Source organism: Hordeum vulgare, chromosome 3H (assembly GCF_904849725.1).
Source record: "Hordeum vulgare subsp. vulgare chromosome 3H, MorexV3_pseudomolecules_assembly, whole genome shotgun sequence".
Taxonomy (NCBI): Eukaryota; Viridiplantae; Streptophyta; class Magnoliopsida; order Poales; family Poaceae; genus Hordeum; species Hordeum vulgare.
This window is the reverse complement of record NC_058520.1, coordinates 246,508,400-246,652,578: the sequence shown is the minus strand read 5'-3', so window position 1 is coordinate 246,652,578 and position 144,179 is coordinate 246,508,400.

Here is a 144,179-nt window from a genome sequence, read left to right as displayed (position 1 = left end):
GATAGTTAGTAGCTCCGGTGAGCTCTCGTAGGTTAGCTTACCTCTACCCCCTCTAGTAAGTGATGAACTGTGAATGTAGTATGTATGATCGTGTACTAGCTAATGAACTGTGAATGAGTGTGGTTATAATTTCGCCCTAAATGTTTTTTTTTAAATTATGCAGTTTCATATACAGAATTTGTTCTACAACGTAAGATTTGGCACCGTAAAATTCCATTTCGTGGAACTAAAAACCGCTTTTGCAGGTCGCTAAAACGCGGGGTCTCTTAGAAATGCTGTAAAAGCAGCATTGGTGCACCATGATACCGTATGCATTGTCAGATCAACAAGGCTGACCACAGCGTACTGCGGGCACTGGTGCACCATGATATCGTATGCACTGTCAGCTTGGCAAGGGTGACCGCAGCATACCGCGGCGCCATTGATACATCATGGTATCGTATTCTCGGCCTACACTCCCACGATCCTTCAAGCAACTTCAACTGTGTGACCAAAACCAACGTTGGTTTTATCCATTTTTTGTTCATTTTGATTGACCGAACGAACGTTGGTGTTTGGTTTTGCAAATGGGTAGGCTAATCCACCCAACGCCGGTCTCGACCCAAATTTCAAACTTGGACTTAAAAAAAAGAGTACCCAAACTTCAATAACTAAACATAATTAAATATTAAAACACCGGTCCAAAGCCGGTCCAAGTCCAGATAAACTTAACTAAATATAATTAAACATAAAAAAGTCTTCGCTGCATGGCCTGTCTTTGGCATCGTCGTCCTCATCATCGTCAGGAGCGGTGAGGTCCATGAGCTCCAGCGCTAGCCCAACCCAAGGGAACGCCGCCTCCCACGCCTGAGCAACGTCCGGGACCGACAGTGCCCGTGGCTGGGGCGAATGCTGGCGGGCTCGCTCCTCCCTCTCCCACTCCCGACACTCCTCCTCCTCCTCCTGCGCTCGAGTGACATCTACGCTTGGGCGTGTGTGTGCTCCTCCTCCACCACGCGCGTCTTCCAGTGCAGGAGATATGTTGTCTCCTCTCCTGGCATGGCGCCAAGCCAGATGGGACGTGCGGACACCCACCGGAGCTGGCCGGTCCACGGGTACAGCTCCGACTGGCGCTCCTCCGCCTCGACCTTGGGCTCGGGAAGCTAGAGAGGCGTCGACGGGACGCAGTCGCCCGCCACAGACAGCGCGAGGGCTTCCTCGAGACCCTCTGAGTGCATGTCCTCGTCGCGCCTTCTCTCCTCGATGGCGTAGGTCAGTGCCTCCTGGAGGGCGGCCTGGTAGGCAGCCTCCTCCTGCTGCTCCTCTGGCTTCACCACAGGGGCGGCGGTGGGATGGCGGGATCGGGCTGGATGCCGTGGAGGCGCTCCTGCTCGTGCTCCATGGCAAACCAAACCTCCGAGTTTGGGGTGTTGGCCGCATATGCACGATCTCGCCGGTGCTCGGGGGTGAGCAGTTTGCGCTGCCGGGGCACCTATTCGTCGTGCGCGCGCAGACCTCGTCACTGCTCGCACGGGGATGCGGTGGCGGTCTAGATGTCGACCATGCAGGAGGTTGACATATGGATAGGGTAGAGCTTGCATGTAGTGCGAGTGCCACCGAGCTTGGTGGACCGGGATGTATAAGCGCTCGCGCTCCCACGGTGGTGCACCGCGGCGAGGTGGCACCGGCGACCGGGACGAGCTTGAGTCCGGGTTGAGCTAGCCCTTGCCCTTGCTGAAGAACCCCATGGCGGACGGTGTTGCTAGGAGGCTAGGGTTTAGGGTTTCTATTCTCCAAAGGTGGAGCAAATGTGGCCAGATGTGGACGGGAAGGGACAGTGGATGAGGTCGGCCCCGTCACATGTTTGATTAAAAAGGGCAACGACCGGCAGCTTCGTGCAGCTGCCAGGTGGGCCCGAGGATAGTGTTCGCGTTTAATACAAATGCGGGTGGTGGTTATGCGTCTGACAGGTGGACCCTAGGCAGATGCAATGAGGGCGCGGGACGCGTCCGGTTCGTGTCCGCGAAGATGCAAATCCGACATAAATTTGAGTCTGAAATGGATCAATGTGGACAGATGACGCACACGATTTGAGTTTGCGTCGACGCGTTAGGCCATCTTTTTTATCCGCGGCAATCAAAATGGACACACGCGAACAAATAAATTACGTGGTTGTTAGAGATGCTCTTAAACTTTGTTACAAATGCTTACTTGAATATTTAAACTTGAAAATAGGTCAAACTGGTTTTAAATCTTGACACGACCATACAAAGTCAATAATAATCCTCCGTAGATGTACAATGCGCTTACATGACACTTTTAATTAGCATGGGCTGGCTTTATAGTATATGTTTCTGGTGGCCCCATGTGTCACCAAGTGAAAATCAACAATAAAAATTGTACCTTAACTAGCGTTGTCGAGGAGGAAATTGGATGTGCTATCCACCACAGCACTAAGAGCATCAACAACCTGATCTCTCTAACTCGTACTAAATGTGCGGACAAGTCGTCCGATCATTGATCAGTTGTAGAAAAGTGATTGAGATGGACACCTCATACGGGTATCAAACACCTAGATTAATCGATACCCCTCATATTCGGTTCAGATATAGGGTGCATATGAGGCGGGTATCCGGCATGCTGACCCATCCAACCACACATATATTTCCCTCATCCTCTTGCGGGACCAAAGCCTAGCCACTCCCCTCCACCACCCAACCTCTCGTGCAGTGATCTCCGTCATGGAGGGAAGCGGATCCGAATCCTTAACCTCCAGATCCGTCGACCATGAGCTCATCCCACGCGTCCCCGAGGAGGAGATGACCGTCCAACTTGCGCTCTATCGCTCCCGAGAGGTGGTCGCATGACGGCAACACGTGGACTCCTTCCATCATGAATTCATCATGTACGCACCACCGGTGCATGGATCCGTCGTCGCGGCCTCACCGGAGGCGGTGTGGACAGTATCGTGTCTGAATCCGATGACGGAGGACAACCCCTTCGTTGGCGTGCCGAGAACGCAGCACGTGCATCTGCGGATGCAAGGATGGCACGGCGTGTGATACGTCTCCAACGTATCTATAATTTTTTATTGTTTAATGTTTCCATATTATCATTCTTGGATGTTTTATGATCATTTCATATCAACTTTATATCATTTTGTGGGACTAACCTATTGACATAGTGCCCAGTGCCAGTTGCTGTTTTTTCCTTCGCAGAAAATCAATACGAGCTGAAGTCCAAATTCCACAAAAAAAATTAGAGATTTTTTTGGACCAGAAGGAAATTTGGGAACGAAAGATGATCACACGGGGAGGCCTAGGCGTCCACCAGGCACAAGGGCGCGCCTAGGGCCCCTGGCGCGGCCCGGTGGCTAGTGGGGGCCTCGAGCACCTCCTCCACCGCCTCTGAGATCTATAATATTCCATAAATCCTAGAGGAGTCGACGAAAAATCATTTCAGCCGCCGCAAGTTTGAGAAGCCACAAAATCCAATCTACAACTCGTTCTAGAGAGGGACACGATCACGGAGGGGTTCATCATCCTCATTGTTGCCCCTTCGATGATACGTGAGTAGTTTGTATCAGACCTATGAGTCCGTAGGTGTAGCGACCAGACCTCAATCAGTCCAGTCTCTGTGCATCTGTGTCATCCCTGGATCGGTATGCTGACACGCACAATACTTTGGTGGGTATTATAATAGAGTAGCAATCACACACATATTACATCGAATGTCTCAAAGAGAACTTATTACAATAATATGGCCTAAGGCCATCTAAATATGATAACAGCGGAAGGCTTGGAAGATAAAGTAGGTCCATCAACTCCTACGGCATAGTTGAGTGCAAAACAACGACCTATGGCGCTTACTCGATATCTGAAAAGTCTGCAACATGAACGTTGCAGCCCGAAACGGGTCAGCACATGGAATATGCTGGCAAGGTAACACATAGAGAGTGAACAAAATAAAAGCTATCTATACATGCATACTTGGCTGGTGGAAAGCTCTATCGTTAACAGTTTTGCATAAAGCCAAATTTCTTCCTATATTAGTGGAACAAAGTTTATTTAACTACGTTGTTAGTTATTAAACAATGAGAAGGTCCCTTCAACTCAAACCCAAAATAATCATCATTAACCCGCAATTAATTTAGAGTGTTGAGATACACATGAAAAATCCAAGAACCAGATACTCAAGATGTCCATAACCGGAGACACGGCTAATTATGATTAGTTTGTACACTCTGCAGAGGTTGTGCACTTTTCCCACAAGACTCGAAATACATCCATGGTCGGAGATTCGAGACACAGTCTTTCTGAAGCATTAACTCTCTACTTCTGGATAGACCGTACCACCTGTACCCTCTACATCTGCTAGTCTACCACTTCGAGAGCTTCACACAACTTACTCAACTATGCTAGAGCCCATAATAGCTTGCGGCTGCACATGTAAGTTTCAGGTATGAATAGTCTTATGATCCCTTTGAAGCTGGGTGGCGGACCTTAGGATGATCACACGGTTCCCCCGGGATATCCTCGCAGCCACTGGGATTGGGTGCCTCAAGCAATCCACCCAGATGTGTATTTAAGTAGCCACCTTAAGTTAACCTTTAATTAACAATACTCTGTCATGGAATCACTCACCCAATAACGTCTACGAGCATAGCATAGCAATAATAGCATAACGTAGAAGTAACTCCCAAAAGTTTGATAGTAAACAGGTAATAGGTTCTACTTCTGTATCTACTTCCCAATACCCACATGTTAATTAGATCCTAATCATGCAATGTGTGAGGGTGGATCTAATGCAATAAAAACGGGGTAATAAGGGATATGATCAAAGTGTTACTTGCCTTGTTGATGATCCGCAAAACCTAGGGACTCGTAGTAGCACGCTTCACAATCGAGGTATTCTATCGCAACAAACAATAGCACACATAAGCAACAATATAGATGCATGAGTAAAATCGAATAAGATCTAACCATAAATTTTAAGAAAAGAAGTCTGGTTTGCAAAAAGAATCAAATCAAACGGATCAACGAAACTCAAACTCCGAAAAAAACGAGTTTCGTTTACTAATCTGGACTAAAGTCAAAATTTTATTTATAAAATCTTGTGCAAGTGGATTAATCGGAAAGAGATTTTCGTGACGAAAATCTGGCATTTGAATCACGTGATTCCGATAAACGAGCGAAAAGTTATACTAAAACGAAATTCGGATCAGGAATCGCGATCGAAATTAATCGCGAAAAAATCCCCGAAAATAAATCTGACGAACAGACGATCGAACAGACGTTCGTCGTTTGAAATTAATTAACGATCAGTGTTCGTTAAAACGAACGTCCGTTAATTAAATAAACCCAAAAAAAAATAAAAAAAATAAATCTGATATATATATATATTTACCCCGGCCGGTGTGCTCCGACGAGTGGCGGCGGGCGGCGGCTAGGGTTTGTGCGCGCGGGGGGGGGGGGGGCTTATAAAGGCCTCCGTGGTCGGTTCGTTTTTTTTAAATCGGACGAGATAAAAAATTAAAACGGAAGTTCATACGAACTCCGATTTTGATGAAACAAATTTTGCCGGACTCCTAAAAATGAGGTCTACAACGTGGTCATTTTTAAAAGGCCGAAATAATATTTTAAAAACGCGTATTTTCTTAAATCCAATAAAATAACAAATAAAATCCAAATAAGAATTATTATTTAGCTTTAATATTTCCTCTCAAATATTTCTAAATTTTGGGAAAATCATTTTATCCCCTCTCTCATATTCTGATATATGAAATATTTGAAGAGAAAAATAATTAAAAACCATTGATCCTCTTTTCATTATTTGAGAAAATCCCAATATGAAAATAAATAAATTCCCAACTCTCTCCAAGGGTCCTTGAGCTGCTTAGAATTTTTAGGATCAGCAATTATGCAAATAAAATATGATATGCAAGATGCTCTAATGCAATAACATTCCAAATTAGAAATTTGGGATGTTACAAACCTACCCCCTTAAGATGAATCTCGCTCTCGAGATTCGGGTTGGCTAGAAAATAGGTGCGGGTGATCTTTCCGTAGATCCTCCTCTCGTTCCGAGGTGGCTTCTTCCTCGGTATGGTGGCTCCATTGAACTTTGCAGAACTTGATAACCTTGCTGCGTGTGACTCGGCTGGCATACTCGAGAATCTTCTCTGGTTTCTCCTCGTAGGTCAAATCACTATCCAACTGAATTGCTTCCAGTGGTATTGTATCTCTTAGAGGAATATCGGCCATCTCTCCATGACACTTTTTCAACTGAGAAACATGGAAGACATCGTGAACTCCCGACAATCCTTCCGGCAATTCCAACTTGTAAGCAACTTCTCCCATATGTTCCATAACTTTGTATGGTCCCACAAAACGTGGTGCTAATTTTCCTTTAACTCCAAAACACTTAACTCCTCGAAGTGGGGACACGCGAAGATAAACTCTGTCTTCGACTTGATGAACTGTCTCCTTGCATTTTGAATCTGCATAGCTCTTCTGTCTGGACTAGGCTACCTTCAGTCTATCACGAATGAACTTAACCTTTTCTTCAGATTCCTTAATCAAATCTGGTCCGAACAGTTGACGGTCTCCAACTTCGTCCCATAACAACGATGTCCTGCACCTTCTCCCGTACAACGCTACGAAAGGGGCCATCTTTAAACTGGCTTGATAGCTGTTGTTGTAGGAGAACTCTGCGTACGGCAAATTGTCGTCCCAACTAGATCCATAATCTAGTGCACAAGCTCTCAGCATGTCCTCCAGAATCTGGTTGACTCTCTCGGTCTGTCGATCTGTCTGTGGATGAAAGGCTGTACTAAACTCTAGCCTGGTTCCCAAGGTTTCGTGCAACTGATTCCAGAACTTTGAGGTGAACTGGGTTCCTCTATCTGACACAATGGCTCTCGGAACTCCATGCAGACATACGATCCTGGTCATGTATATCTTCGCCAACTTAGCAGTGTTGTAAGTAGTCTTTACTGGGATGAAATGAGCTACCTTCGTCAAACGGTCGACTACAACCCAAATTGAGTCATAGCCTCAACGCGTTCGGGGTATTCCCGTGATGAAATCCATGCCTAGCTTGTCCCACTTCCATTCGGGTATCGGCAATGGCTGTAGCAATCCTGCTAGCTTCTGATGCTCTGCCTTCACTCTCTGACAAACATCACAAACTGCCACACATTCTGCAATATCCTTCTTCATTCCAGTCCACCAGAAACTTTCTTTCAAATCCAGATACATATTGGTATTTCCTGGGTGAATCGAATACGGAAAATCATGTGCCTCCTGCAGAATCGACTTCCTGATCTCAGGGTCATTGGGCACATATACGCGATCCTCAAACCATAAGGTATCGTGCTCATCCTCACGAAATCCTTTGACCTTTCCCTTGCTCATTCTTTCCTTTATCTCGAAAACCTCTGTGTCAGACTTCCGAGCTTCTCTGATCTTACTCATCAGGGTAGACTGAATTTCCAATGCTGCTACATAACCCTTCGGAACTATCTCCAAGCATAGCTCGCGAAGATCTTCGGCCAACTCCTCGGGCAATCCTTTGGTTATGAGTGTATTGACATGTCTCTTGCGGCTTAACGCATCGGCTACTACATTTGCCTTTCTGGGATGATAGTGCAATCTCATATCATAATCCTTGATGAGTTCCAACCATCTCCTTTGTCTGAGATTCAACTCCTTTTGAGTGAAGATATACTTCAAACTCTTGTTATCCGTGTATACTTCACAATGGTTTCCAATGAGAAAGTGTCTCCACGTCTTCAGTGCATGCACTACGGCTGCTAACTCAAGATCGTGAGTAGCATAGTTCAACTCATGGGGTTTAAGTTGTCGTGAAGCATACGAAACAACTCTTCCCTCCTGCATCAGCATTGCTCCGAGTCCTCGATGAGAAGCGTCGCAATACACTTGATAATCATTGCGTTGATCTGGAAGAATCAACACTGGGGCTGTAACCAATCGTTTCTTCAACTCCTGGAAACTGGCTTCACATTCCTCAGTCCAATTGAACTTGGTGTCCTTCTTCAGCAACTCCGTCATGGGCTTTGAAATCTTTGAGAAATTATCAATGAACCTCCGGTAGTATCCTGCGAGTCCAAGAAAACTCCGGATCTCTCCAACTGTTGTGGGGGATTCCGAGGTTGTCACAGTGTCAACTTTGGGGGGGTCTAGTGCTATTCCTTCTCCGGATATAACGTGTCCGAGGAAACCAACTTCCTTCAACCAAAACTCACACTTGCTGAACTTGGCATAAAGCTGATGTTCTCTGAGTTTCTCAAGTACCAAACACAAATGCTCTTCATGCTCCTCTTCATTCTTCGAGAAGACCAGAATATCATCAATGAACACCACAACGAACTTGTCCAAGAACTCCATAAATACCTTGTTCATCATGTTCATGAAATAGGCAGGTGCATTGGTCAGACCAAATGACATAACAGTATACTCATTATCCCATACCTCGTGGTAAAAGCTGATTTAGGTATATCCTGCTCTCAAATCTTCAGCTGGTGGTATCGTGATCGCAGATCGATCTTGGAAAATACCTTAGCTCCTTGCACATGATCAAACAAATCATTGATCATCGGCAGTGGATACTTGTTCTTAATTGTCACTTCATTCTCGATAATCAACAACCATCCTCAATGATCCATCCTTCTTGTCCACTAGAAGTACTGGTGATCCTCAAGGTGACGAACTTGGGCGAATATAGCCTTTATCCAGTAAGTCCTTAATCTACTTCTTAATTTCTTCCAAATCCTTTGCACGCATCCGATATGGTCTTTTGGATATTGGTCCTGTGCCTGGCAAAAGCTCAATCAAAAACTCAATGTCTCTGTCCGGTGGGATGCCTGGCAACTCCTCTGGAAATACTTCAGGGAAATCCTTCACCACTTGTACTTCCTCCTGTACAACTCCTGATAAGGAATTTACTTGAGTCCTCTTCGGTATATGCTGGGATACATATTTAATCCATCTTCCTTCCGGGGTGGTGAGTAAAATCGACTTACTGGCGCAGTCAATGTTCCCTCCATACTTCGATAACCAATCCATACCTAATATTACATCCAGTCCTTGTGACTCCAATACTATTAGGTCTGAGGGAAACACGTAGTTACCCATCCTCAAAGGTATCCGATCACACCTTAGGCTAGCCATATTTTCTGCTCCTGGCGAGGTTACTAACATGGCTGACCTAAGGGCTTGGGTTGGCAGGTTATACTTATCCACAAATCCCCTTGATATGTATGAATGCGATGCACCAATATCAATTTTTTTTGCAGTAAATGACTTAACCAGAAACTTACCTACTACTGCATCAGGTTGTGCTTCAACCTCCTCCACGCTAACGTGGTTCACTTGTCCCCTGTTGAAAGGGTTGGGCTTCTTCCCAGAGCTGTCATTGCCATTCCCATTCTTTGCTTCGGGACACTCGGTGGCGTAATGTCCCTTCTTCCCGCACTTGAAACAAGTAATGTGACTTAGATCCTTCTTGGCGGGCGTTGCTGGGATGGAATGGTTCTGTCCATTGCTTCCTCCATTACCATTCGCATTCCTGGGGCCACTATGATTATGCGAACCCCCTCCATGGGAATGATTTTCCCCATGGTTGTGGTGAATGTGCCCTCCCGAGTTCGGGGTAAAACGGGGCTTATGCTGAGCTCCAGAATTGAACCTCCCTTGTCCATACTTTCTCTTGTAATTGTCAATCTGCTCCTGCTTCCCTTCAATCATGAGAGCTTTGTCTACCAACTCCTGGTAGTTGTTGGAGGTTGCCACCATCAATTGCATGCTCATCTCATCATTTAGCCCTTACAGGAACTTCTCCTGTTTAGCGGCATCTGTAGCAATGTCATCAGGGGCATAACGCGCTAGCTTGCTAAATTCCTCCACATACTGTCCAACTGGGCGCCCTCCTTGGCGTAAGTTGCGAAACTCACGTTTCTTCATGGCCATAGCTCCTGCTGAAACATGGGCGGTGCGAAAAGCTTGCTGAAACTGCTCCCATGTGACAGTGTCAACGGGGTAAGTGGCTGTGAAATTCTCCCACCATGATGCTGTGGGTCCATCTAGCTAATGTGCGGCAAAACACACTCTTTCCGCATCTGAGCAGCATGCAGTGGTTAACTCCCTTCCAATCTTGCGGAGCCAATCATCTGCAACAATCGGCTCGGTGCTACTAGAGAACACCGACGGATTTAGCCTTAAGAAACGGGCTAAGTGATCAACAGGTGGTGGTGGTGGTGGCAGAGGGTTGTTTTTGTTGTTCCCTTGATTCTGATTCTTGACTAGGATCTGCATCAGGGCATTCTGCTGCTGGATCAATTGGGTGATCTCTGGCGGGAAAGCAAATTCGGGTTCACCTCTCCGAGGTGCCATCTGAGGGGTTTAGAAAAGATGAGAAAATAGAATAGAGTGAGGTCTAAAGATAAAACACTACCCATATCCTCATGAGACAAACACAATCATATCACTCAAACAAGAGCATACAAACGATCTATCTAACGTTCAAAAAAGTGCTCAACTAATATTTACATAGGGAAATACTACTACTGATATGGTGGTCGACTAGAAGTTTTGATCGGCGGAAGACTCCATGATATCTGATACAGCTTCATCAACGTAGTCATCATCTTTTTCATCAGGGTCGGAGTCGGTGTCGTCGTCGATGATGAAGCTCTTCGGGCTAGGGGGAACATCTTCATCTCCTCCTATCGTAGGCTCCGTCATGAAGATTTCTAGCTTCTTAATCAAATCGTCATTCTTCTCCACAAGTGTCATCATCTCCTCCTCGTAGCCATCTCGTGTAGACTTGTGTTCTTCTTCCAGCTCCTTGATCCTCGTCATTGCCTTTTGTAAAGTATCCATACTCTCATACATCTGATTCTCTTGGAGTCGAATGTGCTGGTTCAATTCCTAGATGTAAGAGGCAATGGATCTGTCCCTCCTGGTGATGACTATCTCACCCTGGTCGTCTCGACGTCCACAAATCTGGTAGAAAGTATCTTCGAGATCCTGGTGATAAACTTCTCCAATGCGTCCCATGGTAATTTGGGCTGCCATGCTCTTTCCTATGCCCCAGGTTGGTGCATTAAAGGAAAACTCTATGGGCTTAGTGACTGGCATGAACGTCCTTCCTGGAACTTGAACTCGAATCTTCCAACGCTCCTCTTCTGGTAGGGTGGCGATGAAGGTCCCGGTGAAGCTTGGTAGTCCGATGTTCAGGTACTTAGTGGCTTCCTTCAAGTGTCTTCCAAAAGGTGTGTCTTCATCTGGTTGAGTAAACTTGCTCCTTTTATCCACCATCCTATAGATTTGAAAGGGGAGAGGAGTCAGAAAATGAGAAGAGAGGAGTGACCTATGGTTTTAGCTTAGTGGTCATGTCCTACATTCAACGTGTGCTCTGATACCATCTCTGTAGCAACCAGACCTCAATCAGTCCAGTCTCTATGCATCTGTGTCATCCCTGGATCACTATGCTGACACGCACATTACTTTGATGTGTATTATAACAGAGTAGCAATCACACACATATTACATCGAATGTCTCAAAGAGAACTTATTACAATAATATGGCCTAAGGCCATCTAAATATGATAACAACAGAGGGCTTGGAAGATAAAGTAGGTCCATCAACTCCAACGGCATAGCTGACTGCAAAACAACGACCTATGGCGCTTACTCGATATCTGAAAAGTCTGCAACATGAACGTTGCAGCCCGAAACGGGTCAGCACATGGAATATGCTGGCAAGGTAACACATAGAGAGTGAACAGAATAAAAGCTATCTCTACATGCATACTTGGCTGGTGGAAAGCTCTATGGTTAACAGTTTCTCATAAAGCCAAATTTCTTCCTATATTAGTGGAACAAAGTTTATTTAACTATGTTGTTAGTTATTAAACAATGAGAAGGTTACTCCAACTCAAACCCAAAATAATCATCATTAACCCGCAAATTAATTTAGAGTGTTGAGGTACACATGAAAAATCCAAGAACCAGATACACAAGATGTCCATAACCGGGGACACGGCTAATCATGATTAGTTTGTACACTCTGGAGAGGCTGTGCACTTTTCCCACAAGACTCGAAATACATCCATGGTCGGAGATTCGAGACACAGTCTTTCTGAAGCATTAACTCTCTACTTCTGGGTAGACCATACCACCTATACCCTCTACATCTGCTAGTCTACCACTTCGAGAGCTTCACACAACTTACTCAACTATGCTAGAGCCCATAATAGCTTGCGGCTGCACACGTAAGTTTCAGATATGAATAGTCTTATGATCCCTTTGAAGCAGGGTGGCGGACCTTAGGATGATCACACGGTTCCCCCGGGATATCCTGACAGCCACTAGGGATTCCAAGGTGCCTCAAGCAATCCACCGAGATGTGTATTTAAGTAGCCACCTTAATTTAACCTTTAATTAACAATACTCACATCTGTCATGGAATCACTCACCCAATAACGTCTACGAGCATAGCATAGCAATAATAGCATAACGTAGAAGTAACTCCCAAAAGTTTGATAGTAAACAGGTAATAGGTTCTACCTCTATATCTACTTCCCAATACCCACATGTTAATTAGATCCTAACCATGCAATGTGTGAGGGTGGATCTAATGCAATAAAAACGGGGTAATAAGGTATATGATCAAGGTGTTACTTGCCTTGCTGATGATCCGCAAAACCTAGGGACTCGTAATAGCAAACAAACAATCCGGGTATTCTATCGCAACAAACAATACCACACATAAGCAACAATATAGATGCACGGGTAAAATCGAATAAGATCTAACCAGAAAGTTCAAGTAAAGAACTCCGGTTTGCAAAAAGAATCAAATCAAACGGATCAACGAAACTCAAACCGGGAAAAAACGAGATTCGTTTACTAATCTGGACTAAAGTCAACATTTTATTTATAAAATCTTGTGCAAGTTGATTAATCGGAAAGAGATTTTCGTGACAAAAATCTAGGCGTTTGAATCACCTGATTCCGATAAACGAGCGAAAAGTTAGACTAAAACGAAATTCCGATCAGGAATCGCGATCGAAATTAATCGCGAAAAAATCCCCGAAAATAAATCTGACGAACAGACGGACGAACGAACGTTCGGCGTCTGAAATTAATTAACGAACAGTGTTCGTTAAAACAAACGTACGAACGAATGTCCGTTAATTAAATAAACCCAATAAAATAAAATAAATAAATCTGAAAAACGAAAATAAAATAAAATAATATATATATATATTTGTACCTCGGGCGGCGTGCTGCGGCGAGTGGCGGCGACGGCCATCGGCTAGAGTTTGTGCGCAGGGGGCGGGCGGCTTATAAAGGCGTGTGGGGTCGGTTCATTTTTTTAAATCGGACGAGATAGAAAATTAAAATGGAAGTTCATTCGAACTCCGATTTTGATGAAACAAATTTTGCGGGACTCCTAGAAATGAGCCCTACAATCGAAATAATATTTTGAAAAACGCATATTTTCGTAAATCCAATAAAATAGCAAATAAAATCCAAATAAAAATTATTATTTGGCTATAATATTTCCTATCAAATATTTCTAAATTTTGAAAAACTCATTTTATCCCCTCTCTCATATTTTTATATATGAAATATTTGAAGAGAAAAATAATTAAAAACCATTGATCCTCTTTTCATTATTTGAGAAAATCCCAATATGAAAATAAATAAATTCCAACTCTCTCCAAGGGTCATTGAGCTGCTTAGAATTTTTAGGATCAACAATTATGCAAATAAAATATGATATGCAAGATGCTCTAATGCAATAACATTTCAAATTAGAAATTTGGGATGTTACAGTAGGCAGTAGCTAGATGGATTTCTCTCTTGTTTTGCTTCTTAATACAATGGTCTCTTGAAGATCCATCTGATATAACTCTATCTTTTGCGGCGTGTTTGTTGGGATCCAATGAATTGTGAGTTTATGATCAGATCTATGAAATTATATCCATTCTTTATTTTATAGCCTCATATTTCTTCTCTGATATTTGATTTTTGTCTGGCCAACTTGATCTTTTATCTTGCAATGGGAAGAGGTGCTTTGTGATGGGTTCGATCTTGCGGTGCTCAATCTCAGTGACAGAAGAAGACATGACATGTATGTATCGTTACTATTAAGGATAAAATCATGGGGCCTATTCCTACATGAATAGATCTTATCTACATCATGTCATCATTCTTAAAGCATCATTCCATTCCTTCATGAACTCAATACACTAGATGCATGCTAGATAGCGGTCGATGTGTGGAATAATAGAAGTAGATGTAGGCAGAAGTCCGTCTACTTTTCTTGGACATGATGCATATATACATTATCATTGTCTTGGATATCTTCATAATTATTTGCTTTTTTATCAATTGCCCAACAATAATTTGTCTACCCACCGTTTGCTATTTTCTCGAGAGAAGCAACTAGTGAAACCTAGGCCCCCCATGTCTATTTTACATCATCTATTTGCAATCTCTATTTTGCTATTCACGTTTCCATTTTATTTGCTCTTTCGTTTTTGATCTATATTATAAAAAACCCAAAGATATCTTCCTGTGTTTTATTTTCCATCGCTTTATTTGCATATATCAATCTATCATTTATTTTACCCACGAGGGATTAACAACCCCTACACGCATTGGGTTGCGAGGATTTGCTATTTGTGTGCAGGTACCGCTTACATAGTCTTGTGGATCTTCCTACTGGATTGATACCTTGGTTTCATAATTAAGAAAAATATTTGCCATCGCTGTGCTACATCACGCTTTAAGCTTGGAGGGAAACCAACACAATCAGCGGGGAGTCAACATGCCGGCCATGCGAGGCAGCAGGCGCGGGAGGCGATGAAAGCCCTCACGACGGAGGACGTTGGCGAGGCGGAATCGCACTCTCCGACGCCCCGTATGGTGAAGTAGTGCGTGCACCGCAATCGTGTCGTGGTTGACATCGGCTCCTTCACAGAAGGATCCGTCATCGATGTCATGTCTACCTACACTGCCCGGGTTATAGACTCTAACGAGAAAAAGTAGGGCAAAGAAGAATACGGGAGCTTGACTCCCCTAAGCCGACTAGTGTTCTATGTCCTAGTCTACCTTGATCGCCACCGAACCAACAATACGAGCGGCGCAGTCACCCGCCGAACATGGGAACGGTGAAGCCAGACAAGCTCCGCTTATTGTTAGATCTACGTAGTATGTAATAGTATAAATTTCATATTTCTAATTCGAGGTGTCCGATTATAGAATGCATTAATTGTTTAGTAAATAAAAAAGTATACCTTGTCTTATATTTAAAATATAAAATATAAATACAATTTCTTATTAATATTGAATTGTGATGTTTTTAACTCATGCTATATATTCATAATTTCTTTGTAATCGAAATATTTTTATAGTCATAAATACTATTTTATTTGTATGAGTTTTGAAACGCAACGTGTCAATGTTTTTTTAAAATTGTTTGAACATCTTGTATGTATAATACTTATAACACATGAATATTTGAACTTTATTTTTATTACTAAAGCTCTCGGTCAACAAGGATGTTACATAAACACTGTTACGTACTAGTTCTACTGCAGCTAGGGGTGGTGTGTTGTTAGAGATTGGATTTCTTTCCTTCACCGGGCACAATGTCTTCATTCCCTCCACCGTCAAGTTACCTTGGCAGCATATCTTGTAAAATTCAGTCTTGAGACCCATGTCCCGTCTGGTCGTCCAGTACTACTAGTAAAATTCAGTGTTGAAAGGCATCCGAGTATCTGACCGAACCAAGCTCCCATGAAAAAGACAAGTAAAATTCTAATTAGAAGCGTGCGAACCCGTACGATTCCTGTGCGGCGGCACGCTGCGATCTATGCGCTCCATCGCGTGGCTACAAGGCAGCTAAGAGGTTTTTAACAGCTGGTCGACAAACATGCTATCGAAGTGTAAAAAGTAAACCAGAAAATGTGACGTGATGTACAACGATTTACTGCAGGATTTTTTTATGGTAATACACGCTATACACTACATAGCCCTTATCATAAATCCTACGTTACTATATTTGACGATTTTTAGTTATTTTTATGGTCTCTATGTTGGAAATACTAGCAAAAGGGCCCGTGCGTTGCAACGGGAGAAAAAATACCACACGCTTTTAATCTTTTTATAATCAGTTTGATTTATTAAAATAATAAGCTAACTAACTAATGTAGTCAGTCCTATCCTATTTTGTTAAGAAATCAACTCGTCCATTGTTAATTCCATCATGATGAGAAATTGAGTGGGAGAAGCAAAGCAAAGCAAAGAGGCTACTGAATGGATCAATGGACTGTTATCTTATTTCACTCATGGGGTAGAGAATGTGGGATCAGATGACAAACTGAAGGTGGTGTTCCATTCTGTGTCTCTACAACAATACAATCTTACATTCAATACATTCATTCATCAGCAAACAAATCACCACAAAACAAATTTTCTTGCCGGTGCTTGGCACACAGTTGGAGGCATGGGGAGGGGATCTCACGAGATGATGAGTTCCTGCCGGAGGAGGGGATACGATGAGGGAAGCAAGGGTTAGGCGCCTCTATCTAGCCATAAGGAGTCGCCGTTGCCGCGCCATAACCTTGAAGTATCCCGTGTGAGCCATGGAGGCCCGCCTCCACCTGCAAGTACTTCGCTCCGCCGCGACTTATCCGCGCGCCGCCGCCGTTCTGCATCGAGCAGACGCATCATCCCCAGTCACTGTAGCTGTCGCGTTGATTTGATCCAGAAGCTGTGCTCGAGCGCCGAAACGGGGGCAGCAAGCGGGCAGAGGTACGGCCGCGGAGGCGGGTGGGTTGAGATCGACAACAGTGGTGGTTGAGGTCGGCCGCGGCGGCAAGTCGTGTGGCAGCGGCCTGGGCACATGCCAGGGTGGACCAGGGTCGACGCGATACGCTCGAGCACCGCAACAAGGGCAGTGAGCGGGGGGAGGTACGACCGCGGAGGCGGGTGGGTTGAGATCGGCAGCGGTGGCGGTTGAGGTCGGCCGCGACGGCGAGTGGTGTGGTGGCGGCCTAGGCACAGGTCAGGGTGGCCCAGGGTCGACGGGAGGAGGCGATGCGTACGGGTATAATTTTTTGCAGCGAATCGTTTTTTTCCTTTTGCGTTGCAGATAAATGATGGAGCACGGGTTGAATAACAAAAATCACAGGGGCTTTTTTATAAAAATGCCGCGGTGGGTTTTCCGACGGAAACAATAGCCGCTTTATTATTAGGTCTAGATACCCTAGAGGCAATAATAAAATGGTTATTATCATATTTCCTTGTTCATGATATAATTGTATTAACAAGAAACAGTAATACATGTGTGAATAAATAGACCATAATGTGTCCCTAGCAAGCCTCTAGTTGGCTAGCTCGTTGATCAGTAGATGATCATGGTTTCCTCATCATGGACATTGGATGTCATTGATAACGGGATCACATCATTAGAAGAATGATGTGATGGACAAGACCCAGTCCTAAGCATAGCACTAGATTGTGTTGTTCGTATGTTAAAGCTTTTCTAATGTCAAGTATCTTTTCCTTTGACCGTGAGATTGTGCTACCCCCGGATACCGTAGGAGTGCTTTGGGTGTATCAAATGTCACAACGTAACTGGGTGACTATAAAGGTGCACTACGGGTATCTCCGAAAGTATCTGTTGGGTTAGTACGAATCGAGATCGGGCTTTGTCACTCCGTGTGACGGAGAGGTATCTCTGGGCCCACTCGATAGAACATCATCATAATGAGCTCAATGTGACTCAGGAGTTAGTCTCGGGTTTATGTGCTACGCAACGAGTAAAGAGACTTGCCGGCAACGAGATTGAACAAGGTATGGGGATACCGACGATTAGGGATGGAATGGGTACCCATTACCCACGTACCCTGCGGGTAAAAACCCTATTAGGGTAAGGGTATGGGACAAAAACTTACCCATGGGTATATAAATAGGAAAATCTGAAACCCATCGGGTAGAGCGGGTACGGGTATGGGATCGTATAACCCATACCCATATACCCATGTACCCATATAAAATCTATGTAAACTCAAAATTATCTCTACAATCTACGCTATGTCAATAATTTATGAATTGAAAGTGTATGTCTATGTGTTGTTATTTATGACTATATGATGTTGTTTTATAAGTATGTGTTGTAGTTATAATCTATCTTTGTAAACTATATGATACAATGCATTTTATAACTATAAGTTGTTTAAATTTATGTTTTGCAAATATGGGTAATTTTCCCCGCGGGTACCCGTCTACCCTGCGGGTAAAGGGTATGGGAAAAAATTGTACCCGTTGACGGATATGGGTAAGGGTAATGGGTAATATCAGACGGGGCGGGTAAGGTATGGGGAGGCTCCACCCGTACCCATACCCTGCGGGTGCCATCCCTACCGAGGATCGAATCTCGGGCAAGTTCTATACCCGTAGACAAAGGGAATTGTATACTGGATTTATTGAATCCTTGACCTCGTGGTCCATCCGATGAGATCATCGTGGAACATGCGGGAGCCACCATGGGTATCCAGACCCCGCTGATGGTTATTGGCCGGAGAGGTGTCTCGGTCATGTCTGCATGCCTCCCGAACCCGTAGGGTCTACACACTTAAGGTTCGATGACGCTAGGGTTATAGGGAATTGTTATACGAGGTTACGGAAGGTTGTTTGGAGTCCCAGATGAGATCCCAGACATCACGAGGAGCTCCGGAAGGGTTCGTAGGTGAAGAAATACATATAGGAAGTGAGGATTTGGTCGCCGGACTTGTTTCGGGCGACACCGGTAATGTACCGGGACCACCGAATGGGTTTCGGGGGTCCACCGGGAGGGGCCACCAGCCCCAAAGGCTAGCATGGGCCAAATGGTGGAAGGGAACCAGCCCAGAGTGGGCTGGTGCGACTCCCACCTAGGCCCACGGCGCCACAAGAGAGGGAAGGGGGGGGGGAACCCTAGTGCAGATGGGCCTCAGGCCCATCTGGGGTGCGCCACCCCCCTCTCTCTTACCCTGGCTGCCACACCCTTTGGGGGTGGGAACCTTAAAGGGGGCGCCCACTCCCTCTCCCCCTATATATAGTGGAGGTTTTGGCTGATTGGGACACACGAAATCTCTCTCTCGGCGCAGCCCTGCTTCTCCTCTTTCTCCTCTCCCACGGTGCTTGGGGAAGCCTTGCGAGGAGATGTCGTAGCTCCACCGCCACCACGCCGTTGTGATGCTGGAGCTCTCCTCAACCTCTCCCTCCTCCTTGCTGGACCAAGGCATGGGAGACGTCACCCGGCTGTACGTGTGTCGAACGCGGAGGTGTCGTGGTTCGGCACATAGATCAGAACCAACCGCGATCTGAACCGGTGTGAGTACGACTCCATCGACCACGTTCATAGTAACGCTTCCGCTTAGCAATCTTCAAAGGTATGAAGATGCTCCACAACCTCTCTCGTTGCTGGTCTCTCCATAGATAGATCCTTGTATGGTGTAGGAAATTTTTGAATTTACTACGTTCCCTAACAGTGGCATCTGAGCCAAGGTTCTATGCGTAGATTCTATGCACGAGTAGAACACAAAAGTTATGGACGCTGATTTTGTCAATTGCTTGCCGTCACTAGTCTTATCTTGATTTGGCGGGATCGTGGGATGAAGCGGCCCAGACCGACTTTGCACGTACTCTTACGTGAGAATGGTTCCACCGACAGACATGCACCACTTGCATAAGGTGGCTAGCGGGTGTGTGTCTCTCCCACTTTAGTCGGATCGGATTCGATGAAGAGGGTCCTTACGAAGGGTAAATAGGATTGGCATATCAACGTTGTGGCTGTCACTAGGTAAGAAACGTTCTTGCTAGAAACCCAAATCAGCCACGTAAAACTTGCAACAACAATTAGAGGACGTCTAACTTGTTTTTTGCAGGGTATGCTATGTGATGTGATATGGCCAAAAGAATGTGATGTTGCATATGTGATGTATGAGATTGATCATGTTCTTGTAATAGGATTCACGACTTGCATGTCGATGAGTATGACAACCAGCAGGAGCCATAGGAGTTGTCTTAATTTGTTGTATGAGATGCAACGCCATGTTGGTTAATTTATTTTATTGCTAAACTTAAGCTCGAGTAGTAGAAGTAATAGATTGGCGTGACGACTTCACGGAGACACAATGATGGATATCATGATGATGGAGATCATGGTGTCATGCCGGTGACGATGATGATCATGGTGCCCCGAAGATGGTGATCAAAGGAGCAAGATGAGAATGGCCATATAATGTCACTATATGACTGCATGTGATGTTTATCATGTTTTTTTACATCTTATTGCTTAGAACGACGGTAGCAGAGATAAGATGATCCCTCATGAAAATTTCCAGAAAGTATTCCCCTAAGTGTGCACCATCGCGAAGGATCGTTGTCTCGAAGCACCACGTGATGATCAGTGTGATAGATTCTAACATTCGCATACAACGGATGTAAGCCAGTTTACACACGCAGAACACTTAGGTTGACTCAACGAGCCTAGCATGTAGAGACATGGCCTCGAATACAGGAGACCGAAAGGTCGAACATGAGTCGTATGGTTGATACGATCAGCATGGAGATGCTCACCATTGATGACTAGTCCGTCTCACGTGATGATCGGACATGGGCTTGTCGACGTGGATCGTGTAACACTTGGATGACTAGAGGGATGTCGATCTAAGTGGGAGTTCATCACCTGAACTTAATTTTCATGAACATAGTCAAATAGGTCTTTGCAAATTATGATGTAACTTACGCTATAGCTCTACGGTATTTGATACGTTCCTAGAGAAAATATGGTTGAAAGATAGAAGTAGCAATTATGCGGACTCGGTCCGTTGACTGAGGATTGTCCTAATTGCTAAACAGAAGGCTTATGTCCTTAACGCACCGCTCGGTGTGCTGAACCCCAAGCGTGATCTATGGATGTTGCGAACATCCGACATACACGTTTTTGATAACTACATGATAGTTCACTGCATATTGCTTGAACGACTTAGAATTAAGGCGTTAAAGACGTTTCGATCGTTGTAGGACATGCGTGATGATCCAAGAGATGAAATTGGGATTTCATGCTCGTGCCCCTGTTGAGAGGTATGAGACCTCCGACAAGATTCTTTGTCTGCAAAAGTAAAGGAGAAGAGCTCAATCATTGAGCATGTCCTCAGATTGTCTGAGTACTACAATCGCTTGAATCGAGTGGGAGTTGATCTTCCATATGAGACAGTGATAGTTCTCCAAAGTCATTGACACCAAACTACTTGAGCTTCGTGATGAACTATAACATATCATGGATAGATATGATGATCCTTGAGCTATTCGCGATGTATGACACCGCGGAAGTAGAAATCGAAAAGGAGCATCAATTGTTGATGGTTTGTGAAACCGCTAGTTTCAAGAAGGGAAAGGGCATGAAGGGATACTTCATTAAACGCAAACCAGTTGCTGCTCTAGTGAAGAGACCCAAGTTTGAACCCAAACCCGAGACTAAGTGCTTCTGTAATGAGGGAAACACTCACTGAAGAGGAACTACCCTAGACACTTGGTAGATGAGAAGGCTGGCAAAGTCGACAAAAGTATATTGGATATACATGATATTGATGTGTACTTTACTAGTACTCCTAGTAGCACCAGGGTATTAGATACCGGTTCGGTTGCTAAGTATTAGTAACTCAAAATAAAAGCGACGAATAAACGTAGACTAGCTAAAAGCGAGGTGACGATGTGTGTTGGAAGTGTTTCCAAGGTTGATATGATCACACATCGCATGCTCCCTCTACCATCGAGATTAGTGTTAAACCTAAATAATTGTTATTTGGTGTTTGCGTTGAGCATAGACATGATTGGATTATGTTAATGGCAAAAATGATCATTCATCTAAAGAGAGTAATGGTTATTCCGTTTACTTGAATGATACCTTAAATGGTCTTGCACCTAGAATCAATGGTTTATTGAATCTCGATCTAGTGATACACATGTTCATAATATTTTTGCCAAAAGATACAAAGTAGTAATGATAGTACCACTTACTTGTGGCACTGCTGCTTGAGTCATATTGGTATAAAATGCATGAAGAAGCTCCATGCTGATGGATCTTTGTACTCACTCATTTTTGAAACGTTTGAGATATGCAAACCATGCCTGTTGGTATAGACGCATGAAGAAACTCCTTGCGGATGGATCGTTTGACTCACTTGATTTTGAATCACTTGAGACATGCAAATCATACCACATGGGCGAGATGACTGAAGACCTCTTTTTCCAGTGAGATGGACCAAGAATGTAACTTGTTGGATGTAATACGTTTTGATGTGTGCAGTCCGATGAGTACCGAGGCACAGTGGATATCATTAGGTTCATACTTCACAAATGATTTGAGCAGATACTAGTGTATTTACTTGATGAAACACATGTCTGAATTATTGAAAAAGGTTCAAGTAATTTCAGAGTGAAGTTGAAGATCATCGTGACAAGAGGATACTATGTCTACGATGTGATCATGGAGATAATCATATATATTTGAGTTACGAGTTTGGTAAACGTTGAAGACAAGGTGAAAATTGTTTCACGTGAAAAATGTTTCACAACTAATGCCACCTGGAACACCATAGTCTGATAGTGTATCCGTATGTCATAACCGTGCACTATTAGACATAGTGCATACTATGATATTTCTTATCAAATTACCACTATCGTTTCTGGGTTAGGCATTAGAGACAACCACATTCACTTTAAATAGGGCACCACTCAATTCCGTTGAGATGACACTGTATGAACTATGGTTTAGAGAAACCTTAGATGTCATTTCTTAAGAGTTTGGGGCTGCGATGCTTATGTGAAAGAGTGTCAGCCGGATAAGCTCGAACCCAAAGCGGATAATGCATCTTCATAGGACACCCAAAATAGTTGGGTATACCTCCTATCTTAGACACGGAAGCAAAAGTGTTTGCTTCTAGAAATTGGTCCTTTCTCGAGGAAAGGTTTCTCTCGAAAGAGTTGAGTGGGATTATGGCGGATACTTGACGAGGTTATTGAACCATCAGTTCAACCAGTGTGTGGCAGGGCGCAGGAAGTTGTTCCTGTGGCTCCTACACCAATTGAAGTGGAAGCTTATGCTGGTGGTCATGACGTTTCGTATCAAGTCACTGCCAAAACCCTCGTAGGCGGACAAGGATGCATACTACTACAAAGTGGTATGGTAAACTTGTTTAGAGGTCATGTTGTTGGACAACAATGAACCTACGAGATATGGAGAAGCGATGGTGGGCCCGGATTCCAACAAATGGCGGGAGGCCATGAAATCCGAGAGAGGATCCATGTACGAAAAACAAAGTATAGACTTTGGAGGAACCACTTGATGGTCATAAGACTATTAACTCTGAATGGATCTTTAAAAGGAAGACAAACGATGATGGTGAAAAGTCAACATTAAGAAAGCTCGACTAGTCGCAAAGGTGTTTTCGACAAAGTTCAAAGAGTTGACTATGGTGAGATTTTCTCACTCTTAGCGATGTTGAAAGTCTATTGAAATTATGTTAGCATTTGCTGCATCATTTATGAAATTTTGCAAATAGGATGTCAAAATATTGTTTCCTCGATTGTTTCCTTGAGGAAAGGTTGTATGTGATACAACCAGAAGATTTTGTCGATCCTAAAAGGTGCTAACAAGTATGCAAAGCTCCAGCAAGCCTTCTATGGACTGGAGCAAGCATCTCAGACTTGGAATATACACTTTGATGAGATGATCAAAGTTTTTGGTTCTATACAAAGTTTGTAAGAAACTTGTATTTCCAAAAGGTGAGTGGGAGCACTATAGAATTTCTGATGAATATATGTGGTTGACATACTATTGATCGGAAATAATGTAGAATTTCTGCAAAGCATAAAGGTTTGTTTGAAAGGATTTTTTTTTCAAAGGAAAACCTAGATGTATCTACTTGAGAGTTGAGCATCAAGATCTATAAAGATAGATCAAAGTGCTTAATGGAACTTTCAACGAAATGCATGCCTTGATAAGTTTTTGAAGGAGTTCAAAATAGATCAGCAAATAAGGAGTTCTTGGCTATGTTGCAAGGTGTGAATTTGAGTAAGACTCAAAGCCCGACCACGACAGAAGAAAGAGGAAGGCCGAAGGTCGTCCCCTATGACGTAGGCTTTAAAGTATGCCATGCTGTGTACCGCACCTGATGTGTGCCTTGCCATGAGTCTGTCAAGGGGTACAAAGAGTGATCCAGGATTGAATCACTGAACAACGGTCAAAGTTATCCTTAGCGACTAAAGGACTAAGGAATCTTTGTTGATTATGGAGGTGATTAAAGAGTTCGTCGTAAAGGGTTGCGTTGATGCAAGCTTTGTCACTAATCCGGAAGACTATGAGTAGTAAAACAGATTCGTATAGTGGAGAAATCATTTGGAATGGTTCCAGATGGGGCATAGTAGCATCTATAGGATGATCTAGAGATTTGTAAAGCATACACGGATCTGAAAGGTTCAGACCCGTTGACTACAAACCTCTCTCACAAACAAGACATGATCGAATCCCAGAACTGTATGGGTGTTGAATTCATTGCAATCACATAGTGATGTGAACTAGATTATTGACTCTAGTGCAAGTGGGAGACTGTTGTAAATATGCCCTAGAGGCAATAATAAAATGGTTATTATCATATTTCCTTGTTCATGATAATCGTCTATTGTTCATGATATAATTGTATTAACAGGAAACAGTAATACATGTGTGAATAAATAGATCACAATGTGTCCCTAGCAAGCCTCTCGTTGGCTAGCTCGTTGATCAATAGATGTCTCGGTCATGTCTCCCAAACCCCAGAACCCGTAGGGTCTAGCCGTAGGGTCATAGCTAGAGTAGTAGAAGTAACAGATTGGCGTGAGACACAATGATGGAGATCATGATGATGGAGATCATGGTGTCATGCCGGTGACGATGATGATCATGGTGCCCCGAAGATGGTGATCAAAGGAGCAAGATGATAATGGCCATATCATGTCACTATATGATTGCATGTGATGTTTATCATGTTTTTTTACATCTTATTGCTTAGAATGACGGTAGAAAATATAAGATGATCCCTTATGAAAATTTCAAGGATGTATTCCCCTAAGTGTGCACCGTTGCGAAGGATCGTTGTCTCGAAACACCACGTGGTGATCGGGTGTGATAGATTCTAACGTTCGCATACAACGGGTGTAAGACAGTTTACACATGCAGAACACTTAGGTTGACTCGACGAGCCTAGCATGTACAGACATGGCCTCGAATACAGGAGACCAAAAGGTCGAACATGAGTCGTATGGTTGATACGATCAGCATGGAGATGCTCACCATTGATGACTAGTCCGTCTCACGTGATGATCGGACATGGGCTAGTCGACGTGGATCGTGTAACACTTGGATGACTAGAAGGATGTCGACCTAAGTGGGAGTTCATCAGATGAACTTAATTATCATGAACAGAGTCAAATAGGTCTTTGCAAATTATGATGTAACTTATGCTATAGCTCTACGGTATTTGATACGTTCCTAGAGAAAATATGGTTGAAAGATAGAAGTAGCAATTATGCGGACTCGGTCCGTTGACTGAGGATTGTCCTCATTGCTAAACATAAGGCTTATGTCCTTAATGCACCGCTCGGTGTGCTGAACCCCAAGCGTGATCTATGGATGTTGCGAACATCCGACATACACGTTTTTGATAACTACATGATAGTTCAGTGCATATTGCTTGAACGCCTTAGAATTAAGGCGTTAAAGACGTTTTGAACGTCGCAGGACATACGTGATGATCCAAGAGATGAAATTGGGCTTTCATGCTCATGCCCTTGTTGAGAGGTATGAGACCTCCGACAAGATTCTTTGTCTGCAAAAGTAAAGGAGAAGAGCTCAATCATTGAGCATGTGCTCAGATTGTCTGAGTACTACAATCTCTTGAATCGAGTGGGAGTTGATCTTCCAGATGAGACAGTGATAGTTCTCCAAAGTCATTGACACCAAGCTACTAGAGCATTGTGATGAACTATAACATATCAAGGATGGATATGATGATCCTTGAGCTATTCGCGATGTTTGACACCGCGGAATTAGAAATCGAAAAGGAGCATCAACTGTTGATGGTTTGTGAAACCGCTAGTTTCAAGAAGGGAAAGGGCATGAAGGGATACTTCATTAAACGCAAACTAGTTGCTGCTCTAGTGAAGAGACCAAAGGTTGAACCCAAACCCGAGACTAAGTGCTTCTGTAATGAGGGGAACAGTCACTGAAGAGGAACTACCCTAGACACTTGGTAGATGAGAAGGCTGGCAAAGTCGACAAAAGTATATTGGATATACATGATATTGATGTGTACTTTACTAGTACTCCTAGTAGCACCAGAGGATTAGATACCGGTTCGGTTGCTAAGTATTAGTAAATCGAAATAAAAGCTACGTAATAAACAGAGACTAGCGAAAAGCAAGGTGACGATGTGTGTTGGAAGTGTTTCCAAGGTTGATATGATCACACATCGCACGCTCCCTCTACCATCGAGATTAGTGTTAAACCTAAATAATTGTTATTTGGTGTTTGCGTTGAGCATAGACATGATTGGATTATGTTAATGGCAAAAATGATCATTCATCTAAAGAGAATAATGGTTATTCTGTTTACTTGAATGGTAACTTAAATGGTCTTGCACCTAGAATGAATGGTTTATTGAATATCGATCGTAGTGATACACATGTTCACAATATTGTTGACAAAAGATACAAAGTAGTAATGATAATACCACTTACTTGTGGCACTTCTGGTTGAGTCATATTGGTATAAAATGCATGAAGAAGCTCCATGCTGATGGATCTTTGTACTCACTCATTTTTGAAACGTTTGAGACATGCAAACCATGCCTGTTGGTATAAATGCATGAAGAAACTCCATGCGGATGGATCGTTTGACTCACTTGATTTTGAATCACTTGAGACATGCAAATCATACCACATGGGCAAGATGACTGAAGACCTCCTTTTCTAGTGAGATGGACCAATAATGTAACTTGTTACAAGTAATACATTTTGCTGTGTGCAGTCCGATGAGTACCGAGGCACACAGTGGATATCATTATGTTCATACTTCACAAATGATTTGAGCAGATACTAGTGTATTTACTTGATGAAACACAAGTCTGAATTATTGAAAAAGGTTCAAGTAATTTCAGAATGAAGTTGAAGATCATCGTGACAAGAGGATAATATGTCTACGATGTGATCGTGGAGATAATCATATATATCTGAGTTACAAGTTTGGTAAACGTTTAAGACAAGGTGAAAATTGTTTCACGTGAAAAATGTTTCACAACTCATGTCACCTGGAACACCATAGTCTGATGGTGTGTACGTATGTCATAATCGTGCACTATTAGACATAGTGCATACTATGATATTTCTTATCAAATTACCACTATCATTTATGGGTTAGGCATTAGAGACAACCACATTCACTTTAAATAGGGCACCACTCAATTCCGCTGAGATGACACTGTATGAACTATGGTTTAGAGAAACCTTAGATGTCATTTCTTAAGAGTTTGGGGCTGCAATGCTTATGTGAAAGAGTTTCAGCCGGATAAGCTCGAACCCAAAGCGGATAATGCATCTTCATAGGACACCCAAAACAGTTGGGTATACCTCCTATCTCAGACACGGAAGCAAAAATGTTTGCTTCTAGAAACGGGTCCTTTCTCAAGGAATGGTTTATCTCGAAAGAGTTGAGTGGGATTATGGTGGATACTTGATGAGGTTATTGAACCATCAGTTCATCCAGTGTGTGGCAGGGTGCATGAAGTTGTTCCTGTGGCGCCTACACCAATTGAAGTGGAAGCTTATGATGGTGATCATGAAGTTTCGGATCAAGTCACTTCCAAAACCCTCGTAGGCAGACAAGGATGCGTAGTACTACAGAGTGGTATGGTAAACTTGTCTTAGAGGTCATGTTGTTGGACAACAATGAACCTACGAGATATGGAGAAGCGATGGTGGGCCCGGATTCCAACAAATGGCTAGAGGCCATGAAATCCGAGAGAGGATCCATGTATGAAAAACAAAGTATAGACTTTGGAGGAACCACTTGATGGTCATAAGACTATTAACTATGAATGGAACTTTAAAAGGAAGACACACTATGATGGTGAAAAGTCAACATTAAGAAAGCTCGACTTGTCGCAAAGGTGTTTTCGACAAAGTTCAAAGAGTTGACTATGGTGAGATTTTCTCACTCTTAGCGATGTTGAAAGTCTGTTGAAATTATGTTAGCAGTTGCTGCATCATTTATGAAATTTTATAGATAGGATGTCAAAATATTGTTTCCTCGACGATTTCCTTGAGGAAAGGTTGTATGTGATACAACCAGAAGATTTTGTCGACCCTAAAAGGTGCTAACAAGTATGCAAAGCTCCAGCGACCCTTCTATGGACTGGAGCAAGCATCTTGGAGTTGGAATATACACTTTGATGAGATGATCAAAGTTTTTGGTTCTATACAAAGTTTGTAAGAAACTTGTATTTCCAAAAGGTGAGTGGGAGCACTATAGAATTTCTGATGAATATATGTGGTTGACATACTATTGATCGGAAATAATGTAGAATTTATGCAAAGCATAAAGGTTTGTTTGAAAGGAGTTTTTTTTCAAAGGAAAACCTAGATGTATCTACTTGAGAGTTGAGCATCAAGATCTATAAAGATAGATCAAAGTGCTTAATGGAACTTTCAACGAAATGCATGCCTTGATAAGTTTTTAAAGGAGTTCAAAATAGATCAGCAAAGAAGGAGTTCTTGGCTATGTTGCAAGGTGTGAATTTGAGTAAGACTCAAAGCCCGACCATAGCAGAAGAAAGAGGAAGGCCGAAGGTCGTCCCCTATGACTTAGCCGTAGGCTCTAAAGTATGCCATGCTGTGTACCGCACCTAATGTGTGCCTTGCCATGAGTCTGTCAAGGGGTACAAAGAGTGATCCAGGATTGAATCACTAAACAGCGGTCAAAGTTATCCTTAGCAACTAAAGGACTAAGGAATCTTTGTTGATTATGGAGGTGATTAAAGAGTTCGTCGTAAAGGGTTGCGTTGATGCAAGCTTTGTCACTAATTCGGAAGACTATGAGTAGTAAACCGGATTCGTATAGTGGAGCAATCATTTGGGATGGTTCCAGATGGGGCATAGTAGCATCTATAGGATGGCGTAGAGATTTGTAAAGCACACACGAATCTGAAAGGTTCAAACCCGTTGACTATAAACCTCTCTCACAAGCAAGACATGATCGAACGCCAAAACTGTATGGGTGTTGAATTCATTGCAATCACATAGTGATGTGAACTAGATTATTGACTCTAGTGCAAGTGGGTGACTGTTGGAAATATGCCCTAGAGGCAATAATAAAATGGTTATTATCATATTTCCTTGTTCATGATAATCGTCTATTGTTCATGCTATAACTGTATTAACAGGAAACAGTAATACATTTGTGAATAAATAGATCACAATGTGTCCCTAGCAAGCCTCTAGTTGGCTAGCTCGTTGATCAATAGATGATCATGGTTTCCTGATCATGGACATTGGATGTCATTGATAACGGGATCACATCATTAGGATAATAATGTGATGGCAAGACCAAGTCCTAAGCATAGCACTAGATCGTGTTGTTCGTATGCTAAAGCTTTTCTAATGTCAAGTATCTTTCCTTCGACCGTGAGATTGTGCAACTCCCGGATACCGTAGGAGTGCTTTGGGTGTATCAAACGTCACAACGTAACTGGTTGACTATAAAGGTGCACTACGGGTATCTCGAAAGTATTTGTTGGGTTGGTACAAATCGAGATCGGGATTTGTCACTCCGTGTGACGGAGAGGTATCTCTGGGCCCACTCGGTAGAACATCATCATAATGAGCTCAATGTGACTAAGGAGTTACTCACGGGATGATGTGCTACGGAACGAGTAAAGAGACTTGCCGGCAACGAGATTGAACAAGGTACGGGGATACTGATGATCGAATCTCGGGCAAGTTCTATACCTTTAGACAAAGGGAATTGTATACGGGATAGATTGAATCCTTGACATCGTGGTTCATCCGATGAGATCATCGTGGAACATGCGGGGGCCACCATGGGTATCCAGACCCTGCTGATGGTTATTGGCCGGAGAGGTGTCTCGGTCATGTCTGCATGCCTCCCGAACCCGTAGGGTGTACACACTTAAGGTTCGATGACGCTAGGATTATAGGGAATTGTTATACGAGGTTACCGAAGGTTGTTCGGAGTCCCGGATGAGATCCCGAACGTCACGAGGAGCTCCGGAAGGGTCCGTAGGTATAGAAAATTATATGGTCGCCGGAATTGTTTCGCGCGACACTCGTAATGTACCGGGACCACCGAAAGGGTTTCGGGGGTCCATCGGGAGGGGCCACCAGCCCCAAAGGCTAGCATGGGCCAAAAGGTGGAAGGGAACCAGCCCAGAGTGGGCTTGTGCGCCTCCCACCTAGACCCAAGGCGCCACAAGAGAGGGAAGGAGGGAAACCCTAGTGCAGATGGGCCTAAGGCCCATCTGGGGTGCGCCACCCCCTCTCTCTTGCCGTGGCCGCCACCACCAGCCCTAGATGGGGCTGCCGCACCCTTTGGGGGTGGGAACCCTAAAGGGGGTGCCCACTCCCTCTCCCCCTATATATTGTGGAGGTTTTGCCTTATTTGGGACACACGAAATCTCTCTCGCGGCGCAACCCTGCTTCTCCTATTTCTCCTCTCCCACGGTGCTTGGCGAAGCCTTGCCGGGAGACGTCGTAGCTCCACCGCCACCACGCCATCGTGATGCCGGAGCTCTCCCTCAACCTCTCCCTCCTCCTTGCTGTATCAAGGCGTGGGAGATGTCGCTGGGCTGTACGTGTGTTGAACACGGAGGTGCCATGATTCGGCACATATATCGGAACCGACCGCGATCTGAATCGCTGCGAGTACGACTCTATCGACCGCGTTCATAGTAACGCTTCCGCTTAGCGATCTTCAAAGGTATGAAGATGCTCTACAACCTCTCTCATTGCTGGTGTCTCCATAGATAGATCCTTGTATGGTGTAGGAAATTTTTGAATTTACTACGTTCCCCAACACTCTATTAGAGGGGTTTATTTTTTAAATTTGCACTTATTTTGAAAGGGATGGAGAGTAGTAGTTTGTAGGCCAAGTCTTAACCTACTAGCTAACAAGCACACAAATTCGTTTAAAAAAACAATCACACAAATTATGTTATTTTGAACTTTCCACAAACAAATACGTGGGACCTAGCAACTATTTATGTTTATAAGTTGGAAACTGGGTAGTATGTAATTTGGAAATTAAGTTTTAGGAAAAAATATCTATAACATAATACGACTAACCAAACATGCTTAAATATGCGGCAACTAAGTAATATATAATTTGGTGATTAAGCATGGTTAACATGGCAACTAAACATGCCTAAATATATGGCAAGTAAGTATAATATAATTTTGGTCAAATCGACACAAACAAGGAGTTTTTTAACACAGTATAGATGCAAGCGTTCATACACGCGCGCATACACTCATCCATATGAACGCACAGATGCACACCCTACCCTTATGAGCATCTTCAAAATACTGGACCGACATATCATCTTGAGATTTATGAAGTTACTGTAGGAGCCTCGTCGTCGACGAGAATGTCTCCTCCCACTAAATGCGCATCGCTGCAAATCCTGAAATAAACCCACGAATAAATGCGAGCATAAGAACTTGAACCCTGGTGGGTTGGTTATACCATAGTCCATCTAACCATCCAACCAGAGGTTGGTTCACAAGAGGCTTTTCATTGAAGCATTGAGTCGTCGAAGGTGGTCACCGCGGAATGCATGGGTGCACTTTTAGTGGACGCCATCAAATCTTTCTAAGCATGCATTTCTATGGAAGTCCGCCACCTCTATATATAGCAAATCCAAATTTTCATTTTCCCTCCGTCTTCATATGTTCAAATTTCAAAAACCAAGAGCTTCGTACCTACCAGCTAGTGAAATTTTGAATCTTGGTCACTGAGGGCAAACGAGCTAGTAGGCTCCTATATGACCGAGCAATCCAGTCGCATTTACTTGCTCATGTGTCCTCTCTCTTTGTTTTTGAAACATATATTGAGCACTGTCATACTAGGTACAACCCCATCCCATGTCAAACATGCCATCATTTCATGAAATAAGTTCTTGGGAAGCGAACCTACTACATTATGACATGTCCATGTCCTAGTATAACACATGGATGACCACACTCCAATAGTGCCATGCTGCGGCAGAGGACATCCATGCCGAACACTTCACGTTATTGTTTACACATATCTTGGGTGTGTCAAACAGTAATCAAACACTTCATAAAAAAACAAAAAATAGTAATCAAACACAATACGCCGCGCATCAAGGGCACCCTCGCGCTCAACACCCCGCTCCCACAACTAGGGTTACCGCCGCCGCCGCTCGCACTCTTTCCATCTCCCGCCCCGAGCTCGCACGCCTCCATGTCCCCTCGGCCACGTCAGCCTCGCCACTAAAGAGTGATCGATGTCGCCGTCAACACAAGTCCACGCTATTTGGGGTTGTGCAGGGCGGTACTCAGTGGGCTGATGGACATGTTTGTGCCAGAAGGAGGTGGAAGCCTCCTCGTGCCATGCCGCCCCATGGGTTCCTTGGATTTGATCCCGACACGCTTAAGTTTTGGCTTGCTTCACATCCTGGTTGTCGCCACCGACGCCGCCGTCAACTAATAGCTTTGACATCGCGGTGGTGCGTCGACGTCGTCAAAAGAGGTTGCACGGCTCTATCCATCGTCTACCAGGGCGACTTGATGGTGGTCGCTAATGTCATCGACTCGCGAGCCGTTCTGGCAACCACGTCGGAAGTCACATCCTTGCAGCTCACCGTCAACTTCATGCCCGACTTACCCCTTAAGTCATTGCAGGAGACTAGAAGATGGAAAGTACATACATCACACATGTTCTTGTTTGTGCCATTCTTGAGACGACCATTGCTGAGCCATGGTCAAATATAGCTTGCAGATGAGAAGGCACAGTTGTTTTGGTTGCTTGTTGGTTGTTTCTTTCTTTGATTTTAGCTTTGCGATGTCCATTTGTCTTCGCTTGATTGACATTGTATTATTCATGTGCTGCCCAATTTGTTTCAGAGGGGCTTAATCTTGGTGTGGATTGGGGCATCACATTTTCGTTAGGCTTGGGTGTTCTCGTACCTATGTTAGACCTTGTTTTTTAATTAAGCTTTTTAGATGTACTTTTTTACTTAGAGTTAGGCGCAGTTAGCTTCATGACATCTCAAATCATGATTGATTTTATAGGGCTTATAGTGGATAACCCAAATCTTATCTGCAAATATATCATACCAAAGGGTTACCATTTACTCCCTCTGTAAACAAATATAAGAGCACTTAGAATACTAATTTAGTGATATAAACACTCTTATATTTACTTTTGGAGGGAGTATTATATCTGAATCATTATTGTAGTCACAAAAATCATGGTGAGTTTTCTATTCTAAATGGATAGCGTCACTTGAACCAACGTTGATTCTTCACGTATACAATTTATGGTACAAGATCAATTGCATGAGGTGAGTTTAATTAGCAAGTCAAAAGCAATGCAGTTTGTAGGCCACGGAAACTAAATAAGAGCACCTGAAGTAGCTCTACCAATGATGATACAACACACATGCAGTTTCTTTTCTAAAATTCATAAAATGCAACTGTAAAATATAAAATTTCTCTGGGATGGTATAATTGAGATAGCACTAGTGTGTTTGTTTATTAAGAGGATGCATATAGGTAAGGATTTAGAAGAAGGAACTTGAAGATAAGAATGAGCCTTCTGTATTTGTCAAAAAGATTTCACTACGAGCCTTGGTTTTTTCTTTTTGAGGTTCTATTTACATTTCTTTGTATCCATGTTAAATTGGCGGTTTGGTATTGCATCATGTGATACTCTCTGTGATAGATTTTTTAATTATTATACTCTGCTTCAGTGAGCTAAAAAAAGAAACCTCAGAGGTCCTCATATTGTTAGGCGTTTGTTCCTTGCATTTTAGCTACCTTTTTTTTTCTTCATCTTCGTTGTTTCATTTTCCTTTGCTTTATATTTGTGTTGACACTGAATCGCTGATTTTGATGTCGATTTCTGCCTTGCGTCTTCGTCGGCTCTAGTTGGTTAGATGTTTCTTGGGAGTTAAGGTAGTTGATTCACCCTCTAATTTCTCTTAACGTAGGTTTCATGCTATGAACATCTTGCTTGGTGCCCTTTTATTCATGGTCCAAAGCACGAGGTGGCGGCGATTATGCGATCTACTCGTGAATAAGCGAATGATATATGATGTCAATTTGGTCGACAAATGTTGTTGCTTCTCGAATCTGAATGTACACCGATATGCATGTTGCATGCAATGGACTCTTCTACAAGAGAAAATACTAGGAAGAAGCGGGGCACTATACTGGAGCTATGTATAGAATCCAAATAAGCATGTGGTTGGGATTTCTTTACATTGGTTATACCTTATATAGCATCTGAAGGCAACCTTAGATCATTGCTTAAATTTGATTCTCCGTTCAATTGGTTAAATTTGGTTCTCATTTCAAGTTAGATCCATGAGCCTCTCGTTAATAGAAATTCAATTACAAAACATATCATTCATGCATATTTTTTTATACATTATGAAATGCAGTACATCCTGATTACTGCAGTGTTTTACTTTTATGATATTGTTATGATTGACCATCCAGGCTTTTAGCAATATAGCTCAATTTCACATCTTTTTGGGTGCTGTGCGTGAAGATTTTGAAGATGCAGAAAAACACATTGAGCTGGATCCTATTTTTCTGTTGGGTCATGTGTGTGAAGCGAAGGTTCAAGCCCTGAGATGCAGTGATGAAAATGCTCGGGCAACATACATAGAGGCTTTGGAGCATGTTGTAATTGTTGGCTTAACAAATTGATTTCCAACCTTTTGTTTGCATTCTTGATATTGTAAGAAGAACTGGCTTGTTTTGTTTGATTAGATGTCTGACATGCATTAAGAGGTCTAAATGCCGTGATGTTGGGCGTGCCAATTTGAATGACCTTTTGGTTGTTATATTTCGTTGCAACAAGTCTTCCATGGTCACCTTCAAGCAAGCACATGTCTCCTCCTTCCCCCTTCTCTCACTTTTCTAGTGCCTTTGCATGTTGTTCCAAATAAGCCATATTTGACGTTCCATTTCTACTTATGTACATCATGGTACACACTGAGAATGGAAGTTCAGAATTCAGATGATCAACTTAGATTGATTCCATTTAGTACTTTAATCTATTAGATAATTTTACAGCCTACTTTCTATTTACGTAGACTTTATTTTCCGTGCATCTATAGAAAAATAAATAGGTGAAATACCTTGCCTTGCAGCTTCAATACTTGTAGTTAAGCATACGATTGTTTTCTAATCGAGCAAGATTAGATTCTCATCCGTTGCTTTATATGCCCAATTTGTATTCTACAAGTCAAATCTAATTAATATTACTTTTACTTCCAATGCTCATTGCTTATCATTCACACCTCGGTTCATAGAATTTGTTCTATTTACAATTACTTTTCCATCTATAGTTAGTGAACATCTCAATTGCTCACAACCAATTTACAAAGCAAATGTTTAAATATCACTAGTCGTCAACCCGTGCATCCACACGGGCTAGTCTTTTTTAGAACACGTGAGCATATTAACGACACACATATATCTACTTATTCCCTCACAAAGAGATCTACATATTAAAACATTTAGTTTTCTAAAATTCCCATATGAAATATTAGTTATGAAAGATTAAACATTTTCTTACCATATAGCAAAATGTGTGAGTTTGATTAACTTCGTGAAGTACATAACTCATAGATGGATTTCAAAAAAGTAATCCAACTTTGGGGGTACACTACATCGGATGCTTACATGTGAGACTTTTTTTCAAAACTACTACATATTTTATAATAAATTCGAAAATCATATGTGTTTTTTTAAAAATGTCAAAACTAGCACCCCGTCAGCCTCTAGTGGGCCGACGGGGGACGTGTCGACCTGTGGAAGGCCGAAGTGGGCGTGTCAGCCTGCGGGTGGCCGAAGAGCCACCTGTTGGCCTGCGGTTGGCCGAAGAGGGCTCGTCGGCCTCCAGGAGGTCAAAGAGTGTCAGGGGCACAAAACATGATTAATATGGCCTCAAATGAAAAAGTCATCAACATCAAAAATCTTCGTCTCGTCGAAACGGTTCATTTTGATACACAAATCGTCTTAATCCGAGGTGATATGCGACCTGCAGATCCAAAACAAGATCAGGGACAGAAGTTGTAGAGTTACTTCGGACAGACCGAATGGATGTTAGAAAATTTGTCACGGGGCAGCCGATGCACTCGGTGAGACTGTGTGGAATACAGAAGAGTACAAAAGTTTGGTCACGTTCACTCGATGAGACCGAGTGAACGTGACCAAACTCTCCGAGTGACTGCATCAATCTTGTTAACCCCATTTTAAAATATGCTTCCACCATACAAAAATTATGTTGGGATTACATAAATACGATGCATCCAATTTTCATGATTCATTTGTATCATAATTTTGCTTCTTTACGGTGCACAACTTGCCTCATACGCATCAGAGTTATGCTTCTTCATTTCATATGGTTTACTTTAAGTGCTTCACACTGGTGCTTCTACATTGTGTTCAGTTTGCTTCATTGCATGCTTCATATTGTTTCTTAGGCATCATATTTGTATCCAAATCAAACTAATCATGCTTCTTAAACTTCTGCAAGGCTAGCAAGAGTGGAATATCATGCTTTCCCGACGGTGCGCATGTCATGGTCATCGATGGTGGGCATGGAGTGTAACACGAGATCGAGCATCTCGAGTGCCCAATGTTTTGTCATCATTTTGGAAGCAAACTAGCAACACAAACACTAGGTTGTTCATGTTCAAGGGCGTCGTTCCCTCGTTGTTCACAGTATCGCTGCTCTTCAAGGGACTCTTGAGGCTCATAATGTAGACACCAACAAACATGTAACTATATATTATTATTTCTCACATATGTTACTATGGCAATGAACTTTTGCTTGAGCCGCCGCTAGAGTATGTTTCATCCAATATTAAAGTATGCTTCAAACAATGTTGTGTTGTGTATCTTGGTAAATTGTACTGACATTTTGATTCTTTTGGAGAATTTTATTTTTTGACCTATGTTGGTTTGTCTTCATTGCATCTCTTCTCATGGGTGCTTTCGTTGTACATACATTTTGCTGCACTGTTTCTAGACGTGCTTGTTAGTTTCTCATACAATGAGGATGATGTTACTATGAATATGAGTGGTGGCTAAATTGTTGATGATGGACTCGACAAAACACAAAAGTGAAACATACTATCGTAATATTATTTTTGTTGTTTTTGCCTACAAAGTTGTAATTTATTGTTCACATCGACTGAAATTTGTTTCGATGCTTCATGCTTCTCTTTGTGCTCCGAGTGAATATGATCAAACTTGTGTACTCTTTTGTATTCCACACGGTCTATACGAGTGCACCGGGTGCCCCGTGACAAATTTTTTGACATCCATTCGGTCTGTCCGAAGTAACTCTACAGCTTCTGTCCCTGATCTTGTTTTGGCTCTGCAGGTCGCATACGACCTCAGATTAAGACTATTTTTTTTATAAAAATCAACTGTTTCAAGGAGACGAAGATTTTTCATGTTAATATTTTTTTTCATTGGAGGCCATCTTTATCATGTTTTGTTCCCCTCACACTCTCTTCAGCCTCCTGGAGGCCGACAAGCCCTCTTCGGCCAACCGCAGGCCGACAGGTGGTTCTTCGGCCAACCACAGGTCGACAGGCCCACTTCGGCCTCCCACAGGCCGACAGGTCCCCCGTCGGCCCACGAGAGGCTGATGGGGTGTTAGTTTTGACATTTAAAAAAAGTACATATGCTTTTCGAACTTATTATAAAATACATAGTAGTTTTGAAAAAAATTATAACAATCGTCTCAATCTGAGGTCCTATGTGACCTGTAGAGCCAAAACAAGATCAGGGACATAACCTTTTGATTCTGATATAAAAATCGTCTCGATCTGAGGTCCTATGCGACCTGTAGAGCCAAAACAAGATGAGGGACAAAAGCTGTAGAGTTACTTCGGACAGACCGAATGGATGTCAGAAAATTTGTCACGGGGCACCCGATGCACTCGGTGAGACCGTGTGGAATACAGAAGAGTACACAAATTTTGTCACGTTCATTTGGAGTGCAAAGAGAAGCACGAAGCATCGAAACAAATTTCAGCCGATGTGAACAATAATTTATGACTCTTTAGGCAAAAACAACAAAAATAATATTACAATAGTATGTTTGAGTATTGTGTCTTGTCCAGTCCATCATCAACAATTTAGCCACCACTCATATTCATAGTAACATCATCCTGATTGTATGAGAAACTAACAAGCATGTATAGAAAGAGTGCAGCAAAATGTATGTACAATGAAAGCACCCATGAGAAGAGATGCAATGAAGCACACACCAACATAGGTCAAAAAATAAAATTCTCCAAAAGAATCAAAATGTCAGTACAATTTACCAAGATAAGAAACCCAACATTGTTTGAATCATACTTTAATGTTGGTTGAAACATACTCTAGCGGCGGCTCAAGCAAAAGTTCATTGCCATAGTAACATATGTAATAAACAATAATATATAGTTACGTGTCTGTTGGTGTCTACATTGTGAGACCCAAGAGTCCATGTGGAGAGCAACGACACTGTCACCAACGAGGGAACGACGCCCTTGAACTTGAACAACCTAGTGTTTGTGTTGCTAGTTTGCTTCCAAAATGATGACAAAACATTGGGTACTCGAGATGCTCGACCTTATGTTACACTCCATGCCCACCATCGATGACCATGACATGCCCACCGTTGGGTAAGCATGATCTTCCACTCTTGCTAGCCTTGGAGAAGTTTAGGAAGCATGATTAGTTTGATTTGGATACAAAGATGATGCCTAACAAACAATATGAAGCATGCAATGAAGCAAACTGAACACAACGTAGAAGCAACAGTGTGAAGCACTTAAAGTAAACCATATGAAATGAAGAAGCATAACTATGATGCGTATGAAGCAAGTTGTGCATTGTAAAGAAGCAAAATTATGATACAAATGAATCATGAAAACTGGATGCATCATATTTATATAATCTCAACATAATTTTTGTATGGTGGAAGCATATTTTAAAATGGGGTTAACAAGATTGATGCAGTCACTCGAAGAGTTTGGTCACGTTCACTCGGTCTCATCGAGTGAACGTGACCAAACTTTTATACTCTTCTGTATTCCATACGGTCTCACCGAGTGCATCGGGTGCCCCGTGACAAATTTTCTAACATCCATTCGGTCTGTCCGAAGTAACTCTACAGCCTTTGTCCCTGATCTTGTTTTGGCTCTATAGGTCACATACGACCTCGGATTAAGACGATTTTTATATCAAAATGAACTATTTTGACGAGACGAAGATTTTTCATGTTGATATATTTTTCATTTGAAGCCATATTAATCACGTTTTGTGCCCGTGACACTCTTCGGCCTCGTGGAGGCCGACAAACCCTCTTCGGCCAACCACAGGCCGAGAGGTGGCTCTTCGGCACCCGCAGGCCGACATGCCCACTTCGGCCTCCTATAGGCCGACAAGTCCCCCCGTCGGCCCACCAAACGCCGACGGGGTGCTAGTTTTGATATTTTTGAAAATTCACATATGCTTTTCAGATTTATTATAAAATACATAGTAGTTTTGAAAAAAATAATCTTCATGTGATAGCAAAATATGTGAGAACACAATGCATTCTCATCTATTGTTGCAAAGTTGTATAAATCTTGCACTCCCCGATTTCCTGCAAGAGCCTTAACTTAGTTCCTTTTTGTTTTACTTAACCTGATTATGTAGGAAAATAAAATAAAAATTATCATATAAATAATATCCAACCATAAATGGTTTGCATGGCATGAACATCCAAGATGCAATATAAACATAATTTATAAGAAGTTATTTGCTCATAGTAAGATTTGAAAAAACATCGCATATGTTTTAACAAAATCAAGGAATAACTTGAAAACATTTTATCACATGATTCTTAACAGATACACCACATTTATTCTTTTTATTTTTGCCTTACAGATGAGCAATGAACCTAAGTAAGAGGAACTATGATCGCACCATCTTCACCAAAACTCATGAGTTATTAATTCAAACCACCTAAAAATTAGCCAAAGGAGTAGTAGAATTGTCACCATAAGGAAATCACTCGGGATCCCGCTTGTTCCAAAGTATATACAATAAAAACAAAAAGGTCTATAGAAAAGAAAAGTAGACATTACCTTATAGAACAAAACTAATAAGACAATTATGCACCCATTGCATCCAAATGTCCACAATAGATACAACATTTTTAGAAAACTTCAATGATATTTAAAAATATGCTTGAAAACATATTAACAAGAAATAAATCATCTATCCAAACAGAATTTAAAAGGGCTATATATAAAACTAAAATGTAATGAGTAACACCAATATTACAAACCATGTTCTAACAAAACTGTACAACACATATAGGAACTGACAGGGAATTAGTATGTTACATACACTAATTTACCTTTCATCAGGTCAACTGAGAAAAAACCATCTCTGTATTAATGTTTTCGTACGTCCAAGGCTGAAACAAAATATAAGCCAAAGGTACAAATTTTCATTATAGCTAAACATAGCTGCAGTTTTCTTATTCAAATGTAAAATTTATATAAATGACAACGAAAACATTACTCCCCCATCTACTAATACAAGGCCACTTCACTTTTTTATGTCTAATTTTCCCATTAATTTTCCTAACAAAATGTGAGTTATATGCCATGAAAAGTATGCCATTTGATGCACATTTGAAAGAACTTTCTCATAATATATTTTTTGTGACATACAACCCATATTTTCTTGACCAAAATTATAAGTGAAAGTTTGACACGAAAATGGAGTGGCCTTGTATATAAAAATAGAGGGAGTATAAATGTTGGAAATACAAAAATTAGCAGGTTAATAACACATGAGATAACAATCGAAATAAACTCCTAGCATATGTACTCGAACATAGCTTTGGCATGGAGTTTATTTCTCCGTCCAACACATAGACATTGCCATGTACGTGTTTACAATTTTATATATAGCCCCTATAGGATCGAAAGTATGGGGGGGGGGGGTGATTGATACGTCCATTTTGCATCATGCTTTCATGTTGATATTTATTGCTTTTTGGGCTGTTATATTACTTGTGGTACCATATTTATGCCTTTTCTCTCTTATTTTGCAAGGATTATTTGAAGAGGGAGAATTCAGGTAGCTCGAATTCTGGACTGGAAAAGGAGCAAATCCTAGTCCACTATTCTGCACATTTCCAAATGCCCTAAAAATTTACGTGGATTTTTTCTGGAATATATTAAAAATAATGGGCGAAAGAACTACCGGAGGGGGGCCAGCAGGGCCCCACAAGCCCCCACTCCGCCACGACCCCCCTGGTTGCGGTGGGCAAGCTTGTGGGCTGCCTGAAGGCCCACTAGCCCCCCTCTTTTGCTATACGAAGCGTCCTGGTCTGGAAAAAAAATCATAAGGGAGCTTTTTCGTGGTTTCCCGCTGCCACGAGGTGGAAATTGAGCAGATCCAATCTAGAGCTCCGGCAGGACGATCCTGCCGGGGAAACTTCCCTCCTGGAGGGGGAAATCGTCGCCATCGTCATCACCAACATTCCTCTCATCGGAGGGGAGGCATCTTCATCAACATCTTCATCAGCACCATCTCCTCTGCAATCCCTAGTTCATCTCTTGTAACCAATCTTCGTCTCGCAACTCTGATTGGTACTTGTAAGGTTGCTAGTAGTGTTGATTACTCTTTGTAGTTGATGCTAGTTGGAAGAGTTTATGTTCAGATCTTTGATGCTATTCATTACACCTCTGGTCATAATTATGATTATGTCTTGTGAGTAGTTACTTTTGTTCCTGAGGACATGGGATAAGTCATGCTGATAATAGTCATGTGAATTTGATATTCATTCGGTATTTTGATATGCTGTATGTTGCTTTACCTCTAGTGGTGTTATGTGAACGTCGACTACGTAACACTTCATCATATTTGGGACTTTAAGAAGGCATTGGGAAGTATTAAGTAGATGATGGGTTGCTAGAGTGACAGAAGCTTAAACCCCAGTCTATGCGTTGCTTCGTGAGGGGCTGATTTGGATCCACTAGTTTAATGCTATTGTTAGAATTTGCCTTAATTCTTCTTTTGTAGTTGCAGATGCTTGCGAGAGAGGTTAATCATAAGTGGGATGCTTGTCCAAGTAAGGGCAGTACCCAAGCGCCGGTCCACCCACATATCAAACTATCAAAGTAACGAACGCGAATCATATGAACATGATGAAACTAGCATGACAGAAATTCCCGTGTGTCCTCGGGAGCGTTTTTCCTCCTATAAGACTTTGTTCAGGCTTGTCCCTTGCTACAAAAGGGATTGCGCCACTTGGTGCACCGTTGCTACTACTTGTTATTTGTTACTTTTTGCTCGCTACATTTCACCTCGCTACACAATCACTTGTTACCGCTACTTTCAGTGCTTGCAGTTATTACCTTGCTGAAATCCGTTTATCAGATCCTTCTCCTCCTTGTTGGGTTCGACACTCTTACTTATCGATAGGACTACAATTGATCCCCTATACTTGTGGGTCATCAAGACTCTTTTCTGGCGCCGTTGCCGGGGAGTGAAGCGCCTTTGGTAAGTGGAAATTGGTAAGGAAACATTTATATACTGTGCTGAAATTTATTGTCACTTGTCACTATGGAAACTCTTCCTTTGAGGAGTTTGTTTGGGGTATCTTCACCATGAACAGAAGCACGAGGAGTTGCTCATCAACTTGAGGTACCTGCTGAAAATATCTTTTAGGAAATTCCTTTGGGTGTGCTTGAGAAACTGCTGATTAATCCTTTTACAAGAGATGGATCTTCACATCTAGACTTTCATCTAATCTATGTAGATGAAGTTTGTGGTTTATTTAAGCTTGCAGGTTTGCCCGAGGATGAGGTAAAGAAGAAAGTATTTCCTTTATCTTTGAAGGATAAGGCATTGACATGGTATAGGCTATGTGATGATGCTAGATCATGGGGCTACAATCGGTTGAAATTGGAATTTCGTCAAAAGTTCTATCCTATGCATTTAGTACATCATGATCGGAACTTTATTTATAACTTTTGGCCTCGTGACCGGGAAAGCATAGCTCAAGCTTGGGGAGGCTTAAATCAATGCTATATTCATGCCCCAATCATGAGCACTCGAAAGAAATCATCACTCAAAACTTTTATGCTCGGCTTTCTCATGAAGATCGTACCATGCTTGACACTTCTTGTGCCGGTTCTTTTATGAAGAAGGATATTGATCACAAGTGGAATTTATTGGAGAGAATCAAACGCAACTCTGAAGATTGGGAGCTGGAGGAAGGTAAGGAGTCAGGTATGAATTTCCAGTTTGATTGCGTTAAATCTTTTGTTGAGACAAACACTTCTAGAGATTTTAGCGCTAAGTATGGACTTGACTCTGAGATAGTAGCTTCTCTATGTGAATCTTTTGCTGCTCATGTTGATCTTCCCAAAGAGAAGTGGTTTAAATATCATCCTCCTGTAGAAAGAAACATAGCCAAAACCAATCTAGTTGAGGAGAAAATCTTAGCTTTTAGTGATCGTGTTGTTCCTTGTGCTTACACTAAGAAAGCACCATACCCTGCTAGGATAAAGGATTATTCTAAAGCTCCAACTGTGATACGTAGGGGTTACATTAGACCACTTGCACCCCGTGAGGAGATTAGAGTTGTACCTAGTGTTGCTATGATCAAAGATCTCTTAGCCGAAGACGTAGACGGGCATGTTATCAAATTCTGTGAGGACTCCGCTAGAATTACTAAACCTCATGCGAAAGACAAACATGGACCTGTAGTTGGCCTGCCCATTGTTTCTGTTAAGATAGGAGATCACTGTTACCATGGTTTATGTGATATGTGAGCTAGTGTTAGTGCAATACCCCGTTCTCTATATGATGAAATCAAAGATGAGATTGCACCTGCTGAGTTAGAACCCATTGATGTCACTATCACGCTAGCTAACAGAGACACAATCTGCCCTCTCGGAATTGTGAGAGACGTAGAAGTCCTGTGTGGTAAGACAAAGTATCCTACTAATTTCCTCGTCCTTGGTACTGCACAAGATAGCTTTTGTCCCATCATATTTGGTAGACCCTTTCTCAACACTGTCAATGCTCAAATTGATTGCATTAAGCACACTGTCACAGTAAGTTTCGAGGGTGTGTCTCATGAATTTAACTTCTCCAAGTTTGGAAGACAACCCCATGAAAGAGACTCGTTTGGTAGAGATGAAATCATTGCTCTTGCCTCTATTGCCGTACCTCCTACGGATCCTTTAGAGCAATATCTGATTGAGCATGAAAATGATATGCATATGGAGGACAGAGATCAGATAGATAAAATTGTCTTAGAACAATGTCCTATTCTCAAGAATAATCTGCCTATTGAACTGCTTGGGATCCTCCCCCACCAAAGGGTGATCCTGTGTTCGAGCTTAAACAGTTGCCTGATACTCTTATGTATGGCTATCTTGATGGGAAGGAGATATATCCTGTCATTATTAGTGCTCTCCTCTCAGAGCGCGAAGAGAAGAAGTTACTAAAAACTCTGAGGAAGCACCGCGCTGATATTGAATATACTCTTCATGATATTAAGGGTATTAGTCCTACTCTATGTCAGCACAAGATTAAAACAGATCCTGACTTTAAACCAGCTGCTGATCATCAAAGGAGATGAAATCCTAAGATGAAAGAGGTCGTTAGAAAAGAAATATTAAAGCTTCTGGAAGCAGGAATAATTTATCCTGTTGCTCATAGTGATTGGGTAAGTCCAGTACATTGCGTACCTAAGAAGGGAGGTATCACCGTCGTTTCCAATGATAAGGATGAACTAATCCCAAAATGATTATTACTGACTATAGAATGGTCATAGACTTCCGGAAACTGAACAAGGCAACCAGGAAAGATAATTATCCTTTGCCGTTCATCGACCAAATGCTATAAAGGCTATCAAAACACACTCACTTCTACTTTCTAGACGGTTTTTCAGGTTTCTCGCAAATACCTGTTGCACAATCTGATCAAGAGAAAACCACTTTCACCTGCCCTTTCGGTACATTTGCCTATAGACGTATGCCTTTTGGCTTATGTAATGCACCTCCCACCTTCCAAAGATGTATGATGGCTATATTCTCTGACTTCTGTGAAAAGATTGTCGAGGTTTTCATGGATGACTTCTCCATTTACGGGTATTCCTTTGATGATTGCCTCAGCAACCATGATCGAGTCTTACAGAGATGCGAAGAAACCAACCTCGTCTTGAATTGGGAGAAGTGCCACTTTATGGTTAATGATGGGGTCATAGTCCCACGGTAGGGTCATAGGCCTGCCCTATAGGTCCTACCCAAGGACTACCCTTCTTAAGGGACACGGCCCTTAGTCAGTTCCGACTGAATAAAGGACTTCCCATCATCCAGTCGGTAATGATTCCCCCCATCATCCAGTCGGAGATGAGCATTCGGAGCGTATTAAACTGCCGACTGGATTCCACTATGTATATCGTAACCTCCCTGGAGGGCAACGATCGTACGTTTTCATACACCATTATTAGCATTTAAGGCATACGTTACCTGTAATGTAGGCATTTATTCGCCACTACTCCACCCCAGTGCACCGGACCATTATGAAGGGCAGCGTACTCTATATAAGCTGCCTTTCCCCACTGGTGCAGGGGTTAGCATTTCACTGTACCCCATATTTCACTCGACATTAAGCTCCCAAGAGCACTGGGACGTAGGGATTTTACCTCCATCGTAGAGGGGCCTGAACTCATACAACCTCGCCGTAGCTAAGGCTCTAACCATCCTTTCGTACCCTACACATCTACTGTCAGACTTATACCCACGACAGTTGGCGCCCACCGTGGGGCAGACGTCTAAGCGACTTCCGGCGAGTTTGCGACTACATCTTTTCATCATCTCATCCGGTGGAGATTTGTGCATGGGTCATGAGATCCTCTTTGGCGCACTCTCCTTCATTGTCGACGATTCGGCATGGCTTCGGGATGCGCCTCTCGACGTCGAGGCGCTCCCCAGTCGCGGGGCTACGCACTTCCGTGCCGGCACCCGCGGCATCCTTCTTCTCCAGTAGTCGGCTCTGGTGTCGATCTTCGCCCCCGTCACGCGCCGCAACAAGCGGTCTCTCCGTCCGCGGCTCCAGCGTTGGGTGCGACACGCCCAGGCGCGCCAGAACGCGTCCTCTCAAGTGGCGGGTCCTCGAGTCGGTTGTGGTTGCGCCGCCGTCCCAGCGCTCGGACTCAGTTCCGACTGAGTTGCCTTCCGAGTACTAGGGTCGCGGGCCTGCAGCCGAAGTTCACATGGCCAATTCCCATGAAAGTCCCCGCCAAGCTGGTCGGAACGAGCACGAGGTCGGTGAGTCATCCGGCGCTCGCCGTCAGCCCTGTCGTTCTGCCAGTCGACGCACTCGTTAGAGCAACGTGGAGGTGTTCCGCACACCCGTCCTCAACCTGGCTGCCGCCGCCAAGATAGCCGATTCCCTCCAGCCGACTGATTCAGAGGCTGGCAGAGGGATCGAGCAGATCCGTGCCCTGTTGCACACGACGCAGTAGCAGAATTCGGCGGTCTCCCGGTCGCACAACAGGATCCACAACACTTCTATTCACGCGAACACGCATCGGTCAGTTTTCAGCCCCGATTCTCATCAGCGACACAGAGGAGGCAGCCGTTCCATGAATCCCGAAGATCGTCGCCGTTCACGCACCCCTCCGCGGGGTGGGCCCTACGGGCCCCGACATCATGATGATCGGCGTTCGGTCGGTGACACTTATGATCCAAGGCCCGACGCAAGAGGGTACATCGCCCAGAGGAAGGTCGACAGGAGTCGAGCCCACCGTGATGGTCACGATAGAGACCGTCTGAGTGAAAGCAGGACCATCGTCTCCGGCCCCAAGTGTTTCAGTTGGGCCATCCGTTTGGATGACATCCCTCCCAACTTCCGATTGGCGACGGGGATCAGCAAGTTTAAAGGAGAATCCAAGCAAGAAACGTGGCTGGATGACTACCGAGTGGCGGTCCAGATCGGTGGTCGAGATGACCAGGTCGCCATGAAACATCTCCCCTTGATGCTCGATGGTTCGGCTCGAGCGTGGCTGAACCAGTTGGCTCCTTCAAGCATCTATAGCTGGGCAGATCTGGCCCGAGTCTTCATCAGGACCTTCGAGGGCACATGCAAACGCCCTTCTGGTCTCGTGGAGCTCCAGCACTGTCTCCAGAAGCAGAATGAGCCCCAGCGTGATTTCATCCAGCGTTGGACAACCCTCTACCACACGGTAGAGAACGTCACAGATCACCAAGCAGTCTGCGCCTTCAAGGAAGGCGTGCGGTACAAAGATCTGTACCTGAAGTTCAGTCGGACAGGCGACATCTCCATGAGCAAGATGATGGAGATAGCGGCACGCTATGCAAATGGCGAAGAAGAGGACCGCATTCGTAGCGGAAAGCATAAAGCAGTCGTCGATGGAGATGGGAACATCACTCAGAAGTAGAAGCAGAAAGCTTCGTCCACTCCGCAGGCAGAGGCCGCAACCGTTACCAATGCCAAGTTCAAGGGCAAGGGGAAGGCTCAGTCCACCCCCAAGAAGAAGAAGTTCGGAAACCACATCCTGGATCAGCCATGTCCAATCGACAGGAAGATGGACGAAGAAGGCAACGCCCTATTCCCGAAGCATACCACTCGGCAATGTCGCCTCCTGATCCAAGGGTTTGGCGAAGGGTAGCCGAGTGAAAAGGACAATGAACAGGATGATGAGGACAAGGAGGATCCGTTCCCCCAAGTCCATGCAACACTGATGATTTTTGCTGACGTGGAAAGCAAGAGTCGACTGAAGCCGGTGAACATGGCCACCCCAACCAACCCCACGTTCCTCAAATGGTCTCAGACTGCGATCACCTTTGAGCAGTCGGATCATCCAGCAAACGTGCCCACCCCAGGGAGGCAGGCTCTGGTCGTCGACCCGGTGGTGGAAGGAGTCCGACTGCGCAAAGTCCTCATGGACGGCGGCACTGGCTTGAACATCATGTACGCCGACACTCTCAAGGGGATGGGCATTCCGATGTCCAAACTTAGCGAGAGCAGCATGCAGTTCCACGGAGTCGTCCCCGGACGAAAGGCCAAGTCACTCGGCCAGATCGCGTTGGACGTCGTTTTCGGCTCCGACAGGCACTTCCGCAAGGAAAAGCTGACATTCGAGGTGGTGGACTTCCAGAGTGCATACCACGCGATTCTGGGCCGTCCGGCGTATGCGCGTTTCATGGCCCGTCCATGTTACGTGTACCTGAAGCTGAAGATGCAAGGTCCCAAAGGTGTGATCACTGTCACAGGCAATCGGCAGCGGGCCGAGGAGTGTCTGCAGCAGGGGTCGAGGATCGCCAATCAGCAGATGGCTATCCTCGAGCTGGACGAATACAAGAAGACAGTCGACCCCGCTGACTTAATGCGTTCGAAGAAGCCAACTTCGGAGTCATCATTCTAGTCGGCGGGAGACACGAAGAAGGTCAGCATCCACCTGACAGACGACGTCGCTGCCCCGACGAACATCTCCACCACCCTTGATCCAAAATAGGAAGCCGAGCTCATCCAATTCCTCCATGAGAACTGGGACATTTTCGCGTGGAAGTCCGCTGACATGCCAGGTGTACCCAGGGAGTTGGCTGAGCACCGACTGCATGTGGATCCTGCTGCTCGGCCTGTCCGAGAACGCCTGCGTCGGTCCGCCGCGCACAAGAGGAAGGCAATCGGAGAGGAGGTGGCTAAACTTTTGGCAGCCAACTTCATTCGCGAGGTACACCACTCCGAGTGGCTCGCCAATGTTGTCATGGTGCCCAAGAAGGACAAGTCTCTCCGAATGTGCATCGACTTCAAGCATCTCAATAAGGTCTGCCCGAAAGACCATTTCCCGCTCCCCCGCATTGATCAAATTGTCAATTCGACTGCGGGTTGCGAGCGTTTGTCATTCCTTGATGCCTACTCGGGCTATCATCAGATCCGTCTGTATGGCCCCAATGTATTAAAAACAGCCTTCATCACCCCATTCGGGTGCTTCTGCTACATCACTATGCCATTCGGTTTGAAGAATACAGGAGCAACTTTTATGCGCATGATCCAAAAATGCCTCCTTGACCAGATCGGTCGGAATGTGGAGGCGTATATGGATGATATGGTAGTCAAGTCACGCAAAGGTTCCGACCTGCTGACTGACGTGGCAGAAACATTCGCCAACCTTCATAGGTACGATATCAAACTCAACCCTACCAAGTGTTCATTCGGTGTTCCCAGCGGAAAGTTACTCGGTTTCTTCGTTTCCGAACGAGGGATCGATGTCAACCCCGAAAAGATCGGGACCATCGTCCGAATGGAGCGGCCGGTTAGAATACACGATGTTCAAAGGCTCACAGGTTGCCTAGCGGCTTTGAGCAGGTTTATCAGTCGAGTCGGCGAGAAGGCGCTACCTCTGTACCAACTCATGAAGAAATCAGATACTTTCGAGTGGACAGACGAAGCCCAAATTGCATTCGACGACCTCAAAGCCCTGCTTTCCACCCAGCCGGTTCTTACTGCCCCGCTCAGTAAGGAACTCCTTCTTCTGTACATCGCGGCTACAAATCAAGTCGTCAGCACTCTTCTCATAGTCGAACGCGAAGAAGAAGGCAAAGCATACAAGGTTCAGCGGCCAGTGTATTATGTCTCCGAAGTCCTGACTCCTTCCAAGCAGAGGTATCCCCATTATCAAAAGCTTATTTACGGGATTTACATGACTGCGAAGAAGGTGGCTCATTATTTCCAAGACCACTCGGAGTCTGTCGTTTCTGATGCTCCGTTGTCGGAAATCCTCCACAATCGGGACGCATCAGGCCGAGTGGCGAAGTGGGCAATGGAGATGTTATACTGCGACATCAAGTTCGAGGCCAAGAAGGCTATAAAGTCTCAAGCTCTGGCTGACTTCATACCAGAATGGGTAGAACAACAGCAACCGACTCACATCTACTCGGCTCATTGGACAATGTTCTTCGATGGGTCCAATATGTTGAATGGCTCCGGCGCTGGCGTTGTGATCATATCGCCAAAAGGTGACAAACTCAAGTATGTGTTGCAGATACATTTCGATTCCTCCAACAACGAGGCAGAGTATGAAGCTCTCCTTTATGGATTGCGCATGGCCATCACACTCGGCGCCCGTCGCCTGATGGTCTATGGCGATTCAGATTTGGTGGTTAATCAAGTGATGAAGGAGTGGGATGTAAGGAACCCCACCATGACTACATACTGCAACGCGGTGAGGAAGCTCGACAAAAAGTTTGAAGGTCTGGAACTCCACCATGTTCCGTGACTGAAAAACCAAGCAGCTGATGAATTGGCGAAACTTGGATCCACTCGGAGACCAGTCCCGAGTGACGTCTGCCTCGAGCACCTACACCTTCCCTCAGTTAAAGAAGATCCTTTCACAGAGGAACCAGTACAACAAAAGAGCTCGACAGATCCGACTGAAGTCGAGGTCCCCGCTGTGGTTGATTTGATCATGGAGATTCTTGCTATCATCCCCGATTGGACTGTGCTGTTCATTGCGTACATCCTAAGGCGAGAATTACCAGAAGACGAGGTCTAAGCCAGGCAGATCATCCGCAGGTCGAAGTCGTTCACCGTCATTGATGGCCAGTTGTACAAACAAAGTGTTTCAGGCGTCCTTCAACGATGCATCTCCCCTGAGGAGGGACAGTTAATCCTGGAAAAAATTCACTCGGGAACCTGCGGTCGTCATGCCTCCTCAAGAGCAATCGTCGCCAAAGCATTCAGAGCTGGTTTCTTCTGGTTGCAGGTGAATGAAATGGCGAAGGAAATGGTCGACCGATGCGAAGGCTATCAATTCTACTCGAACAAGTCCCACAAGCCAACATCCGCGCTGAAGACAATCCCTCTTGTTTGGCTGTTTGCAGTGTGCGGATTAGATACAGTTGGTCCATTCAGGACAGGCCAAGGGGGATTCACACATCTGTTGGTGGCAGTCGACAAGTTCACCAAGTGGATTGAAGCCAAGCCCATCAAGAAGCTCGGCGCCCTTACGGCCATCAAGTTTGTCAGGGACATCATCTCCAGATTCGGGGTACCGCACAGCATAATCACTGACAATGGCACAAATTTTGACTCGGACAGATTCAAAGGTTTCTGTACAGGCCAAGGTATCCCAGTGGATTTTGCATCTGTGGCGCATCCCCAAACAAACGGGCAAGCAGAGCGGGCGAATGGACATATTCTTCAAGGGTTGAAGCCTCGACTCCTGCGGGAAGTTGGACATGCTGCCGGCGCATGGGTCACCGAGCTGCCTGCGGTGTTGTGGGGCCTCCGCACAACTCCAAATAGATCTACAGGGCGATCCCCGTTCTTCCTCGTTTATGGAGCAGAGGTAGTCCTTCTGAGTGACTTGCTTCACAACTCTCCACGAGTCGAACTCTTCTCCGAAGCCGAAGCAGAGCAAGGCAGGCAAGACGGAGTGGATCTTCTAGAAGAGGAGCGCGAGATGGCACTGACTCGCTCAACCATTTATCAACAAGATCTGCGGCGATTTCACGCACGGCACGTCAGGATTCGTACATTCCAACCAGGCGACCTGGTGCTCTGAGTGGATCAGCAGAGACCTCGCAAGTTGGCTCCCGCCTGGGAAGGACCCTTCATCATCTCCAAGGTGTTGAACAACGGAGCATCTCGACTCTACAACCTCGACAGGGAAACGGACGAGCCGCGAGCATGGAACGGAGATCTCCTGAAGCGCTTCTACATGTGACCGCCGACTCGGGCAATGTAAAGAACAAGTATCATTGAAGTAATACAAAGCAGAGTGATTTTTTGCAAATTCAAAATTCATCCACGTTGGTAGACTCCAGTCTAAAAAAAAGGGAGTTAGCTGGGATCCAGAATCGCCCAAGTACAAGCTTTCTCCGAGTGCGCACTAAGCGTCACACTCGGGGACTTAGCTACGATCCAGAATCGCCTAAGTACAAGCTTTCTCCAAGTGTGCACTAAGCGTCACACTCAGGGACTTAGCTGCGATCCAGAATCGCCTAAATACAAACTCTATCCGAGTGTGCACTAGACGTCGCACTTGGGGACTTAGCTGCGATCAAGAATCGCCTAAGTAAAAAGCTCCCTTCGAGTATGTCCTACAGATCCACTCGGAGGCTTAGCAGACCCTCATTGAGACTCATGTAGATGTGAAGACAACTGACAACTACACGCTCCGCATGTTTGCCAGAATCGCCTAAGTACAAACTTTCTCCGAGTGTGCACTAAACGTCACACTCGGGGACTTAGCTGCGATCCAGAATCGCCTAAGTACAAACTTTCTCCGAGTGTGCACTAAACGTCACATTCGGGGACTTAGCTGCGATCCAGAATCGCCTAAGTACAAGCTTTCTCCGAGTGTGCACTAAGCGTCAAACTCGGGGATTTAGCTGTGATCCAGAATCGCCTAAGTACAAACTTTCTCCGAGTGTGCACTAAACGTCACACTCGGGGAATTAGCTGCGATCCAGAATCGCCTAAGTACAAACTTTCTCCGAGTGTGCACTAAACGTCACACTCGGGGACTTAGCTGCGATCCAAAATCGCCTAAGTACAAACTTTCTCTGAGTGTGCACTAAACGTCACACTCGGGGACTTAGCCGCGATCCAGAATCGCCTAAGTACAAACTTTCTCCGAGTGTGCACTAAACGTCACACTCGGGGACTTAGCTGCGATCCAGAATCGCCTAAGTACAAACTTTCTCCGAGTGTGCACTAAACGTCACACTTGGGTACTTAGCTACGATCCAGAATCGCCTAAGTACAAACTTTCTCCGAGTGTGCACTAAACGTCACCTCGGGGACTTAGCTGCGATCCAGAATTGCCTAAGTACAAACTTTCTCCGAGTGTGCACTAAATGTCACACTCGGGGACTTAGCTGCGATCCAGAATCGCCTAAGTACAAACTTTCTCCGAGTGTGCACTAAACGTCACACTCGGGGACTTAGCTGCGATCCAGAATCACCTAAGTACAAACTTTCTCCGAGTGTGCACTAAACGTCACACTCAGGGACTTAGCTGCGATCCAGAATCGCCTAAATACAAACACTATGTGAGTGTGCACTAGACGTCGCACTTGGGGACTTAGCTGCGATCAAGAATCGCCTAAGTAGAAAGCTCCCTTCGAGTATGTCCTACAGATCCACTCGGAGGCTTAGCAGACCCTCATTGAGACTCATGTAGATGTGAAGACAACTCACAATTGCATGAGTCGCAACTCGCTCCGAGCGCGACCTTACAGTCGCGCTCGAGGACTTAGCTGCGATCAAGAATCGCCTAAGTAAAAAGCTTCCTTCGAGTGTATCCTAGAGATCCACTCGGAGGCTTAGCAGACCCTCAATGAGGCTCATGTAGATGTGAAGACAACTGAAAACTACACGCTCCGCATGTTTGCCATCGGCCTCACCAAGAAACGCCAAACAAAAACCACGAGCCAAAATCGTGGCAAAAATTTTTTTTGGCGAAAGAAGAACAAAATATTCGATTCGAATTCAAAGTTGGTTCAACGATAGTCGGCTCGGTGTAGATCAAGCTTATCCACACGGAACCACGAATGTGATGGCCAACAGCAGTGGCCAAAGTTTGATACAAATACCACTCGGCATACCGAGGTAAAGTTTTTCAAGCGTCGTCATGACTGGTACCGGGACTGGCAGGCTCCACAAAAGTGTCAAGGTCGATCCCGTCTGCGATGCGAGTGGCGATCTCAAGGAAGGTCTCCATGAAATCTTCGAATCGAAGCTTCTTGGTGTTGGCGACTTGCAACGGCTTCAGCTTCTCTTTGCGAGCTTCCTTGCAGTGCACTCGGACCAGCAACATCGCCACGTCCGCACCACAGCGAGCGACAGACTTCTTCCACGCGTGCACTCGGTTTGGGACGTCCTCCAGCCGAGTCATCAACCATTCTATCTCCCGCCGGGACTCGTCTTCGGGCCACAGCTCCTTGTCGATTCGGCCGACAACTTCTCTCAGGCGACCGATGAAAGGTCCCACTCTGCTAAGGCGAATGTGCACTCGGAGCATGTCTCGATTGGCTTCGTCGCCGAGTGGAACATTCAAAATAACCGACCACTCAACGTCAGCTGCTTCAGCCTCAGCGTCCATACAAAAATCTGCAAAGACAAGACAAGCGGAAAGTAAGCGCAGAATGAAATACAAAGTCAAGAAGCACTCGGAAAAAACTTACCACCGAGCAGCGCAATCATCTTCCTTGCCCAGTCACTGACGTACTTCTCCTGCGATATGCACCGACTGTTCATCAACTTCATCTGACCCATCAGCTCAGTTCTTTGCTTGCCCATTTTCTCAATTTCGTCCACCAATGGCTTGTTCGCCTCACGGGACTCCTCCAAAGATTTCTCTCGTTCAGCAAGAGCCCCTTCCACACCAGCTAAGTCATTCACAGCTGCCTCCAATTCCACAGCAAGCTGAATATTTTCAGCCTTCAGAGCACTGTACGCTGATCCCATTTCGCAAGTTTTCTGCAAATCAACATGAAGAGAAGATCAGACACATTCAACAAGTAAAACAATAAAAGCTCAAAGTTCTTCAGACCCTTGCCGACGCAAGCAGTTGACGGCGGTCTCGGGGACTACACCCAGTGGGTTCACTAAGAGTGACCCCACTGGCATGAAGCTCGAACATGTCCTCCCTATTGAGCTACATAACAAAAACAAGCCTATGAGGCTACTACTACCCGACCTGAGTAAAATTACTCTCGGGGACTTCTTCCAGTGGGTGCACTCGGAGTGCCCCCACTGGTACCATTCGGATAGATTAGTTCTGATCTGATCAAGTCAAGGAAAATGTATATAAAGACAACTACCGGTGCAAGCACTCGACATAAGTCTCGGGGACTACACCCACTGGGTTCACTCGGAGTGAACCCACTGCAAAATAATCCTACTGTATCCGAGTATATCGCTTAAACCCCAAGTGGGTTACAAGAGGAAAGCAAATACTTACTAGCGCACTTACTCGGATGTCGCCCCGGAGCTCCAAGCTTCTCTTGTACAAAGATGCGATGGAGTCGTACGCCCCCTTGGCATCACCCGCCATCAACTCCACCTGCACCATAGCCTCCTTGGAGGCTCCCACTTGATCTTCCGGGAGGTGTCGGGCGTCGTACTGGACGGTCGACGGACCCGGCACGATAGTAGACTCCTTGGGCATCCCAAGTCCCACTCCAGTCGGTTCAGCCGCGATGAGCACCGTCTCAGTCAACGGCATCGTCTCGGTCGGCGGCGCGTCCACGGCGGGAGCGGTAGCAGATGGAACAACCTCAAGGACAGGCACCGAAGCTTGCCCGGACCTCTTCTGGTCCTCCTCCTCCAGATGAATCACCTCTGAAGGAAGCCCGACGGAACGATGTGAGACCACGGAAAAAGGGCAAGATTAAAGACAGAATTCACGAAATAATAATGCAAACTCGCGGAGTCGTCACAACGTACCTTGCTAGGATGTGGCAACGTTATCCGTATCCATGGGATCGTCTTCCTGGCGTGGCAGAGAGGTGGCGGAGGTAGCAGCTCTGTCAAGTAAAATCCACTCGACCGATAAGCATGAGTTCAGTCAAATAATGAAAGAAGATAGGAGAACAAGACACTTACGCCGAGGCAACGGGAACAGCGATCCTCATCCGAGGCAAAGCTTTCCGAGGCTTGGATCCATTCGGTTTGGCCACCTTGGAAGGTTGGTCCATGGGCTCGGCAGCAGCGTCCCTGGTCCTCTTTCTGCTCCGAGCACTCGGAGCCACGGGAGTAGCTGGCAAGGCACTCAGAACCACGGGAGGAGCTGGCGAGGCACTCGGGGCCGCTGGAGGAGCCGACGGAGTCACGGGTTCGTGATGGCGCTTAGTTCTAGGCTCTTGTGGTGGGGGTGGCGAGCTCTGCTCCCCAACTTCGCCCTCCTCCTCTTTGGTCTCCTCCTCCGTCTCCCCACTGTCGGAGACGTACTCGACGCTGTCCACGCTGCCCTCCTGGCTGCCTTCCTCTTCCTCAGCCGGATTCCCGTTCGAGACGGGAGAATACCAGTTGGTCCACACCTGCGCAAGATATAGTCGACAACATCAGACGTCTGACGGTGATATAAGAAAAGCGGTAAATCTAAGAGAATTGTAAGCACTCGACAAGATATGCTCACCTCATTCGGAGGAGGGTTGTCAGCGCGGAAGGGCTTCACTCGCCGGGCTCCTCTGGGGTTATCGCAGGCGCCTGTGATGCCGCAGACCCACGCCGTCACAACCTCCCCGGTCACGCATTCGGGATGAGTCCGAGTGGAGTCCCCATGCCCCACGTAGTGCCACATGGCGTGGTGTCGAGCTTGTAGAGGCTGGATGCGCCGACCCAGAAAAGTCTCCAGCAAATCCGTGCCGGTGACTCCCTTGCGGATGACATCTATCAACGCTTCGACCAGAGGTTGGATCTGGATCTTTTCCATCTTCGTGAGCCCAAGCTTCCTGGGCGGAGCCGGTCGGTCTAGACTAAAAGGTGGCAGCCTAGTTGCAGCATTCGGACAGGCGACGTCCTGGCAATAGAACCAAGTCGACTGCCAGTTCTTAACGGACTCGGACAACTGAAGAGCGGGGTAGCTACTTTTGCTTTTCTTCTGGAAGCCTAAGCCCCCGCAGAGCTGGAGGATATGAGTTTTGTCGTCCAACTGGCTAAGTTTTTTGACGGTTTGGGATCTAGCGGAGAAGATGTACTTAAAGAGCCCCCAATGGGGAGGACAACCGATAAAGCAGTCACAAAGCACGACGAATGCGGAAAGATGATGGAGCTGCGCCCCGAAGTGGTTCATGATACCTCTGAAGAAGGGATGAGGAGGCAGAGAGAAGCCCCGGTACACGTGACTGAGCAGCAAGACGCGCTCCCCCTCCTGGGGCGCCGGCTCCCCCTCCGCCGGAGCTAGTGATTACGCGCTCCCCCTCCGCCGGCAGCCTCCACGACTTGTTGGCGATCATACCTCCCTCTACCAGCTCCAGAAGGTCGTCCGTCGTCACCGTGGAGGGGAGGAAATCCCCCTGGATCCAACCCACCGGCAATGCTCGCTGTCGCTGCTGAGCAGGAGCCGCCTTCTTCTTCTTCTTCTTCTGCGACTCGAGCTTGCTCGTCTACCCCTTCGTCATGGTGGAGGCTGCAGATCCGCAGGGGAGGAGAGGAAGGAGGAGGCTTGGGGTGCCCAGGGAGCCATGGGAGAGGCGGGGCGAGTGCGAGTAATTAGGAGAGCACAACGAGAAACCCTCGTTGGGGAGGTTTAAATAAGCTTCCGACTGGGTTACTAACAGGTGGCCCCGAAATCTAATCCCTCGACCGGCTGCTGCGATATTAGTGGAGGAGATGAAGGTGCGGTAATCGAGGCAGCAGAAACTACTCGATGACGATGCCGTCATCCCCGCTGAGCGCGCGGCAACCGAAATTTGAGGATCCCGGAAAATCTGCCGCTGTCAGTTGACCAGTCATGTTGAAAGATTCCGCAGAAGCACTCGGTCTCCGACGGTTCGTTTCACGGATATATCCACTCGGATCACTGGTCAAGAGGATCAAATGGATCGAGGCAAACAACGCCAAAGTCGCATCCATACCAGTCGGATCCGTACTCCAGGCATCACTTCGTCGTTCCAACCCCGATCCATTCGGGGATTAATGATGGGGTCATAGTCCCAGGGTAGGGTCATAGGCCTGCCCTATAGGTCCTACCCAAGGACTACCCTTCTTAAGGAACAAGGCCCTTAGTCAGTTCCGACTGAATTAAGGACTTCCCATCATCCAGTCGGTAATGATTCCCCCCATCATCCAGTAGGAGATGAGCATTCGGAGCGTATTAAACTGCCGACTGGATTCCACTATGTATATCGTAACCTCCCTGGAGGGAAACGGTCGTACGTTTTCATACACCATTATTAGCATTTAAGGCAGACGTTACCTGTAACGTAGGCATTTATTCGCCACTACTCCACCCCAGTGCACCGGACCATTGTGAAGGGCATCGTACTCTATATAAGCCGCCCTTCCCCACTGGTGCAGGGGTTAGCATTTCACTGTACCCCATATTTCACTCGACATTAAGCTCCCAAGAGCACTGAGACGTAGGGCTTTTACCTCCACCATAGAGGGGCCTGAACTCATACAACCTCGCCGTAGCTAAGGCTCTGCCCATCCTTTCGTACCCTACACATCTACTGTCAGACTTATACCCACGACAGTTAATGAAGGTATCGTCTTAGGACACAAAATCTTTGAAAGAGGCATTGAAGTTGATAAGGCTAAGGTTGATGCAATTCACAAAATGCCTTGCCCCAGAGATATCAGAGGTATACGAAGTTTCCTAGGTCATGCTGGTTTCTATAGAAGGTTCATTAAAGACTTCTCTAAGATTTCTAGGCCTCTTACCAACCTCTTGCAGAAGGATGTTCCTTTTGTTTTTGATGAGGATTGTGAGGAAGCCTTTGAAATACTTAAGAAGGCTTTGATAACTGCACCTATTGTTCAACCACCTGACTGGAACTTTCCCTTTGAAATCATGTGCAACGCTAGTGATTACGTTGTTGGTGCTGTTCTAGGACAAAGAGTTGACAAGAAGTTGAATTTCATTCACTACGCTAGTAAAACTCTAGACAGTGCTCAAAGAAACTATGCCACTATGGAGAAGGAATTTTTAGCAGTCGTGTTTGCATGTGAAAAGTTCAGGTCTTACATAGTTGACTCCAAAGTCACTATTCACTCTGATCATGCTGCTATTAAGTACCTTATGCAGAAGAAGGACGCTAAGCCTAGGCTGATCAGATGGGTTCTCCCGCTACAGGAATGTGATTTGCACGTCGTTGAGTGAAAGGGTGCTGATAACCCTGTAGCAGATAACTTGACTAGGCTAGAGAATGTCCTTGATGACCCACTACCTATTGATGACAGCTTTCCTGATGAGCAATTAAGTGTCATCCACACTTCACTTAGTGCACCGTGGTATGCCGATTATGCAAACTATATCGTAGCCAAATACATACCACCCAGTTTCACCTATCAACAAAACAAGAAATTCTTCTTTGATTTGAGACACTACTTTTGAGATGATCCTCACCTTTATAAGGAAGGAGTAGATGGTGTTATTAGACGTTGTGTGCCTGAACATGAACAAGGACAGATCCTGCAGAAGTGTCATTCCGAAGCCTACGGAGGACACCACGCTGGAGATAGAACTGCCCATAAGGTATTGCAATCATGTTTTTATTTGCCCACTCTCTTCAAGGATGACCGTAAGTTTGTCTTGTCTTGTGACGAATGCCAAAGGATAGGGAACATCAGTAAGCGTCAGGAAATGCCTATGAACTATTCACTTGTCATTGAACCATTTGATGTATGGGGCTTTGATTATATGGGACCCTTCCCGAGTTCCAATGGGTACACTCACATCTTAGTTGCTGTGGATTACGTTACTAAGTGGGTAGAAGCTATCCTCACTAAAAATGCTGATCACCACACCTCTATTAAGATGCTTAAAGAAGTCATATTCCCAAGATTTGGAGGCCCTAGATACTTGATGACTGATGGCGGTTCACACTTCATTCATGGTGTTTTCCGCAAGATGCTAGCTAAGTATGATGTCAGCCATAGAGTTGCATCTCCTTATCATCCTCTGTGTAGTGGTCAAGTTGAGTAATAGAGTTGAGTAATAGGGAGATCAAGTTGATCCTACAAAAGACCGTCAATAGATCTCGAAAGAACTGGTCTAGCAAAGTTGACGATGCACTATGGGCTTATAGGACTGCTTATAAGAATCCCATGGGCATGTCACCGTATAAAATGGTTTACGGTAAGGCCTGCCATTTACCTCTTGAGGTGGAACACAAAGCTTATTGGGCAATCAAAGAGCTCAACTTTGATTTCAAACTTGTCGGTGAGAAGCGGTTGTTTGATATCAGCTCGTTAGATGAATGGAGATCCCAGGCATATGAGAATGCTAGGTTGTTCAAGGAAACGGTTAAGAGATGGCACGACAAACGAATACAGAAACGAGAGTTCAATGTAGGTGATTATGTCTTTCTATACAATTCTCGTTTGAGATTCTTTACAGGCAAGCTTCTCTCTAAATGGGAAGGTCCCTATGTTGTCGAGGAAGTATATCGTTCTGGTGCCATCAAAATCAATAACACGGAAGATAATTTTCCTAGAGTGGTAAATGGGCAAAGAATCAAGCATTACATCTCTGGTACTCCCATAAATGTTGAGACCAATATCATCAATGTCATAACTCCACAGGAGTACATAAGGGATGTTTATCAGCCTGTTTCAGACCTTGAAAATGAAGATGTATCTGTTTCGGAAAGAAATTGGACTCCGATACTTTTCCAATAGGAAATTTCCTCAGTTTTGGAATTTTTCGAAAATTTAGAAAAATAAAAAGCAGTCTGGAGAGCAAACGAGGCAGCCACAAGGTCCCACCCCGCCACCACCCGTTGGTGGCGGTGGGCAAGCTTGTGGGCACCTCGTGTGCCTCCCGAACTCCATTTTCTTGCAGAGGACTCCTTCCGGCCCAGAAAAAATCAATATATAGTCGCCCGAAAGTTTTGATATCCGTATCTCGTAGTTTTCCTCTGTTTTTGTTTCGAGCTTGTTTCTGCCGTAGATCTACATCATCATGACTTCCCCAAACGCTCCTAAGGACAAGATCTTCGAGAAGGTCATCAATCCCTACCTCACGGAAGTGCTGAAACACCCTCAATCTATCAAGATGACTGAGGGGATGTTGCACATCCGTGATGTTGAGGGGCCTAAGAAGACCGGAAGCGTGGAGACGAGGCTCGAAGCAATGGAGCAACAAGTCTTCAAGTGCCAAGGGATGGTGGAGCGTGGACTCAACGCCAACCACACGATGATCACGGAGTTCACTAGCAATCACAAGATGGATGCCATTGATATTGGGAAACACCTCTCCAGGCTCTACAATAGGGTTGACCAACTTCAGGGCCAGATCTAGGACCTGCAGAATCAAAACTATGAGTATGAGTACATATTTAAATCAATAAGGTTGGCTGCAGATTTGAGGATTCCGGCGACTCGTTCATCCTGCCATGATGGAGCACCTATGCCTTGGAAGACGGAGGATCAGACTACTCCAACAACACCACCATCACCACCAAAGGAAGACAACTAAGCATTGGTATGGGCAATCCCCTTGGCTTCTGCCAAGCTTGGGGGAGTTGCCCTCGTATCGTATCACCTTTATATCTTTTGCTTTTACCTTCGTTTTAGTTCTTTCCTTTTCAGTTTTTATTTCTTCTCTTAGAGGAATAAGTCTTTAGTTTTTAGTTTGAGTCTTTTGCTTTTGTCTCTTCCCGATGTATTCGAGCTTACGAGCTATATAATAAAGAGTGTCTTAGTAAAGGGCTTTGCTTTGTGCCATGATCAAAAGTATGAAAAGAACAATAGCACGAAAGATCATGAGACGATCTTATGGAAAGTGATAACTTCACTTATGACACATATGATGATTGAAACTTGTTGAGAATAAATCAACATAGACATTAGTCATTGTTTTAATTAATAAGAAGTAATAAGAAAATAGAGGTTCACATATAAATATATCGTCTTAGACACTTTTTACAATTGTGAGCACTCACCAAACTATTACATGCCTAGGAGTAGATGTTGGACAAGGAAGACAACATAATGAATTGTGTTTGCTTGGTTCCAAACAATGTTATATGATTAGAGATCCCTTAGCATGTGACGATTGCTTCCACCTCATATTAGCCAAAACTCCCGCACCAAGTAGAGATACTACTTGTGCATCCTTAAACCTCCAACCTGTTTTGCCATGAGAGTCCACCATACCTACTTATGGATTGAATAAGATCCTTCAAGTAAGTTGTCATCGGTGCAAGCAATAAAAATTGCTCTCTAATATGTATGATCTATTAGTGTATGGAAAATAAGCTTTGTACGAACCTGTGATGAGGAAGACATAAAAGCGACAGACTACATAATAAAGTTCTTTATCACAGGAGGCAATATAAAGTGACGTTCCTCCGCACTAAGAGGACACGCATTCAAACCTCAAAAGCGCATGACAACCTCTGCTTCCCTCTGCGAAGGGCCTATCTTGTACCTTTACTTTTTACCCTTGCTAGAGTCATGGTGATCTTCACCAATTCCCTTTTTGCCTTTGTCTTGGCTACCGTCACGTGCTTGGGAAAGATTTATATTCATATATCAACTTGGAGTTGAGTACTCATGCTTTATTGTTGTTGACTTTACCCTTGAGGTAAACCGTTGGGAGGCAAAACTATAAGCCCCTATCTTCCTCTGTGTCCAGCTGAAACTTTGACACCATGAGTACCACGTGAGTTGTAACAATTGTGGAAAACAAAAGAGATGATTGAGTATGTGGGTTTGCCTTACAAGCTCTTATTTGACTCTTTCTGATGTTGTGATAAATTGCAATTGCTTCAATGACTATGGACTATTGTTGGTTACTTCTCGGTAAGGTTTTTGCTTCATGCTTTGCTTTGTGAAGGAATTGTTACTTTCCCATAAGAATCTTTATGATGTATTGCTGTTCTATGTGTGATCATGATGCCCTCATGTCTGTATTATGTTTTATCGACACATTCGTCCCTCAACATGTGGACATGTTTATGGAACTTGGTTTTCGCTTGTGGACAAGCGAGGTCTAAGCTTGGGGGAGTTGATACGTCCATTTTGCATCATGCTTTCATGTTGATATTTATTGCTTTTTGGGCTGGTATACTACTTGTGGTACCATATTTATGCCTTTTCTCTCTTATTTTGCAAGGATTATTTGAAGAGGGAGAATTCAGGCAGCTGGAATGCTGGACTCGAAAAGGAGCAAATCCTAGTCCACTATTCTGCACATCTCCAAATGCCCTGAAAATTTACATGGATTTTTTCTGGAATATATTAAAAATACTGGGCGAAAGAACTACCGGAGGGGGGCCACCAGGGCCCCACAAGACCCCACTCCGCCACCACCCCCCGGGTGGTGGTGGGCAAGCTTGTGGGCTGCCTGAAGGCCCACTAGCCCCCCTCTTTTGCTATATGAACCATCCTGGTCTGGAAAAAAATCATAAGGGAGCTTTTTGTGGTTTTGCCGCCGCCACGAGGCGGAACTTGAGCAGATCCAATCTAGAGCTCCGGCAGGACGATCCTGCCGGGGAACTTCCCTCTCGTAGGGGGAAATCGTCGCCATCGTCATCACCAACACTCCTCTCGTCGGAGGGGGGCATCTTCATCAACATCTTCATCAGCACCATCTCCTCTCCAATCCCTAGTTCATCTCTTGTAACCAATCTTCGTCTCGCAACTCCGATTGGTACTTGTAAGGTTGCAAGTACTGTTGATTACTCTTTGTAGTTGATGCTAGTTGGATTACTTGGTCAAAGACTTTATGTTCAGATCCTTGATGCTATTCATTACACCTCTGGTCATGATTATGATTATGTCTTGTGAGTAGTTACTTTTGTTCCTGAGGACATGGGATAAGTCATGCTGATAATAGTCATGTGAATTTGATATTCGTTCAGTATTTTGATATGCTGTATGTTGTTTTTCCTCTAGTGGTGTAATGTGAACATCGACTACATAACACTTCACCATATTTGGGCCTAGAGGAAGGCATTGGGAAGTAGTAAGTAGATGATGGGTTGCTGGAGTGACAGAAACTTAAACCCCAGTCTATGCGTTGCTTCGTGAGGGGCTGATTTGGATCCACTAGTTTAATGCTATGGTTAGACTTTGTCTTAATTCTTCTTTTATAGTTGTGGATGCTTGCGAGAGAGGTTAATCATAAGTGGGCTGCTTGTCCAAGTAAGGGCAGTACCCAAGCGCCGGTCCACCCACATATCAAACTATCAAAGTAACGAACGCGAATCATATGAACATGATGAAACTAGCATGACAGAAATTCCCGTGTGTCCTCGGGAGCATTTTTCCTCCTATAAGACTTTGTTCAGGCTTGTCCCTTGCTACAAAAGGGATTGGGCCACTTGCTGCACCGTTTCTACTACTTGTTACTTGTTACTTTTTGCTCGCTATGTTTCACCTCGCTACACAATCACTTGTTACCGCTACTTCCAGTGCTTGCAGTTATTACCTTGCTGAAATCCGATTATCACGGCCTTCTGCTCCTTGTTGGGTTCGACACTCTTACTTTTCAAAAGGACTACGATTGATCCCCTATACTTGTGGGTGATCAGTGATTAAACTACTTCACAAGATAATATTTTTTGCCTTTTCCCAATTTTAATTGAGAGGCAACTATGGTAGTTATGACAAATAAAATACACCCTACACATGCAGTTCTAATAGTATTGCAGCGGAAAGTAAACATGCAAGTCTAAATAGAGGAGTACGGAAGGGAGATCAAAAGCATAAGGTTGACCCGGAGATTTTTGGCATGGTTCTGATATGTGGCGCTATCATACGTCCATGCTAGTGGAGACTTCAACCCACAAAGGGTAACGACTATGAGAGTCCAAGGAGGGCTCCACCATGGAGGGTCCACAAAGAAGCGGCCTTGTCTATCCCACCACGGCTTCTGTCCACGGAGGACTAGCCTTACTCACGGTAGATATTCACGAAGTAGGCGACCTCCTTGCCCTTACAAACATCTTGGTTCAACTCCACAACACGAAGTAGGACGCTCCCAAGCGACACCTAACCAATCTAGGAGGCACCACCCTCTAAAAGGTAATAGATGGGGTAGATCAATGAACTCCTTACTCTTGTGCTTCTAAAGATAATCTCCTCAACACAAATCTCTCTCACACAGAATATGCATGGGTAGGAGAGGTTGATTTGGTGGAAAGCAGTTTGGGGAGGCTAGAGATCAAGATTCAAATGATTGGATTGGAATATCTTGGTCTCAACACATGAGTAGGTGATTCTTTCTCAGAAAATGGATCTGGAAATGAAGTGTGTGTTCTGAGTGGTTCTCCCACGAATGAGAGGTGGGTGAAGGGGTATATATAGGCGGAAGCCAAAATCCAACCATTGAACACAAAAGAGCAAACCCGATGACACCGAAGTGGACAACTCGGTGGTACCGATTAGCACTAAAGTGGTGAACTTTTGAATCTCGGTGAGACCGATATATAGAACTCGGTGGCACCGAAAAGGTGACTAATGGTCAGATGGCCAAACTCGGTGGCACCGATACTCAAACTCGGAAATGCTGATTTTGTGTATCTTGGCAACAGAATGTTGGTCACACTAAACTCGGTAGCACCGATGCAGTTTTCGTTGCACCGATTTGGTGGGAATTGCTAGGGTTCTGTCTTAGGTTCAAACTTGGTGGGTCCGATGTGGAAATGTTGGTTACACCGAATTTATGTATGTGGAACTTGACAGAGTGGATATGTGGGGAAAATGGCTGAGTGTTTTGGTGGCTAACTTTGAGCATTTGAGGAATGAGTTCATTTACTACCTCACCCCCTTTTAATAGTATTGGCTTTCCTATGGACTCAAAAGTGATTTCTCAAAAATATAAAATGAAGAGTCTTCTAGCTTGAAGCTTGAGCTAATATTATTCCTTTCTTGTATCCAGCGGCATCTCCACATAAACCTTAAGCCATAGCATTTTGAACTTTTCTGAAATATACTTGGAAAACACATTAGTCCAATGATGCATATGTTGTGATCAATTATCAAGACCACCCTAGGGAGCAATTGTGCTTTTAATCTCCCCCTTTTTGGTAACTGATGAAAACATATAGATCAAAGCTTCGACATAAGATATAATCAATGATTAGCATCCACGCTTTGAGAAGTATGTGAAAAGCAAGAGCTCCCCCTAAATTTGTGCATTATTTAAAATTTGCGTTTGCATGCAAATGCACAAACGATTAGGATCATGGGTTACTCTTCCATGTCACATACCTCTTTGTGGTGCGTAAAAAGAATAGCAATGCACATGACACCAACAAGATAAGTGAATGATCATCACATGGATAGCTAAAAGATAATTTCGTAGCATCACACAGGATAAAACATATGATCACGCACACAGATAGGATAAAGTCATCCAAAAACCAAAGTTTTTAAAACCAAACGAGAGCACATAATGTCAAAATCTCTCTCTCACACGAAGTCTATGATCTATACATTTCTCCCCTTTGACAACAAGTTACCAAAAAGTTCAAAAGTAGAGAACTACTCGTCTCTCTGGGCAGTTGATGATGGAGTCGATAGAATGGCGTCTGCAAAGACTTGTGCTGACGTCCCTGGAGTTGGAGGAGTTGATACTGAAGGATCCTGAGCTGGAGCTGGTGCTGAAGGTGTTGAAGCTTGTGCTGAAGATGTTTGTCTTGTCTCTGGAGGAGGAACAACAACTGACCGGGGCCTAGTGCTGAACTATGTAGTTGTGGGAGGAGGAGACTCATCCTCGTCATCATCATCTTCATCTTCATCCTGTGAGCGTGGAATCTCCATAGAGTAAACTTCATGTTGAAGCTCTCTGACAATGGTGGTCAACTCAGTTACCTTCATATCCATGTTGTGGTATTTTGTCTCCACAACTCTCTCAAGGCTCTTCTGATTTTGCATGATCTCCTGAATGTTCTTCTCCATGCCTTGGACAGTGCTTACTAGAAATGCCATTTGCTCAGCTTGAGTTCTGAGCTGTGGAACTGGAGGTGGCATGTTTCTAGCAGCTTCAGTCTCTACTACCTCTGCTGTCATTCTTGCTGCAACTGAGTTGGGAATATTGTCATCCATCCCAACCTCATTATCTTCGAATTCAGGCTGAAGAGGTAGATGGGGACGATCAAGTTGATATGCATGCTTGCCTAGCTTGGCATTGATAAGTATCTGACTGTAAGGTGCATATCCACATGATCTCTTCTGACCCGCAGGAGTCCTTAGGATAGTATCGACTATCAATTCCATCACTCTAAATCTGGTATGGGTATCAAGTAGGCGCAATAGGTTGATTGAAAATCCTCTGATCATCTTCTCATCTCCTGACTTAGGCATGAGAGTGTATCGCAGTATAGTGTTTGTCGTGGGAATACCATCTTGCAGAAATATACTGATCCAAACTTGTGACTGCCAAGTACTCATGTGGAATGTTCTTGTACATGTTGTCCATGGAGTTGTGATTCTTCTTAGCATCTGCATACACATCTACATCTGCTTCTTCCTACTTGGAAACACCAATGATTGCAGACCATTCAGCAATTGTAGCGTCGTACCCGTGTCCATCGGTCATTCAGACTAGAGAGTCATCATAGAAATGAACTGTTTCATAGAATTGCATGATCACCTCGTCATCCCATGGGGTCATCTCCTTCCCAATAAAATCTTCTATGTCAACTAGCCTCAAATTTTCTTGAACATGTGGAAATAAATTATCATTCTCCTTGATGTATGCTCAGACGACATACCTCATATCACTGACAGCAGGACTCTTGTCATACAAGACAGTCTCATAAAAATCTTGTTGTTCCTTGGTGTGGAACCTTGGATCAACAATAGTTAGTCTTCTGACAGCATATGGATCAGCAACTCTCCACTTTCTTAGTCCGGCATCCTTCCTCTTCTTCATGTCTTCTACTATAGGATGAGCATCATTGTGGAGTGGAAGGTATGGTCTGAGCATCCTGAGAACTGGAGCATTCTCATCTTCTTCCTCTTCTGCAGCATGGGCACTGGATGTAGGGCCTGTGCTCTTAGTAGTTGTAGGTATATCTTTAGTGGTCTTCTTGGAAGCTAGATCCTTCTTTGCTTTAGCAGCAGGCTTTGGAGCAGACTTCAGTGCATCACCCATCAACTTCTTCTTCTCGGGAGGAACTGGGATCTCCTCAGGAGCTTCTTCCTTAGCTTCTTCTGGGTCTTCAAACATAGAAGTGTTTCTGCCAACAAGATGGATAGTTCTCTTCCTGGGCCTCTTCACACCAGCCTTCTTTGCAGGTGCATTCTTGGCAATTGCTTTGCCCTTCTTGGCATAATGAGGTGCTCTCAGATCAGCAGCATTGGCAGATATCTTCTTGACAACTTTCCTTAGAGGAGCCATAGGAGGGGTTGAAGTTTCTTCTGGCAAAAAGTCTGAGTCCTCCTCATCAGAATATAGCTTCCTCCTTTGCCTGGTGGCTGCATTGGGCAAGCCATGAGAACTGTATGATCCAGGGTCATAATCTATCCTCTCTGGACTAGTGCCAGCATCCATCTCGATACTCTGCTCTCTGAAATTATTTTAACTCTCATGTGAACCTGACAGAGTTAAAATAATTTAGATATTTTTTGTGCCAGCATCCATCTCGATACTCTGTGAAGTGGATATAGGAAAGACAGAATGGATTAGCATCACAAAATTTAGATATTTTTTGAAAATTGAAGTCTGAAACTCAGGGTATGATCTTCTGCAGGATGTAAATCGGTGGGACCGAGTTGGCATTTTTGGAGTCATTGAGAAAAAAGACTCGCTTAACAGAAACTTGGCAGTCATTTTCGGTGGCACCGAAAATAGGTGCTCGGTCTCACTGAGTTGCTTCTCAGGAACCCTAAAACAAGAATCGGTGGAACCAATTTTGCAAACTCGGTTTCACCGAGTTGCATTCTGCGGTAGTTCAGATCCAAAGTTTACTACTTCTCCTAATCTACTGATTTTATCTGGTGGATAGGAGGTTTGCACAAAGTGGAAACAAGAATTAAAAGATCCAGTGCATGAGAAACAGACGAGAATGCAAAGGAGATCAAACCGTACCCTAGCTCAGTGGCGGTTCGGCTATGACGACGACGAAGGAGTAGATTTCGTCGATGATGGCGAGTCCCAACGACGGTGGTGCTCGGGGAGTCAAGGCGATGACCTGGGGTCTCTGTGGGGGGGGGGGCAGCGAGGGTTTGGCGAACGAACCTTTTTGACAAAGTAAAATGAAAAGGTCCGGTCCACAGGTATATATACCCGTGCCATATCGGTGTTACCGAGATGGCAAAATCGGTGTCACCGAGTTCCTCAACTGTTAGTAGACACGGAAACTCAGTGTAAATGAGTTGGCGATTCTGGTGGTACCGAGATGAGAAAACCTCATCAACTTTGGAAAATCGGTGGCTCCGAGTTTGTGGAGTTGGTCACATCGAGTTTTTCAAAGAGATTTTGGAAGGCAGCCTTTGATGATACTGAACTCCGAGTGCACCTTCACACAGAGGGATCGACAAGTGCTTGTTCAAGTTTTGTGATGAAGCATGAATAGAACTTGAGATGAGATAACATAGATAGCTAGAGAAGAGTCCAAGGCATTTTTGTCTATCCAATTGGCAAAAGATAAAACAAAAGCCATATAACAACAATTGGATGTCCTCGAATGATTAAATTCATTTAGACCAACATGCTCACACAATAAGAATGATGATGCAAACATGGCGAACATGTACAAACATCCTAGCAACTATCAAGCACTTGGGCGATTACAAGGTCATCTATATATGAGTATATTGAAATAGGAGCCAAGAAAGAATACTTGATCATAGGTCATAGTCATCTTTAAGCACAAGTGGGGTTACCACTTTTAGATAAGCATTAATGTGTTCATATCCTTAGGAGATGCTTATACTCAAGTATAAGAGTAAAGCTGCCCCTTGATATGATATCCCCACAAAGAGGGATCAACTAACCTTGGGTTTTGTCGTGGAAGACTTCAAGTAGGTGAAGTAGTGGTGGATGCTCAAAGTTGATGAAGATCATCTTGAGTTGGGAGCAATCCTTGTTGTTTTCATACTCTTCTCACCTACATGGGATAGTCCCAAAGCAAAAAAGGAACATATGCAAGTATATCTATGGACATGGAGTGAAGCACAACTTGGATGGTGTCCAAAGATGCATTGATTACCTAGTTCCTTGATTACCTTTTAGGGAATGTGTGACTCCTTGAATTAATGCATAAGGTTGAGGTTGATTGCATATAGTTCTTTCCAAAATGAATGAGAGTGAATTTTATTGGCAGAGTCACCCCTCAAGAACTTCTAGTTCTTCCTCTTGGGAATCCACATCAAATTGATTTGAATCCTTGGAGTTGTTGTAGCACTTGTTGAGGTAGATCTAGTAGTATCCTTGGGAACCCACTCGACCTTAGCTTGAGATTCTTCTTCAAATATGTCAATGTCATATTGAAGCTTTCCCTTGCCTTTGTGGTATTGTGGTGGAAGGTCATCTTGTGAGCTTGTTCCTTCGGAAGGAGTGGACTTCTCCTCTTGGGGAACAAACTTGGGAGTGGGATATGGACCTTCTTCCCAAACATCTCTATTGACGTTGAAATAGCCAACACCTTGTTTCTTCCGATGTCCTCTTTGCTTGCGCACAATTTCCTTGAATTCCTTACTTCCTGCAAGACTCTTGAAGACACCTCTCTATAATCCCTTTCAATAAATCATTTTCTTGCTCAAGTGTAACTTGGCTAAGAGAATCATTAGTGGAATCAGTAGAGTTACTAGCGACAACATTATTGGATTTAGCTTTAGCATTGTTGTTACTAGATGAAGAAACCTTCTTTCCTTTGTTACTAGTTTTCTTAGGCTTTAATTGTGGAACAAAACTAGACAAGAGTAATCATTTGGCTAGATAAGAACAACTCTTCTTTCGAAGGTCATCATTGATTGCTTTTAAGAACTCATGCTCTTGCTCCAAGTTGAGCTTCTCGAACCGTAGCTTCTCATGGGTTCTTGCAAGATCTCTATGATCTTCTAGAGTAGTCGCATGAGCTAACTTAAGAGTTTTTAATTCTTGAGTTAGTCGTTCAATCTCTTTCTTATCGTTATCATTCGATTTCTCTTGATTAGCTTGATAATTAGCAACTTCATTTTCAATGCAATCACTAGTTTTATCTAGAAGCAAGTCATCTTCTCCTAACAAGTCGTCCTCATCACTATTGAAATCAAGATACTCGGGGTGTTATACCTTGGGGCCTTTAGCCATGAATCAGTTTCTGACTGCCTCATTTGGTGAATCAAATAAGTCGTAGGAGTTGGAGGAAACAAGTGCAATGCCAGCAACACCTTCATCTTGACTATAGTCGGAGTGGGAGTGATAGCTTCTCTAAGAGTGGTGATCAGATTCGGAGCCAGAAATTCATTCACCAACATGAGCTTGCCTTCTTCTTCTTGACATGCTCTTGAAATCCATTCACCAACATGAGTTTGATGTCTTCTTCTTGAACTCCTCTTTGTGTATTTGTAGGGAGCCGTGCACTCATTTGAGTAGTGTCCAGGATTCCCACAATTGTAGCAGTTTCAGTCACGACTGGACGAACGCTTCTCATCATGTCTTAAACTTGAGCTTCTATCTTTGTGTATCGCCCAAGATGCGGTCCTATCCTTATTTTGGCGCGAGGGCCTCGACAGGGATAGAAACATATCTCGTTGTTTTGCAAGAATGGATATCGTTACAAGTTCATGTACTGAAAAGATGAGTATAAAGAGTTGGCTTACACTCGCCACAAGTTACATCACATTCACATCAGTACAATACATACAATCATCATGAAGAAGAGGACGGTTCGACTACGAACGAAAACAAATGATAAAATGACGACGTCCATCCTTGCTATCCAAGGCTGTCGGCCTGGAACCCATCCTAGATCGACGACGAAGAAGACGATGAAACTCCAAATGAACAATCATCGCGCTCACGTCTTAATATCCTTTACATGTACCCGCAACTGGTGTTGGAGTAATCTGTGAGCCAGAGGGACTCAACAATCTCATTTCCAAAGGTATCAAGACTAGCAAAGCTTACTGGGTGAGGTATGGTTAAGTGGTGTGGCTGCAGCAAGCGACTAAGCATTTGTTTCAGGTGGCTAACTTACAAGTACAAGAATAAAAGAGGGGGATGATCTACGCATAGTGGACGTGAACTACTAATGATCAAATGAATGATCCTGAACACTTACTTACGTCAGACATAACCCCACCATGTCCTCGATCAGACAAGGAGCTCACAAAAGAGACAATCACGGTTACGCACTCAGTTGGAAAGTTTTAAATAAGTTTACTTAAAGTTATCTAGAACCGGATGTTAAACAAAGTTTCCACGTTGCCACATAACCGCGGGCACGATTTTTCGAATGATTTAACCCTGCAGGGGTGCTCGAACTAGTCCATCACAAATTACTACAAGCCGCATAGAAATCCTCGATAATGAAACTCATGATTTCGTCGGACTCCTTAGTAGGAAACCTCAACTTTGAGGTTACCCAATGTTTCACCGGAATCCCGATGCACAAGATATTCCGTAAAAGGTAAAACTAATCCAGCAAGACCGCCCCACGTGCCGACAGTCCCGATAGGAGCCGCGTATCTCGTTCTCAGGGCACGATCAGATGAGCTAGACATCGGGTTGGCTAAACCTCGGATGACCAGGGGGCACCAGACATCGCTCAGTTTGTACCAACACTCATGAGGAGCACTGGCCGATGGGGTTGATTAATTATTCACGGGGTCCGGAAAGTCCCAATGCAGTTTTATTAGGTTATTAGGCAAATATAGTACCAAAGTTGGGCCTTGCCAGACCAGTTTTAATCTAAGACGAATTATCAAGGGGGTCCTCATAACAACCCCGATCGTGTTAGGAGCGCTCAATTATGGAATATAACACCGGTAGCCGAAACTAAGGCGACAAAGGTGGAACAAAACACCAGGCTAGAAAGCCGAGCCTTTTACCAAGTATATAGGTGCATTAAATTAAATAGCATTAATATGATGATATAACAAGGAACTCATGTTTCTACATGGCAACAATTGCACCTGCAAATAGCAACGCTATCCAATGGTTAAGCAACCGGTAACATAGCCAATCAGTGGTTTGCTAGGTTGTAGACGGGTTGAGGGTTTTCATGGCAATGTTGGGATGATGATATTAACAGGTGGTTTGAAGCGAGCCATAACGATAGGAACGATACAACTAGCATGGCAATGATAGTAATGGTATCTAGGGAAATGATCATCTTGCCTAAGATCCCACTTGGAAGAAGAATCACTCCGTGAAGCAGATGGACCGACGTGGTCGAACGGATCCTCACATTCCGACACGCTTGACGAACTCTATCGAGATGAAGCAAACCAGAAAAGAATCAACAGACGATATACACCACGGCACATGCACGACATGATGCAGCACATATGATGCATGATCACTTTAAAATATGCAAGGCACGACATGGCAATTCACACAGTCAAACGCTACACATTAAGTGAAGCTCAAAATGCAATGGGTTGCATATTGACGAGACTCCACATTTAATTATTTAGTTCACTCATGTTTATTAACACGACAATATTAGCACGTTGTTAACATGGTAAGGGGGTGAAGCAAAAATAATCTACTGATCTAGGCATTTCAAATGAGGCCGAAAACGACATATAGCATCTCCAAAACGACCCCACACGTTACATTCTAATTCTGTCCAGATTTGTCCTCATCACATTTTATGTTTGTTAGACGAGAAACAAAGTGGTTCACGTGATTCTACTTGTCATTCTAGTCCATTTACATATATGGCTCATCTCAAACGGAGCTACGGTTAAATAACTACGATCTATACCACTTCTATCACGTCGACACGCAAACCGATGCAAACATCATGTAGAACAATTTTAATTATGTATGAGAGTTGGAAAATATTAATCTATGCAAAATTCTAGCCAAGGTGCATACAACTTGTCGCGACCTGACACACCGATTAAAACTTATGGGTGTTTGAAAATTATGCTCTAATCTGAAATCCTTGGTAATAGCTAAAACATAGAGCAAAAAAAAACAATGCATGGGCTGAATTAACTACGGGCCAAAAACAATAGTTGAGCGACGAATAACAAATAATGCGCGTGGGCGCTGGATAGGCTGAGGGACTGTCGGCCTCACCTAATGGGCCAAAGCCCGAGGCCGGTGGAGCTGGCTAGCGCTAGGTGCGGTGGGCCAGAGGGCGCGAGATGAGGTAGCTGTTGGGCCACGCGGCGTGGATGAGGCCCAACGAGCACAAGCGAGCGAGTAATCAATGCCGGACCGAGCATCGTCTTCCTGGCAAACCGTGGCAAGGTGGAGGTGGGATGCAGGTCTCCGGCTATTGTCCATGGTGCAGGGGAGCATGGGGACGAGGAGGGAACCAGATCCGGGCGAGGCAGGTCGGGGCGGTCGAATCCTGCCCGGAGGCGGGCCGACGGTGACCTGCAGCTTGCGGCAGCGATTGGCTGTACCTGTGAAAGAGAGAGAGAGGAGAGATGAGACCGCGAGGGAGAGAGAGGAGGAAGAGAACATGGCGGCTCGGGCTCGCCTGCCAGGGGTCGGACGCCGGATATGGGCCGACGAGTTGGCAGCACGGGGTCTAGAAAGCGGCGGCGGCACATGAGCTTTGGCTCGGTACTCCTCCCCTCGGAAGCTTAGGCAAAGGCTGGTGCTAGCCCAGATCGGGCCCGGGCGGGCCAGATCTAGGTCCGGTGGACCTGGGTTGACTCAAGGAGAGAGAGGAGGCTGCTGGAGGCTGCGGGTGGGAAAGAGCTACGGGCATGGATTTCGAGGAGGGTTAGGGTTTGGTCCAAATTTGGCAAGGGGGTGTGTCAAATAGGGAAAGGGGGTTAGGGTTAGGTGAATTAGCTTGTTTTCGGAGCGTTCGATCTCGATCGGACGGCCCCGGTTGCGGGGTTTGCTAAGATGGATATGGTGGCTGCGTAGAGTGGGCTAGGTGGAGATGAGAGGGAAAACGGCACCCGGCAACAGAGTTTTAAAACACCAAAAATGACCGATGATAACTCGATAACGGTAGCACTACGGTCGACAGTTCGGGTATCAAACCGACTCCGATTGCGATGAAAATTGGCAAGCGGCCAACCTACACTATATTAAGACCCCACGCCAAGTTTAAACCCAATCACATAATTTTTTATACAAACCTTTAAAAAGAAATATTTTAATCGGTGTCGTGGGCATGTCCGTGTGGTTGGGCTCAAAACGGTCAACGACGGAAATGGAGAGAACCGACAACTAATAGCGGATGCAAGTTTTTGAAAACTAGCGGCAACGGAGTGCCGATGTAATGCAGATGATGCGAATTATGCAATGATGAGTACGACAAACAATAATTAACTCGGCGACATCGGAATAAAAGGGGAATCCTGTGGAGCGTCGGTCTCGGGCTGTCACAACTCTCCTACACTAACAAGAGATCTCGCCCCGAGATCTAAGAATGTAAAGGGGAAGATGAAGAGAAAGAGCAAACGGTAAATCTTAGTTGCTTCTTGAAAACGAGTGGAACCAACGATCCTTGAAGGTTGCAAAGAGTTGAAGAATGAAATGAGAACAAGCAAGAATTCACACAAAATTTCGGGAGCACTTAGGTAGGAAATTGAGGAAAAAATTAGATAAAATGGAAAGATCTTAAGAGGAATCACAACAAACTAACTAAATTGATAAGCAAGGAAAGAACATGATCTTGATAGAACAAGAAAATAGCTTGAAGAGAGCAACATCACCACAACTCCAGAACAAGAGAATAGAAACTAAATCTTTGAGAAGAATAGAATGAAGAAGAAAATGACAACTACTATCACAAATGAATTGAAGGGCATCCCGACAAGAAGAATTGAAGAGAGTTGTTGGAAAACCAACAACGAAAATAACAAGCATGTAGTGGACTTATGAAAACCATCTCAACAATGAGGTGACAACCAGCCACAATTGGAAAACAATTGATTCATTGGGAGCGACAAGATATGAAAACTTCTTACACCAAGAGGAAATATTGAAAACTTGGATTAATCATAATCACCATAATAGCAATAACCCTTAGGAATAGCTTTAGGTGAAATCTAAACCAAGATAGCTCAATGAGGAAACTATGGGTTGAAAAAAATCTCATGATCAGGGAATTGGTGGATTTAAATATCTCATTCTTGAAAAACAAACTCTCTTCGAGACTCCTCCACTAACAAGAACGCTATAAGACCACCTCAATGGATAACAGATGAAGAATTGCACTTGGAAATGCAGAGGAAGAATACTTGAGGTACTACCACAAGAATCTTGAAGAACACCTTGATAAAGAATTGAATGCCTAGGAATCACCATGATGCACCTCCGGAATAGAAGGATGATAGAATGGAATTTAAGCTTGAAAAAAAATTAAGATTAAGTCCTTGCAAATATTTAGATGAAGCTTCGCGAAGAGATTCTTGAGAAAACTTGGAAATCCGAAAAAGAACATGAACAACATAGAATATAAAATTGAAACCATGAGCCACTCTGGAAGAAGAATTGAAATCCCTTTGATGAAATAAGAATAAGAATTATGTTATGCCTGTCCTTCACCAAGTTAAAATGATGACAAGCAAAGGATTAGCATATCACTTATTCCCCATGAAAAGATTGAAGAGAGATATAGAGCACAAACTAGAAGAAATCTTGAAAGAAACATCGGGAAAAATTGAAATGAATGAGACAACTATGAATGAATGAATATACTTGAGAATGAAGAGATCGTGATCCACCTAGAAGAAACTTGAACTAGGCACTGGAATAATTGAGAGACGAACGAAGAGACAACAATTGAGAAGAATTTGAGGACGAAAGCTGAAAGCCGAGAACGAAGAAATCTTTTGAAATGATGGCCTTCGGAGGATCGAGAAATGAACACAACACTGAAATGCACCGGAAAGATATGAAAGGAACTTCTCATGATCGAGAACAATTCAAGATGACAACACAAAGCTGTAATGATGAATCTTCAAGAGAATGGACCAAGATTTGAGAGAAACACTCCTTCAGTCTTCCAAGCTGAAAATGATGAGGAGAACACCACCAAGAATAACTGAGACACTCCGGAATAAGAACAAGAAAAGTTGAGCCAATGACGAAAATAAATTTTAGGCGATCTTGAATATGGAATATGACTGATGAAGTCCATACTTACATCATTGTTGAAAATAATTAAGATCTCCAGAAAAGATTAGAAGAGCCTAGAAAGATCCTAGGAAAACCTACGGGTTATGGGCCCACTCAAAAATAAACCACCGTTGAGACAATTGCTTAGGAAGAGGGATATTGCGCCTGTATAATGAAACTTGATGAGCTGAGAACCTCGAATAATTGAAAGGATTGAAAACAAGGAACTTCTGAGACATCTTCAACACTCCAGGTAGAATAGAGAGAGTTGAATAAACAAGAGAGGCTTGATGATAATTCCCACACAGGAATCATTACTGGAAGAAAATAACATGATGAGCACTAACAACTCAAATTGAATCTACCAAAGAAGAAAACAAGAATGAAGAATGATGAACTCGAAACTCCCGAGAATCTTCACCAAGAATCACCAGATAGGATACAGAAGAAAGATATTGGAAGCATCATCGAAAAGAAAGGCACTTGGATGATGATTGAATCACTGAAGAAAGGGTGGGAGGGCGGGAAAAGAAAAAAAGACAACCTGTGACAGATGAGAAGAACTCCGAAAAGAAATGAGAGACTGATCTTGCAAATCTTGAAAAAGGATAGAATTGACTTTAAGAGAAGCACATGGGATGAAAAGAATTGGTATGACGACTCCGGTTGAAAAGAATTGATAAGACAACTTGATTGAGCAAAAGAATTGCATTCCCATAAAAATATGAGAGCACCACTTAGAAAAGATATGAAATCACTATTTGACATTGAAGCAACTCAAATTACCATATTCTAGCAAAACAAAGGATGAGGCTTACAACACAAGCCAGAAGAAATTCATGACAGAGATTTCGCTCGATATTTTCGTGGATAGGATCGCACGGGCTCGACCGTACAATAGCCATCATGTACAAGGCAGTGCACACGAAATACGAAGCGTCCCCGAGTCGTAGCAAGCTACAAGGACTCTTTAAGACACAATAAGAACTGCTGTCAGACGATCGTGAACAAACGAATGCACTAGATGTCGAACCCCAACCTCACATCATGCATCTGTTAGAAGATTGTCCTATAAGTAACTACTTGAATTCCCACCTAAGAACTTCCAAAAATTTCTGGTCATGCAATCGGGCCCACGGATACAAGGAGTAAAATTCATCACTCAACTCCTAGCAATAACATTACCCGTCGAGTGTATCACATCTGTCAACACATAAACAGATATCTTGGAAACTCATCTATTTCAGATCCTCGAAAACACAACAATACTAAGTATGGGGGTACCCCCGAACTCTGTGCACCAGTACTGAGGATGCCGGGCTTATCTTGCCACTACTAGTAGTGAAGCAATTTTGAACATCCTCCGTCATGAGATATTAAGAAATATGAATGATAACGATGTGCTTAAAAATCCCTTGGATCTCAACTCCCCGAAATAAAATCAACACTGCAGGAGGCACCAAGTCAGAAATCCGTCACATCGACATCATACAGATTCCAAAAATATCTGCGTGGTCCTACAAAAAATTTGAGTAAGAAGAGGAGTAGAATTAAAAATATTACGTCAAGATTCCTCAGCAAAGCACATAAGAGGAGAAAACAAGAATCCTACTCTCCGATATATAACTAGACTCAAAGCAGTTTTCACTAGACTTGACTCGGCCAAGTTTTATCAATCAAGGGGGCTCCTGGGTCGGTACTGCTTTGATACCAACTTGTAATGCCCAAGATGCGGTCTATCCTTATTTTGGCGCGAGGGCCTCGACAGGGATAGAAAAGCATCTCGTTGTTTTGCAAGAATGGGTATCGTTACAAGTACCTGTACTGAAAAGATGAGTATAAAGAGTTGGCTTACACTCGCCACAAGGTACATCAGAGTCACATGAGTACAATACATACAATCACCATTAAGACGAGGAGGGTCCAACTATGGACGAAAACAAACGATAAAATAATGGCGTCCATCGTTGCTATCCCAGGCTGCGTGCCTGGAACCCATCCTAGATCGACGACAAAGAAGAACAAGATGAAACTCCAAATTAGCAATCATCACGCTCACGTGTTAATATCCTTTACTTGTACCTGCAACTGGTGTTGTAGTAATCTGTGAGCCATAGGGACTCAGCAATCTCATTTCCAAAGGTATGAATACTAGCAAAGCTTACTGGGTGAAGTATGGTTAAGTGGTGAGGCTGCAGCAAGCGACTAAGCATTTATTTGAGGTGTCTAACTTACGAGTACAAGAATAAAAGAGGGGGTGATCTACGCATAGCAGACTTGAACTACTAATGATCAAATGAATGATCCTGAACACCTAATTACGTCAGACATAACCCCACCGTGTCCTTGATCGGAGAAGGAGCTCACAAAAGAGACAGTCACGGTTACACACTCAGTTGGCAAGTTTCAATTAAGTTTACTTCAAGTTATCTAGAACCAGATGTTAAACAAACTTTCCACGTTGCCACATAACCGTGAGCACGACTTTCCCAAACATTTAACCCTGCAGGGGTGCTCCAACTAGTCCATCACAAATTACCACAAGCCGCATAGAAATCCTCGGTCATGAAACTCGTGATTTCGTCGAACTCCTTAGTGGGAAACCTCAACTCTGAGATTACCCAAAGTTTCACCGAAACCCCGTCGCATAATATATTTTGTAAAAGGTAAAACTAATCCAGCAAGGCCGTCCAACGTGTCGACAGTCCCAATAGGAGCCACGTATCTCGTTCTCAGGGCACGACCGGATGATCTAGACGTCGGGTTGGCTAAACCCCGGGTGACCAGGGGGCGCCGGACATTGCTCAGTTTGGACCAACACTCATGAGGAGTACTGGCCAGGGGTTGATTAATTATCCATGGTGTCTGGAAAGTCCCTATACAGTTTTATTAGGTTATTAGGCAAATGTAGTACCAAAGTTGGGCCTTGCCAGACCACTCTTAAACTAAGAAGAATTATCAAGGGTGTCCCCATAACAACCCCGATCGTGTTAGCAGCGCTCAGTTATGGAATATAATACCGGTGGCCGAAACTAAGAAGGCCAAGGTGGAACAAAACACCAGGCTAGAAAGTCGAGCCTTTTACCAAGTATATAGGTGCATTAAATTAAATAGCGTAAATATGGTGATATAACAAGGAACCCATGTTTCCACATGGCAGCAACTGCACCTGCAACTGGCAAGGTCATCCAATGGTTAAGCAAGCGGTAACATAGCCAATGAGTGGTTTGCTAGGTTGTAGAGAGGTTGAGGGTTTTCATGGCAATGTAGGGAAGCTGATATTTAACACGTGGTCGGCAGCGAGACATAACGATAGAAATGATACAACTAGCATGGCAATGCTAGTAATGGTATCTAGTGAAATGATCATCTTTCCTGAGATGCCGCTTGGAAGAAGAACGACCCCGTGAAGCAGACGAACCGACGTGGTCGAACGGATCCTCACATTCCGACACGCTTGCAAAACTCTATCGACACGAAGCAAACATGAAAAGAATCAACACACGATCTACACCACGACACATACACAACATGATGCAACACATATGACGGATGATCAGTTTAAAATATGCAAGGCACGACATGGCAATTCACGCAGTCAAACGCTACACATTAAGTGAAGCTCAATATGCAACGAGTTTCATATTGACGAGACTGCACATTTAATTATTTAGTTCACTCCAGTTTATTAACACGACAATATTAATTTTTTGTTAACATGGAAAGGGGGTGAAGCACAAATAATCTACCTATTTAGACATTTTAAATGAGGCCGGAAACGACATATAGCGTCTCCAAAACGACCCCACGCGTTACCATGTAATTCTGTCCAAATTTGTCCTAATTACGTTTTATGTTAGTTAAACAGAAAAACAAAGTGGTTCACCTGATTCTACTCGTCGTTCTATCCAATTTACATATATGGCTCATCTCCAACGGAGCTACGGTTAAATAACTACGATCTATACCACTTCTATCACGCCGACATGCAAACCGATGCAAACAACACGTAAAACAGTTTTAATTATGCATGAGAGCTGGAAAATATTGGTCTACGCAAAATTCTAGCCAAGTTGCATATATAACTCGTTGCGATCTGTCGCACGGATTAAACCTTACGGGCGTTTGAAAATTATGCTCTAATTTGAAATTCCTCGTAATAGCTAAAACATAGAACAAAAAATAATGCATGGGTCGAATTGACTACAGGCCAAAAACAACAGTTGTGTGGCGGATAACAAATAATGCGCGAGGGCGTTGGATAGGCTAAGGGTCTGTCGGGCTCACCTAATGGGCCAAGGCCCAAGGCTGGTGGAGCTCGCTAGCGCTGGGCGAGGTGGGAAGGAGGGCGCGAGGTGAGGCAGGTGTTGGGCCACACGGCGTGGGTGAGGCCCAGCGAGCACAAGCGAGCGAGCGGTCAACGCCAGACCGAGCGTCGTCTTCGTGGCGAACCAAGGCAAGGTGGAGGCGGGATGCAGGTCTCCGGCTATTGGCCATGGTGTCGGGAAGCACAGGGAGGAAGCGGAGGGAACCAGATCCAGGCGAGGCAGGTCAGGGTGGTTGGATCCTGGCCAAAGGCAGGCCGGCGGTGACCTGCAGCTTGCAGCGGAGGTTGGCTGTACCTGTGAAAGAGAGAGACAGGAGAGATGAGACCTTGAGGGAGAGAGAGGAGGAAGAGAACACGGCGGCTCGGGCTCGCCTGTCGGGGGTCCGTCCCCGGATCTGGGCCGACAAGCTAGCAGTGCGGGGTCTAGAAGGCGGCGGCGGCACAGGAGCTTCGACTTGGGGCTCCTCCCCTCGGAAGCTCAGGTAGAGGCTGGTGCTGGCCCGAATCGGGCCTGGGCGGGCCAGATCTGGGTCCGGCGGGCCTGGGTCGACTCGAGGAGAGAGAGGAGGCTGATGGCGGCTGTGGGTGGGAGAGAGCTGCGGGCACGGATTTCGAGGAGGGTTAGGGTTTGGTCCAAATTTGGCAAGGGGGTTAGGGTTAGGGGAATTAGCCCGTTTTCGGAGCGTTCGATCTTGATCGGACGACTCCGGTTGCGTGGTTGGCTAGGATGGATATGGTGGCTGTGTAGAGGGGCCTAGGTGGAGACGGCACAGAAAACGGCACCCGGCGACAGAGTTCTAAAACACCAAAAATGACCGACGATAACCCAATGACGGTACCTCTACGGTCGATCGTTCGGGTATCAAACTGACTCCAATTGCGACGAAAATTGGCAAGCGGCCAACCTACACTATATTAAGACCGCACGCCAAGTTTCGACCCAATGCGAGAAAGTTATATACACACCTTTAGAAACAAATTTTTTAATCGGTGTCGCGGGCGCGTCCGTGTGGTTGGGCTCAAAGCGGTCAACAACGGAAATGGAGAAAACTGACAACTAATAACGGATGCAAGTTTTTGAAAACTGGCGACAGCGAAGTGCGGATGCAATGTAGATGATGCGAATGATGCGATTATGAGTGCGACAAACAATAATTAACCCTGTGACAACGGAATAAAAGGGGAATCTTCTGGAGCGTCGGTCTCGGGCTGTCACACTTTGCCTCTACTCTTGTAGAACTTGTTGAATTTTCTTACCATGAGGCTTATCTCTTCATCAGTGAGAAGATTGTCCTTTGAAGTAGTGGGAGCATCACATGAAGCTTTATAAGCACCGCTTGACTTGTTGTGCAGCTCATCTTTGTCTTTGAGTGTCATCTCATGAGCAACAACAGTACCAGTGACTTCAGTTGGCTTGAGATCTTTGTAATTTGGCATCATTTGGATCAATGTGCACACTGTGTCATACTTGCCACAAGAGCTCTAAGTATCTTCTTGATGATGAATTAGTCGATCATCTCTACGCTTCCGAAGCCGGCAATCTCATTGGTGATGAGAGCTAGCCTAGAGTACATTTGGGCGACTCCTTCACCATCCTTCATCTTGAATTTGTCAAGTTGACTTTGAAGCACATCCAACTTAGATTCTCTGACAGAATCAGTACCTTCGTGCATATCAACCAAAGTATCCCAAATCTCTTTTGAATTCTCAAGACGACTGATTTTGTTGAATTATTCGGGGAAAAGGTAGTTGAAGATGATACCACAGGCTTGAGCATTAAGTTGCAGCATCTTCAGCTCATCAGCTGTGGCATCACGATCTGGTTCATGCCCTTCTCCAAAGAAGTTACCTTGCACACCAACATGAATAACCGTCCAAACATGAGGATTAAAGCCAAGAATGTGCATCTTCATTTTATGCTTCCAACTAGCAAAATTAGTGCCATCGAAGTAAGGACCTCTAACATTATAATTTCCCTCACTAGATGCCATACTCTCCTAGGTTGCTAAACCAATGAAATGGATACCACAGCTCTGATACCACTTGTAGGATCGAAAGTATGTCTAGAGGGGGTGATTAGACTACTTGACAAGATATTTTTTTGCCTTTTCCCAATTTTACTTGAGAGGCAACTACGACAATTATGACAAGTCAAATACATCCTACACATGCAGTTCTAATAGTATTGCACTGGAAAGTAAACATGCAGGTGTAAATAGAGGAGTAAGGAAGGGATATCAAACGCATAAGGTTGACACGGCGATTTTTGGCATGGTTCCGATAGGTGGCGCTATCGTATGTCCATGTTACTGGCGACTTCAACCCACGGAGGGTAACAGTTCCGAGAGTCCACGGAGGGCTCCACCAACGGAGAGTCCACAAAGAAGCGGCCTTGTCTATCCCACCACGACTTCCGTCCACGGAGGTCTAGCCTTACTCATGGTATATCTCCACAAAGTAGGCGATCTCCTTGCCCTTACAAACATCTTGGTTCAACTCCACAACACGAAGTAGGAGGCTCCCAAACGACACCTAACCAATCTAGGAGGGACCACCCTCCAAAAGGTAATAGATGGGGTAGATCAATGAACTCCTTGCTCTTGTGCTTCTAAAGAGATTCTCCTCAACACAAATCTCTCTCTCTCACAGAACATGCATGGGTAGGAAAGGTTGATTTGGTGGAAAGAAGTTTGGGGAGGCTAGATATCAAGATTCAAATGATTGGATTGGAATATCTTGGTCTCAACACATGAGTAGGTGGTTCTCTCTCAGAAAATGGATCTGGAAATGAAGTGTGTGTTCCGAGTGCTTCTCCCACGAATGAGAGGTGGGTGAAGGGGTATATATAGGCAGCAGCCAAATTCCAGCCGTTACACACAAAAGAGCAAACTCGGTGACACCAAAGTGGACAACTCGGTGGTACCGATTAGCACTAAAGTGGTGAACTTTTGAATCTTGGTGAGACCGATATATAGAACTCGATGGCACCGAAAAGGTGACTAATGGTCATATGGCCAAACTCAGTGGCACCAATACTCAAACTCAGAAATTCCGATTTTTTGTATCTTGGCAACAAAATGTTGGTCACACTGAACTAGGTAGCACCGATGCAGTTTCGATTACACCGATTTGGTGGGAATGGCTAGGGTTCTGTCTTAGGTTTAAACTCAGTGGGTCCGATGTGGCAATGTTGGTTACACCGAATTTGTGTACGTGTAACTCGACAGAGTGGATATGTGGGAAAAATGACTGAGTGTTTTGGTGGCTAACTTTGAGCATATGAGCAATCAATTCATTTTGCTACCTCACCCCCTTTTGATAGTATTGGCTTTCCTGTGGAATCAAAAGTGATTTCTCACAAATATAGAATAAAGAGCCTTCTAGCTTGAAGCTTGAGCCAATATTATTCCTTTCTTGCATCGAGGGGCATTTCCACATAAAACTTAAGCTATAACTTCTTTTGAACTTTTCTGAAATATACTTGGAAAGCACATTTGTCCAATGATGCATATGTTTTGATCAGTTATCAAAACCACCCTAGGGAGCAATTATGCTTTCAGCCCCTCACTTGAGAATATGGTATCATAGCAAAGCCAGCGATGTGTTAAATTTAACCCACATATAAGGAGAGTTGCTATATTTTGTAAGTTATACTGACATTATGTTAATTTGAACAAGTTATCAAGCAGGCACTACATACATCAACTGTAAATAGAAATCGAATTTCGTAGAAGAACGATTTCCCCTGACTTATGCACGTGTATCCGTATGTCTGCATCAGGCAAAAATCTAGTTGAGGCTTATCACATCATTGTTTGAACAGACTAAAAGGTAAGAGCACATCTTAAACTGTGGACGGCGACTGCTTAGCTCAGCGCTCGGTGCTATCATGTTGCTTCGAAGTATGCTTTGGCATGTCGATATGATGATAATATTTCAACGGGACACATATTTGTGGTATTTAGCAAAGATACATATCTGTGAACTTAACAATACATTTAATGTGGTATTAGCAAAGATACATATATGTCAACTTAACAATACATTTAATGTGGTATTAGAAAGATACATATTTGTTTTAGTTTTCATCTATACAAAGTATCAATGCATGACAAATACCTATTTAATTTGAGCAAGAAACGAAATAACCAAAAGGAGAGAAGGTGGGGGATAATTTATAGAATCAACATAGCGAGCAACACATGGTTGCACTATGCATTCGCTGCCAACGCCCCTTCTTTACAACGGAATTAACCCATCTTCTTGATTGCACAACCGGCTTGTATTCTTGTACATGTTTGTGTTTCTGCTAACTAAAGTGTCACGTATCAACTAATCCTTGGATCTAGTCTTGAACGTACTTATGCAAGTTGTGCAACCGTCAACTAATAATAGGCCTAGCTAGATCCTTGTTGGGGAGTAATAGCCAAGGGCAACAATATATTCTCAAGTCAGCTAGGTGGCTTCACAAACTATGTCCATTAGTGCTCTGACATGTATAATTGGGTGCAACAATGATGAATCCATAGCATGCAGAAAGAAGGCTAATGCCATAGTAAAGTTGTTGTTGCTTGAAAGGAACATGCACGATGGGCATCTTGTTGTGGTTGCTAGCCATGCTGATCTATAACACGCATGACACTCTTACACCTTCCTTGATCAACTATATGACACATCTACAATAGAATACACATAGCTATGACCTAAGGCGCAGAAAAAATTTGATCAGCGGTTCAAAACTCTCGTAGAAGTAATCAAAGCTATATCACCATGAAACTCCTCATCGCCTACCTCTTCCTTGTGGATCTTCATGTTATTCTGCTGCAACATGTTGAGTTCCTTGATGCCCAATAGTTGTATCATTATGAAAGACTGGAGCCATTGATAGCTTGTCCACAACATGTATATGGATGTGGTTCTTTCTGGATGGGGCCTTATTGAGGTGCACGCTTGGTAGATCAGAGTGTGGTGTAGGCGATGGCCTGGATGAGGCGCCTCATACCTGATCGGTAGGGACTGGGCATCCAAGGGCTGAGGTTCGTCATACCAGCTGATCGTTCAGGCGTATCCATGTAAGATTGAATGTAATCAGTGGCAGAAACCCAACCGAGAGGAGAACAACTTGGGAGAGGTTGGAGGGTCAATCCATGAAGAACACGTAAAAAATTGAATCCGATTTCAAAGGAGAAGATAGGGTCGATTCAAGTGTAAACAGGAAAGAAAACAAATTGAGAAATAATTGTGTGAGAGAACGAACCTAATCCAGATGAGTTAAATAATAATTTTGATTCAGTGAACTCCTTCAACATAGGGGATGCATGCCCCAAATTGCTCGCTTTAGTTTGACGGAGAGTAGTCCTATTAACTTTTTACACGAGAGGAGAGACATAGAGTAACCATTGTAGAGATTAAATAATTTTGATGATATGAAATCCTTCAACACACGGGATCCATATGCCTCAAATTGCTTGCTTAGTTTGAGGGAGAGTAGATGAATTTATTTTTCACGGGAGGAGAGAGAGCAACCGCTGCATATATGTCCTACCACCAGATTGATTCAGGTTGTTGTTATCTTTCCTTCAAACGGGAAGAAGAAGAGATGGATAGATTGAATTGAGATGGTTGTAGCTTTTTGGACTTCCTGAGAAAAAAAGTGTGGTTTGTTTGTCTACAATCGTGAAAGGATTACGGGCTCTATCAGAAGTTTTTTGGTCCAAGATTATAGGGACTAATCTACAACATAATAATTAGGTCCCACCGGATTAACGATTCCTAATTTCTAATTAAGAGCTTTATTTCTTGGGAGTCTCTAATTAGTATAGGTATAGATAGACATATTATCTCTTGTATCAACATGATCCATGCTATATCAGCCCCACGAACTCTAAATGGCTCCAATAAAACCTTAGTGGTGAGACTTTTTGCTCTGTTTAACTACCAAATGAAGTTATCATCGGTATCCTTTGGATATTTGTTGATAAATTAGCAACATGATGTTCTAGGTTCTTAAAGTTACACATTGCATTTTCAACGCTTGTGGTGTGTAGTGTGTGTACACAAGGCATATGTAGTCCTTTAATTGAGTTGGGCGTTTGAAATAAAATCAACAGGTAGTTAATATTTTTGTTATTGCATGAAATATACAATCTAGGTTTCTAGCCGCCATGAGCATCCGCAAGGGTCGTCTACCTCGCGAGGGTGAGCTCGTTCCCAACCCCGACGACCGCCTCCTCGAGCTCGAGATCATCAGCAAGCCCACAAGCCGTTGTGCCGAAGCCAAGAGGCGCATGTCCCTCGCGCTCGAGGCCTTCCCCTGTGACCTCCACTAGTAGCTTGACCAGTTCAAGAGCAGAATGTGCGGCAACTATTACTTATTATTTCAATTACGTTGTCGATAGAATTACTTCCGATGAGAACATGGTTTACCTATTTGCAATCGCATGATGAGAAGTTACTAGAATCTTTACTTTGTTTACATAAGCTTGTTTTAAATTATGGTTTCATACTATGGTTCATTTAACATACAACTGTCTCAGGAGATTAGTGTGTACAATTGAATTATGGGCACTCTAATTTTCCATCATCGTGTCTTTGAATTTATGTCTTATTATCAATGTATAGTGTGTATGTAATTTTCCTTTTTTAATTTATCATTTTGGGTGCCTTAATCTCACATACTTAGACGTTCCAATGTTACTTCAAAACATCAATACACTAGATGCAGAATCGTTATTCTTCGGTGATTGTAGGCATTCGGTAATGGAAATGTCTTTAAATGTTAGTATCACTCGCACTCCGATGCACCGACGGAGTTATTGCAAGGCTAAAAGGGCCATGGCCCGACCAGGGCTGGAGCAATACATGAAGTTTATGTTAGAAAATGACCTAGAGGCAATAATAAAATAGCTATTATTATATTCCTTTTTCTAGATAATCGTTTATTATCCATGCTATAATTTTATTGAATGGAAATATATATACATGTGTGGATACATAGACAAAATATTATCCCTAGTAAGCATGTAGTTGACTAGCTTGTTGATCAAAGATGGTTAAGGTTTCCTAGCCATAGACAAAGTGCTGTCACTTTATAACGGATCACATCATTAGGACAATGATGTGTTGGACAAGACCCAAAACTATAAACGTAACATGTGATCGTGTTATTTTGTTGCTATTGTTTTCTGCATGTCAAGTATACATTCCTATGACCATGAGATCATGTAACTCAGTGACACCGGATGAATACCTTGTGTGTATCAAACGTCGCAATGTTACTGGGTGACTATAAAGGTGCTCTATAGGTATCTCCGAAGGTATTCGTTGAGTTGGCATGGATCAAGACTGGGATTTGTGACTCCATATGACGGAGAGGTATCTCGTGGCCCACTCGATAATACAACATCACAAACAAGCCTTGCAAGCAATGTGACTAAAGAGTTAGCCACGAGATCTTGTATTATGGAATGATTAAAAAGACTTGCGGTAACGAGATTGAAATAGGTCTGAGGATACCAACGATGGTATCTCGGGCAAGTAATATACCGAAGGACAAAGGGAATGATATATGGGATTAATTGAATCCTTGACATAGAGATTCAGTCGATAAGATCTTTGTAGAAGATGTAGGATCCAATATGGGCATCCAGGTCCCGCTATTGGATATTGACCGGAGAGTGTCTCGGTGATGTCTACACAGTTCTCAAACCTGCATGGTCTGCACACTTAAGGTTCGGTGATGTTTCGGTATAGCTGAATTATTGATGTTGGTAACCAAAGGTTTTTCGGAGTCCCGGATGAGACCTCGTACATCACGAGGGTTTTCGTAACGGTCCGGAGATGAAGATTAATATATAGGAAGTATCCATTTGGCTTCCGGAAGGTTTTTGGGCATTACCGGTAAAGTACCAGGAATGACAAATGGGTTCCGGAGTTCTACCAGGAGGGGCCACTCACCCAGGAGAAGACCAAAGGGGGCCCAAGGGTTGCGCACCATCCCCTAGTGGGCTGGTGGCCAGTCCAGGAGGTCCTAGGTCGTCCGAAGTAGGAGAAAAAGGCAGGGAGGGGAGGCCAATCCGATTTGGGAAAGGAGGACTCCTCCTTCCAAGTGGAGTTGGAGGAGGACTCCTCCCCCTCCCTCTTGCCCCGGCCAAAACCCTAGGGGTTTCCCTAGGGCACCGCCCCTTCCTCCCTCCTATATATAGTGGAGGGGAGAGAAGCTTTTGGCACTCAAGCCAAAGTGCAGCCCTCTCACCCTCCACAACTTCGACACCCCGTAGCTAGATTAGTCTAGCACGGCGAAGCCGTGCCGGAGGAAGCTCCACCACCATCACCGTCATGACGTCACGCTGCCGGAGAATTTAGCTACCTCTTCACCCCTCTTGCTGAATCAAGAAGACGGACATCTTCACCGAGCTGTACGTGTGCTAAACGTGGAGGTGCCGTCCGTTCGGTACTAGATCGGGACGGAGTTCGTGGGACGGATCGTGATTGCATCATGAAGATGTTCGACTAGATCAACCGCATTTCTTAACGCTTCCTGCTTAGCGATCTACAAGGGTATGTGGATCCGATCTCCCCTGTCATAGATGATCATCACCATGATAAGTCTTTCGTGTGCGTAGCGAATTTTTTGTTTCCCATGCAAGGTTCCCCAACAGTGGCATCATGGGCTAGGTTCATGCGTAGATGATATCTTGAGTAGAACACAAAAGAGTTTATGTCTGTTGATGTTCAATTTGGTGCCCTCCTTATTCTTTTCTTGATTCAGCGGTATTGTTGGATTGAAGCGGCCTGGACCAACATTACTCATACGCTTACGAGAGACCGGTTTCATCGACTAACATGCAACTTGTTGCATAAATATGACTGACGGGTATCTATTTCTTCAACTTTAGTTGAATCGGATTTGACCGAGGCGGTCCTTGGAGAAGGTTAAATAGCAATTTGCATATTACCGTTGTGGCTTTGTATAAGTAAGATGCGATGATACTAGATGCCCATAGCAGCCACGTAAAATTTGCAACAACAAGTTAGAGGACGTCTAACTTGTTTTTGCATGGTATGCATGTGATGTGATATGGCCGAAGACATGAAATGATATATTGGATGTATGAGATGATCATGTTGGAATAGTTAAAATATCGACTTGCACGTCGATGCTACGACAATCGGCAGGAGTCATAGGGTTGTCTTTAATTATTTTTGCGCTTGGTGATGCTTTGCTTTATCACTATTAGTAGATTTAGTAGTAACATCATAGTTAGTGCGACAACCTCAATGGCAGCACAATGACGGAGACCATGATGATGGAGATCATGGTGTGGCCCCGGTGACGATGGAGATCATGTCGGTGCTTTGATGATGGAGATCAAGAAGAAAAAGTTCATGGCCATATCATGTCACTTATGATTTGCATGTGATGTTAATCCTTTTATGCACCTTATTTTGCTTACGACGATGGTAGCATTATAAGGTGATCCCTCACTAAATTTTCAAAATAAACTTGTGTTCTCCCCGACTGTGCACCGTTGCGACAGTTTGTCATTTCAAAACACCACATGATGATCGGGTGTGATAGACTCAACATTCACATACAACGGGTACAAAACAATTACACACAGGGAACACTCGGGTTAAACTTGACGAGCCTAGAATGTACAGACATGGCCTCGGAACACAAGAGATCAAAAGATCGAGCATGGATCATACAGTTGATATGATCAATATGGAGATGTTCACCATTGAAACTAATCTCAACTCATGTGCTGATCGGACTTGAGTTAGTGGATTTGGATCATGCGCCACTCAAATGACTAGAGGGATGTCCATTTGAGTGAGAGTTTATTAGTAATATGATTAGCTAAATTCAATTGTCCTGAACACTAAGTAATCTTTGCAAAATTTTATGTTTTAGATCAATGGATCGCGTAGTAGCAACCCTGAATTTTAATGCGTTCGTAGAGAAAGCTAAGTTGAAAGATGATGGGAGGAACTTTGTTGATTGGGCGCATAATCTGAGGCTTATCCTTCAGACTACCCAAAAGTCATATGTCCTTGATGAACGGCTAGGTGATGAACCACCCCAAACTGCATTGCCGGAAGTTATGAAGGTCTGGCAGACGCGCAAGGATGACCACTCGTTAGTTCAATGTGTAGTTTTGTATGACTTAGAATCGAGACTTCAAAGACGTTTTGAATGTCATGGAGCATATGAGATGTTCGAGGAGTTGAAGTTTATCTTTGAGAAGAATACCTGGATCGAGAGGTATGAGACCTTCGATAAGTTCTATGCTTGCAAAATGGAGGAGAACGGGTCTGTTAGTGAACATGTGCTGAGAATGTCTGGGTACTCTAACCGTCTGGCAGAGATGGGAATTGCTCTCCCGCCACAGGCTATCACTCACAGAGTTCTTCAGTCACTACCGCCAAGCTACAAAGGCTTTGTGTTGAACTATAACATGCAAGGGATGAATAAGTCACTCGACGAGCTATTTGCGATGCTGAAAGTCGCAGAGTCGGAAATGCAGAAGGAGCATCATGTGTTGATGGTCAATAAGAACACTAGTTTCAAGAAAAACGACAAAGAAAGAAGGGTAACTCCAAGAAGAGTGGCAAATCTGTTGCCCCTCCGACGAAGAAACCCATGGCTAGACCGAACCCGGAAACTGAGTGCTACCATTGCAAGGGGACTGGTCACTGGAAGCGGAACTGCCCCAAGTATTTGGCTGATAAGAAGGCGGCCAACACCAAACAAGGTATATTTGATATATATGTTATTGCTGTGTACCTCACCAGCTGTCATAGTAGTGCCTGGTATTTGATACTGGTTCTGTTGCTCACATTTGCAACTCGGAACAGGAATCATGGAATAAATGAAGGCTGGCGAAGGATGAAGTGACGATGCACATGGGATGTGGTTCCAAGGTTGATGTGATCACCGTCGGCACAATCCCACTTCAGTTACCATCGGGATTAGTGATGAACTTAAACAATTTTTATTTAGTGCTTGCGTTGAGCATGAACATTATATCTGGATCTTGTTTACTGCGAGACGATTACTCATTTAAGTCAGAGAATAATGGTTGTTCTATTTATATGAGTAATATCTTTTATGGTCATGCACCCAATGTGAGGGGTTAGTTCATATTGAATCTCGATAGTGATGACACTCATGTCCATAACATTGAGACCAAAATATGTAGAGTTAATAATGATAGCACCACTTTCTGGTGACACTGACGCTTAGGTCATATTGGTGTAAAACGCATGAAGAAACTCCATGTTGATGGACTTTTGGAGTCACTTGATTTTGAATCACTTGACACATGCGAGCCATGTCTTATGGGCAAGATGACTAAGACTCCGTTCTCCGGAACAATGCAGCGTGCAAGTGACTTGTTGGAGATGATAAATACTGATGTGTGCGGACTGATGAGCATAGAGGTGCGCGGTGGATATCGTTATTTTCTCACCTTCACTCATGATTTGATTAGGTATGGTTATATCTACTTGATGAAGCACAAGTTTGAAATGTTTGAAAAGTTCAAACAATTTCACAGTGAAGTTGAAAATCATCATAACAAGAAGATCAAATTCCTACAATGTGATCGAGGAGGTGAGTATATGAGTTACGATTTTGGTGCTCACTTAAGACAATGTGGAATTATTTCACAGTTGACACCGCCTGGAACACCACACTGCAATGGTGTGTCCGAACATCGTAATCGTACTTTATTAGATATGGTGCATTCTATGACGTCTCTTACCAATTTACCGTTATCATTTTGGGTCTATGCATTTGAGACAGCTGCATTCATTTTAAATATGGCACCATCAAAATCCGTTGAGTGACACCACATGAGCTATGGTATGGCAAGAAGCCAAAGTTATCGTTTCTTAAAGTTTGGGGATGTGATGCTTATGTGAAAAAGCTTCAGCCTAAAAAGCTGGAACCCAAAGCAGAAAAGTGTGTCTTCATAGTTTACCCAAAAGAGACAGTTGGGTATACCTTCTATCTCAAATCCGAGGGCAACGTGTTTGTTGCTAAGAACAGAGCTTTTCTTGAGAAAGAGTTTTTGTCGAAAGAATTGAATGGGAGGAAGATAGAACTTGATGAGGTTGTAGAACCTCTGCTTCAACAAGAAGGTGGCACAGGGCAGTAAGAAGTTTCTATCGAGGCAACACCAGTTGAAGAGGAAGCTAATGATGGTGATTATGAAGCTTCAGATCCAGTTGTTATCGAACCTCGTAGGTCGACAATGGCACGTACTGCTCTTGAGTGGTACGGGAATCCTGTCTTATCAATCATGTTGTTAGACAACAATGAGCCTATAAATTATGGAGAAGCAATGGTGGGCACAGATTCCAAGATATGGTTAGAAGCCATGAAATCCGAGATAGGATCTATGTATGAAAACAAAGTATGGACTTTGGAAGTATTGCCAGAAGGCCGAAAGGCTATTCAGAACAAATGGATCTTTAAGAAGAAGACGGACGCGGACGGTAATGTAACCGTTTATAAAGCTCGATTGTGGAAAATGTTTTTTCACAAGTTCAAGGAGTTGAATATGATGAGACATTCTCATCCGTAGCGATGCTTAAGTCCGTCCGAATCATGTTAGCAATAGCTATATTTTTTGATTATTAAATCTGGCAGATGGATGTCAAAATGACGTTCCTTAACGGGTTTCTTAAGGAAGATTTGTATATGATGCAACCCGAAGGTTTTTTCGATCCAGAGAATGCTAACAAAGTATGCAAGCTCCATCGATCCATTTATGGACTGGTGCAACCATCTTGTAGCTGGAATCAATGTTTTGATGAGGTGATCAAAGCTTTCGGGTTTATACATGTTTTTGGAGAAGCTTGTATTTACAAGAAAGTGAGTGAGAGCTCTATAGCATTTCTAATATTATATGTGGATGACATATTGCTGATTGGAAACAATGTAGAATTTTTGGGAAGCACCAAGGATTACTTGAATAAGAATTTTTCAATGAAGGACTTGGGAGAAGTTTCTTACCTATTAGGCATCAAGATCTATAGAGATAGATCAAAGCGCTTAATAGGACTTTCACAAAGCACATACCTTGATAAGGTTTTGAAGAAGTTCAAAATGGAACAATCCAAGAAGGGGTTCTTGCCTGTGTTACAATGTATAAAGTTGAATAAGACTCAATACCAGTAACTGCTGAAGATAGAGAAATGATTAGTATCGTCCCCTATGCTTCAGCCATAGGGTCTATGATGTATGCAATGTTGTGCACAAGACCGGATGTCAGCCTTGCTATAAGTATGGCAGGCAGGTTTCTAAGTGATCCAGGAGTGGAGCACTGGACAACGGTCAAGAATATTCTGAACTACCTAAAAAGGACTAAGGAAATGTTTCTTGTTTATGGAAGTGACGAAGAGCTCGTCGTAAAAGGGTTACGTCGATGCAAGCTTCGACACTGATCCAGATGACTCTAAGTCGGAAACCATATATGTGCTTATTCTTGACGGGGGTACGGTAAGCTGGTGTAGTTCCAAGAAAAGCATCGTAGCTGATTCTACATGCGAAGCGGAGTACATAGCTGCCTCAGAGGCAGCTAAGGAGGTTATCTGGATGAAGTGGTTCATGACAGATCTGGAGTTATGCCGAGCGCGCTAGATCCAGTAAATCTGCTCTGTGACAACACTGGTGCCATTGCTCTAGCCAAGGAACCAAGGTTTCACAAGAGTACCAGACACATAAAACGACGCTTCAATGCCATCCGCGAATACATCAATGAGGAGGACATAAATAATTGCAAAGTGCACACGGTTCGGAATGTTGCAGACCTGCTGACTAAGCCTCTTCCATGAGCTAAACATGACCAACACCAGAACTGTATGGGTGTTAAATTTGTTACATTGTAAATCACATAGAGATGTGATACTAGATTATTGACTCTAGTGCAAGTAGGAGAGTGTTGAAAATATGCCCTAGAGGAAATAATAAAATAGTTATTATTATATTTCCTTTTTCAGGATAATCGTTTATTATGCATGCTATAATTGTATTTAATGTAAACATATATACATGTGTGGATACATAGACAAAATAATGTCCCTAGTATGCATGTACTTGACTAGCTCGTTGATCAAAGATGGTTAAGGTTTCCTAGCCAGAGACAAAGTGTTGTCACTTGATTACGGGATCACATCATTTGAAGAATGATGTGATGGACAACACCCAAAACTATAAAGGTAGCATGTGATCATGTTATTTTGTTGCGATTGTTTTCTGCATGTCAAGTATACCTTCCTATGACCATGAGATCATGTAACTCACTGACACCAGAGGAATACCTTGTGTGTTTCAAACGTAGCAGCGTTACTGTGTGACTATAAAGGTGCTCTACAGGTATCCCCGAAGGTGTCCGTTGAGTTGGCATGGATCAAAACTGAGATTTGTCACTCCGTATGACGGGGAGGTATCTCGGGGCCTACTCGGTAATACAACATCACAAACAAGCCTTGCAAGCAATGTGACTAAAGTGTTAGCCACGAGATCTTGTATTATGAAACGAGTAAAGAGACTTGCCGGTAACGAGATTGAAATAGGTATGAGGATACCACGATCGTATCTCAGACAAGTAACATACCGAAGGACAAAGGGAATGATATATAGCATTAAATGAATCGTTGACATAGAGGTTCAACCGATAAGACCTTCGTAGAATATATAGGATCCAATATGGGCATCCAGGTCCCGCTATTCGATATTGACCAGAGAGTGTCTCGGTCATGTCTACATAGTTCTCGAACCCGCACGGTCTGCACACTTAAGGTTCAGTGATGTTTCAGTATAGCTGAATTATTGATGTGGGTAACCGAAGGTTGTTCGGAGTCCCGAGTGAGATCCCGGACGTCACGAGGGTTTTCAGAATAGTCCGGAGATGAAGACTGATATATAGGAAGTATTCATTTGGCTTCTAGAAGGTTTTCAGGCATTATCGGTAAAGTACCGGGAATGACGAATGATTTCCGGAGCTCTACCGGTAGAAGTAGGAGAAAAAGGCAGCCCTCAAGACAAAGTGCAGCCCTCTCCCTATCCACAATTTCGACACCCGTAGCTAGATTAGTCCGGCACAGCGAAGCCCTGCTAGAGTAAGATTCATCACCATCACCGTTACGCCGTCGCGCTGCCGGAGAATTCAGCTACCTCTTCGCGCCTCGTGCTAGATCAAGAAGGCGGAGATCTTCACCGAGCTATACGTGTGCTGAACGTGGAGGTGACGTCCGTTTGGTACTAGATCGGGACGGAGTTCATGGGACGGATCGTGATTTGATCGCGAAGACGTTCGACTACATCAACCGCGTTTCTTAATGCTTCCCACGTAGCGATCTACAAGGGTATGTGGATCCGATGTCCCATCTCGTAGATGATCATCACCATGACAGGTCTTTCGTGTGCGTAGAATTTTTTTTATTTCCCATGCAACGTTCCCCAACAGTTTATTCCATAATAATATATTGATTTTTAATTTGGTATGAGTGTTTGTATACCCGGCCTGTCCAACTTTTTTTGATTGCTCCATGACTGTTCTCATGTTAGTGTTGTTGTTTGTACAACTTTTTAAATCTTTTGCTTTGAAATCTCATTTCAATGTTAGTGTCAATTTGGGTAACCATGCATCATACAATCAGATTTTTTTATCGCAGTGACTCTCATTGTCAGATCTTGCGAAACAATAGCTTCTTTCAATGTTCAAAGCAGCTGCGTAGCCATATCAATTGTGATGATTCTCAAGACCGTACAGGGATGTGAAGGTCAATCGTCTATACGTACACTGGGAGTGGTGACACCCGATCGCCCCGAGTGGCGGCATGAATGAGGCGATGAATTGATTAAGCAAGTGCAATGGTTGAAAACGAGAAAATAGTGTAGGATACATATATTCAGTGGTTTGTTTTGTGACATAAAATAATTGTACACGATTGTTTGTCAGCAAAACTTTCATGTACACATGCTAATCAAACAAATTATTTATAGCAAGCCCTTTCTGTATAAATAAAAAAGTGTAAGTGGCAAACCCCACCTGGCATCGCCCCAACTTCCTTTCGCACCTGGGATGTGCCCCAATCACTACTCCAATATAAACATCACCATATGATTGTATGCACATTGTCCTAATCACATTATCAAACACTAATAATGATGCTTACAACAAGGATCTCCATCAGACGTCGAGCACGCTTCGAAAAATGAATTAAACCAATTTTGTCACTCACAAAATCCATAGAATGAACAAGGTCCTTGGTGTACCGATATGCACATCTTCAGGGGGAGTCTCTCTGAATCTTGATTTCAAATTCCTCAAATGAGTATTTACACTTCATATTTTTATCCCCGTTGAAGACTTAACCTAATTGTCATCAACCACAAAAAAGGGGGAGATTGTAAGTGCATCTAGTGCCCCTTAGTGATTTTGGTGGTTTGAAGACTTATAGGTTAAGTATCTAATGTGTTCATGAGTGTACACAGGATCTATAAGTCGCTGAGGAGTTTGAAATATTCGATGAATATCGACCCCTAAAAATGTATATCTTCGGTTGAAGAAATTGGTCTGAAGCTGAAGATTTGAATCGCGAAGAACTTGCGATGAAATTGATGTTCCTCATGAAGATATTGAAATTGAGGAATTCGGTGTGTCCTGAAGAAAATCATTCTGAAGACTTTGAAGCATGAAGATTTACTCTTTCAGTTTTGTTTTCTTCACACTTGAGTAATAGGAACACCGTACTGTTAAAGGGGGTCGAGGTAACACATTGGAATGAATTTCCTCATGATGCTCAACCCAAGCCTAATCCTACCAAAAGCCTCAAGTGAGGAATATGAGTGACATGAGGACTCTCATAGTTGAAGGTCCCGACCGTTTCGATAGCCACGCCACATCACTGGTCTTATCCACACCAACGGTCATATTATTTAAGGGCATTAGTGTCAAATCATGTCGGGATGCTCCCAGGCTATAAATAGCCGCCCCCACAACCATTAGCGGGTTGGCTGCTCCATTAGAAACTGACACTTGTCATAAGAGCAACCCAAATTCCTTAGAGTCTTCGAGAGTAATTCATCAGTGAGGAAATACCCAAACACCAAACCACAAACCGAAAACCATGTGATTGAGCATCATTGAAGAAGTTGTTCCTGTGTGAGACTGAAGCCTTTTACCTTTGAGGACTGTGCATCCTCCAGACGTTTAGGCATCATGGTCTAGGGCAATCCAACAATCAATTGTGTATCGTCGGGTGAACAAGTTTGTGAGGGTTTGGAAATCTGCCCTAAAGACTTACCACGAGTGTTGGGCGAGGACTGTGTGTTCTTAGCCCAACGAGAATACGATCGGGACTGTGTGTCTTTTGGTTTCAATACCAAGCCGCTCCAAACCAGATGTACAACTGTCACAGCAGTTGGAACTGGGTCATCAACTACTGTCTTCGCTGTGAAACGAGTTCTAATTCCTCAACTCTTTATATTCCCAGATTATGTGTTGATGATTTTCACTGTCACTGTTTGAAGAATTTGCTGAAGAATTTCTCTGAAATTCCTCAACCCCAAATTCTTCACGCTAGTTAATCCTCATCTGTTTTTTGCGTGCCTGCTTATTGTGCAATCTGTTTTCACATTTCACATACTGAAAAACTGATGTAATGAAACTTTGCACTCCTGATCCTTTACTGTTTACGCTATAAGTTAGTCATCAAGTGAGGAATTTCCTCAAATGAAATTTCCTCAGTGATGAAATTCTAAAAATCTCCTATTCACCCCCCTCTAGTCGATATAACGCACTTTCACCCTCATTGATAGTTCAAGGGCACTTCACCTGTTAGGGTTGAGCTCATGCGGTGATCTTTACTCTCTTATGGTAGAGTGTTAACTTTTAGTAGTTTGCAGCTAATAAAAACATCAAAAACAGTATTAATAGAAAACACAGCACATAGCCATCACAATTCTTTGCTAATTATTCCTTTAAATAAAATGAGGACAACCGTTATCAAGATACTAGCTGCACTAACTATAGGACAAATTTTAAGCACAATCTTCTGTGATCCATGTACGTGCAAACATGTTATTTTTTATCTTTCTCCTATAACACGGAATCGTAGAATTAAGCAAACTCCATGCTGCCTACAATTCACATGCTACAAATATATACATTTTCCACCGTTACAGTAATCATGTCCCATTTTCAATCGAGGGCCCCATGTGCGTAGAAGTAGACATTAAGTAAAACTAAAGAAAATTACCATATAACATGCACCTTGATATGGGCTTGTGATTACAAATTCACTATAGGGCAGCAAAAAATTAAAGCTCGCGTATGAACATACATGCGTGTCCATCCACCGGTAGCCTTCCAACACACTTGCCGGAGCGGGTCCTCGTCAATGAATCCTCCATTCCCGCCGCCCATACACAGGTCCTCGACAAGGCGAATGCCCCCTTGAGTGATGCTAGTAGAAGCCTGGGACTCCACAGGCCACACATCAGCAGTACCCCCATCTGCCACTGGCTATTGCTACGGATGAAATTAGCCATAGCGAATTTAGGGATCCACATCCTCCAGAGATTGCAAAACACGTACATCTAATCCTAACTTTTGATGCGCGGGAGATGTTATTTGGAGATCTTCTAAGTGGGATTTTAGATTACCTCTCTTCTGCATCGGCCTGAGGTGGAATGAACACGTCCATGGACCAGGCTCCCAGCTATGGATCTGGAGGAGGGAGACAAGCTCAAGATAGCAGAGGTGGGCGATGACTGGATCTGTGGCATGAACATGCCCCTGCCGTCGAGCATTGCTGAGAAAAATGTATAGCTGACCGGGTGAAGCGGGGCGCCCCGACCCATGTGACAGTTCCATGTGGACAGATTCGTTGTTTTGGCCTTTTTTATAAACTTTAGCACGATCTGACCCTAATTCGAAAAAGTGCGATCAGACCCTTTTCCCATCATCATCGTCTTTGACGGTAGGCTAACAAAGCCAACCGCCAAGGGCGATGACCGTAGGACTGACTATGTCATTACGGTCTTCCGACGTTGAAAATACCCTACCATCATAGACCGTGCCGGTAGGGTCTGAAACATATAAATTACATCCGGCGTGTAGTTTAACTGAGTCTTTCCAGTGGAAAGTTAGCTAGCTCATGTGAGTGTGTTTAGCAGTTCTTTGGTTCGAGCCTTCTTACAACCATTTCCTTGTTTATTTTTATTTTTTCCACCAAAAATTAAATAATTTTTCAAACAAATATGAGGATATGTATTATTGATAAAATAAATTTACTTATTTGTAACTCTATTATAAAAGTTTTCAAAAAATAAGTTTAGTTATTCATGCGCTGTGACTGGTTCCCATTACCGTGCTGGCCACCTAACACTTGAATGCTAGTCCAATGGATATTCGACAACGCCCCACTTTGCCACCCAATCCAAGATGGCAATGCCGGCCCCGCCGGGAGCCAACCAATTACTCGTTGCTGAACGCATAATATGTTGGCAGATTTGTGGTTATGGTGAAATTTGAGGAACCATACTCATAAATTCGGAGAACATTTAGAGATGTTAAAATTCAGAGATGTTGAGCTACTCCAAAATTCTACAACTAGGACGTAAATTTCGTTTGTATAGAAATATTTGTATGTAAATGAATGGAATTCCATTGTCAACCTCAAGACTGATGGATGAATACAAATTTGGACAGAATGTTAACATCGGCCAACAAATTCAATTCCAACATCAATGTTTGTATCTTTTCAGAAATTTTATAAAACAATTACAAACGAGTAAGATTTTTATTAATAATACATATTCTAATATTGATAGAACAAATTATTTAATTTTTATTGTGCAAAATAATAATAAACAAAAAATGACCTTAACACGGATCAAACCCAAGACGTGCTAACCACACTTGCATGAGCTAGTCAACTTTCCACTACAATGGTTCAATCAAACTAGACGCCACATGTTATTTATACCTATCGAACCCTACCTCCACGGATTATGGCGGCCGTCAGTGACAGCGCAGTCAGTCCTACCTCCATAGTCCTTGATGATAGGTCGTGTTAGCATATTGCCAAAGACGATGGCGGTAGGAAAAGATTCAGATCATATTTTTTTTGACTTGAGGTTAGATCGTGCTAAAGTTTATAAAAAGGCACTAGTGGAGAATGGGGCTTTATTCCTGGTTGGGAGCGGCCTTTAGTCCCGAGTCGCCAACCGAAACTAAAGAGTGGGGACTAAAGGGTCTGACCTATAGCCCCAGTTGGCCACACCCTGAGACTAAAGTCACTCGACGTGGCCTCGTGCGTATGGCGGGGGCTGGAGGACCTTTAGTCTCGGTTGGTGTGACCAACCGGGACTAAATATTTTTTAGGGTTTAGGTTTTAGGATTTAGGGTTTATAGTTTGTTTTTCATTTTCATTTTGTGGTTTCCATTCAATTCTTTTTCATTTCAAACATATTTTATGCTACTACATACTATACACGTTGATGCATATTAATATAATTTCTCGTACGACCATACATATATATATATATACACAATTTGGTATATATACAATTTCTTCTGTACAATTTGAAGATCATTACATGTAATGGTATTCTCCGCTTCTAGGTATGACCTCATTAAGTAAAAATCTCGTAATTTCCTCTTGAATTACTCGTATGCAGTTCTCTGGTAGGAGCTTCTGCCGCATTTCATCAATCTTTAAACAAAGGAGATCAATATAAATATATTAGATCATCATAAAAAAATTGTAAATAGTGTTTACATACCTCACGTTGTTGTTCATTAGAGCGTCGGCATTCGACCGCCATGTGAATGTTTTTGCAAACATAATATACGCATAAATTAGTCCCGTATTGCTGGCTCATGTTGTTTGCGATAATAGAATTCAATGAGATAATAATCAAGCATGATAACAATATTTAAACTAGAATTAAAGAGATGCGTGGACTTAGCTAGTACTACTTAGTTAATTACCTTGAACACTTTCCGATGCAGCTCCGGTTGTCGTTCACCCCTAACCTCTTTGACGAACCATTTCCAAACCTTGCCCGAAATGAATAAAGGAGTTATTAATTACTTGATATCAGAAAATGAACGAAAGAGGACGATATAGCTAGTGCGATAATGATTAAAATTACTTGCGGAGCATTTTAATTAAGCTGGTGTAATCTTTAGGATTTTTATTTAGTGAGTCTTCAACTTCAACAATTCCAGCATCAACTCTAATGTTTAGCAGCATCCAGTGGAATCTGGACACGTTTATATAAGCAAGCATGTATAATTCATCAACTACACTTAACATCGAGTAAGCAAAATAGAATTTGTAGTATAACACAGTAACACTCACTTGACGTTGTAAGGTCATAGTATTTTTGTTTTGGTATTTTGTGACTTTAAGAACCTTAGAAAGTTCATCTCTATGTCTTCGGGGAAATCTTCTATCAAAGAGGTCATAGTCTGAGGCCTATTCGCCACATGTGATGGGGGCGTTAAAGAAATTCCACAAAGTGGTCTATGGTTTTCTCAGGTATTATCTGCTTTGGCGGCGGGGGTGGATTCGGTGCAAAATGGGCTTTCACTTGGGAAGCCACGACCTCGTTGAGTTCCTTGTTAGTCATATGATAAACTAACTTCTTTTTGGTAGGAGGCTAGCCTTTAGCTTTCTTGTGAATATGATTAGTCGTCGACCGAGCGGTGGTCTTCCGCTTTTGGTCCCGCTGGGACATAGGGGTGGAGTCGGCTCACATGACAAAGATCGACGTGGACCCGCGCTGGGATCCATGATCTCAACGTGGGGTGGAGTCGGGTGAGGTGGTGGAGATCGAGGTGTATTGATACTCGGATGAGTCAATGACCTTGGCGCCGAGTTTGGAAACACGATGCATTCCTTTCTCCATAAAATGAAACAATGTGCGACTTCTTCGAGTGTCTCCTCCACTTCACCTCCACGAATGTCAAGCTCTAGTGACTCATATCCCGGCAGAACTTCATCCACCCTGACTTTAGCATAGCCAGCTGGAATTGGATTGCCATGGATAGTTGCTTCATGTGCATTCGGTAAAGCAAAGACGACCGCCACCTTTATGGATATGTTCTTCATTTTTGGGTGTAGCTCACAATATGTCCTCTATTTGATACCATCCACGGGGTAGCAAACCAATAGTGCATCATCAGCTAGGACCCTCGTGAAATAGAGATGACAGAAGTATCATCCAACCCTGGATCTGCTTGCTCCTACCGCGGAGATGCCACCCTTTGCTGGCTAATTGTGTCAAGTTGCTTCTGCTGCCGTTTCACTAAGCGGTACAACTCCCCGTCATCTATTTCTACCCTGTGAATACGGTCTGCATCCTGCTTCTTTTTCCTAGGCCGACTTCTATAAGTGTCATTCCAATCCGAAAACCCCTGAACCCATGGAGCAACGCACTTGCCTCGTGTGCATCCTCTGGGTTTAGGATTCCCCAGGGTGCGGGTAAGATTTTCATTCTCTCTCTCGGGCTGGAACACCCCATTTTGAGCATCTTCTATTGCCTGATTTAGAGCATCCAGGGTTGTTTTAAGATTTTCCTTCGTAATAATCTTCCCTGCCGCTGGGTCCAACTTTCCCCCATGCGCATAAAACCAAGTCTTGGACCTCTGAGTCCAATTTGTTGTAGCTGGAGTGACCCCTTCTGCAACCATCTTGGCCTCAACTGCTTCCACTTAGGTTGGACTCCCTTGTAGCCACCTGTCCCCTAAACATGGTGATACTCCTTTTTCTCAGCATTTAGCTTATTTTTCTCGATGTTTCCAGAGCTTCATCTGATTGTTTGTACTTCACAAATTCACCCGCGTGATCTTTTATCTTCTCTAGTGCTCCAGTGAAATATGGAGTCTTGTTTTTTGCCCTGATGTAATACTTGTATAATCTTTTCTTCTATCTCTCGAATTGTGTGGTCATCTTCTTAAGAGCCCATTTATTGACTTCGAACCGTTGGCTATCTATGATACCATGTGGTAGATTGAAATGTGACATGACCGTATCCTAAAGCAAATCCTTCGATCTTTCGTCGGTGTAACTAACTCCTCGTTCTACCTTTGGATGATTCCATTCTCGAATGGTGATGAAGATTTGGTCCATAACAATACCTCCGCATTGATTTATAAATTTACGGGCATTCTCATGAGGAGCAATCGGTTCTCCATCTGCTGCGACTACATCGAAGTTTCACTTTATGCCATCACCCAAATTTTTGGCCCGGACTCATACCTTTCTAGAAGATTGGCTCGATCTAGAGGGCTATAAGAAGAAAGATTCGATAATATATACACACAAATCAATTAATACAACTAACAATCACCAGGCTTAACATATATACACCTTTTCGTACTTTGTTAATTGTATCACATTTTCTTCGCCATCTTTTTCTTCATCTCTTGGTTCTTGCTCAAGTCCCTCACTAGATTCGTTCAGAAATTCTGAGCCATCATGTCGTTCATTCTCTTGGTTTGGGGAGGAGCTATGATGTCAAACATGTCACATTCATGGTATCTGCCGCTATCGTTCATAGCTTAACTAATCCATAAGAAAGATAAAACAATTTAGTAATTTAAATTAGAATGCATTCAATAAGCAAAAACTGAATCATAGTATAGTCGGCCGCCAGCGAGGTTCGATCTTAGGGGCTAGGGACGATGGTGAGGAGGATTAATTTTTTACTTATACATCATGAATAATCCTGTTAATGTAGCAATATATAATATCACTAATACATCTCGAATAATCTAGTTAATGCAATAGAAATATCACATAATATCAATAATACATCTCGCACAATCAAACTAATCACCTAACACAGAGCTACCGCTATACTGCGCACGCGGTGAACAACCAAACAGAAGGTACCATCATAGGATCATAACTCAGGTGAGATCCCTGATAAATGTGCCAAGTATTGGAGAACCTGGCGTACAATGAAACCACGTAGCGATGGACGTTCTTGTCCTACTCACTAACACGGTGACGTACCATCTCCTCGAGGGTCGGCTCCCTCTGCACCGATACTGGCCCACGCGAACGCCACCAAAGAAGCTCCAGGTTGACGATGAGACCCCGATTCCTCACCAAGCTGCGCATCCCGGAAGGTAGCACCTCCCAGTGCCAGCCAGGCGGAGTCGAGTCTCAGACATGGTGCCTCTCAAACTGGTTGTCGCCGTCGAGTCAATGACAAGGATGTGGGCCGGGCATTGTCGCCAAGAACAAATTCCTATGCGAGAATTTTCATTTTCTTATGCTACTCATATTTAATAAACTATGCGAGAACATATTCCTATGAAAACAGAATCCTATGTTGGGCATCGTCCCGGACATGGGGCGTTGCAGTGGTTTTTGGGGACTCCTAACCGGGGATCGTCGGGGACTCCTCATCGGCAATCATTGCGGACTGCTCACCGACGATCGCCAGGGAAATTTTTTATTAATACATTGCACATTACAAAATTTCATTCGTGTTTGTAATAGAAGTTTTAAATGTGGTAAAATAGAAGTTACAAAATTTCATTTGTGTTTATAATATTACAAAATTACAAAACATTCGAGGGGCGGCCGGAGAAGACGCCGGCGTCGACCTCCGAGGCGGCCGGGCTAGGGCTCGGGCAGCGTGGGAGTTGCGGTGGGAGGGGGCGAGCCGCGGAGGCGGATGCGGGGCCGACGAGGACAAAGGGACGGGAGCGGGTAGGGTCTTACCGACATTGCCGAGGAGAGGGCGGCGAGGCTTGGAGAAGACCGACGAGGAGGAGCGGCGAGCGACAACGACTTATTTGGGCAGCTTGGCCGCGTCGAAGTGCTCGTTCATCCGGGTGGTAACGGGCACCGAGAGAACATGGGCTTATGTAGACTAAGACATTTAGTCCCGGTTGGTGATTCCCGGTTGGTATCACCAACCGAGACTGAAGACCCTTTAGTCCCGGTTGGAATCACCATCCAAGACTAATGGTCCACCTTTACGGTGGCCCAAATGTCGTGCTGAAAGTTGGACCTTTAATCAATGTTGGTGATACCAACCGGGACTAAAGGGTTATTTTTTTTTCTAAACCAAACCGTTTTTTATATTTTGAATTACTTTTAGAATATTTAGTGTTTTTGAGTGAATCTTTTTTGCTTTAGGTCACAAAATTATAGACTTCTATTATTGCGAGTAGTTTTCAAATTTGAATAGTTTAAATATGAATTCTTTGAAATTTGTGTGAATCACTAGTCTCTGAATAACTTTAGTTTAAAAATAGATTTTTGAATGATTCATTTTCCTGCTGTTTAATATTAGTGTGTTGTATCAGTATGTTTAATTTGGGAATTTGTAAGATATTTTAAATAAGTGTTTTACCATTATGTTTCAAAATATTGGACAAGTCCCTCCAAAACTCTTTCTGTTCATTTCAAGTATTTGAAATATTTCTATAGGAAATATTCTCAAATAAGTCCAGCAAAATTCTAGCAAGTCAAACATGGTATATATGGTGACTTTGCCAAGTTTCATCTTAATCCAAATTGAGTTGATTCACCGAAATATTCCTAAACCATCTCTATCCAGGTCCAAACTTGGACAAGTTTACATTGCCAAGTTTCTCCAATTATTCTCAAACATTGTGGACAAGTTCTAATACTCTAATAATGCATCCACACCAAGTGGTGCATCCAGGAGAATAGATCCACCTGTCCAAATGCCCCAAACCCATTTTTGCTGATTTTTAGAATTGAGAAATTTTCCATTATCAAGTTTCCTCAATTGGTACCAAACTTTTTGGGCATGCTCTAATCCTCAAATAATGCCACCACACCAAGTGGTGCATTAGGGGGAATAGATTTGCATAACCATATCTAGGAAAATCTATTTCTGCCCAGTTCTAGGGTTTATACAGTTTACAATGGCAACTTTCATCATATAATCCCAAAATGGGTGATCAATATCATTTCCATCTACCTTTTGATCCTGTTAAATCTCAAGGAAAGAAGAACCTTATTACTTTCCTAAAAAAGCATCAAACACCTCTTGGTGATTTGGTGAAATCCCTGTTTTAACCCCTTTAATTTTACTATTCCCCTTGATCTCAAAATTTTACCAGAGCTCATCCTAGTTACCTTGCGTCTCTAGTAAACTTTGCTTGGCCATAGCTCAATTATTGGTGGGTGAAACCCCTCTGGTACCATCCTTGGATAGCAAGAGAAGCTTTGACCCGCTCCTTAGTGGCCCTTGATCCATTGTAAAATGCATAAAAATTTGAAAGATAAGCCAAATGTAGAACAATATAGTATAATTTTGAGAGTTAGTTGCATAGTTAAGTTTGCACTTATTAATTAAATGTTTCAAAGGACCAAATGCCCTAGATCTTACAAAGACTCTATCATCTGAAAGGGGTAGCAAAGTGAAACTTTTTGCTTGCGTGTATTAGGGTAATTCCAAAAAATCACTAAAGAGAAAGTGATGACGGTGAAGACGATCACATCCCAGAGTGGGATCTTGTGGTATAATACTTTTTCTTCGCGGTTGTCTCTTGCTTATGATTGTGTCGTAACCATGGAGAATCTTCATCATTTAACATGATGCTTGGGTCAGTGGGATCTTGTGGTAGAAGGGAGGAATTTCATCAAACTTATTATAATCTTGTGACATGTTTGTATTTTCCTCTACTCACATGATGTTTCTCTTCCCTGAAATAACTATGTGGCGCTTTGGATCATCGTATTATGTATTCACTTCCTTATCTTATCTTTTTCTCGGTTTGGTAGAAATGTCCTTCACATAGAAAACCTGAGCCACATCATTGGTTAGGACAAATGGTTCGTCTGTGTACCCAAGAATGTTGAGATCCATTGTTGTCATTCTGTACAGCAGGTCTACCTTTACCCCGCCTCCTCTTGGGATGACCCATTCGCACTGAAACAAAGGGACCTTAAACGAACTTCCATAGTCAAGTTCCCATATCTCCTATATGTAACCATAATATGTGTCCTTCTTACCATTGTTGAATGTTGCATCAAAGCGACACCAGTTTTTTGGTTGGTGCTCTTTTTATCTTGGGAGATCATGTAAAATGTATTCCCATTTATCTCGTACCATTGGTAAGTCAATATATTCGAAGATGGTGACTTGGACAACACGTACAACGCATCTTCAACAATGGTGTTATTCATGATATGTGTTTGCAACTCATACGTCTCCAACGCATCCATTATTTTTTCTTGTTCCATGCTATGCTATTATTATTCTTGGATGCTTTTATTATAATTTTATATCTTTTTATATCATTTTTGGGGACTAACCTATTAACTTAATGCCAAGTGTCAGTTCCTGTTTTCTGCCTTGTTTTTGTTTCACAGGAAGTCAGTGTGAGATAAGATCAAATCGTCCTGAAACTTTTTGAGGATTTTTTATTGAAGATAATGATCACCTGGAACTTGGAAGCCAAGGAAGATCTTGACGGAGGGCCCCAGACAACACCAGGGCACGACGGAGGGGGGAGCGTGCCCTGATGTTGTGTTAGCCCTCCACGCTCCATTTTCCCTACCTCCTCCACTATAAATTCAGCAATATTCCAAAATCCTCAAGGGAGTACACAAAATACTTTTTCCGCCACCACAAGCCTCTATTCTTGCAACATCCCATCTGGAGATCTTCTCCGGTACTCCCCTGAAGGGGAAACTCATTACGGAGGGGCTCTACATAAACTTTGCCACCTCTCCAATGATGCTTGATTAGTTCACCACAGACCTACGAGTCCGTAGGTATCAGCTAGATGACTCTCTCTATCTCTTTGTATCTCAATACAACGGTCTCCATGATCTTTATGGAGATCCATTCGATGTAATGAATTTGTGCGGTGTGTTTGTTGGGATCCGATGAATTTTGAGTTTATGATCAGATCTATCCTTGTTTTATTTGAGTTCTTTGCTGTTCTCTTGTATGCATGATTTAGTATAGCCTTTTATTTCTTCTCCAAAGTTTTGGTTTGGTTTGGCCAACTACATTAGATCTTCTTGCAATGGGAAGAGGTGCTTGGTAATGGGTTCGATCTTGCGGTGTTAAGTCCTGGTGGCAGAAGGGGAGTTGATACGCATGTGTTGTTGTCATTAAGGATAACAAGTTGGGATGAATTCTTATATGCTTTTGTCTTGACTACATCATGTCATCGGTGTTAATGCATTACTTCATTCTTATGAACTTAATACACTAGATACATGATGGATAGAGGTCGATGTGTGAAGTAATAGTAGTAGATGCATGCAGGAGTCGGTCTACTTGATTTGGATGTGATGCCTATATCATGATAATTGCTTTGGATAGCCTCATAATTATTTGCTTTTCTATAAATTGCCCAACAATAATTTATTTACCCACCATAGGCTATTTTCTTGAGAGAGATGCCACTAGTGAATCCTGCCCCCGGGTCTACTTTTATTATAAGATCAATCACATTTACTTATATAAAAATATCAAAAATACTTGCTGCACTTTTTTATATTTTATCTATTTATCAGTCTATTAATCTATCATATATCATTTAATCTCGCTTCTTGAGACCAACAGATTGACAAGCTCTCGTCTCCGTTGAGTGCGAAGGTTTGTGTTGTGTGTGCAGGTGCCGGTGTTGCTTGGTTCTCCTACTGGATTGATAACCTTAGTTTCTTAACTTAGAAAAATACTTAGTCTACTATGCTGCATCATCCTCTCCTTTTGGGGATAAAAATACAATGCAGTTTACAAGTAGCAGGAAGCATTTCTGGCACCGTTGTCGGGGAGGATCAAGCCAACATCATCAACTTGCCAATCTCTGGCGCCACTACCAAGTACTTACACTATCAACTCTTATCTTTGCATTTACTTTATTTGCCATTTGCCTCTAGTTTTCATCTCCCATAGTTCACAAAAATTTGCCGTTTTATTCGCCCTCTTTTCCGTTTTCCTTTTTGCTTGTTTTTTATCTTTGCTTGTGTTGCCATGTGCCTTCTATTTGCTTGCATCTTCGCTTGCTAAAATCTAATGATATGGATCCTCATCCACTTGCTAATCTTTCCAAAATACCAAATTATGATGAACCAATTCTAGTGAGTTGAGTTCACTTGATTATCTCTATGAAAATTTTGTTCAAAAATCATGAATGTGAAAATTTGGATGAAGTGTTGAAATAAGAAATTTATAAAGTGATTCATGATAGCTCCTTGACTGAAAAGCATGATTGCAATGATGTTACTATAAATTATATTAATGTCAATTATCTTAATGATATGCAAAACTACAAGCTTGGGTATGATAATTTTGTCATGTTCACTGCTCATTGTAATAATCTTGACTGGGGTGATGCTTCTTATGATCTTCAAAATTTATTTAATCCTCATGATGAATATGTTATTGATAATAAGGTTTTCAATAGTATCGAAAGTGGGTTTGGAAGAGTGTCAACTTTAGGTAAAAAGAACCCACATATTTGGAGAGTGCTCAGTCTTATGAATTTTGGATAAAAGTTGGTTTGGAGAGGTCATGACTTTAGTTAATGTTAATCCCAGTACCTTGGAAGATTGAAGACTATTATGCATGGGAATCATGAAAATAATGATTCATGTGATAGTTATATTGTTGAATTTATTCATGATTATACTGAAAATTAGTATGAGAGAGGAACATATGCTTTTACATATTGCAATAATATCAAGTTTCTTCTCTATGTGTTGGAAATTACGAAGTTATACTTGTTTTGCCTTCCTATGCTAATTAATTCATGTTCCCATAATTGTTTTCCTCACAAAATACCTACGAATATGAAGTGGGTTAGGCTTAAATATGCTTTCCATGTGATTCATGATATTCTCTTTATGTTTCAATTCTTTACCTTTATGCGAGCATCATTGAAATCATCATGCCTAGCTAGGGGCATAAAACGATAGCACTTGTTGGGAGGCAACCCAATGAATAAAATTTATTTTTATCTTTTCCTTCCTGTTCTTGAGTGTTTACACAATTATTCTTCTGTTATTATTGTGTTTTTAGTTTTATTTAGTGTTTGTGCCAAGTAATACCTTTAGGATGATTCATAAGATGAGTAGAAACGATGCTGAATCTGAAACAGAAACTGTGCCTCCTGTGCACGATTTTTCATTTTCTACTAGAGAATAATAATGAGCTTAAATTTTAACATAGTAGTGTGATACAAATTCTTCACGTTTTCCTATTTTTTCCTATTTTTTATAGTTACACAATTATGGTTATAGTACAGATTACTACAAACTGTTCTCTTTAAGACAAATTATGTTTTTGTTGTATCGTTTGCTTATTTTGACGAATCTATGGATTGTATCAGGGTGCAAGCCATGGGAAAGTTAGAATACGATACCTATAATATAATTATAAAAATTTAATGGGTTTGCAACAGTACTTACGGTAGTATTTGTTGGAAATATGCCCTAGAGGCAATAATAAATTAGTTATTATTATATTTCCTTCTTCATAGTAATCGTTTATTATCCATGCTACAATTGTGTTGATTCGAAACTCAAATACATGTGTGGATACATAGACAACACACTGTCCCTAGTGAGCCTCTAGTTGACTTTGCTAGCCTTCTTATCTACCAAGTATCTCGGGGCCCGCTCGGTAATACAACATCACAAACAAGCCTTGCAAGCAATGTGACTAAGTGTAAGTCATGTGATCTTGTATTACAGAACGAGTAAAGAGACTTGCCGGCAACGAGATTGAAATAGGTATGCAGATACCGAAGATCGAATCTCGGGCAAGTAACATACCAAAGGACAAAAGGAATGACATACGGGATTATACTAATCCTTGGCACAGAGGTTCAACTGATAAGATCTTCGTAGAATATGTAGGATCCAATATGGGCATCCAAGTCCCGCTACTGGATATTGACTGAGAAGTGTCTCGGTCATGTCTACATAGTTCTCAAACCCGCAGGGTCTGCACACTTAAGGTTCGATGATGTTTTAGTATAGTTGAGTTATATATGTTGGTGATCGAAGGTAGTTTGGAGTCCCTGATGAGATCAAGGATGTCACGAGAGTTTCCGGAATGGTCTGGAAATGAAGATTGATATAAAGCAAGTTGGTGTTTGGATTCCGAAAAGTTTTTGGGCATTGCCGACATTGTACCGGGAGTGACGAATGGGTTCCGGGGCCCCACTAGGTGGGCCCACCATGCCCAAGGGGTCCACATGGGTTTATTGGATGCACAATAAGGTATAATGGGCTGACAAAGTCATCCAATGAAAGCCCATGAGGAAAAAGTGGAAAATCCAAAAGAGGTGGGAAAATAAGGAAGCAGTCATAATCCAAGTGGGATTGGAGTAGGACTCCTCCCTCCCACTTCGGCCGACCCAAGGAAGGCTTCCTTTGGCCAGCGCCCTAGGGCTTTGCCCCAGCCCTTGGCTCCTCCTATATATACTAGAGGTTTAGGGTTGTTTGAGACACAACTTTGCAACGTGCAACTCAAACCTACACCTCGTAGTTCTTCCTCTAGATTAGATTTCTGCGGAGGTCGGGGCGGAGTCCTGCAGGAATAGATCATCACGAACACCGACGCGCCGTCATGCTGCCGGAGAACTCATCTACTTCTCCATCGCTCTTGCTGGATCAAGAAGGTCGAGATCTTCATCGAGTTGTACGTGTGCTGAACGCGGAGGTGCCGTCCGTCCGGCGCTAGATCGGAGTGGATCGTGGGAAGGATCGTGAGACGGTTCATGGGACGGATCGTGGAACGGTTCGAGGGACGGATCGTGAAGATGTACCACTACATCAACCGCGTTTCTTAACGCTTCCTGCTGAGCGGTCTACAAGGGTCTCGTAGATGGACATCACCATGATAGGTTTTTGTGTGTAGGAAATTTTTGTTTCCCATGCAACGTTCCCCAACAGTTGCATCATGAGCTAGGTTCATACGTAGATGTTATCTCGAGTAGAACACCAAAGGTTTTGTGGACGATGATGTTTGATTTACTGCCCTCCTTAGTCTTTTCTCGATTTGGTGGTATTGTTGGATTGAAGCGGCCCGGATCGACATAACTCGTACGCTTACGAGAGACTGGTTTCATCAACTCACATGCAACCTCATTGCATAAAGATGGCTGATGGGTGTTGGTTTCTTCAACTTTAGTTTGATTGGTTTTGAGCGAGGCAGTCCTTGGAGAGAGGTTAAATAACAATTTGCACATCTCCATTGTGGTTTTTTGCTTAAGTAAGATGTGATCATACTAGATACCCATAGCAACCACGTAAAACATGCAAAAACAAGTTAGAGGACGTCTAACTTGTTTTTGCAGGGAATGCTTGTGATATGATATGGCCAATGACGTGATGTGATATATTGGATGTATGAGATGATCATGTTGTAATAGTTAATATCAACTTGCACGTCGATGCTACGGCAACCGGCAGGAGCCATATGGTTCTCTTTAAACTAACGTTTGTGTTTGCAGATGCGTTTACTATATTGCTAGGTTGTAGCTTTAGTAGTAATAGCATAGATAGCACGACAACCTCGATGGCGACACGTTGATGGAGATCATGATGATGGAGATCATTGTGTGGCGCCGGTGACAAGAAGATCATGCTGGTGCTTAAGTGATGGAGATCAAGAAGCACAAGATGATGGCCATATCATGTCACTTATGAATTGCATGTGATGTTAATCCTTTTATGCACCTTATTTTGCTTAGGACGATGGTAGCATTATAAGGTGATCTCTCACTAAAATTTCAAGATGAAATTGTGTTCTCCCCGACTGTGCACCGTTGCGACAGTTCATCGTTTCGAGACACCACGTGATGATCGGGTGTGATAGACTCTTCGTTCACATACAACGGGTGCAAAACAGTTGCACACGCGGAACACTCGGGTTAAACTTGACGAGCCTAGCATGTGCAGACATGGCCTCGGAACACATGAGACCGAAAGGTCAAGCATGAATCGTATAGTTGATATGATTAGTATAGGGATGCTTACCACTGAAACTATTCTCAACTCACGTGATGATCGGACATGAGTTAGTGAATTTGGATCATGTACCACTCAAATGACTAGAGAGATGTACTTTTTGAGTGGGAGTTCTTAAGTAATATGATTAATTGAACTAATTATCAAGAACATACTGAAAAGGTCTTTACGAATTATGATGTAGCTTGCGCTATAGCTCTACTGTTTTTATATGCTCCTAGAGAAAATTTAGTTGAAAGATGATAGTAGCAACCTTGCGGACTAAGTCCGTAAAACAAAGGATTGTCCTTATTGTTGCGCAGAAGGCTTATGTCCTTAATGCACCACTCGGTGTGCTGCACCTCGAGCGTCGTCTGTGGATGTTGCAAACATCTGACATGGACGTTTTTGATGACTACGTGATAGTTGAGTGCGTAATACTTAACAACTTAGAAGCAAGGCGCCGAAGATGTTTTGGACGTCACGGAACATAAGAGATGTTCTAAGAGATGAAATTGAGATTTCATGCTCGTGCCCTTGTTGAGAGGTATGAGACTTCCGACAAGATTCTTTATCTACAAAGTAAAGGAGAAAAGCTCAATCGTTGAGCATGTGCTCAGATTGTCTGAGTACAACAATCGCTTGAATCAAGTGGGAGTTAATCTTCCAGATGAGATAGTGATGGTTCTCCAAAGTCACTGCCACCAAGCTGCTAGAGCTTCGTGATGAACTATAACATATCAAGGATAGATACGATGATCCTTGAGCGATTCACAATGTTTGACACTGCGAAAGTAGAAATCAAGAAGGAGCATCAATTGTTGATGGTTAGTAAAACCACTAGTTTTAAGAAGGGCAAGGGCTATAAGGGATACTTCATGAAACGATAAACTAGTTGCTTCTCTAGTGAAGAAACCCAAGATTGAACCCAAACCCGAGACTAAGTGCTTCTGTTATGAGGGGAACGGTCACTAAGGCAGAGCTACCCTAGATACTTGGTAGATAAGAAGGCTAGCAAAGTCCACAGAAGTATATTTGATATACATGATATTGATGTGTACTGTACTAGTACTCCTAGTAGCACGAGGGTATGAGATACCGGTTCGGTTGCTAAGTGATTAGTAACTCGAAATAAAAGCTATGAAATAAACGGAGACTAGCTAAAGGCGAGGTGACGATACGTGTTGGAAGTGTTTCCAAGGTTGATGTGATCAAACATCGCATGCTCCCTCTACCATCGGGATTGGTGTTAAACCTAAATAATTCTTATTTGGTGTTCGCGTTGTGCATGAACATGATTGGATCGTGTTTATTGCAATATGCTTATTCATTTAAAGAGAATAATGGTTGTTCTATTTGCTTGAATAATTACCTTCAATGGTTTATTGAATCTCGATCGTAGTGTTATACATGTTCATAATATCAGTGCCAAAAGATATAAAGTAGTAATGATAGTACCACTTACTTGTGGCACTGCCGCTTGAGTCATGACAGTATAAAATGCATGAAGAAGCTCCATGTTGATTGATCTTTGTACTCACTCATTTTTGAAACATTTTAGGCATGCAAACCATACTTATTGGTATTAACGCATGCAGAAACTCCATGCAGATGGATCGTTTGGATTCACTTGATTTTGAATCACTTGAGACATGCAAAATCATACCACATAGAACAAGAAAGTAACTTGTTGGAAGTAATACATTTTTGATTTGTGCAGTCCAATGAGTGCTAAGGCACGCAGTGGATATCTTTATGTTCTTACTTCACTGACGATTTGAGTAGATACAAGGAGTACTTACTTGATGAATCACAAGTCTAAAATATTGAAAAGTTCAAGGCTATTTCAGAGTGAAGATCGTCGTAACAATAGGATAAACTATCTACAATATTATCATAGAGATGAATATATCAGTTGCGAGTTTTGGTACACAATTAAGACAATGTGAATATTGTTTTGCAATTCATGCCACCTAGAACACCATAGTGTGATGGTGTGTCTGAACGTCATAACCACACCCTATTTGATTTGGTGCATACTACGATGTCTCTTATCAAATTACCACTATCATTTATGGGTTATGCATTAGAGACAACCGCATTCACTTTAAATAGGGCATCGCATATTTCCTTTGAAATGACACAATATGAACTATGGTTTGGAGAAACCTGAGCTATCATTTCTTGAAAGTTTGGGGCTGCGACGCTTATGTGAAAAGTTTCAGTGTGATAAGATCGAACCCAAAGTGGATAAATGCATCTTCATAGGATATCCAAAATAGTTGGGTAGATCTCCTATCTCAGATCCGGAAGCAAAGTGTTTGTTTCTAGAAACGGGTCCTTTCTCGAGGAAAGGTTTCTCTCGAAAGAATTGAGTGGGAGGGTGGTGGAACTTGATGAGGTTAGTGAACCGTCACTTAGACCAGTGTGTAGCAGTGCGGAGGAAGATGTTCCTGTGGCGCCTACACCAATTGAAGTGGAAACTGATGATGGTGATCATTGAGCTTCGGATCAAGTTACTACATGCCTCGTAGGTCGACAAGGTCGTGTACTACTACAGAGTGGTACGGTAACCGTTTCTTGGAGGTCATGTTGTTGAACAACAATGAACCTGCGAGCTATGTAGAAGTGATGGTGGGCCCGGATTCCGACAAATGGCTAGAGGCCATGAAATCCGAGAGAGGATCCATGTATGAAAATAAAGTGCAGACTTTGGAAGAACTACTTGATGGTCGTAGGACTATTAAGTAAAGATGGATCTTTAAAAGGAAGACATACAATGATGGTGAAAAGTCACCATTAAGAAAAGCTCGACTTGTCGCAAAGATGTTTCCGACAAGTTCAAGGAGTTTACTATGATGAGACTTTCTCAATCGTAGCGATGTTAAAAGTCTGTTGGAATTATGTTAGCAGTTGCTGTATTATTTATGAAATATTGCACATAGGATGTCAAAACATTGTTTCCTCGACGGTTTCCTTGAGGAAAGGTTGTATGTGATACAACCAGAAGGTTTTGTCGATGTTAAGGGTACTAACAAGTACGCTAGCTCCAGCGATCCTTCTATGGACTGGTGCAAGCATCTCGGAGTTGGAATATACACTTTGATGAGATGATGAAAGCTTTTGGGTTTGTACAAGGTTTATGAGGAACCTGTATTTCCAAACAAGTGAGTGGGAGCAGTATAGAATTTCTTATAAGTATATGTAGTTGACATATTGTTGATCGGAAGTAATGTAGAATTTCTGTAAAGCATAAAGGGTTGTTTGGAAGGAGCTTTTCAAAGGAAAGACCTGGATAGAGCTACTTGAACATTGAGCATCAAGATCTATAAAGATAGATCAAACGTTGAATAGAACTTTCAATGAAATACATGCCTTGACAGGTTTTTTGAAGGAGTGCAAAATAGATCAACAAAGAAGGAGTTCTTGGCTGTGTTGTAAGGTGTCGATTTGAGTAAGACTCAAAGCTCGACCACGACAGAAGAAAGAGAATGGACGAAGGTCGTCCCTTATGCCTTAGCCATAGACTCTAAAGTATGCCATGCTGTGTACCGCACCTGATGTGTGCCTTGCCATGAGTCTGTCAAGGGGTACAAAGAGTGATCGAGGACTGAATCACTGAACAACGGTCAAAGTTATCCTTAGTAACTAATGTACTAAGGATTTTTTCTCGATTATGGAGGAGATTAAAGAGTTTGTCGTAAAGGGTTATATCGATGCAAGCTTTGACACTAATCCAAATAACTCTGAGTAGTAAAAGGGATTCATATAGTAGTGTAGATATTTGGAATATTTCCGAATAGCACGTAGTAGCAGCATCTATAAGATGACATAAAGATTTGTAAAGCTCACATGAATCTGAAAGGTTCAGAACCGTTGACTAAAACCTCTCTAACGAGCAAGACGTGATCAAACCCCAGAACTGTATGGGTGTTGGATTCGTTAAAATCACATGGTGATGTGAAATACATTAGTGACTCTAGTGCAAGTGGGAGACTGTTGGAAATATGCCCTAGAGGCAATAATAAATTAGTTATTATTATATTTCCTTGTTCATAATAATCATTTATTATCCATGCTAGAATTGTGTTGATTGGAAACTAAAATACATGTGTGGATACATAGACAACACATTGTCCCTAGTGAGCCTCTAGTTGACTAGTTTGTTGATCAAAGATGGTCAAGGTTTACCGGCCATAAGCAAGTGTTGTCACTTGATAACGGGATCACATCATTAGGAGAATCATGTGATGGACAAGACCCAAATTATAAACGTAGCATGTGATCGTGTTATTTTGTTGCTATTGTTTTCTGCGTGCCAAGTATTTATTCCTATGATCATGAGATCATATAAGTCACTGTCACTGAAGGAATACCTTGGGTGTATCAAATGTCGCAACGTAACTGGGTGACTATAAAGGTGCTCTACAGGTATCTCCGAAGGTGTCCATTGAGTTAGTATGGATCAAGACTGGGATTTGTCACTCCGTGTGACGGAGAGGTATCTCGGGGCCCACTCGGTAATACAACATCACAAACAAGCCTTGCAAGCAATGTGACTAAGTGTAAGTCACGTGATATTGTATTACGGAACGAGTAAAGCAACTTGCCGGTAACGATATTGAAATAGGTATGCGGATACCGACGATCGAATCTCGGGCAAGTAACATACCAAAGGACAAAGGGAATGACATACGGGATTATATGAATCCTTGGCACAGAGGTTCAACCGATAAGATCTTCGTAGAATATGTAGGATCCAATATGGGAATCCAGGTCCCGCTATTGGATATTGACCGAGAAGTGTCTCGGGTCATGTCTACATAGTTCTTGAACACGCAGGGTCATGTCTACATAGTTCTTGAACATCCAGGTCCTGCTATTGGATATTGACTAAGGTTCGATGATGTTTTATTATAGTTGAGTTATATGTGTTTGTGACTGAAGGTAGTTTGGTGTCCCTAATGAAATCACGGACGTCACGAGGGTTTATGGAATGGTCCGTAAATGAAGATTGATATATAGGAAGTTGGTGTTTGGATTCCGGAAAGTTTTCGGGCATTGCCGGCCGTGTACCGGGAGTGACGTATGGGTTCCGGGGCCTACTGGGTGGCCCACCACGACCCAAGGTGTCCACATGGGTTTATTGGATGCACAATAAGGTATAATGGGCTGACAAAGTCATCCAAGGAAAGCCCATGAGGAAAAAGTGGAAAATCCAAAAGAGGTTGGAAAATAAGGAAGCAGTCATAATCCAAGTGGGATTGGAGTAGGACTCCTCCCTCCCACTTCGGCCGACCCAAGGAAGGCTTCCTTTGGCCAGCGCCCTAGGGCTTTGCCCCAGCCCTTGGCTCCTCCTATATATACTAGAGGTTTAGGGTTGTTTGAGACACAACTTTTCCACGTGCAACTCAAACCTACACCTCGTAGTTTTTCCTCTAGATTAGATTTCTGCGGAGCTCGGGCGGAGCCCTGCAGGAATAGATCATCACCAACACCAACACGTCTTGACACTGCCGGAGAACTCATCTACTTCTCTGTCTCTCTTGCTGGATCAAGAAGGCCAATATCATCATCGAGTTGTAAGTGTGCTGAACACGGAGGTGCCGTCCATTCGGCGCTAGATCGGAACGGATCGTGGGACGGATCGCGAGACGGTTCGTGGGACGGATCATGGGACGATTCGAGGGACGGATCGTGAAGATGTACCACTACGTCAACCGAGTTTCTTAACGCTTCCCGCTGAGCGATCTACAAGGGTATGTAGATCTGATCTCCTCTCATAGATGGACATCACCATGATAGGTTCTTGAGTGCGTAGGGAATCTTTTGTTTCCCATGCATCGTTCCTCAACATAATTTGTTTGGTTATACTAACGAATCTTACGAAGGTCTTGTTGAGTTCTGTGTGATTGAAGTTTTCAAGTTTTGGGTGTGACGTCGCTGGATGAAGTAATGAAGAGATGCAAAAGCCGAAGCTTGGGGATGCCCAAGGAACCCAAGGTGAAAGCACAATATGCTCCTTTGGTGCTTTTGATAATTCATGACAACATACATTGTCTCTTGGACTAACACTTTTACCTAGATATTTCAGGAATAATGCATGGAGAGCATTGGCTAAAGGCTTATGTGGAGATGCCCCTTGACACAATAAAGGAATAGGATTGGATCAAGCTTCAATATACAAGAGTCTTCATTTTATATTTGTGAGAAATCAGTTTTGAGTCCATGGGAAAGCCAATACTATTAAAAGGGGGTGAGGTATTAAAATGAACTAGTTGCTCAAGTGCTCAAAGTTAGCCACCAAAATACTTAGTCATTTTTTCACATAACGCTTTTGTCCAAGTCCACATACTAAAATTTGGTGCCACCAAATTTCCTACTTGGGCCCCACCGAGTTTGACTTCAGACAGAACCCTAGCAATTCCCACCAAATCGGTGCAGCCAAAACCGTATCGGTGCTACCGAGTTCAGGGTGACCAACTTTCTGTTGACTCGGTACACAAAATCAAAATATCCTAGTTCGCGTATCGGTGTCACCGAGTTGTGTCCATTGACCGTTAGCCACCTTTTCGGTGCCACCGTGTTGTGTATATCGGTCCCTCTCAGATTCAAAAGTTGCTGCCTTTTGTGCGAGTCGGTACCACCGATTGATGACTTCAGTGTCACTGTGTTTGCCACTTTAGGTGTAACGGTTGGATTTTGTGTGCTACCTATATATACCCCTTCACCCACCTCTCATTCATGGGAGAAGCAATGAGAACACACACTTCATTTTCCATATCCATTTTCGGGAGAGAACCACCTACTCATGTGTTAAGACCAAGATATTCCAATCCAATCATTTGAAACTTGATCTCTAGCCTCCCCAAACTGCTTTCCACCAAATCAATATCTCCTACCCATGCCTATTCCGTGAGAGAGTGACTTTCTGTTGAGGAGACTATCTTTAGAAGCACAAGAGCAAGGAGTTAATCGTTCTACCACATTGAAAGCATATATGCTCCCTTGGTGATTTTGATAATTCATGACAACGTACATTGTCTCTTGGACTAACATCTTTACCTAGATATTTTATGAAAAGTCCATAGAGAGCATTGTCTAAAGCTTTGTGTGGAGATACCCCTGGATACAAGAAAGGAACAATATTGGCTCAAGCTTCAAGCTAGAAGACTCTTCATTTCATATTTGTGAGAAATCACTTTTGAGTTCATAGGAAAGCCAATACTGTTAAAAGGGGGTGAGGTAGTAAAATGAACTGATTGCTCAAATGCTCAAAGTTAGGCACCAAAACACTCAGTCATTTTCCCCACATATCCACTCTATGAAGTTCCACATACACATATTTGGTGTAACCAACATTCCCACTTCGGACCGACAGAGTTTGAACATCAGACAGAACCCTATCCATTCCCACCAAATCGGTGCAACCTAAACTGCATCGGTGCTACCAAGTTTAGTGTGACCAAAGTTTTCTTGCCAAGATACACAAAATCGGAATTTTGGAGTTTGAGTATCGGTGCCACCGAGTTTGGTCATCTGACCATTAGTCACCTTTTCGGTGCCACCGAGTTTTATATATCGATCTCACCGAGATTCAAAGTTCACACTTTTAGTACTAGAAGGTACCACCGAGTTGTCCACTTCGGTGTCACCGAGTTTGCACTTTTTTGTGTAACGGTTGGATTTTGGCTGCTGCCTATATATACCCCTCCACCCACCTCTCATTCATGGGAGAAGCACTGAGAACACACACTTCATTTCCAGATCCATTTTCTGAGAGAGGACCACCTACTCATGTGTTGAGACCAAGATATTTCAATCCAATCATTTGAAACTTTATCTTTAGCTCCCCAAACTGCTTTCCACCAAATCAACCTCTCCTACCCATGCATATCCTGTGAGAGAGTGATTTGTGTTATGGAGACTATATTTAGAAGGAGAAGAGCAAGGAGTTCAATTATCTACCACATCTATTACCTTTTGGATGGTGGTGCCTCCTAGATTGGTTAGGTGTCGCTTGGGAGCCTCCTATTGTGTGTTGTGGAGTTGAACCAAGATGTTTGTAAGGCCACGGAGATCCCCTACTTCGTGAAGATCTACCGTGAGTGAGGCTAGTCTTGTGTGGACGTAAGCCCTGGTGGAAAAGACAAGGCCGCTTCTTTGTGGATCCCTTGTGGGTGGAGCCCTGTGTGGACTCTCGCAGTCGTTACCCTCCATGGGTTGAAGTCTCCAGAAATATGGACGTACGATAGCGCCACCTATCAGAACCGTGCCAAAAATCGCCGTGTCAACCTCAGGCGTTTGATCTCCCTACCATACTCCTCTACTTTACACTTGCATGTTTTACTTTTTGCTGCTATACTCTTAGAATTGCATGTGTAGGGTGACTTAGACTTGTTACAACTTCTAGATTTCTGCCCCTCCTAGAAATTAGGATATAGACTTTTAACTTTACAAGTAGTCTATTCACCCCCTCTAGACACATCTTCTACCGATCTCTCAATTGGTATCAGAGCAAGGTCTCCAAAACCTTGGTTTAACCACCATTGGAGGAAGATGAATCTGACTAGCTCCTAGATTTTTAGTTGTAGAGTGGCTATTCTTGATGGGGAGTACTTTAGACAATGGAAAGCCGAAATGTTTGACATATTCGATGAGTTCCATTTATGCAAGTATATTGAATATCCCTATGTGCCTCCCATTGACCCCATACATCCTTCTCATGATGATGAAGTTAATATGCTTGGAAACCTTAACACGTCGATCTTATCATTAGTGGTTTACCAAGAAATGTGCTTAATTAGTTGCAAAACTTTGAGTGTTCTCATATCTTGTGGAAAGACTTAGAGAAAATATATCCAAATTATTCCTTGAAAATTCTTGATAACATTGTTCACAATACATTGCTTTCCATAAGATGAACCCAACCGATCCTAACTTTGATAAATGCCTATTTGAGCTTCGTGACCTCATGCATGCTAAAGGAAATGTAATTACCATGAACAATATCATTGTTGAAGCCATTCGAATGCATAAACTTGAATATTGTAATAGTGAAATTTCTAATGAAACTTTTGTTTCTTGTGAGGAAACTTCATCCGATGATGACTATGCGGAACGTGGCTACCACGATGATGATGAGGACTTCGAAACCGAGTATGGGAAGACCATGAAGAACCTTAGTCTTATGGCTAACCTTAAAGACCACATGGCCAGTGGTAAGGAGCAGTTTCTCGATAGTGGATGCACTGATCACATGATTGGAGATAAAGACATGTTCCTTCAGATTACACCAAACCATGGAACTCGGAAGTATGTGACTTTTGGAGACAACTCCAAAGGTAAGGTACTTGGTCTTGGTAAGGTGGCCGTATCTCATGATAGTTCCATTCAGAATATCATGCTTGTTGAATCTCTTGGCTACAATCTACTTTCCGTATCTAGACTAGAAGACTTTGGTTTCGATGTGCTATTTATGAAAGTTGAGTGCCGAGTGTTTCATAGCGACAATCATAGCATCGTCTTTACTGGTTTTCGTAGAGGTGATCTATACATTGTTGATTTCTCTAAAATATACAAACCCCGTACATGCCTTATTGCAAAATCTTCTAAAGGTTGGTTATGGCATAGAAGGATTGGACATGTTGGTATGCGTAATCTTTTCAAACTTATCGAAGGTGATCATATTCTTGGTGTTCAAGATGTTATCTTTGGCAAAGATAGACTTTGTAGTGCTTGTCAAGCAGAAAAACAAGTTAGAGGAAGTCATCCTGTGAAGAACATCATGACCATAAGTAGACCCCTCGAGCTGCTTCACATGGATCTCTTTGGTCCTAACACTTATGAGAGCCTCGGTGGAAACTCTCATGGTCTAGTTATCGTTGATGAATTTTCAAGATTTACGTGGGTGTTCTTTCTCAATGATAAGTCGGAGGTACAAATGATCATCAATAACTTCACTCAAAAAGCTCAAAACCAGTTCGAAGTGAAGATCAAGAAGGTTCGGAGCAACAACGGAATGGAGTTCAAGAACACTAATGTAGATACTTTTCTTGACGAAGAGGGTATCCTACATGAGTTCTCGGCAACGTACACACCTCAATAAAATGGAGTTGTTGAGAGGAAGAACCAGACGCTCATAGAGATGGCACGAACGATGCTTGACGAATACAAGACTCCAAGACACTTTTGGGCAGAAATCGTGGAAATAGCTTGCCATGCCATAAACCGACTCTACCTGCACAAACTTCTCGGTAAAACGGCATACGAGCTACTCACCGGTAGCAAACCCCAAGTTGGATACTTTCGAGTATTCGTCTCTAAGTGCTATATTATTGATAAGCATCGTCGATCTAAATTTGCACCTAAATCTTATGAAGGTTTCCTTCTTGGTTATAGATCAAACTCTCACACTTACCGTGTCTACAACAACTTCACTCGAAAAGTTGCAGAGATGGTAGATGTGAAGTTTGATGAGACTAACGGTTCGCAAGCCGAACAATTGCCGATTGATATAGGAGATAAGGTACCTTCATAAGCTATCAAAGATCTATCCACTCGCAAGATTCGTCCCATGGAGGTGAAGGAAAGCACTTCATCAACTCAAGTGGAAGCTCCTACTTCGCGTCAAGGCGTACCACAAAATGACATGGAAGTATCCACAAGTGGTACACGACAAGATGAAGAAGAGGAAGAGAAGCATCTTGATGATCCACCTCAACCTTCCTCACCACCACCTCAAGGAGGAGATGACGCCAACGATGATGCTCAAGATGATGAATAATAATAAGAAGCTCCTCCATCCAACAAGAAGAAGCTGTCAAGAGTTAAAGCAAGAGTGGACAGAGATCATCCGCTGAAAGAAATCTACATCGATATAAACAATGGGAGAATCACTTTCTCTAAATCTCATTTAGCTAACTTTTGTGAGCATTATTCTTTCATATCCAGCATTGAACCCTTGAAGGTAGAAGAAGCTCTCCAAGATCCAGATTGGGTGAATGCCATGCATTAAGAGCTACACAACTTCGAGAGGAACCAAGTATGGACACTTGTTGAAAAACCATAAGGCGAGAAGAATATCAATAGTACAAGATGGTTGTTTCGGAACAAGCAAGATGAAGACGGACAAGTTGTACACAACAAAGCACGTCTCAAAGCCCAAGGATACACGCAAGTCGAAGGTATGGACTATGGTGAGACTTATGCTCGTGTTGCTAGACTTGAAGCCATTTGTATTCTTCTAGCTTATGCCAATCAACATGATACAACCCTCTACCAAATGGATATAAAAAATGCATTTCTTAATGGAGAAATTGAAGAGGAGGTTTATGTAAAACAACCTCCTAGTTTTGTGAAACCTAAGAAACCTGATCATGTCTACAAACTTTGTAAAGCTTTATATGGTCTTAAACAAGCACCTAGAGCTTGCTACAAATGCCTAACGAAGTTTCTCATTGAAAAGGGTTTTGAGATTGGCAAAATTGATGCAACCTTACTCACTAAAAGAGTAAATGGCGAACTATTTGTTTGTCAAGTATATGTGGATGATATTACCTTTGGTTCTACTAACCCACATTTTAGTGAAAAGTTTGGGAAGCTGATGTCAGAGAAGTACGAGATGTGTATGATGAGTGACTGAAGTTCTTCACTGGATTGCAAATCAAACAATTGAGAGAAGGTACAATCATCTCTCAAACCAACTACACCAAGGACTTGATCATAAAGTTCAACATGCAAGAATGCAAAGGTATGAGAACCCCCATGCCCATTAGTGGACATCTTAACCTCACTAAGGATGATGCACCTGTTGATCAAAAGGTTTAACAATCAATGATTGGATCATTGTTATATCTATGTGCCTCCTGTCGTGATATCATGGTAAGTGTTTGCATGTGTGCCCGCTATCAAGCAGCACCTAAAGAGTGTCCTTTATTGGCTGTGAAAAGGATAGTGAGATATCTCATACATACACCAAACTTTGGCATATGGTATCCCAAGGGATCTTCTTTTGATCTTGTTGGCTATTCTGACTCGGACTATGCCGGAGACAAGGTTTATAGAAAATCCACCTCGGGTACATGTCAATTTCTTGGGAGATCTCTTGTCTCTTGGACATCAAAGAAACAAAATTTGGTATCCTTATAAAGTACCAAAGCGGAATACATTGCCGCTGGATCATGCTATGCTCAATTGCTACGGATGTCTCAAATGCTTGAGGATTATGGTATTCATGTTAGAAAAGTACCTTTGTTGTGTGACAATGAAAGTGCTATTAAGATTGCATATAATCATGTGCAACATTCTAGAACCAAACACATCCAAGTGCGACATCATTTCATTCGTGATCATGTAGCCAAAGGAGATATCGATCCGAGGCATGTTCGTACTAACAAACAGGTGGCCGATATTTTCACCAAACCACTTGATGAGAAATTGTTTTGTCATTTGAGTAGTGAGTTGAACATCATTGATGCTTCAAACTTGAGCTAGACTCACTCCAATGCATGAAAGGGCATGAGCTTGACTAACTATTCCTTGATGCCATTGATATGACTATCTTATGTCTTGGAAACTATGCTCCCTTGTATTGCACCTAACCTTGTACTTGGAAGAAAAACAATCCACAAGATTGCAAACCAACTCTCATCAAAAGCAATCTTGGTATGTCCAAGTATCAACAAACCTTTTCTTCGGAGATGAAGAAAGAAGACAACAAAATCATATCCTTGACCATTCTATGATATTGAATTTCAATGATGTCATTCAGATATATTATGTTCTTCTTTTTGTGACTAAACATTGTAGGTAAACAGTGAACCAAAACGTCATGGATAGCTCCCAAATCAAGATGATCTTCATCAACTTTGAGTATACACAACAAGTTCACCTACATGGCACGTCATCAACATAATTCAAATGTATGTAATCATATCCCTGATAAAGCTTTACATCAATTCATGGTGTACAACATATCAAGCGATATGAAGACATTGAAATGCTTAATCGAAAAATGGCAACCCCATTTCGCGCTTGACTATGAGTATGACCTATGATCAAGCATCCTTGCTTGACTGCTCAAGTCAAATACTCTAATATAGGTGACGTAGTCACCGCCCCACATCTAGATGGAGAATATCGTATGGTTCACATTTGATCTGTCACATTCTTAGAACCATTCGACTCTCATCTATATGTGCGTATGTTATAATAAAAAAATATTTTCTACTTTTGTTTTATCTGTCTCAACTGGAATTATCATTCTTTTGGACTCTTGACCTTTTTGAAACAATTATTTTTATCAACCTTTTTGCTGTTTAAGAGTTGACTATCATTGCAACTCGGTTTCACCGAATTAGCAAACTCGGTCCAACCAACTTCCCTAAGAGGCCTAAATATCAATATCAGTTCTACCGAATTATTATGCCTCGGTGATTCCGATTTTTCTGACTTTGTTGCTCTGATAATTTTTCTAGACTATTTTCTTAGAAGGAGATAACTTATCTAGGGGGAGAAAAATCTCAGTGATCCCATGCTATATAAGAGTGAGAATTCTCTAGGATCCCTAACTAAGGGGGAGATCATTCAAGGAACTCTTATCCGTACCCAAGGGGAGAATAATCAATGAACCCTACAAAATATCTAAGGGGGAGAAAAGACAAATTCCAGGAACCCTTACAATAGAGAGAAGTATCCAGAACCCTTTATTTATTCTCAAGGAGCCCTTATCCTCTGACCTTTCTTTTTGGTAATCAATGCCAAATGGGTAGAAATATCATCAAAGCTTCCATTCAGTGAACCTAATTATAGGGGAGAAATACTATCACATACTATCAAGAAGCTTATACAAAAGAGGGAGCAACAACACCAAAGGGAGATACTTGTATCATACCCTATACATTAAGGGGAGAGAGATAAATACCATTTCAATTGGCTTTATTGGTTGAAATTATTTTCCTACCTTCTCCCAATATCTACATGCTATGATTCACGGGGATAGGAAACTTTACATACTCATTTTAAGGGAGAAAAAGTTCTTGTACCTTGAAAACATATTCTTTCTTAAAATCCTATCTTAACTATGTATTCAATCTCTTTGTACTTATGAATTTCTTTTGCTTCTTTAAAACATGGCACTATTGTGTTATCTAACATTTGTTTTCCAAGTGTACTCCTATGTTATCCTTGTTTATGATGACCTATTTTTTATGATGACCTCTTGTTTATGATCCAATGTTTTCCAAGTGACCCCCTATGTTATCTAACATGGTCAAGATCCTCACGTAAGTATATGCATCATATCCTTGTTTATGATGACCTCTTGTTTCTTTCCCATACTGTTTGCAAGAGGGGGTCATAAACATGGAAGTTCTTCATTCTCTTTTGTTTCAAGCAAATAGCCAAGACTTCGATGACTTGTCTTGTCCTTCTACCTTGTGTGTGCCCATGCATTCCAAACCAACTATCCTTTAAAGGGACTGCACACATTTAGGGGGAGCTTGTACTTGTTATATTTCCTTCGAAGGTGTCAAGTCCTCTTGAGTATCTTTATTTGAAGCTTTGATTGTATGTTGTCATCAATTACCAAAAAGGGGGAGGTTGAAAGCACATATGCTTCCTTGGTGATTTTGACAATTCATGACAACATACATTGTCTCTTGGAGTAACATCTTTACCTAGATATTTCCGGAAAAGTCCATAGAGACCCTTGGCTAAAGGTTTGTGTGGAGACACCCCTGGATACAAGAAAGGAACAATATTGGCTCAAGCTTCAAGCTAGAAGACTCTTCATTTTATATTTCTGAGAAATCACTTTTGAGTCCATAGGAAAGCCAATACTATTAAAAGGGGGTGAGGTAGTAAAATGAACTGATTGCTCAAATGCTCAAAGTTAGGCACCAAAACACTGTCAAGTTCCACATACACAAGTTTGGCGTAACCAACATTGCCACTTCGGACCCACCGAGGTTTAACCTAATACAGAACCCTAGCCACTCCTACCAAATCGGTGCAACCAAAATTGCATCGGTGCTACCAAGTTTAGTGTGACCAAAATTTTGTAGCCAAGATACACAAAATCGGAATTTTGGAGTTTGAGTATCGGTGCCACCGAGTTTGGTCATCTGACCATTAGTCACCTTTTCGGTGCCACCGAGTTTTATATATCGGCCTCATCGAGATTCAAAGTTCACACTTTTAGTACTAGTCGGTACTACTTAGTTGTCCACTTCGGTGTCACCCAGTTTGCACTTTTTTGTGTAACGGTTGGATTTTGGCTCCTACCTGTATATACCACTTCAGCCACCTCTCATTCGTGGGAGAAGCACTCAGAATACACACTTCATTTCCAGATCCATTTTCGGAGAGAGACCCACCTACGCATGTGTTGAGACCAAGATATTTCAATCCAGTCATTTGAAACTTGATCTCTAGCCTACCCAAACTGCTTTCCACCAAATCAACCTCTCCTACACATGCATATCTTGTGAGAGAATGATTTGTGTTGAGGAGACTATCTTTAGAAGCACAAGAACAAGGAGTTCATTGATCTACCACATCTATTACCTTTTGGAGGGTAGTGCCTCCTAGATTGGTTAGGTGTCGCTTGGGAGCCTCCTACTGCGTGTTGTGGAGTTGAACCAAGATGTTTGTAAGAGCAAGGATATTGCCTACTTTGTGAAGTTCTACCATGAGTGAGGCTAGTCCTGTGTGGACGTAAGCCGTGGTGGAATAGACAAGGATGCTTCTTTGTGGACCCCTTGTGGTGGAGCCATATGTGGACTCTCGCAGTCGTTACCCTCCGCGTGTTGAATTCTCCACTAATATGGACGTACGATAGCGCCACCTATCAGAACCATGCCAATAATTGCCATGTCAACCTCATGCTCTTGATCTCCCTACCTTACTCCTCTACTTTACAGTTGCATGTTTTACTTTCCACTGCTATACTCTTAGAACTGAATGTGTAGGGTGACTTAGACATGTTACAACTCCTAGATTTCTGCCCCTACTAAAAATTAGGATAGGCTGGATTTTTAACTTTACAAGTAGTCTATTCACCCCCCTCTAGACACATCTTTTATCGATCCCTCACACATCTATTACCTTTTGGAGGGTGGTGCCTCCTAGATTGTTTAGGTGTCGCTTGCGAGCCTCCTACTTCGTGTTGCAGAGTTGAACCAAGATGTTTGTAAGGGCAAGCAGATCGCCTACTTCGTGAAGATCTACCATGAGTGAGGCTAATCCTTCGTGGGCGGAAGCCGTGGTGGAACAGACAAGGCCGTTTCTTCGTCGACGCCTTGTAGGTGGAGCCCTCCGTGGACTCTCGCAGTCGTTACCCTCCGTGGGTTGAAGTCTCCACTAACATGGACGTACGATAGCACCACCTATCGGAACCATGCCAAAAATCGTTGTGTCAACCTCTTTGCGTCTGATCTCCTAAACTCTACTCCTTCACAGGTGGAAAGTGTTTACTTTTCCACTACCATATATGTTGACTAGCATGTGTAGGGTGTACTAGATTTGTTAGAATTACTAAATTTCTGCCTTCCTTGAAATTGGGTTAGGCTAGGATTTTTTATCTTGACAAGTAGTATATTCACCCCCCTCTAGACACATCTTCTATCGATCCTACAATTGTTATCAGAGCAAGGTCTCCAAAACCTTGGTTTAATCACCGTTGGAGGAAGATGAATGTGACTAGTTCTGGGATTTCTAGTTGTAGAGTGCTTATTCTTGATGGGGAGTATTTTAGAAAATGGAAAGATGAAATGATTGATATATTTGATGAGTTCCATTTGCCCAAGTATGTTAAATATTCCTATGCACCTCCCATTGATCCATACATCCTTCTCATGATGATGAAACTGATATGCTTGGTAATCTTAATATCGTCAATCTAATCTTTAGAGGACTACCAACAAATGTGCTTAATTAGTTGCAAAACTTTCAGTGTGCTCATACCTTGTGGAAGGACTTAGAGAAAAGATATCCAATTTTTTCCTTGAAAAATCTTGATATCATTGTCCACAAATGCATTGCTTTTAACAAAATGAAGCCAACCGATCCTAATTTTGATAAATGCCTATTTGCGCTTCGTGACCTCATGCGTGCCAAAGGAGATGTCATTACTATTAACAATATCATTGTTGAAGTCATTCGAATGCATAAACATGAACATTGTCATAGTCAAAATTCTGATAAAACTCTTATTTCTTATGAGGGAACTTCATCCGATGATGATTATGTGGAGCATGTGTACTACGATGAAGATGATGACTTTGACATCGAGTCTGAGAAGACCATGAGGAACCTTAGTCTTATGGCAAACCTTATGGACTACATGGCCGGTGGAAAGGAATGGTTTCTCGACAGTGGATGCACCTATCGCATGACCGGAGATAAAGACATGCTCGATGAGATCACACCAAACCGTGAACCTCGATGGTTTGTGACGTTTGGAGATAACTCCAAGGGTAAGGTACTTGGTCTTGGTAAGGTGACCGTATCTCATGATAGTTCCATTAAAAATGTCATGCTTGTTGAATTCGTTGGCTACAATCTTCTTTCCGTATCTAGACTAGCAGACTTTGGTTTCGATGTGCTATTTACGAAAGTTGTCTGCCGAGTGTTTTGTAGTGACATCCATAACATTGTATTTACTAGTTTCCATAGATGTGATCTATACATTGTTAATTTATGTAAGATATCCAAACCCTGTACATGTCTTGTTGCAAAATCTTCTAAAGGTTGGTATGTGCAATGTTGATAAACTTATCAAAGGCGATCATATTCTTGGTGTTAAAGATGTTATCTTTGACAAAGATAGACTTTGTAGTGCTTGTCAAGAAGGAAAGCAAGTTGGTGGAAGTCATCCAGTGAAGGACATCATGACTACTAGAAGATCACTCGAGCTGATTCACATGGATCTCTTTGGTCCCAATGCATACAAGAGCCTCGGTGGAAATTCTTATGGTTTAGTCATTGTTGATGATTTTTCCAGATTTACGTGGGTATTCTTTCTTGATTATAAGTCGTAGGTACAAAAGTTCTCCAAGAACTTTGCTCGGAAAGCTCAAAATCAGTTTGAAGTGAAGATCAAGAAGGTTCAGAGCGATAACGGGACGGAGTTAAAGAACACGAATGTGGATACTTTTCTTGACGAAGAAGGTATATCACATGAGTTCTCTGCGACGTACACACTTCAACAAAATGGAGTTGCTGAGAGGAAGAACTGGACCCTCATAGAGATTGCGAGAATGATGTTTGACGAATACAAGACTCCAAGACACTTTTGGGCAAAAGCCTTGGAAACAGCTTGCCATGCCATAAACCGACTCTACCTCCACAAGCTTCTAGGTAAAACGACATATGAGCTACTCACCGGTAACAAACCCCAAGTTGGATACTGATACATCTCCAACATATCTATAATTTATAATGTATTCATGCCATGATTACAATAATTTTATATGATTTTGGTATGATTTTATTAGAACTAACCCAGAGTGACGCTGTTTTCAGCAGAACTGCCGTGGTGTTGTTTTTGTGCAGAAATAAAAGTTCTTCGAATGGGCTGAAAATTTACGAGAATATTTTTGGAAAATATAAAAATATACAAGAGCAAAAATATACCAGACATGAGTCCCGAGGCAGTCACAAGCCTAGGGGTGCGCCCCCGGGCTAGTGGGTCCCTTGGGAGTCCCCTTGACGTGAGACCGACGCCAAAAATTCCTGTAAATCCCAAAACCCCCAGAAAGAATTCTAGATCGGGAGTTCCGCCACCGCAAGCCTCTAGAGCCACGAAAAATAATTCGGGAGCCCGTTTAGGTACCTTGCCGGAGGGGAAAACCACCACCGACGACCATCTTCATCATCCCGGCGGTCTCCATGACGAGAAGGGAGTAGTTCACCCTCAGGGCTGAGGTTATGTACCAGTAGCTATGTGTTTGATCTGTCTCTCTCTCTCTCTCGTGTTCTTGAGTTGGCACAATCTTGATGTATTGGTAGCTTTATTAATATAGATGAATCATATGGAGTTTCCCCCTCTCTATCTTATTGTGATGAATTGAGTTTTCCCTTTGAAGTTTTCTTACCGGATTGAGTCTTTAAGGATTTGAGAACACTTGATATATGTCTTGCGATGGGATATCCATGGTGACCATGGGATGTTCTATTGATCCACTTGATGTATGTTTTGGTGATCAACTTGTGGGTTCCGTGACCTTGGGAATCTATGCATAGGGGTTGGCACAGATTTTCGTGTAGTCTCTCTGGTAGCAACTTTGGGGCACTCTTTGAAGTTATTTGTGTTGGGTTGAACATGATGAATCTGAGATTGTGTGATGCATATCGTATAATCAAGCCCATGGGTACTTGTGGTTGTCGGATTTCGGGCTCCGCAAAACTCTAAAGATTCAAACTCAGGGGCGTGTACGAAGACCTCTCGCGGGCTTGCCTCACCTAACTCGCTACTCGTTGGGGATGGCAGAGAACTCACTCGATGGCCAGGAAGACAGAGAACACGACAGTTTACCCAGTTTCGGGCCACTGAGAAGCGTAATACCCTACTCCTTCTTTGGTGGATTGCTTCTCGTGGACGTTGGTGGATGAACTAGTACAGTGTTCGAGGGCCTCCGGAGGATGGGTGGCCTTTGTGTGGTGCCAGTGGGCGAATGAATGAATCATATCCCCTATGAAGTAACCTACTCTCTCTATATATAGTGGCAGCCCCGGTCCTCTTCCCTTATCGTTTCGGCGGGAAGAGATCGCACAACGGCCAATTTTGAAGGGGAACACGGGAACATGCTCCCCTGCCCAAAGGTAGTCTTCGCTTGCAAAGTGGCTACCAGCACTGCAGGGACGGGTCCAGGGATGATGTCTGTCCTGCTGGCGGGCGGTGATGGCCTTGTTGCACCAGAAAGGAAACCTTTGGGAGATGCTTTGGGAACCCTGGTTCGTCCTTGCCCCCTTTGCACTAAAGGGGAAACCACTCCGTCCTGCTGTCTGCTGCTCGCCTGTCCTTCCTCCATATCATCCTTGACTCCTGAGGCTGGGTCTCGCCTCGAAATATCGGCCGCTCCGGAGGGATCCTGATGAGCCCCCCCTGCGGGTCTTGAAGCTGTTCCTCGTCGCAAGGCTTGGCCCCTCGCGAGGACCTTGCCTTGAGTGGTGCCGCGCTCGATCGTCCTTGCTTGATGAAGTGGGCCAGCCCTGGGCCATAGACATGCATGTGTGGGTACCCTCATTCCCAGAACACCGAGAGTAACCCCCGGGCCCAAGGCGTGCTCGCGCTGGCCCCTAGGAAAATCCTTGGGGGCGGCCTGAGGCGCCGCGAGCCCTAAATGCTTGTGCGCCAGGCCGGTGCGCGTCACGCGGCCGATGTCGGGTCTCCCTTGCCTTCTGTCTCCGCCCGAGCTATTAGGAACCTGACTCGTTGTGTCGGTCTGTTATCGCTTTCCTTTCTCCCGCACTCGCTCTTCCTCCTCGGTCTCCAACTCCAACCGGCGTCTCCCATATCCAGCACCGCGCCGTTCCCTTGTCGGTTCAGCGATGGCACCCGCCGGCAAGCAGAAGCCAGAGACGCAAGGTCCTGCCTCAGCTCCTCTACTCCTGGAGTGCACCCTCTCCAAGGATATGGATCTTACCCCCGTGCTCCCATGGACAGCGGCCGAGTCCAGCGAGCATGGGCGGACCCTGATCTGGCCCAGCGCCACAGGAAAGCGGCCCGCGTCGAAGGCGGTATACCTATTAAACGTTAGTTTTATTCTGCATTTGTTCAAGCCTAAACCAAAATTATTTTAAAGTGCCTATTCACCCCCCTCTAGGCGACATCCACGTTCTTTCAGCATGGCCAAGTAGCAACAACCTTTTCTTTGGAGATGGAGGAAGAAGACAACAAAATCATATCCTTGGCAATTCTATGATATTGAATTTCACTCATGTCATTTGGATACATTATGTTCTTCCTTGCGTAACTAACCATTGTAGGTGAAAAGTGAAGCAAAACGACATGGATAGCTCCCAACTCAAGATGATCTTCATCAACTTTGAGCATCCACAAAAAGTTCACCTACATGCCATGTCATCAACACAATTCGAAGGTATGTACTCATATCCTTGATACAACTCGACACCAATTCATGGGGTAAAGCAACTTAAGTGATATGAAGACATTGAAATGCTTAATCGAAAAATGGTAACCCCATTTTGCGCTTAATGATGAGTATGACCTATGATCAAGCATCCTTGCTTGACTCCTAAAGTTAAATACTCTAATATAGGTGACCTAGTCACCGCCCCACATCTAGATTGAGATTATTGTATGGGTCACATTTGACATTTCATATCCTGCTGGAACCATTCAACTCTCATCTAAATGTATGTATATATTCCAAAATTCAAAAAAAGGAATTAAAAAATATATTTGCAACTACCTTATGTTTCTCTTTTACTTTTGTTTTCTTCCACTATTGGTACCTTTTACAATTGGTATCTTGAAATAATATTTCGATTCTTATCTGCCTATTTTGAGTGAAGGAGTTGAATTTCATTATAACTCGGTCTCACCAATCTGGTAAACTCGGCCCAACCGATTTCTCACACAAGCCTGATTCTTATTCTCGGTTCTACCGAACCAATTTGCCCCGGTGACTCCGATATTATCATTGCCTTAGAAATTTCTAATATTTTCTTCTGGATTCTTTTCATAGGGGGAGAAAGACTATCAATGATCCCATGTTTCATTGCCTCCGAACATCTTATTGAATTTTGTTTGAGACAAAATCCATTTTAGCTTTATCTTTCTAGGGGGAGAAAACTTCTCTTGGGGGAGAAAAATCTTATTGGTCCCATACAATATAAGAGGGAGAATCATCTAGGATCCTTAACATAGGGGACATAATTCAAGGAACTCTTATCAACAAAAGGGGGAGAACATTCGATGAACCCTATAGACTATCTAAGGGGGAGAATAGACAAATTCAAGGAACCATTATAAAAGAGAGAAGTATCGAGGATCCCTTTCTCTCAACGAGCCCTTACCCTGTGTCTTTTTTGGGAATTAATGCCAAAGGGGGAGAAATACAAAAGCTTCCATCCAATGAACCTATTCATAGGGGAGAAATATCACAAAGAAGCTTATACCAAAGGGGGAGAAACATCATTAGGGGGAGATTTTTGTTCCTAAAGGAAGGTCTACCTAAAGGTGGATCTACTTGAAGGGAGATATATCACATTACATATTAAGGGGGAGAGAGATAAAAATGTTTTATTGGTTTGAACTTATCTTACCCTACCTACTCCCAATATCTACAATGCTATGATTTAGGGGAGACGAAATTATTACATATTCGTCCTTAGGGGAGAAATGTTCTTATTTCTCTAGGAGACATATCCTTTCATTAAATCCTATTTTCAGTATATCTTCAATATCTTGGTACTTTTGAAGCTCTTTGCATCTTTACAATAGAGTACTCTTGTGTTATCTAACATTTGTTTTCCCAAGTGTACTCCTATGTTAAGACGCTCAAGATCCTCAAGGTAAGTATATGCATCATATCCTTGTTCATGATGACCTCTTGTTTCTTGCACATATGGTTTGCAAGAGGGAGTCCTAAACATGGAAACTCTTCATTCAGTCATGTTTGATGCATATAGCCAGGATGTCTATGACTTGTTTGGTCTTTCTACCTTGTCTGTGTCTATGCATTCCGAAGCAACTATCCTTTAAAAGGGATTGCACACACTTAGGTGGAGACTATACCAGTCATGTTTCCTTCAAATCCGTCATATTTCAATGTTTATCCTTATCTGAAGCTTTCATTGTATGTTGTCATCCATTACCAAAAAGGGGGAGATTGAAAGAATAATATGCTCCCTTGGTGGTTTTGATAATTCATGACAACATACATTGTATCTTGGACTAACACTTTTACCTAGAGATTTCAGGCTTAGTCAATGGAGAGCTTTGGCTAAAGGTTTATGTGGAGAATGCCCCTTGATGCAAGAAAGGAATAAGATTGACTCAAGCTTCAACCTAGAAGACTCTTCATTTTATATTTGTGAGAAATCACTTTTGAGTACATGGGAAAGCCAATACTTTTAAAAGGGGGTGAGGTAGTAAAATGAACTCATTGCTCAAGTGCTCAAAGTTAGCCACCAAAATACTCAGTCAATTTTCCTACATAACCATTATGTCAAATTCCACATACTCAAATTCGGTGTCACCAACTTTCATATTTCGGACCCACCGAGTTTGACCTCAGACAGAAACCCTAGACATTCCCACCAAATCGGTGCAACCGAATCCATATCGGTGCTACCGAGTTTAGGGTGACCAACTTTCTGTTGCCTCGGTACACAAAATCGGAATTTCTGAGTTTGAGTATCGGTGCCACTGAGTTTGGCCATCTGAACATTAGCCATATTTTCGGTGCCACCGAGTTGTGTATATCGGTCCCTCCGAGATTCAAAAGTTACTGCCTTTGTGTGAATCGGTGGCAGCGAGTTTATGACTTTGGTGTCACCGAGTTTGCCACTTTAGGTGTAACGGTTGGATTTTGTGTGCTGCCTATATATACCCGTTCACCCACCTCTTACTCGTGGGAGAAGCACTCAAAACACACACTTCATTGCCAGATTCATTTTCTGAGAGAGAACCACAGACTCATGTGTTGAGACCAAGATATTCCAATGCAACCATTTGAAACTTGATCTCTAGCCTCCCCGAACAGTTTCCACCAAATCAATCTCTCCTACCCATGCCTATTCTGTGAGAGAGTGATTTTGTGTCGAGGAGACTATCTTTATAAGAACAAGAGCAAGGAGTTCATTGATCTACCTTTTGGAGGGTGGTGCCTCCTAGATTGGTTAGGTGTCGCTTGGGAGCATCCTACTTCCTGTTGTGGAGTTGAACCAAGATGTTTGTAAGGGCAAGGAGATCGCCTACTTCGTGAAGATCTACCATGAGTAAGGCTAGTCCTTCATGGGCGGAAGCCGTGGTGGAATGGACAAGGCCGCTTATTCGTGGACTCCTTGTGGGTGGAACCCTCCATGGACTGTCGCAGTCGTTACCCTCCGTGGGTTGAAGTCTCCACCATTGTTAAGGAAATCGGTAACTGGTTGCTGCTCGGTTAGTTTGGGAGTAGAGATTAATCGGTGAGTCGTCCTATTAACTGGATTAATCGATCGGCCATTAATCCGTAGATTAAATAGGAACCTGTGAACATATTCAGTTTTTTATGTATTATACCCTACTCTCATTCTCTCAGCTATGCGATATACCATAATAGTGTACTGTTTGCTCAAATCCTAGCTATTGAGGAGAGAGAGGAGGATGGGAGAGGGTACATGTCAAAAAATTGGTCATTTTTGGCCCATGAGTTAGTAGGCCAACTAAGACCAATCGGCGTGACAACCTATTAATCGGTCTAACATGCCATTTAATCGGCATGAAAAGCCATTTAATCGACCTGAGAAGTTAACGCGACGAATAGGTGTTATTCGAATGGGCCACCCAATTAGTAGCGATTAACTCGCCAATTAACTGATTAATCGGATGCATTCTTGAAAGTGGTCTCCACTAACATGGACGTACGATAGCACTACCTATCGGAACCATGCCAAAAATCGATGTGTCAACCTCTTTGCGTTTGATCTCCTAAACTCTACTCCTTTACATGTGCAAAGTCTTTACTTTTCCGCTGCGATATATGTTGAGTAGCATGTGTAGGGTGCCCTAGACTTGTTGTAACTGCTAAATTTCTGCCTTCCTTGAAATTGGATTAGGCTAGGAATTTTATCTAGATAAGTAGTCTATTCACCCCCCCTCTAGGGACATCTTCTATCGATCCCACAGACTCGGGATGGAAGAAGCAAAGATTTATATAGGGAAGACCTTAGTCCTAGTTTGTATCACGAACTAGGACTAAAGGCCTATATTTAGTCCCGGTTGGTGATACCAATCGGGACTAAAGACGCTCTCAGGGGCCCTTGCCTGCCGCAACCCCTTTAGTCCCTGTTGGTTTCACCAATTAGGAATAAAGGTCCCATTTCAACAAGGACTAAAGTTGACCATGCCCCGTTCAGCTCGTAGCCATTGGAACCGGGACCAATGCTCACATTAGTCCCGGGCCCAAACCCAACCAGGACAAAAGGTCCGTCCGAATGGTCTGTTTTCCACTAGTGAGGGTCAAAACAACGAATTTGGCTGTTCCATGTCACGTGACCCTTGCAAATGTACTACGAAACAAGCTTCTCCCTGTGCTGCATCGATCAGTTCGCAAGTACATGACAAAAATCTTGTAATAATTGTGCCAATCCCATACACTACTAGCTCAATTTCGTGTTTTGACCCTTATAGTGAAGTAAATGAAGATCCGACCCTCGTTTGTAAAGTTTCAGGAGTTGTTCCATTTCCTACTACTAGGGTCCATTGCGATAGGGTATACCAACCTACCACCAAGGTCCCTCGCGGTAGGGTATAACAATCTACAGGTATCTCCGAAGGTGTCCGTTGAGTTAGCATGGATCAAGACTGGGATTTGTCACTCTGTGTGACAGAGAGGTATCTCGGCTCCCACTCGGTAATACAACATCACACACAAGCCTTGCAAGAAATGTGACTAAGTGTAAGTCACGGGATCTTGTATTACAGAACGAGTAAAGAGACTTGCCGGTAACGAGATTGAAATAGGTATGCGGATACCGACGATCGAATCTCGGGCAAGAAACATACGGAGGACAAAAGGAATGACATACGAGATTATATGAATCCTTGACACTGAGGTTCAACCGATAAGATCTTCGGACAATATGTAGGATCCAATATTGGCATCCAGGTCCCTCTATTGGATATTGACCGAGGAGTGCCTCGGGTCATGTCTACATAGTTCTCGAACCCGCATGGTCTGCACACTTAAGGTTCGGTGATGTTTTAGTATAGTTGAGTTATATGTGTGGTTACCGAAAGTTGTTCGGAGTCCCGGATGAGATCATGGATTTCACGAGGTTTCGGAAATGGTCCGGAAACGAAGATTGATATATAGGATGGTTTCATTTGGTCACCGAAAAGTTCCGGGCAATTCCGATAGTGTACCGGGAGTGACGAATGGGTTCCGGGTGTTTATTGGGAGGGGTCCACCCACCCGGGAGTGAGCCCAAGGCCCTAGGGTGGTGCACCAAGTCCTTATTGGGCTGGTGGAGTCAGCCCAAGATGGATGTGGCGCCACATAAAGAAATACCAAAAGAAAAGAATAAAAGGAACAAGGGAGGTGGCAAGGAAGAGGAGGACTCCTCCTTCCCAAACCGAATTGGAGGACCTCCTCCTGGCGGCCGGCGCACGTTGAGTCCTTGTGCCCCATGGCTAGCCCCTCCCCCTTCCTCCTATATATAGTGGTGGTTTAGGGATTTTTGAGACACAACTTTGCCACGTGCAACTCTAGCCTATTCCACATAGTTTTACCTCTTGATCGTATTTCTGCGGAGCTCGGGCAGAGCCCTGCAGGAGTACATCATCACCACCACCGGAGCGCCGTCACGCTACCGGAGAACTCATTGATAACCCACAAGTGTAGGGGATCGCAACAGTTTTCGAGGGTAGAGCATTCAACCCAAATTTATTGATTCGACACAAAAGGAAACGAAAGAATATTCTCAAGTATTAGCAGCTGAGTTTGTCAGTTTCAACCACACCTGAAAGATTAGATTCTGCAAGCAAAGTATCAGTAGCAAAGTGGTATGATAGCAACGGTGTCAGAAAAATATCTGTTGACGGCAGACTATTCCTAACTTGTTGTATCAATGGCACGAGTAAATAGCACGTGGACGGGGGACTATTCTTCCCTGGCAACGGCCCCAGAAAAAGGTCTTTCAACAAGTAGCAGCAAAGTAACATCAGTAGTGACAACAGTAGCAAGGAACATCAGTAGCAAGTAATAGCAGAGTAACAGCAGTAGCGACAGCAGTAGCAGCAAAGTAACGCAGCAAGGACCAGTAGTAAAAGACTCGTAGACAGTGGATCGGTGATGGATGAGTATACCGGATGTGATTCATCATGTAACAGCTATAACACGGAGAGATATGTAACTAGCTCCCGTTCGTCAATCTAATGTAGGCATGTATTTCGTACGTAGCCATACGTGCTTAGGGAAAATAACTTGCATGACATCTATTGTCCATCCCTCCCGTGGCAGCGGGGTCCTAATGGAAACTACGGGATATTAAGGTTCTCCTTTTAATAAAGAACCGGACCAACGCATTTACACTTGGTGAATACATGAACTCCTCATACTATGGTCATCTCCAGGAGTGGTTCCGGCTATTGTCACTCCGGGGTTGCCGGGTCATAACACATAGTAGGTGACTACAACTTGCAAGATAGGATCTAAAACACACATATATTGGCGACAACATAATAGGTTCAGATATGAAATCATGGCACTCGGGACCTAGTGACAAGCATTAAGCATAGCAAAGTAGTAGCAACATCAACCTCAGAACATAGTGGATACTAGGGATCAACCCCCATCAAAACTAATTCGATTACATGATAGATCTCATCCAACTCATCACCTTCCAGCAAGCCTACGATGAGATTACTCATGAACGATGAAGAGAATCATAGAATTGTCGATGGAGGAAGGTTGATGATGACGATGGCGACGATTTCCCCTCTCCGGAGCCCAGAACGGACTCCAGATCTGCCCTCCATATGAAGAATAGGAGGTGGCGACGCCTCCGTATCGTAAAACTCGATGAATCCTTCTCTCTGATTTTTTCTGGGCGAGACGGAATAAATAGAGCTGAGTTTAAGGGAAGTGGCGCCACGTGGGCCCCACAAGCCCTCATGGCGCGGCCTAGGGGGGTGGCCGCGGCCCACGTGCTTCTGGCCCACTAGCACACCCCTCCGGTGGATCTTTGCGCAGGTATTTTTCATTAATTCCAGAAAAATTCTCCGTAAATTTTCAGGACATTCCGAGAACTTTTATTTCTGCACAAAAACAACACCATGGCAATTCTGCTGAAAACAACATTAGTCCGGGTTAGTTCCATTCAAATCATCCAAATTAGAGTCCAAAACAAGGGCAAAAGAGTTCGAAAAAGTAGATACGACGGAGACGTATCAACTCCCCCAAGCTTAAATCCTTGCTTGTCCTCAAGCAATTCAGTTGACAAACTGAAAGAGACAAAAGAAAAACTTTGAAGAACTCTTTTTGATCTTGTTGTTGCAACTATGTCTAACTCATAACCAGAATTTCAGCAAGATCACAAGCAAATCACATAAGCAAATGACATCTAGGTCTCACGGTAAACTCATATCAATGGCATAATCAGCTAGCGAGCAAATAATAATAAGTCTCGAACGTCAACACTTCAATCAAAACAACATGAAGCAGTACGAATAGATGGTATCTCGCTAGCTCTTTCTGAGACCGCAAAACATAAATGTAGAGCACCTTCAAAGACCAAGGGCTGACTAAACATTGTAATTCAAGGCAATGAAGATCCAGTCACAGTCATACTCAACACAGTTAAAAGCAAAGCATAAAAACGACAGAGGTGCTCTCTAATTGGTGCTTTTTTAAGAGGAGGATGACTCAACTGGAACATAAATTGACAGGCCCTTCGCAGAGGGAAGCATTGATTTGCAGAGGTGCCAGAGCTCAAGCTTTGAAAACAGAGATAATATTTTTGGGTGGCATGCTTTCATTGTCAACGGAATGACTAAGAGTTCTCAACATCTTCCACGCTACACATGCTATAGGAGGTTCCCAAACAGAAAAGTAAAGTTTTGACTCCCCCACCATCAACACTCCACGGCTAGCCGAATCTTCGGGTACCGTCCATACCAACATCAATCCTGGGGGAGTTTTGTTTGCAATTATCTTTTCGATTTGAGCATGGAACTGGGAATTCCAATTACCGGCCCCTTTCTCGTGAATGATAGTGAATAAACACATATCGAGGATAACACGCCTAGCATGGAAGATACCAATAGCCCCCTGTCACCACATGAGCGGTTCGGGCATGCAAAACAGATTATTTCTTGAAGGTTTAGAGAGTGGCACATGCAAATTTACTTGGAACGGCAGGTAGATACCGCACACAGGTAGGTATGGTGGACTCATATGGAACAACTTTGGGTTTGTGGAAGTGGATGCACAAGCAGTATTCCCGCTTAGTACAAGTGAAGGCTAGCAAAAGACTGGGAAGGGACCAACTAGAGAGCGACAACAGTCATCAAAATGCATTGAGATTAACTAACATTGAGTGCAAGCATGAGTAGGACATAAATCGCCATGAACATGAACATCATAGAGGCTATGTTGATTTTGTTTCAACTACATGCATAAACATGCGCCAAGTCAAGCCACTTGAAACATTCAAAGGAGGATACCATCCTATCATACTACAACACAGTCATCTCAACATTCATGTGGGCAACCAAGACAAACCATTATAAGCTCCTAGCTAAGTAAGCATGGCATAAGCAACTATGATCTCTAAGTTGTCATTGCAAACATGTTTCTCTCACAACAAAGCTGAATCAGGCATG